This window comes from Osmerus eperlanus, chromosome 3 (genome assembly GCF_963692335.1).
Source record: "Osmerus eperlanus chromosome 3, fOsmEpe2.1, whole genome shotgun sequence".
Taxonomy (NCBI): Eukaryota; Metazoa; Chordata; class Actinopteri; order Osmeriformes; family Osmeridae; genus Osmerus; species Osmerus eperlanus.
In genome coordinates, this window is record NC_085020.1 from 23,769,733 (window position 1) to 23,913,482 (window position 143,750).

At 48.9% G+C, this 143,750-nt stretch overlaps 4 protein-coding genes across 7 annotated transcripts in view; 2 read left to right on the plus strand and 2 right to left on the minus strand.

Annotated features, from left to right (window-relative positions):
- Window positions 1-6,730: 6,730 nt before the first annotated feature.
- On the minus strand, window positions 6,731-30,026 carry kcnj3a (potassium inwardly rectifying channel subfamily J member 3a). 2 transcript variants are annotated; one of them, XM_062458026.1, is made up of 3 exons: window positions 29,713-30,026; window positions 27,699-27,915; window positions 6,731-10,849 (listed from the first exon to the last, which is right to left on the minus strand). In XM_062458026.1, exons 2-3 carry the CDS (start codon window positions 27,754-27,756, stop codon window positions 10,263-10,265), a joined length of 645 nt encoding a protein of 214 aa, XP_062314010.1. In that variant the 5' UTR covers window positions 27,757-27,915; window positions 29,713-30,026; the 3' UTR covers window positions 6,731-10,262. The 2 variants fall into 2 exon arrangements, with proteins under 2 accessions (XP_062314010.1, XP_062314009.1); XM_062458025.1 differs by lacking the exon at window positions 29,713-30,026 and adding an exon at window positions 28,526-29,706.
- Window positions 30,027-42,505: 12,479 nt separating this feature from the next.
- On the minus strand, window positions 42,506-107,576 carry galnt13 (UDP-N-acetyl-alpha-D-galactosamine:polypeptide N-acetylgalactosaminyltransferase 13). 3 transcript variants are annotated; one of them, XM_062458030.1, is made up of 14 exons: window positions 107,133-107,576; window positions 100,530-100,849; window positions 87,985-88,153; window positions 72,031-72,197; window positions 71,516-71,723; window positions 65,998-66,168; window positions 61,322-61,439; window positions 60,869-61,049; window positions 59,027-59,166; window positions 57,075-57,173; window positions 55,018-55,152; window positions 54,495-54,524; window positions 52,715-52,939; window positions 43,943-44,078 (listed from the first exon to the last, which is right to left on the minus strand). In XM_062458030.1, the coding sequence occupies exons 2-13, from the start codon at window positions 100,669-100,671 to the stop codon at window positions 52,754-52,756; spliced, it is 1,746 nt and encodes a 581-aa protein (XP_062314014.1). In that variant the 5' UTR covers window positions 100,672-100,849; window positions 107,133-107,576; the 3' UTR covers window positions 43,943-44,078; window positions 52,715-52,753. The 3 variants fall into 3 exon arrangements, with proteins under 3 accessions (XP_062314016.1, XP_062314014.1, XP_062314015.1); XM_062458031.1 differs by lacking the exon at window positions 54,495-54,524; XM_062458032.1 differs by lacking the exons at window positions 52,715-52,939; window positions 54,495-54,524 and having other exon boundaries at window positions 42,506-44,078; window positions 107,133-107,574.
- Window positions 107,577-108,679: 1,103 nt separating this feature from the next.
- Window positions 108,680-109,851, plus strand: rprma (reprimo, TP53 dependent G2 arrest mediator candidate a). The gene has a single exon (XM_062456178.1). The coding sequence runs from the start codon at window positions 108,913-108,915 to the stop codon at window positions 109,219-109,221; it is 309 nt and encodes a 102-aa protein (XP_062312162.1). The 5' UTR covers window positions 108,680-108,912; the 3' UTR covers window positions 109,222-109,851.
- A 26,516-nt stretch (window positions 109,852-136,367) lies between these two features.
- LOC134016949 (uncharacterized) overlaps window positions 136,368-143,750 on the plus strand; it is a gene marked incomplete at its 5' end in the record, with an annotated part of 15,113 nt that continues 7,730 nt past the window's right edge. The window contains 5 exon segments of the mRNA XM_062456195.1: window positions 136,368-136,434; window positions 136,840-137,000; window positions 137,003-137,104; window positions 137,106-137,265; window positions 137,726-137,802. Coding sequence (XP_062312179.1) covers window positions 136,368-136,434; window positions 136,840-137,000; window positions 137,003-137,104; window positions 137,106-137,265; window positions 137,726-137,802 — 567 coding nt within the window.

Below are 143,750 nucleotides of genomic sequence, written 5' to 3' on the forward strand. Positions count from 1 at the left end.
TCGTTTCCTATGACTTCAGAATTGAGATGGTGTTGCTTCCAGCGTAGCAGAGAGGAGTAAGAACCAGAAGAGCGAGCGAGTCAGTGAGAAAGACTCACCCCCATGTGAACATGCGTATTTTTAGAAAGCATGGATTATCTGAGAGCTCTTGTTTTATTTCAGTCCTAACGGCTCAGCTTGAAGCAACACAATTATTAGACTCTGCTTATGTATGGAGCTTTTCCCTTCAGCTTACATCTAACACTTGGCTACCCAGAATGGTAACACTTTATAATAAGTCAACGCTTTTTGGCATTTACTAAGTGTCAACTAATAGTTAGTTAATTCTTTATAAAACATTTTGAAACATTAACAATACATTATTAAATAGTTAATAATCTTATTATTAAACACTATGTTGATCATTAATAAACACTGTTAAATATTATAGATTTTATTCATAATACAATTCATAAGGTGTTTGATAACTGCATTATCATACTTTATAGACAGCTTGTTAATATAGTTGCAAACCAGTAGTTTAAAAGGTGTTAGTGGTACATGAGCTGCTATAAAAAGCATTAGCAAATGGTGAACAATGTACGCCAAGTAGAATACATTATGTACACCAATAGCAGTGAGATAAGCAGCTAAAGGTAAATCGAAGAATACTGAAGTCCTAAAGCGCAAATACACATTATTTAATCAATTGCATTAATTGTGATTGAACTGTATGCTGCTGTGTGCACATGGGAGTCGCTAGCTGAGAGTGAGGGGAGCGCTGAGGTATAAAGATCTTCCTGTCACATCATCAGAACACAGTGCTTTCTAACAGCTCATGAAGGCCCGTGGGCAGCATTCGGTACCTGATAACATAAGAAAAACAAACATTCTCTACTGTTCTCTTCAGTGTGGCTTCCCTTTGTCTGAAAAAACAGAACTGTCCATCCTTTTCTCTCTCTCTCTCTCTCTCTCTGGCCCTCATGTACGTACATTTGCAAACTTAACATTACCAGCATCTAGCCTGGTCCTAACCAGACCCTCGTACATTTCATTTGTACAGAGGGTCTGGGATCGCTCCATTGACAAGCGTTAACTTCCTTGAAGGCGGATACTCTGTTGAAGTTTAAAACTATTGGATCTGGCAGAGCCACTCTGTTCTGCCATAACCAATCGCTAGCATTCGCCTTAGCCAACTCCTTCAACACTGTAACACTGGTGCTAAAACCCTCTACTTTCTGAACAAAATTAACTCTGCTTCAAACCCCCACAAACTTTTTTCTACCTTCTCCACGCTTCTTAACCCACCTCCCCCACCCCCTCCCTCCACCCTGACAGCAGACGACTTCTCCTCCTTCTTTGAGAAAAAAGTCGCTGACATTAGCAGTCGGTTCCCTAAGCCCACCTGTCCTACCCTCTCACCCTCCATGACTGACCCGACTAAATGTCTAAACTCTTTTTCTCCCCTGTCTGAGGCAGAGATCTCTGACCTCATTCTCTCTCATCGCCCCACCTCCTGTCCCCTTGATCCTATACCCTCCCCTCTCTTTCAAACCATCTCCCCCTCCATCATAACCTTTCTTCTCCATGTCCTAAACTCCTCTCTTACCTCTGGCACCTTCCCCTCTGCCTTCAAACAGGCTAGAGTTACCCCTCTACTCAAAAAACCCTCCCTTAACCCTGCCGTTCTCCAGAACTACAGACCGGTATCACTGTTACCCTTCCTTTCAAAAACAATTGAACGTGCTGTATCTAACCAACTGTCTAACTTTCTCTCTCAGAACAACCTGCTTGACCCCAACCAATCGGGCTTCAAGACTGGCCACTCCACAGAGACTGCCCTCCTTTCAGTCACCACTGCCCTCCAGTCTGCCAGAGCGGCTTCCAGGTCATCCGTCATCATTCTGCTGGACCTTTCTGCAGCGTTTGATACGGTTAACCACCAGATCCTGCTCGCCAGACTTTCTGAGATGGGCATCACTGGCACTGCACTCCAGTGGATCTCATCCTACCTGTCGGGAAGATCCTACCAGGTTTCCTGGGGAGGCAAACTGTCAGGCCCTCGCCAGCTCTCCACTGGTGTCCCACAGGGCTCCGTCCTTGGACCCCTCCTCTTCTCTCTGTACACCACCTCACTTGGACCAATCATCACCTCCCATGGCTTCTCCTACCACTGCTACGCTGACGACACGCAGCTGTACCTGTCGTTCCCCCCGACAGATCCGGGGATCTCAGCTAGGATTGAGGCCTGCCTCACAGACATCTCCGCCTGGATGACCGAGCACCACCTCCAGCTGAACCTCGCCAAAACAGAACTTCTCATCATCCCGGCTAAACCCTCCATCTCCCACGATCTCTCAATCACCCTGGGATCTGCGACGGTGACCCCTTCATCCTCTGCCAGGAACCTTGGGGTTACCATGGACGACGAGCTCTCCCTCACGGCCCACATTGCTGCGGTCTCCCAGTCGTGTAGATTCACCCTCTACAACATCCGGAAGATCAGGAGATACCTGTCTGAGCACTCCACCCAGCTGCTAGTCCAAGCACTTGTCCTCTCCAAGTTGGACTATTGCAACTCGCTGCTCGCTGGTCTCCCAGCATGTGCAACCCGCCCTCTTCAGAGGATTCAGAACGCAGCGGCCCGCCTGGTCTACAATCTACCCAGACGCTCCCATGTTACCCCGCTCCTCATCTCTCTCCACTGGCTACCTATCATGGCCCGTATCAGATTCAAGACCCTGGTATTGACCTTCCGAGCAGTGAACGGGACTGCACCCGTCTACATCAAGTCTCTCCTGCAGCCCTACACCCCCACCCGTCACCTACGGCCTTCTTCAGACAACCGCCTGGTGGTCCCACCGCTCAAGACCGCCCGGTCCCAACACAAGCTCTTCTCCTGTCTGGCCCCCCAGTGGTGGAATCAACTCCCCACTTCCATCAGAGACACTGACTGTCTCTCCACCTTCAAGAAAAGGCTCAAGACGCACTTGTTCCGGGAGTACAACGGTACTTAGGAATGGTTCGCTTGACCCGATGTTAGTTTCCTCAAGGATCACAATGACTCTTGCTTAGAGACTTGTTGCTCTTGTGGTTAGTGGTAACTGACTTAAATTTTTGTACTCGCTGTGATATATTGTTTTATTATTGTTGCTTGCTTTTTTCCACAGGTACACTTGCACTTATAGCAGTTCATGTTGTTTAATTGTAACTTGTTCAACTACATGCTCTTATGGTTCTTCCCTTTGGCACTTATTTTGGTTGTTCACAATGTGTGCTTCATGTTTTGGCTACTCGCAATGTTTTGTGGCTATCTCGTTGTTATGATCAGTGACCTATGCACTTTGTAAAGCTCTCTCTTGGAAGTCGCTTTGGATAAAAGCGTCTGCTAAATGAATAAATGTAAATGTAACGGAGCTAGCTGCCGTAGCTGGAAAATCAAACTTACACAACATCATGGCCACCAACAAAACTCAGCAAGGATTGTTCTTGCTCTGGCTTTAACTTATGGATATTCGGCAGCATTGCCACAACCGCAGAATAGCTTCTCTCGCATCTTTTTCCGCCATTACTGAACTACAACTCAAACTAGTGATGTGTCGTTCGTGAACGGTTCGTTCATTTTGAACGAATCCTTACAAGGACTCGGGAGTAACGAGTCCTCTCAAAGAGTGATTCGTTCATTTTCTCGTGGCTGCGCATCAGGACTGTTGCATAGGCTCTTCCAAGTAAACAGAAATGATTCGTTCATTTCCCGACTCGGTCTTTGGGTACGAGTCTTTGGATCATTTTTCACGTGACCTGCATAGGCTCTGTACTGGTAGCTAGAGGAAACAAACGATTCGTTCATTTCCCGACTCGGTCTTTCTACAAGTCTTTGGATCATTTTTCACGTGACCTGCATAGGCTCTGTACTGGTAGCTAGAGGAAACAAACGATTCGTTCATTTCCCGACTCGGTCTTTCTACAAGTCTTTGGATCATTTTTCACGTGACCCGCATTGTATTTTTTAGTAGAGGAAACAGTTTCCTCATTCCCTTTCGCGTGGCTGCTGTTTTAGTAAGACGTGAATGATATTCTCCCAAGTCATCATACTGACTGGTTTTGTTATTTTTACTTTACATTTACACTTACAGTTTAGTGCAGTGTAATTGTTTGCCGTGATAATTAAATGCTAGTGTGATAATAAATGACCAAATCATACAAAATGTCATGATACATTATTTTAATGCAGGAATTTATTTTAAAATAGTATCTGCTGGTGCACATGTCATGCACTAACCTACATGAGAATATGAGACGTGTAAAACGAAAAAAGATTCGTTCATTTTACTGAACGAGATTCAAAGAACCAAATCAGTAAAATTATCCGAACTTCCCATCACTAACTCAAACTAGTGCATGACATCAACGTCATCGTTCTAAGCCACTCCCTCTGTTCGCTGATTGGACCTACAAAAAAATTGTTTCTGAAAACCGACTAATACACTGAAATCCCAGACCTAGTACAGAAGCAAAATAAAAAATGAGCGGTACGTAGGAGGGCAGAGCCAGGCTAACCAGCACCATGGCCAACCTGCAGATAGCGCACGCTGTGATACTTCAGTTTACGTCGTATTTACCAAACCTGCAGTTTATCGGATAATCAGCGCCTTTTTCTATGGAGTCAATAATATTTCTAATAAGTCTATAGGGTCAATAATATTTTGCAACACTTTTTTTACGGATGCAAAACAATTTCTGTGGATGCAAATCTTTTTCTACGGATACAACTTCTACGGATGCAAAACTTTTTCTACGGATGCAAAATATCATTTACCCTAATTTGACTCCATATTTCTCCGCCCACTATACCGTAAATTGCAAGCATCCTTCTCTTTTTCTATCATGGATCAGCCATGAGATTTAGTGATAGTTGATGTGCTTGTTCATGAGGTAACAGCGAATTTAAATATTATACAAGGCCGGAATTCCACAACGGCACAATAACTGTAATATTGCATGGCTGTTTAATCTGTAACGTGTAATGATTTTGTGCTCACTCAACTGAAAAAGTGTGATCCTTGTGTCAAAAATCCTTTCAGCTCGTCTCCTTGGCCTATGTTTTCGTCTTGCTCGGATTACTGCTGCCATTTCACCAGGAGGCATATGCGAGGAAACCTGCATCCTGGTTTACACCTGCTTTTTAAGAGGCAGAGAATTTTCACCGCAAAATAGAGGCGTGCTTTCACGGGCGGTTTTTGTACATACCGGAATACTTAATTAGGCGCACTTTATGCATCCCCTCCCATCTCTTTGGAAACTCCCTCTTTCCCCTTGACCCTCCTGTGAATGCATATACGCGACATGGAAAAGCACAATTTGCCATTTTCAGTTCCCGTGACAGGCAATCTGCGCTTTTACCTCAGTGCGGCATGTTTGTACATACCTCGCCATGCTTTTATGCGCACGTTGCAAAACAAATACGCCTGAAGTGGGCGCAAAAGCGTTAGTACATGAGGCCCTCTGTCTCTCTGTTTGGCTCTCCCCCTCTCTCTCTCTCTGGGGCTTTTTGTATGTGCGTGTGTATGTGCGTGTGTATTTGTGTGCGTTCAGGCAAAGCATGTTTGTGTGCACATTTGTGTATGTTTGTGTATGTGATGTTTCCTATGAGTGAGCTAAAGAGAAGGGTGCAGTCAAGGAGACGCTGGCTTTGTGTGTGAGGATATAGATTTCTCTCTCTTTGAGTCTGTGATTTGTGTGATTGTCCCTTTAGGGTCCAGGATTGTAGATCAACACATCCCCCTCACCACCAGACAGATAATAAAGGAGATCATTAGTCACAGTTAGGTAAGAAATGAATCACACTAAATGCATAATGGTGTAGACAGTCTCTAAATAAGACAGATGGAGAGGTAGGTATTGTGGCCAATGTAAACAAGAGCTTAAAACACAAATATAATTAATTAATTTGTTCACATTCCCAACAGAGACTGTGAAAACAACAGTCTGTAGAAAGGATGATTTCCCCCTGAGAGGGCAGGAGAGCAGCACCTTGGGTCCTTCTGCACATCTCGTTTGTGACGATCTCAAGAAGTGTGAATGTAGAACAAGCTCAGACAATGGTACATCTATTCTCTGTCTTTCTCTTTCTCGCTATCTCTTCCATTCTCGCCTCTCTCCTTCACACCCGTCTCTCTTTCAGTCCCTCCCTCCATTTATCCCCTTTTATCTGTTGGCTTTGTCTCTCACTCTCTCTGTCTTTCTGTTGCTTTTTAGCTTCCCGCAGCCTACTCACTCTTCTCCTAACTGCTCCCTTCGCTGCTCAGCTTTGATCACTGTCATTCTGCAAACCAGGTGGATTGCAGGGATTGTGACATGTACATTATTCATTCCACACATCCATTTAGAGCCCCTTGCATTCCAGTCTTGTATTGTGCTGTTCTCTCGTCTTGTGAGGCTCTTCAGGGCTGCAGGATGCTAATCTGAATTTTGTAGATTTTAATTTTAGTCTTGAGTTCCATCTGTATGAAGTTTAGTCATCTGTAAGTCGTCAGCCAGCGATGGATCACAAGGCAGCATTTTGATTTTCTTTGTGTAAAAAGAGATTGTGGTGGCCTACAGTAGGAACTTTTAATCAATCATCTATATATTGTCAGCTACATTACAGGTATTGAAAAATATATAATTTACATCAAACAATAACAAATTGTGACGTGATTAACATCCCTGTAAACTAAGTGACAAATACATTGACCCCACCTTGGATTTGTTTTATTGATTCACCATCAATTGGTGAGCCTCAAAATCATCATCAACAGCTGTTCCAGTGCAGTTCTGATGACCTGGGACTCTTCAGCTCAAGCTCACAGAGAGAGTGAGTCATCAATTCTAAATGCAGAGTAGCTTCAGGGAATGAATGGAGGAATCTTCACCAACAACAACAGATTCACTCTGCCGATGACGGAAATTAATTCTAGGCTTCTCTCTGGGGATAGAAGTGAGATCCACAACAGCTACTGTATGTGACAGTTCTCTGGCAATTTATGGCCATGTAAAGATGTACATTTGTAAATGTGTAAATATGTATTGTTGTACAGTTGTACAGTTGTACAGTTGCACAGTTGTAAAGATGTATAGATGTACTCCCTACATTCAGAACTTAATGTATTTAATGCATGAGAGCTTGTCTGGAAGACCATGAAGCGGTGTTGTCGCATCGAGGGCTTACAGCACATTCCAACCTCAGCATGCTGTTCCGGGAGCCTGACTGAAATAGCACAATAATTTATTGAGGACGCAAGCTTGATTTCTGCTTTGCTGTCTCGTCAGAACAGGGACAGAAGTTAACATTTGTGTTGTTCGTCAGAGCATGTCTCCACTGAAGATGTAGGCTCCTTTTAACCACCATGACAACCCTGATGTGTCTCTGAAAACATTGAAACAGTGGCCACCTCCTCTCCACCCCTGAACAGCTATGTAAGGTAACCTAAGTACTTAGTTCATTGTGTCATAATACTCAAGGTGTCATTTTATCCCAAAAAAATGGTGTCAAACCACCTGAGTCTGTGAACCAGGAACATCGGCCCACACCAATACCAGAGCGTTTTCTATTCTTATTGTTTCTCAGAAAAGTATTTTCAGATTTACTTCTCCCTCTATTTAATCAAGGCAGGTACAGACATTATGTTTAGCATGCACAAAGTGTCCTCTAGATCACCCCTTGACAAGAGAGAGTGTGCTAGGTGTGCAAACAGCCAGTCATCATAAGTCAACACTGTTTCTAGCACTGAGTTATCAGCTATGCAGCAGTGCTGTTGTTGTGATATGAAAACAAAGTGGCATTAGGCTAATCTCAGACTGGAGGAACACTTCTGCTATTCACTTAGCAAATGTATGGAGTTTTATTTTAAGAACAATTCAGTTGTCATGGTGTTAAATTATTGCTAAGAGAGTGTGGTGATTTGAGTGCATTACTACCAAGGATGTCATTTAATTATTTGTACTAATAAGCTAATATGCCTTCCGGTTTCCTTTCATCAGCCTGCCACAGTATCCAAAGATTGTATAAAAAAGATACTTGACATATTTTGCACCACCTTGAGGTTTTACCTCTTACAACAAGCACTCATGTCAGTTAACAAACACTTGTCAGGCAATATTAATGATTGGAAACAAGAAATGTGTGTATAACGGTTGCTAAACTTTGTTCTGTAGCATTCCATTATTGTGAACGCAGCTCTATTGCCACTTCCAATGCATCGAGCACACCTGAGGGGCACTGGCCCTCCTAACCGACCCGTCTAACAAAGCCCTCCTGAATCCTCGCAGAGCACCCAACTCAATTAATGTAATGCTGTATCCGTGCAGATGCTTTATTAACATCCCTCATGGATATGGGATCTCCTCAGGGCATTCTTTGTTAGGACAAGATGAGAAAGGGAAAATGGTGTAGGGTAAAAGATCTCCTTGGCTATCAAGAGAACTGGCTGTGGAAAGATGGGTAGTGATTTAGGAGATATTTACAAATGCTTAGTAACGCGTCCTCCCTCCAAACTCTTCTCAGATTACAAGAGATTTGGGAACAAAAGGTTATCGCTAGAAACAGAAGAGCAACCTTGACAAAAAACACAAGCTTAATGCAGTACTCTGACTGCAGTACTCCCTGACTGCAGTACTCCCTGGCTGCAGTACTCTCTGACTGCAGTACTCTCTGACTGCAGTACTCCCTGACTGCAGTACTCCCTGACTGAAGGGTTTAGCTTCAGAAGTCAAAGCAAATGTTAATCAATCGTACACATCTCAGCAAAACGCAAAACGCATGATCAGTATTGTGTTCTCCAATTCATGATGGGAGCCCTGGTGAGCTCTGTGTTATGCTTAGATCACATTAAATCAAATTAGCAAGAGCTTTGAACATTTCTCTTAGACTTTTATTCCTGAAGAGATTGAGTATCATACAATGTTGTCGATAAAACCAGATTGGATGGCATGGAGTCAGTATGATGAGGGTGGGGCTACTAGTGTTGGCCCTGTGGCTATATAAAGATTATAGTCATTATAACATTATTGCTTTTGTTAGAGGAACATATGATCTCTTAAGACAAAGGTGGAAAGTCTTCCCTATGTGTTCTAGGTCCACCTCTAAATCTATATGTACTGTATATGTATGGTAATACTTAAGGTGAAATGTTGGTGCACATGTTTAAATGAAATGTTGAGTAAACAAGTCTCTTCTAACTTCAATCCTACACTGCATCAGCTGAGGTAACACACCTGAGCATGTCTGCATCAGCTGAGGTGACACCTGAGCATGTAGTTTCAGTGGCTCTTCAGATGTAAAGCTTAATTGTATGACGTTGATAAATACATTCATGACAACACACTCATAATGCTTACTGTTGATAATGTGCGGCGTGTACTTTGTGGTAATTTTGTGCTTAGAAGGCCTTCGCATTGACCATTCAACTGAAGTGTTCACCTGGTTAAAATTAAGAGTTTAAATAGTGTGCCCAGTTCCAATATGTCATGTGATGTGGACCATGCACATTCAATTATAGATTGCATCTCCTGTAAAATGTTTGCTTAACTAATAAATTGATAAAATTGTACATGGTAAAATATCCTATACATGAAATACCCCAAAATACAGCCGTGATCTCTAGTGTGAATGGAAACAAGGTAATATAGTTAAGGCTAAACATCTGTGTCTATTACCTTTGTCTAGCTAAGTCAAATAGAGTAGCATGCAATCAACATAACATTGGCACATAATATTACATTAAACAACAAAAGCAAACAACTCAAATCGAAATGTAGTGTATGCACCCTTCCCCACCACAACTTAGAACCACGAAATGTGTGTCCAACTCCAGAAACCCTATGGCTTTGTGTGTCTGTTCGGCATCATTGTCAGTAATATTCACTATTCAAATCGTCGCTGTAAAATTATTTATCAATAAATGTCATGCCGGAAATGAGAGAGATTCGGCTCTACATGCACTTTGTGTTTCCAACATGCCAGATTGTGCTAATCATCTCACATAATCCTGAAATAATCCAGTGCCTCTTGTCATGTTTTCTTACATCCAGAAACACATGTGCTGTATCCCATTACTCTAGATCACATATAGCTATGCTGTGTGCTGTATGTATTATATAACTACATTTTCTTTAATATAAGAATTGCTGTCCTTTAATAAATAGAAACGTTACAAGGAGGGGAGTGAGGGTCCTCTGGGGTTGTAGGATAAATAGTTGGTGGAGTTAAAAACTCATATCTGTTTCATATCTGTTTCTTTTTTTTACGTGAAGCGCTCAGAATTCATCTTCCTCAGTTTAGGGGGCAGGTGTCCGTCCATCCTGCCGCCTCCCGCCATCCTCTGCAGCTTGGGGGGCAAGTCCGCCACCGATGTGCTGATGGGCTCCGTGTTGATCTTGCAGGCCTTGCCTGTCTGCCTGTCGTCAGAGACCCCGGGCACGGAGCTGATCCTCTGCAGCTTCATGGGCAGGTCTCCCAGGCTGTAGGTCATCTCTGAGGTGGTGGAGCTCATCCGCAGCAGCTTGCGGGGCATGTCCTCACGGCCCATCTTCTGCAGCTTGGTGGGCAGCTTGGCGGTGCTCTCTGAGTCCTCCAGGGTCTCTAGGCCGTCCAGGGAGCTGGTCTTCCCCCCGCTGTTGCAGAGGGAGGGGGCCATGAGCGGGGAGCAGAGCAGCAGGGCCTCGTCCTGCTCCTTCACGCTGTATGGAGGCGTGGGAACCTCAAAGGTGGCATGGAACTGGGAGTAGTCCACCTTGAAGAAGCCCTCTTCCAGGGAGATCACCGGGAAGAAGCGGTGCCCCCACAGAACCTCGTCCTCAGTGTACGACGTCCTTGCTTGGCAAGTCATCCCTGACAAACACACACACACAGAGAAAACAAACAAAGAAAAGAGAATCTGAGTGGATTGTCTATGTGTTATTACTTTTGATAATAACTAGAATTCTACGTGTTGGAATGATCTAGCTTTGTCTTGCCACCGCGCAAGGCACCCGAAGCAAATGTTTTGGAGATGAAATATTCCACTGCTACAGCATTATACAAACACTTAAGAGCTCCCCTGACACTCTTCCCTCTGTCTCAACAATGAAGTATTCCTCAAAGATACTTTTAATTTTCACATTACAAAGCAAACAATATCACTACTAACAGACTTACAATTAGCACTTATTACCATGCAAGACATTTTATAAATAAATATGAAGTATATTTTCCAATACAGAAGAAACTGAAAAAGTCACTGACTCAACATGGAGCTACATATTTGTAAGTATTGTTTATAACTACAACGTACTTATTAATGCATTTAGCATAGGTGCAGCCCTTCCTCCTCTAGCAGAGGAGAGGAGCACATCCTAATGATTATACAGCAGCCCCTTTTATGCATACTCAAAACTGGTTATGATTTAGTTGGAATAATAGAAAAAGAAAGAAATATTGTACAAAATCAAGGGCGTAGGGTAAATGTATCCCCCTGTATGCACTAACCCTGCTGTGCCCTGGAAGGGCCACATCCCTACTCCCCTCAAGCACAGGGTCAGGGTTAGCACATGGACAAAGCACAAGGACACCAGAAATATGTGATGATTAAGTCTTCCAAATGCAGCACAGTGGACGCTGTATTGCATTCAGCAAGTATGTATTCTAAATGGGCTACAGTACATCCCTCTGTAATTTACACAGCACTGATCATTCTGAGGAATAAACAAATTCAGTGGCCTGATCAAATATATCTTAACGAGTCGTGTAGTCTTTGCCTGAGTTATTTGCCATGCAGTACGCGTCTTGACCTTGGCAACGAACTACAAAAGACGGAACATAAGACATGGATTAGGATTAGGATAATTAAATTACTGGTGAGGGGAACTGCTGGCTGTGTGAACCCTGCATCTCAGACTTCAACACCATCCTGAGCCTGCTCCTCTACGCTCAAACCTTCAGCCATCCTGAGCCTGCTCCTCTACGCTCAAACCTTCAGCCATCCTGAGCCTGCTCCTCTACGTTCAAACCTTCAGCCATCCTGAGCCTGCTCCTCTACGCTCAAACCTTCAGCCATCCTGAGCCTGCTCCTCTACGTTCAAACCTTCAGCCATCCTGAGCCTGCTCCTCTACGCTCAAACCTTCAGCCATCCTGAGCCTGCTCCTCTACGCTCAAACCTTCAGCCATCCTGAGCCTGCTCCTCTACGCTCAAACCTTCAGCCATCCTGAGCCTGCTCCTCTACGCTCAAACCTTCAGCCATCCTGAGCCTGCTCCTCTACGCTCAAACCTTCAGCCATCCTGAGCCTGCTCCTCTACGCTCAAACCTTCAGCCATCCTGAGCCTGCTCCTCTACGCTCAAACCTTCAGCCATCCTGAGCCTGCTCCTCTACGCTCAAACCTTCAGCCATCCTGAGCCTGCTCCTCTACGTTCAAACCTTCAGCCATCCTGAGCCTGCTCCTCTACGCTCAAACCTTCAGCCATCCTGAGCCTGCTCCTCTACGCTCAAACCTTCAGCCATCCTGAGCCTGCTCCTCTACGCTCAAACCTTCAGCCATCCTGAGCCTGCTCCTCTACGCTCAAACCTTCAAACTGAGGAGTCATGGTCCTGACTGACGAACCTGAAGGTGAGCTTGCAAAAGCAAACTTTGTAACATTTCTTATCACCATGAATGCTCAGTGGTATATTTGATACGTTGACAGTCCTGAATATTGTTGAATTTGTTGTAATTTTAGGAAAACAGTATTTACGTATGTATCAATGATGGGCCCTTAGTGAATACTGTTCCATATAATAAACTCAATGTGAACATGATTGAATGTCACATGTATCTTTTATGATAGAAAATAATTTTGAAGGCATCCTTTTACAGTAACTGTAAACTCTGAATTGAAAGCGTGCGGAAAGCACTCTCAGTCACATTCCCATAGACAAATTAGTACAATTAGTCACATTATGAAGATTGAATTAATGAGCGACAACATTAATTTGTTTTATAAAACATTAATGATTAATTATCAGTTTTAGGGCCTCCCCCTCCCCCCTCAAAAACACTATTTTATAGCTGCAATCAGAGTTATCTGAACACTTCCACTGACTCTATTCAAGCTTCTTACAGTTTAAAATGTCTAAAACTTACTAACAAAACTGTACACTTCCTGAAGACTATCATTCAGATTTCAACAAGAATATTAATTCGACTCGCAACTCAGAAAACAATAACTTCCCTTTCGTTCTAGCTTAGTGTACAGTTACAGATAAGGGGAAGAAACTTGTGTTGATTATTGCTAGGGTTCATCAGTTAGTGAGCGGTTGCAGGATATTCATAGAACACGTTCAAGTGATGGGCTTCATAATGCGCCAATGACATCAGAGCGGCCCTCTACAGACCTTGGAGAGGAGAGCATCATGGGTACTGGAGAGACAGGGCGCATCTGTGTTTCTGCACTCTGAGGTCAGGAAGCCAATGTCTGCTATCAGCTTTTAAACAGAGTCCCAGATGTGCGACAGACTGAACATGGAGAGGAGGGGGTTTCTGGATGTTACTTCTTCCAAGTTGCGTCACAGTTCCGAGTGCTTTCAGCCAGTGGAAATATGCTCCACTACCTGAAGTAGGGGCCTACACATCCATAACATGTTCACTTCTGAACTGTTGTTGGACTCGAGACATCTGCTATTCTTGTAGCACTCCCACCAGCTTGCCTATCATTCAGACATAGCACAGACCTATCATCCAGACATAGCACAGGCCTATCATCCAGACATAGCACAGGCCTATCATCCAGACATAGCACAGGCCTACCATCCAGACATAGCACAGACCTATCATCCAGACATAGCACAGGCCTATCATCCAGACATAGCACAGGCCTATCATCCAGACATAGCACAGGCCTATCATCCAGACATAGCACAGGCCTACCATCCAGACATAGCACAGACCTATCATCCAGACATAGCACAGGCCTACCATCCAGACATAGCACAGACCTATCATCCAGACATAGCACAGGCCTACCATCCAGACATAGCACAGGCCTACCATCCAGACATAGCACAGGTCTACCATCCAGACATAGCACAGACCTATCATCCAGACATAGCAAAGGCCTATCATCCAGACATAGCACAGGCCTACCATCCAGACATAGCACAGGCCTACCATCCAGACATAGCACAGGCCTACCATCCAGACATAGCACAGACCTATCATCCAGACATAGCACAGGCCTACCATCCAGACATAGCACAGGCCTACCATCCAGACATAGCACAGGTCTACCATCCAGACATAGCACAGACCTATCATCCAGACATAGCAAAGGCCTATCATCCAGACATAGCACAGGCCTACCATCCAGACATAGCACAGGCCTACCATCCAGACATAGCACAGGTCTACCATCCAGACATAGCACAGGCCTACCATCCAGACATAGCACAGACCTATCATCCAGACATAGCAAAGGCCTATCATCCAGACATAGCACAGGCCTACCATCCAGACATAGCACAGGCCTATCATCCAGACATAGCACAGGCCTACCATCCAGACATAGCACAGACCTATCATCCAGACATAGCACAGGCCTACCATCCAGACATAGCACAGACCTATCATCCAGACATAGCACAGGCCTACCATCCAGACATAGCACAGGCCTACCATCCAGACATAGCACAGGTCTACCATCCAGACATAGCACAGGCCTATCATCCAGACATAGCAAAGGCCTATCATCCAGACATAGCACAGGCCTACCATCCAGACATAGCACAGGCCTACCATCCAGACATAGCACAGACCTATCATCCAGACATAGCACAGGCCTACCATCCAGACATAGCACAGGCCTACCATCCAGACATAGCACAGGTCTACCATCCAGACATAGCACAGACCTATCATCCAGACATAGCAAAGGCCTATCATCCAGACATAGCACAGGCCTACCATCCAGACATAGCACAGGCCTACCATCCAGACATAGCACAGGTCTACCATCCAGACATAGCACAGGCCTACCATCCAGACATAGCACAGACCTATCATCCAGACATAGCAAAGGCCTATCATCCAGACATAGCACAGGCCTACCATCCAGACATAGCACAGGCCTATCATCCAGACATAGCACAGGCCTACCATCCAGACATAGCACAGGCCTATCATCCAGACATAGCACAGGCCTACCATCCAGACATAGCACAGGCCTATCATCCAGACATAGCACAGACCTATCATCCAGACATAGCACAGGCCTATCATCCAGACATAGCACAGGCTCAACTTTCTGAGTCAAGAGTAGGATGCTTAAACAGTCAGGCAGACCCAGGGTGCCTCATACAAGTCAATATCTAGCTCTCAGACGCAAATGATGAGGAGAGGATATTAAACATTCACTGAAATTAAAAGTTCAGTGAATCTGGGACAGTGTTGTGTGTGTGACAGCAGTGTTATTAGAGATAACCTATAAATAAACCAGTCTGCTGCCAATCACTTTGGGGGTTAATAATCATCATTTGAACATATACAACAAAAACAAGCAAGGGCATTTTAAAGTGTGCTTGAGTCAGACAGAAAACAGACAAACATAGAAGATGGTGTGGGGTGTATTCGTGTCAGTAAAACATTCTGTAACCACAAGAAGTCCTACCTGGCTGAGATGAATGTGTTTCTATGGAAACCAAATCTACCAGTGCGAACATGTAAACATACCTCATGAAGCCTGTTTGGACAGTCATTTGAAAGCAGAGTTGACAACTCGAAACTAATTAATTTTCTCTCATTGTGATCGCCTCAATCGACCACAAACCCAGCAACATGGAGTAGTCTTGATCTCCCAGCACAAGGAGGACCATCCATCAAGCATTTCACTGCAGGTGAAATGGTGTGATTGTCTATGCGCCCCTGACCTTTTACAACACATCAACCCCCCAAAACACACTCACTCCAGCAGTGAGTGTGTTTTGGTGGGGAGGGGCTATTCTCCAGCAGTGAGCGTGTTTTGGTGGGGAGGGGCCATATTGTGTCGACTTATCATCTGTGTTGGCCAGAGCTCATATTACCAATGTCATATTTAATAAACCAAAGGTCCATGTTCCCCCAGTCTCATATCAATTCTCATATCTGTTTCTCCACAGCCTCAACAACGGCCCAAATGTCGGAGTCCAAGTGCTGCACAGCCATGCAAGTCATTTAAATCAAACACATCCCTCCCCAATGTCCCAGACAGATGCAACACCTTTAACTCATGGTGGTGTTGTCAGCTTGTTTCAAGCCTCTCTCTGAGACTTGGGAACATCACACTAAAGCTGCACCTAACCACATCCTAGAAATAGCAGGCATTCACACAGAGCTGCAGCCACTAACATTCAAATGTCACCTCAGTTGGTAATAAAAAGGCATATTGAACTTGAGAGTTGATTTTAAGACCTCATCCCACGCTGGATTAGAGTTGGATTCGAGAATTAGACTTTGGCACAAAAAAAAAAACGATCACCACGTCGTCATTTTCTGAAACAAAACTCCTCACGTGTGACTCCTCAGGTGTGACTCCTCAGGTGTGACTCCTCAGGTGTGACTCCTCAGGTGTGACTCCTCAGGTGTGACTCCTCAGGTGTGACTCCTCAGGTGTGACTCCTCAGGTGTGACTCCTCAGGTGTGTCACCAGAACCCTAACCCTTTCAGCACTGAGCGGCAGACATTCCATCACACGGGAGTGATTTGCCAACTCAGCAGCTTGTTCTGGACGGTTTAGTTTGCAGGTTAATCTGCCAACTCCCCCCCCCCCCACACACACACACACACACACACATACACACACATACACACAAAGCTGGTTGTCAACAACACAAACATGAGTAGGAGCAGGGTGTGCACATGTTCAGTCGACTGTCTGCAGTGAACACACCACAGCTTCGCAGAGTAACCAGTCCTGCTCTCTCAGAGTGGTATCGGTGGTTTGGTGACGATATCTCCAGCTCTGCGTCGCACAGCCTGCTCCCCCCTGAGTCCGGGAACATGGTGTCCTGCTAGATAACACCCGGACAGCCTATTGTGATCCACGGAAACACAGCGAAGGAGAGGCAGCAGCTGCAGTCTCTGACACTGACAGCTCAGATAAAAACTGATTATTTTATGGCAGGGAAGAAACAGTAAACTAGAGAAGGCTGTCTGTGTTTCTTTATGCTGGCTTAGTGAGCCCACAGCAGCCTTGGTGGAGTGGAGAGTGAGCCCACAGCAGCCTTGGTGCTGGCTTAGTGAGCCTTGCTGCAGTGGAGTGGCGAACAGAAGCATATCCAGGATGGTAAGACAGAGAGAGGCAGGGATCATATCAGTTTGCTGCATGGCTAAGTTACTCACAGTCCTCTCCTCAACACCGGTTCTCCAGGGCCACCCCCACCCACCCACCCATCCCCACAAACCCACCCACCTCCCCTTTTTAGGTGCAGTTTTACTAAACAGAAAACCAAATCTGTCTGGGAACGGGTGGATGCAAACGGAGTCTGAGAATCTGAGAGTTGCTTTAGTGCAAACAGTATGTGATTTAGATTAGCTTGATTCGTCACTTGAACTTGTGTTATTTGAACGACTGTGAGAGAGGTGGGCAGCTCCTCCCTGATGTCTCCTCACCCAGACGCTTATCTGCAGATTTTAGACACACGCAGACAAATTCTCTTTCTCTCTCTTCTTCTCTTTATTTCTCTCTCTCTTTCAGTCTCTCTCTCTCCATTTTCCTATTTCACACACACACACAAACATGTCGATTTCTGTATTTCAAACAAACACATACACATTCTCAGTTTTTACACACACTCACAAATATGTCTATTTCTCACACACCCACACAGAGCTGGTCCACGCTGTTCCACTCAGCAGTGCTGTCTGTAACCCTAACCCTGGCAGCCTAGCAGGCCTCCAGAGGCACATCCAGAGTGTGTGAGAAACAGGCAAGCAGGAACAAGGATATGAAGGTGAGCAGTGAATACAGAGAATGTCACAACTCAACAACGCCCCCGATTTCCTATGTATCCCCCTGACAGACCACGGCTGTGCTAAATCACATTTACCACCACTGCACATGTTCCAGAAGGCCATGCTAAATGGTGTACTTGTGTCTGCAAAGCAGAAGAAATCGTCCTTGCATGACTACAGTCCTTACTTTGGGCTCAGTAGAATTAAATATTCAGGAGCCGCGCTGAGCTAGATGGAGACAGAGTGGAAAATTGTGAGGGCAGGAAATACATTTGAGAGCCGTGCCCCCCTTCAGACAGAATAATACTGTGGTGAGCACTCTGGCTCCTTAACTACCGAACAATCACCTGTTATTAATAACAACACAGGAAGGGACAGCACAAATTGTGTCTATTAGTAGATGAAGTTAGGGGGGAAAAAAAACATTTTGATGCCGATACATCTCTTATGGGCACAATTCCTATCTCCCAGACAGATAATGTGTTACTATGGTGACCAACATCAATTGGTAAAAAGCCTAGAAAATTCCAGAAGCTTTTTAACGACCTGTTCTGTTCTTACTGGTTCACCTATTGTTGATGGGGGAGAAAGTGCCCTGTATAATACTGTTTCGGTATTCAATCACTTAGTAAAGGATGCATCCCACGCCTCCGGACCTTAAATGTTTATTCCACGCATTACACAAGAGACAGTGTGGCCATGTGAGCCCCCCAGGCTGCGGAGAGAGAGAGCTGGGGAGGAGCCCAGCATGGGGGAGGGGCACTGCGCTGATGCGGATGCTGAGGCAGTTACATGCATGTGGAGATGGGTAGACAAAGACAGGAAGAAGGGAGGGGAGGGAGGAGGGAGAAGGGAGGGGAGGAAGGAAGGAAGGAGGGAAGGAAGGAGGAGAGGACAGGACAGGACAGGGGATGGGATGGGAGGGAAGGGAAGGAGGAGAGGAGAGGGGGGGAGAGGAGGAGAGGAGGGGAGGGGAGGGGAGAGGAGGAGAGAAGAGGGGAGGGGGTGGGAGGGGAGGGGGGAGGCTGCCAAGCCTGTATAACAGGGTTTGGTGACAGACCAGGTGGTAGAACAGAAGGCTCAACACAGCAGCCTGGCCATCAGCCCAGCCCGGACAACACAGCAGCCAGGAGGAGCCATGCGTGAGCACAGCACTGCTCATGAAAAGAACCTGGTTAACCAAACAAGAATCCATCCATCTTCCCAAAGACAGAAACCTGGTGGTAGTGAAAGACAGCAGTGCTGTGGCCGCTTGAACATCAGAAAGTCCTGCTTGTTTCACACTGTGAAGGTTTTAACAGTGAACACGGAGAGACATGCAACAAGCCACAGCATGTCTTGGAGACGCAAATAGAAACTCACTTCCCAAAGGATCGTGCTACGAGCTACAGCTAAGGACAAAATGTTCACATGTCTGCGCGGTTAGACCCTTTCATCCATTAGTTTTGGACTTCAGGGGAAAGTCAGAGAGTATCAATCAATAGTAGAACCTTAAAAGCAGGGCACCACTTGAGGAGGAAAAGGGCCGTGATGGTGAAGCTATCTTTAAGCAATCACAACGTCTCTTCCACACTGATGGTGCTTTGTACTGTTGCTAGTCAATATCGTATGTGAACGAAACCCTGTGGTAGTGAACCAGGAACTGGTTGGATGTGAATGATAACACGTCTTAAGAGTCATTATTTCCACCTTTAAGCGGATTGACGACTCTCATGTCCTCATGGAGGGCCTTGGTGGAGCGCTGTCATCACCTCACGGGTTCAGCTAAGGTGTCCTCATGTAGTCCATCACTGATTTACTAGCGCCCAGCAGAGACCTGACAAATCCCTAAAGACACAGTTACGCTGTTTCCCCTGGGAGGGCTGCACAGTGGATCTGCAGGAGATAATGAATCGTCTGTGTCACGACCAGTTCCGAGCTCTGCCTGTTACGTTGAGTTCATCCTTGTTGCGATTACTGCACAGGTCTTCCACAGTGTTCATGATGAGTATCTTCAGAGAAGCTTTTTCATAAAATTGTAATATCCTCTAATATCCACTAAGTGGACTTCAATACGTCATGGGACACTGGACATGGAGTCTTTCAGTCTTGTTTAAAAACAGTCAGGTTTGTGTGTCTTTTTCCCACATACATGACCTGACACCTCTACAGCAGTCAGATCACATGTTGTAATCATTAGATTAGACAACATGGTCCATCAAGTAACGGTATCGACTGGCATCGATCACTCATCATAATAACATGTTTTTCTATCAAGCGTTTTAACAACTCAATTAAAAGAGCAAGGCGGGTTGTTTTGGAGAAGAGGGAAAAAACACAACTAATGAAACAAACAAATAAATAAATAACGCTAACAAAGGGGCTGTTAAATATTCAGCTTATCAGAACACCTCAGCTGTGTGTGTGTGGATGGGACAGTGCCTGCTTCTCTCCGATGCTTTGACCCTGGGCACATTAAATTTAATTGGTGACTCCTGCTCTCACCTGCTCCGAAGCCTGACATTCCTGCTACACTCACATGAACCCTCTGAACTGCAGAGCAGACGGGGGAGGAGAGGGGGACAGGCGACGAGGGAGGGAGGGAAGGAGGGAAGGAGGGGCTTAACAGGGGAGAGGACACATTCTGAGTGTAATCATTCAGAATTAATTATGGTCACCTCCTCCAGGGGCTGGTCTCTGCTCTCAGTGTTGACTGTGGCTCCCTTCCTAACCCTTCGTCCTGTTTACCCAGGGCTCTGAGCTGCTTCCACAGGCTGGAGGCTGGGGCTGAGGCTGGACGCTCTGAGCTGCTTCCACAGGCTGGAGGCTGGGGCTGAGGCTGGGGGCTCTGAGCTGCTTCCACAGGCTGGAGGCTGGGGCTGAGGCTGGGGGCTCTGAGCTGCTTCCACAGGCTGGAGGCTGAGGGCTGGAGGCTGGAGGCTCTGAGCTGCTTCCACAGGCTGGAGGCTGAGGGCTGGAGGCTGGGGGCTCTGAGCTGCTTCCACAGGCTGGGGCTGGGGCTGGAGGCTGGGGGCTCTGAGCTGCTTCCACAGGCTGGAGGCTGAGGGCTGGGGGCTCTGAGCTGCTTCCACAGGCTGGAGGCTGGGGCTGAGGCTGGGGGCTCTGAGCTGCTTCCACAGGCTGGAGGCTGAGGGCTGGAGGCTGGGGGCTCTGAGCTGCTTCCACAGGCTGGGGCTGGGGCTGGAGGCTGGGGGCTCTGAGCTGCTTCCACAGGCTGGAGGCTGGGGCTGAGGCTGGGGGCTCTGAGCTGCTTCCACAGGCTGGAGGCTGAGGGCTGGAGGCTGGAGGCCAGGGGCTGGAGGCCGGGGGCTGGAGACTGGGGGCCGGGGGCTGGGGGCTGGCCTGCTGCCCCTCTCTGGTCCTGACCTGGGTTACCTACACTACAGTCCAATTACAGATAATCATAATAGAATCATATAGTAATTTAAATTAAATAAATAAAAACACAATGTGTACTGTGCTATTGGCTGCTGTTGATCTACAGAACTGCATTAGAGGTGTCTAATGTATTACAGTGATATGACCTTGGGTACGCAAATTGAATGACCTTGTATTATACTGTGATTTCTATGTTAGCAGGTGTAGTATGTGTGCAGGTGAAATCCGATGCCCTGTGCCTTGGTACAGAACACAATGTAAACCATGCAGACTGAGAAAGATGATCCAATAATATCTGTTGGTTATCATGACTCGCCACACTTACAATACTGTATCTGTATGCACATAAATAAACAACTTTTAATCAAGTCAAGGATTCAATTGTCTCCAGACGCCCACATGCACATCTTAGTAGGGGCAGAGACGTGCATGTGGGCTGAAACACAATAACAAGGGGATTCTATTTTTTCTCCAACACAAGTGAATCATGAAGGAAGCTCGAGGCAGCTAAGACAGAGAGAGAAGAGGAGGAGGGGAGGGGGGATGGGAGAAAGCTAGGAAAACAATCCACCAAATCAATGCACAGCTAAGTACCTACAAAGCAGCTGACTCTGACTCCTGACTACTGACTCTTGGCTCTGACTCCTGACTACTGACTATTGACTCTGACTCCTGGCTCTGACTCCTGACTACTGACTACTGACTACTGACTATTGACTATTGACTATGACTCTGACTCCTGGCTCTGACTCCTGACTCCTGGCTCTGACTCCTGACTCCTGACTCTGAATCCTGACTCCTGACTACTAACTCTGACTACTAACTCTGACTTCCAACAGGACATAATGACTACAGACCCGTCGCCCTGACCTCTGTGGTAATGAAGTCTTTCGAGCGCCTGGTGCTGGCACACCTTAAATCCATCACTGACCCTCTACTGGACCCCCTGCAGTTTGCCTATAGAGCCAACAGGTCTGTGGACGATGCAGTTAACATGGCCCTCCACTTCACCCTACAGCACCTGGACTCCCCAGCATCCTATGCCAGGATCCTGTTTGTGGACTTCAGCTCTGCTTTCAATACCATCATTCCCGCCCTGCTTCAGGACAAGCTCTCCCAGCTGAACGTGCCTGATTCCACCTGCAGGTGGATCACAGACTTCCTGTCTGACAGGAAGCAGTGCGTTAAGCTGGGAACACAAGTCTCTGACTCCCGGTCCATTAGCACCGGAGCACCTCAGGGCTGCGTCCTTTCTCCTCTGCTCTTCTCCCTGTACACCAACAGTTGCACCTCCAGTCATCCGTCCGTCAAACTCCTGAAGTTTGCGGACGACACCACCCTTATTGGGCTCATCTCTGGTGGAGACGAGTCTGATTATAGGTGGGAAGCGGCCAACCTGGTGACCTGGTGCAGCCAGAACAACTTAGAGCTCAATGCTCTTAAGACAGTGGAGATGGTTGTGGACTTCAGGAAGAATACAGCCCCACTCACCCCCATCACCCTGTGTGACTCCCCAGTCAACACTGTGGAGTCCTTCCGCTTCCTGGGCACTAACCTCTCCCAGGACCTCAAGTGGGAACTGAACATCAGCTCCCTCATCAAGAAAGCACAACAGAGGATGTACTTCCTTCGGCAGCTGAAGAAGTTCAACCTGCCAAAGACAATGATGGTGCACTTCTACTCAGCCATCATTGAGTCCATCCTCACCTCCTCCATCACCGTCTGGTACGCTGCTGCCACTGCCAAGGACAAGAGCAGACTGCAGCGTATCATCCGCACTGCTGAGAAGGTGATTGGCTGCAATCTGCCTACCCTCGAGGACCTGCACACCTCGAGGACCCTGAGGCGAGCGAGGAAGATTGTGGCCGACTCCTCCCACCCTGGACACTCCCTGTTTCAGTCACTCCCCTCCGGCAGAAGGCTGCGGTCCATCAGGACCAATACCTCACGCCACAAAAACAGTTTCTTCCCTTCCGCTGTTGGCCTCTTCAACAAGGCCAAGGGACCACACTGACTCTAATGACTTCTTGCTTAAAACACACTGCTTTTTGCACTGCATTACAAAATGGTATCTTGTACATTTGTATTTTTTGTAATATTTGTATTTTTGTTTTTTTATATTGTAATTTACGGCAACTTATATTTTATTTTATTGTATATTTAATTCTATTCTAATCCCACTTAGTACTGCTAGTTTATGTACCCTTAGTATAGATAGTCCACATATTTAAATTTTATGTATATGTTTATTGTATGCACCTTCCTGCCAAAGCAAATTCCTTGTCTGTGCAAACTTTCATGGCGAATAAATCCCATTCTGATTCTGATTCTGGCTCTGACTCCTGACTACTGACTCCTGGCTCTGACTCCTGGCTCTGACTCTGACTCCTGAATCCTGGCTCTGACTCTTGGCTCTGACTACTGACTCCTGACTACTAACTCTGACTCCTGGCTCTGACTCCTGACTACTGACTCCTGACTCCTGGCTCTGACTTTGACTCTTACTCCTGACTCTGACTCCTGGTCCTGACTACTGACTCTGACTCCTGACACTTGAATCTTGACTCATGACTCATGACTCTTGACTCTGACTCCTGACTCTGACTCTCCTTATGCATCCTTGAGCAAGCTTGATGTTTGTTCCATTTTGTTTTTTCCATTAAACATGAAATAAAGCTTGTCCCATCATTTAATATATAATAACATCACAAAGTATTACATAACAACATCTTAGTGTGTTTATGAAAGTTACAGGGTCACATCTGTAGTGTGCTGTGTGTGACCTGTTGTGGGTTCGAATCCCGCTCAATTTAAACATGTTGAAATGTGGATGGTTCCAGAAGGATCAAAACCACATGATGGAGTGCAGAAACCAAAAACATATCAGCTTCCCATGTTATCATGCCTCCAGGGGGCACACAGACACTGAACACTCACACAGCACCCACAAAGTGCTCTTCACAAAACTCAAATAAAGTACACACACACTGAATTTCTGCTGAAGCGCCTCGGTTAAAGATTTGCCAAAGCCTCCATAGCATCCTGCAGATGTCCCAGCATGCACAGAGGGCATGACGATCATCTACATTTGCATGAGAGGCACACCACCATCCCCAGAATGCCATTTTTCATGCTGATGTATTGCTGCTTTCACAGCATGATTGGCAACTGAACTCCTAACTGAAATAAAATGCATGACAGAATTTCTGTTTTTCGTATTTTTTTGCACCCTTGGAAATCTGCTGTTACTGGAATAGGCATCCTGAAAAGCACAACTTTTGTGGAGTCAACTGTCATTTTACTGACTAAGTTTGTACGCCACTATGTCATCCATTCAAAGTCAGTTCACCATGAAATTAAAATCCTCCAGTCTGTTTATCTTCTAACAGAGCATCGACTTTCAGCTTTTTCTCAAATCTCCAAGGAAGGGTCGGCATGTAGGTCTAAAGCAGCACATGACGTGTTCAGTTGCATAAATGTAAATGTTAAGTGACAGAACATAATTGGTAAGTTATTCAAACCACAGTGTTAATAAAGCAACTGCAATCTGTGCAATTTAGCGTCAGCAACAATGACTTTAAGAAGGCCTCTGTGATTCTGTGATTTTATACAGAATGTCTTACATTTCCTGTTACAAAATGTCATCATTTGATAGATGATTTGCAGACGACCATCCAAATATTGTCACCAAATGTCCACTGAGACAAAACACACAAAACACCCACCATGAACCAGTTTATTCAGATCAATAATATCCAGTCATATCCAACACTGAACGACTGGCTGAATCTTAGATTATTCTGGAGGATGTTTGTGGGACTGGCCTGAATAAACGTAATAAATGTCAGCAAGACAACAAGGGAGTCAGGTGTCTGAGCGGTGAGGGAATCGGGCTAGTAATCCGAAGGTTGCCAGTTCGATTCCCGGTCATGCCAACTGACGTTGTGTCCTTGGGCAAGGCACTTCACCCTACTTGCCTCGGTGAGAATGTCCCTGTACTTACTGTAAGTCGCTCTGGATAAGAGCGTCTGCTAAATGACTAAATGTAAATGTAAGACAACAAGACAACAAGACAGCGTTGTCTTCCAACAACAAAGTGATTTAGAATGATCCATCATTGCTGTACACAATAATACAATCTCCAGTGTGTGTTGCAGTTTGAGTAACCCTAACCCTATCTCTTATTTAATGTGAAGACAGTCTTACAGTAGTCAGCAGTGAAGCCTTAGCATGAATATGTTAGCATCCTTCTGTTCTTGACTGTTGATCACCTGTTCCCAGAACGCCTCCACGATCTCTCTACTCGCCTCCATCTTGTTTCAACAGACGCTACTCTGACTGTGGGCTCGATCCAGGGACCAGATCCAGGGACCAGCCCTTCAGTCTTTCATCTGAAGCCCTGGACACCAGTACTCTATGTCTGCTGGTGTGTGCTCTACAGATTGTTTGTTTTTCCCTATGACTTAAAGAAGAAGCAGAATCTAAGTTTAGGTGCAGTGCCGCAATCCTGAACACTCAAGGAGCTGTTGCCATGGAAACAGAGTTACAAGGGGACCAGGAACGAACGTGTCGGAGGATATATACTTACAGTGTTGTTTAACCCTGGTAGCTCATCCTGTTACCTCAGAGAACACACGCGTGTCACTCCCGCAGCAAGGTTGGGGACGGCTGTCAGACTGATCTAAGCAATCTCATGTCTGCTTCTTATCCTTACAATTACATTATGCTTATTACACTACCTTACATTATGTTCAGACTCAAAGCCTTTTTTGAATTTCCTAATCCTATCACAATGATGATGTATTCAGTCTCTCAATTTCTTTAGTCCCATTTAGTTCCTTTTGTACTGTTCCAAATGATAAGACTGTACTGAAACAGCTTTACCACCAGTGAAACCCTCTGTCAGTTAGCCCTGCCCGTCACCCTCTGAGCACAACTGAACTGAGTGCAGAAGCACGCTCCTTCACGCCTCTCACACCACAACCCTGTAGAAACAGAACCAGCCAACCACACACATCATAACCCATTGACATTTATGCACACTATTTAAGACAGCATCAATTAGTAAACACTCATGCATAATATATTCATATCTGTTTTAATTGGTGTGTGGAGGCTGGGGTCAGGTGTGAGACCCAGGTGCCAGGGCTCCAGGTGACGGGGGTCAGGTGTGAGACCCAGGTGCCAGGGCTCCAGGTGACGGGGGGTGCTGCGGTACTTAACCAGACTACAGTAGCCCATGACCTTTCACCTCCCCTTTCTTTTCTTTTTTTAACATTCACACTAGTTCTGTTCACAGCAGAGTTTATTTGAGACGTCGCTTCACTTTGCAAGGTAGAACCTGTGATTGTGTGAGGCAGTAACACCAATATTAAGAATATTAGTTGATCATTATCATTAAGTATTTTAGGCATGCACTGGTATGTCATATGCTGGATGATGGGTTAGTGTAGTGTAGTGTTGCATGAAAATGCTTTGTTATGTAGTTTACAAATGTTGTATGGCTTTGGCCTTGAAAACTGGTTTAAAATGGGTATTTACGGTACATACGTTTTATACAACTATATATTCCTTCTTTGTGAGTATCACAAACAATAACTTTCAGTATCAACAAGAAGTAACAATTTTTTCTGGTATGTTCAGCAGTGTGTTCCGTAGCGTTGGTAGGGCTATGCCATTACTATGGTAAACACTTCCCTCAGCACTTTGAACTGTTATTAATCTGTTAGCAAATTATCGGTTGTAGATCACATACAATGGAGAATTAGCTTTCCCAATTTTACACATTTTCTCAAAGTACAGTAGCAGTTTGTTTGAAATGTTCACTTCCCCGAGAAAAGCAACTTATTTTGGACTGTACAGTATTACTACAGTATTACTAAAGTATTACTACAGTATTACTACAGGCTGAATGTAGGTACTACTGGCTGGTCCAAAACAGTGTATCAGCAAACAACAGTTTGTTTAAGGGTTTTCTAAACCCTCTTCACTGAAGAGGACACATTCATATTTAGAACACGTTCCACGTACAGTTAGATCAAATCAATGATATATGATTTATAAACCTCCAGTAGCCCTCTGTAGCACAAATGTACATGTTTACAGGAATCAAACATCAATAGAATGCAATCAATTTGTCATCCACTAACATCCAAAGGTCAATGAAAAGGCCATTTGGTGTTGACCACTAACTGTAAACATCGTAAAATAACTACTGAGGGCTCAAAAATGATTTGCAGTTTCCTATGCTCCTTGAGCTTCACCGTTGAACAAATGTTGGCAATTAAAATTGATGAAGGAATCAGGCCTTCCGTTTAAAATTAAAATAGATTGAATACAAAAGGAACATGTTTATATTTACTCACCAGTAGTTTCCACTATTCCTTCCAATATCACCACAATCTCAAACTGTTCCGTTTGCATGGACCTTTGGGAGAGTTCGTAGAATGGGCTTTTGGTGTCAATCACATGGCAGATCGTGAGTGGGGAGACGAGAAAGAGCTGATCTGCCCCAGTGCTGAAGCCCACGTCCAATTCCAACTGATCCAGCGGAAGAAACTCGCCTTCGGGCGTCTGACGAGACTGTAGAAGCAAGTGAAAGTTGGGGGGGAGGGAGAACGTTTTAACAGCAACCCAGCGAGACATTCTGACTGGCATTCAAATTTTGTAAGCAATCAAATAGATCAATCACCAACAAGTAGACAGAGTAAGGACATTGAATGGAGAGGCCAGTTCATAAGCTATAGCCTATAATAAAGCAATATCCTGCTTAAGTTCATTGACCTAAACATCATACCCAGGTTATCAATTAAACAGTTTGATAAAGCATAGATGCTTGACCGGCATTTTGGAACTTTGAAGCTGGGATCGTTATTTAGCTGAGGATTATAAAAAAGACTGGGTAACAGAACTGTCAAAAAGCATTTAATTGTTTTAGTTCATCCTTTTAATTGTGATATCATCTAAATGCGAAAAACCGAACTCAGTGTGATTATAGGATATAATTGAATGGGCCTAAACTCAATTTCCTGTCCCCTACCCAGCTAAATTGTGAGCTAATGTATAATTGTGCACAAACGTTTAATTGTGCCTTTAGAAAAAAGCAAACAGTAAATCGTTATTATACTGTCTGATCTATAAGCGTAATACGCAAATAATGCCTCTGCATGGGGGCAAAGGTAGTGACACTTACTTTCAGCAATTTGCAGCGGATCTGTGCCGAGACCATGTGGCTATTACGCAGGTTGCCGACCCTGAACATGAGTGTTAGTTTTCCATCTCGCATAGAAATGGCTGCATGCTCACTAAACATCAAAGTCTCTGCCCGTTTTTTGGGCTGGGACATTTTAATGAACATACAACCAATCAAAAAGGCGTCCACGATGGATCCCAGGATTGACTGGAAAAGAAATAGAATGATTCCCTCAGGACATTTGTCCGTGATATACCTATAACCATATCCTATTGTAGCTTCGGTTTCAATGAAGAATAAAAACGCCGAGGGAAAGTTGTAGACATTGGCCACGCATGGTGTATATTTATCATCATGTCCAACGCGGTTCAGGTCTCCTCTGATGTATGCAATGACCCACCACATGAAAGCCATGAAGAGCCATGCCACTGTGTAGGTTAGGATGAAAATAAATAAATTCCATCGCCATTTCAAATCTACGAGCGTGGTGAATAAGTCTGAGAGATATCTACTGGTTTCTCCACCCAGGTTACCATGCTGGACGTTACATCGCCCGTTCTTGTCCACAAAACGTTGTCTTTTCTTCTTCTTCTCTGGTGCTGGCTGGTTGAATCCAGACCCACTTGATGAGGTGGTCACTACCTGATAATCGTCCCCAAATTTCTTTCGAAGTGCAGACATACTACGATGACAGCAGCGAAAGAAGTAGTCGGAAGGATTCAATGCGAGTCTTTTTCGGCACCGGACCTCGTTGTACTTGCTGCTTATGCTGTGCGCAATACGTCGGAATAGGAAATAAGGCAAGAAAAGTGCGTTGTCTGTTTCGAACTAATCACGCACCGTCCCGTCTCTCCACATGCTGCTGCAAACAATCCAAAGCCATGAAATATGACAAACAATATAACCTATGTCACGACACCTCCGAAAAAAGTAGTATCCTATGAGGACGCACTGGATGAGCTGTCCAAAGACAGCAGTCGCATTCTAGGTTTTGAACGCGTTTTATTCTTTGGTGCGTCGCTGATTACTCATTACCCCTCCAGGTCCCAGCAATGCAATTACTTCAGCTGTGTTCTTCTCTTGGTTTAAACATTAGGATACAAGTTCAAACTGTTTCAACAAACCATCAAGCTTCAAAATATGTTTGCGTATTCTAATTATCGTTAGTTATTACGGCGCTTACATACAAGAGAAACGGGTCCGCGCGCACATCCGCGTTGGATTTGGACACGATCCGGTTCCCAAAGTCCCGCGCCGTGTTCTTCTGTGCACACATAGGCTCTGCATTCAGTTTAATGGCAATACAATATGGATTCGGTTTAGAGTGTACGATCCAGTCATAGTTTTGAATCACCGATGCTTCGATGGTGTCTCGTCTGGTACTGTTTTTAGTTTTTTTACGGAAAAATCGGGGACGTTCTCATGATAAGGTATTAAGATCAGACGGACGCTCCCTCGCTCGTTCTTTCCCTCGATTTCCACCGTACGGCTCCTGCGCACTTGCATGCAATCATGCGCTCACTATTGCCTAGTGGCAGCTTAGGCAATACTACAAAGGCATACAGTTTGGAGAAAGGGGGGGGGGGTGGTAGGAGATTAGGGTACATTTGATAGAACTAACTAGAGTATGCCAAGAAAACACGGATACTTTACATTATGCGATAGTAAATGTGAATAAATATGAGTTTATTGAAGTAAACAATTAGGTGTAGAACACTGATAATGAAGTTTGTGTTATTTTGTGAGTTTTCGTCTCCACAGGTGAGAATTAACATTACATTTAGTCATTTAGCAGATGCTCTTATCCAGAGCGACTTACAGTAAGTACAGGGACATTCTCCCCGAAGGCAAGTAGGGTGAAGTGCCTTGCCCAAGGACACAACGTCATTTTGCACGGCCAGGAATCAAACCAACAACCTTCTGATTAATAGCCCAACTCCCTAACCGCTCAGCCATCTGACCCCCAGCCATGAGTGCAGTAGGTTTCCTCACAGAGAAAGTTAGTAATGATAGTGTTGTGCTTGCAGCCAGCCTGTTGGGAGACAGAACACGGCCAGGCCAACCAGAGCACAGCTGTGGTCCAGGAAGTCAACCCAGGTGCCATTGATTGACTCTGCTCTTCATTACTCTGGGCCACCTGGAGAACGAGACAACCAGTACTGCCTCCACCACATCTGCTCCACCACATCTGCCCCACCCCTTCCACCACATCTGCTCCACCACATCTGATCCACCCCCTCCACCACATCTGCTCCACCCCCTCCACATCTGCTCCACCACATCTGCTCCACCCCCTCCACCACATCTGCTCCACCCCCTCCACATCTGCTCCACCACATCTGCTCCACCCCCTCCACATCTGCTCCACTTCATCTGCTCCACCACATCTGCTCCACCACATCTGCTCCACCACCTCCACATCTGCTCCACTTCATCTGCTCCACCCCCTCCACATCTGCTCCACCACATCTGCTCCACCACATCTGCTCCACCCCCTCCACCACATCTGCTCCACCCCCTCCACATCTGCTCCACCACATCTGCTCCACCCCCTCCACATCTGCTCCACTTCATCTGCTCCACCACATCTGCTCCACCACATCTGCTCCACCCCCTCCACATCTGCTCCACTTCATCTGCTCCACCCCCTCCACATCTGCTCCACCACATCTGCTCCACCCCCTCCACATCTGCTCCACCACATCTGCTCCACCCCCTCCACCACATCTGCTCCACCCCCTCCACATCTGCTCCACCACATCTGCTCCACCCCCTCCACATCTGCTCCACTTCATCTGCTCCACCACATGTGCTCCACCACATCTGCTCCACCCCCTCCACATCTGCTCCACTTCATCTGCTCCACCCCCTCCACATCTGCTCCACCACATCTGCTCCACCACATCTGCTCCACCCCCTCCACATCTGCTCCACCACATCTGCTCCACCCCCTCCACCACATCTGCTCCACCCCCTCCACATCTGCTCCACCACATCTGCTCCACCCCCTCCACATCTGCTCCACCACATCTGCTCCACCCCCTCCACCACATCTGCTCCACCCCCTCCACATCTGCTCCACTTCATCTGCTCCACCCCCTCCACATCTGCTCCACTTCATCTGCTCCACCCCCTCCACCACATCTGCTCCACCCCCTCCACCACATCTGCTCCACCCCCTCCACCACATCTGCTCCACCCCCTCCACATCTGCTCCACTTCATCTGCTCCACCCCCTCCACCACATCTGCTCCACCCCCTCCACATCTGCTCCACTTCATCTGCTCCACCCCTGCTCCATTTCCTTTCTTCTCCCTCTTCTTTAGCAGCAGTGGGGCCATGTATCCTGATCCTGGCAGAGGAAGGGCTCCTGTTGTTAAATCACATGCTGACGCTCCACACTAAACACAGGGTTGGGGAGTAACGGATTACAAGTAATCGGATTACTGTAATCTGATTACAAAATAATTGTAACTGTAATCCGTTACCTTACTGGCAAAAAAAATAATCGGATTACAGATACTTTTGAAAAATAGTGAGGATTACTTTGCGATACTTTTACATTTGGGAGTAGTCGATTTTCTTTTGAAAATTGTATCCTTTTAATTGCAAAATTGGGCATTTTATACGTGGCGTTTCACATCTGCTTAACAGACACTACTAGCTGGTTAAAACTTTGATCATGGCGGCCTAACAACAACGCAATCGCAAACATGTCGCACCAACACTGCATTTTTCTCCTGGCGTTTCAACGATCAATTTGTGTTCAAAGAAGAAAAAGGCAAAAACAACAATTCAATGCAAGCTATGTTTGCCTAGGGTGAAGCTGCTCTCTGCGTCAAAAGATTCAACTTCAAACTTGAAGCATTTGTAGGTAAGGCTAATGATAATTGGCAGCAGGTAGCTATACATATGTGTACTGGTTACCTAAAATTTGCCGTCCTCCACAATTAGAAACACAAGTTAACCCTTGTGCTGCCTTCGGGTCACATGACCCAAAGGTTCATAACGAACCATCGTTGTATTTAGACAATTTTACCCAATACAAAAACAAATAAAAATAATTTTCTTTTAACCTTCGCAATGTGGGGGGTCTGAGACAGCCCAACGGTTAAAAGAAAATGCTTCACTTTGTTTTTGTATGCGGTAAAGTTGTCGCAATACGACGGTGGGTCACAATGACTGATGGGTCAGAATGACCCGAAGATAACACAAGGGTTAAATAGGGTTAGCTAGGTGGCTAGTCAGCTCCTAGCCCCTTATTAAACCGATTATTTGGATAACTAATTAACTTGAAACATTGTCAAGTACAAAAAATATAAATTGTGGTGAAAGGTATGCTGTATCCTGGCAGAGACTACGTTAGCTGTTCGGCTATCCAATTTAGATTCATTATTTGCTTGCCACGTTTCAGTCCTAGTGTAACGTTACACAACACACTAGCTACAACCACACATTATCTATCTAGTATGATCACTGCTCTTTTGCTTTCATCATAAATTGACCTGCTCTCCTCTCTCTGTCCCCCCCCACACACATCCCTTGTGGTGTGGGGGGTTTGAGTTGTCAGCACCTGCCTGGTCGTCGGTCGGCCAACGCTGGACCTGGTCGCGAGACTCCCGGTCCTGTCCTACATCTATAAAGTTGAACAATGGATTTTGGTGTTTCAAAACCCATCGACACTGTATGACTATGTTTAGCCTGTGTTCTGCTCCTCTCTCTCACCAACCGTCTCTGGAGGAGGGGATCCCTCTTGCTCCTCCCAAGGTTTCTTCCATTTTTTCTCCTGTTGAGTTTTTCTGCGAGTTTTTCCTTGTCTTCCTTGAGGGTTTAGGTTGGTTGAGGGGCAGTTCTATGGGCGTATGTGAAGCCCTCTGTGACATGCTTGCGTGTAAAAAGGGCTATACAAATACATTTTATTTGATTTGATTTGCTAAATGACTAAAAATATCCGACGCCATCACCCAGGTGTGCCAATCACTGGAACGAGGCAAAAAAAACAAAAATCAACTTCTCCCTACAGTGCTTAATCAGCCATTAGATACACATACAAATAGGGCCCAAAAAAATACTGACGCAATCGGAATTTAAATGTCATCTTCAATGCGCCGTATTCACTCGTAGAGGAACCTGGTTTGTTTTGCTTTTCCCTCCGTTTTACCGAACTCGTACCGAACCGTGATGTCTGAATCGCGGTATGAACCGAACCGTGACTTCAGTGTACCGTTCCACCCCTAGTAGTAAGTGGATGGTGATTCATAAACAAGGTAAAGTGGCGTCCGTAAAGGTAAGTATGAAACTTTCTGACCCCAAAAATGATACCTAGTGCTTCACGTTCTAACTTTGCTCCACCGGTCTCTCCTGACCATCAGGAGTCACATGGGAGAGTACAGCTTCTACGCAGTAGGGTGAAGCATCACAAGCCAAACGAACTGGGAGTCTTTGATCATAATGAGGGAGCACAGTCGGAGTCAACAGTTGAGCTTTGGCCTCCTGGAAAGAGTTCTCGCACTCCGGAGACCAGTTCCATTTAACGTCCTTATGCAGCATTGCATTTAATGGATGAAGGATTGTAGCCAGGTTCGGAACAAATCTTGCATAGAAATTTACCAGTCCCAGAAAAGATCGAAGTTGGCTAACATTAACTGGAGCTGGAGCCTCAGTGATAGCACGTTGCTTGTCTGGGGACTTGTGGAGCCCAGCTGCGTCAATCACATGTCCCAGATACTCCAGAGAACTCTTCAAAAACTCACTTTTCTCTGGTTTCACGCGAAGGCCAGCCTTCTCCAGCCAACTCAGTACCGCCTCAAGGTTTGCCAGGTGATGAGCATCATCTTTTCCTGTGACCAGGATATCGTCCAGGAAGCAATGCACGTACGGTAGCCCATGAAGTACTTGCTCCATCACTCTTTGGAATATGGATGGTGCCGATGTTATTCCAAAAGGTAGTCTATTATATGAAAACATTCCCTTATGAGTAGTTATTGTGAGGTATTTGCGGGATTTCACATCTACTGGCACTTGTACGAAAGCGCGTGAGAGATCTAACTTGCTGAATCGCTGCCCTCCAGCCAGTGAAGCAAATAAATCCTCAATCCGTAGTAACGGATAATGTTCCGCACAAAGTGCTGGGTTTACGGTTATCTTGAAGTCCCCGCAAATTCTCATGTTGCCGCCCTTCTTGAATACTGGCACGATGGGGGTTGCCCATTCACTGAACCGAACAGGAGAAACAATCCCTTGCTTCACCAGGCGGTCTAACTCTTCTTCCACCTTAGGTCTGATTGCAAATGGCACAACACGTGCTTGGAAGAATTTTGGCTGATGTCCTGGTTTCAGATTTAATGTCGCTTCATATCCGTTGAATGTTCCTAAGTCATGACTGAAAACTTTTGTATATTTGTTTAGGATACAGTCCAAGGTCTCTTCATTTGTCTGGTATACTGTTGTCACTATTTTGATTTCATGCCAGTTAAGTCGAATTCTTCTGAGCCATTCTCGCCCAAAAAGTGGTTCTGCATCACCTTTTACTACATACAGTGGTAGTCGAGCTCTTTGTTTGTTAAACTTCACGCACACCTTGATGACATCCTCTGGAGAAATGATTTCACCCGTGTGTCTTAAGTACAATACTTGTGTGGCGCAGTCTAATATGGCTCAGGAGGCTGCGTAACAGTCCATGTCGGTGCCCCCATGACACTGAGAAACACTGCTACTGTTTTTTCATCCTTGATGTCATTCGCCTCCACATAAATGCTTAAATTGTTCGACATACAGTACCGGTACAGTACCGGTCATTTGACCGGTACTGTATGTCGACCATTGTTCCCTCGCCTCGTCGAATGCTTCGACATGTCCAATGATAGCCGCCATGCTAGCCTGTACACTTGATCACCAGACGCCAGCTTGTTAATGGCAGTGGGTACTTTGTTCTTGTCGGCAATTTATGTTATGTCTGCATCAATATGCTAGTATAACACTAGTTATATTACTGCATCAATATGCTATTATAATACTGCTGATATCTTTATTCCTTATGGAAGGAACGTATCACACGTGGATTAGAGTAGAACCAAACTAGTTTACTTCTTTTATTGCTATGCTACATAGCAACAAAGGTTTCCTGGTTGAAACACGTTGTCAGTGTGAGGTGAAGTGCTCCACAATCAATAAACACAAAAAATACTGTGTACTGTTAAATATTAAATGGTTTTGAATTGATTGATGACCATAATAGCACTTGTGTAAGTGGTGGACATGTTCCAGTGCTCGGCCTAGGATCCAGTGTTAACCTGAGCAGAGCTGAACCCCCGACAGCCACCTACACTAGCTTGCCCTCATTGCCTTGTTATGACAAGGCAACGAGGGCAAGCTACCCACCTCTCCCCACCTCCCTCATGTCAAGCAATCTGTTAAACTATTCTGAGTAACACCCTGCAGAGACGTTCTGTAAATGTCTCATTCTAGATCTTTTGATCCGACTGATGTGACAAATTTAGGGGTTAGCCTCTTTGTGCTGGAGTCCAGGGGAGGAGAGATGAATGGGGAAGAGGAATGAGGAGGGAGGAGGAGGGATGAGGAAGGAGGGGGGATGAGGGGGGAGGAAAGATGAAAAGTCAGTTAAAACTCTACGCTTAGAATCGGACCCAACTGGTCTCATCACGTAAGGCATCTAGTCTCCAGCTTTTGCCTGCTGGATGATGTCTCAGCTCCATTCCAGCGAGTGAGCCTATTGCAGAAATGAACACCTTCTAAATACAGCGCAGAGGTCGCTGGCTGAACGGAGACGTTTCCGTGTGAATGGTTGCATAACGACTCACACTGTGACAAGCCTTTATGTCAGAGCACTTTTAATGTGCTCCCTGTGCAGGATTCTGAAGCCATACAGTACCTCAGTTCTCTCACAGGGGGGATGCGGTATCAGCTACCAGGCTTTCATGAGTGCCAGGTAAAGGCAACACATAAGCTCCTGCAGTCCTCTGTGGTTTTATAATGAGTTTGGGGTGACACAGGTCATCTCATATGTACTGGGCCTCATTAACAGGGCACCTCACAGAGATGGCTGAGCAGCCATGACGCTGTTGCCATGACGCTGTTGCCATGACGCTGTTGCCATGACGCTGTTGCAATGACGCTGTTGGTTTCATCTGGACAACGATCAGTCTGGACACTGAACTGGATACCTTTTAACTGCTGTATTCTCAAGTAAGTATTCCTGTCTGAACTGAAGCCTATGTGACAGTCCCTATGTCCCTATGCAGAAATCTGTTTATAAAGCTTCATTAGGGACATTGTGTCAACTTCCAAGCTCTTTTAATAGATTTACATTTATGCATTTAGCAGACGCTTTTATCCAAAACGACTTCCAAAAGAGAGTTTTACAAAAGTGCATAGGTCACTGATCATAACAACGAGATAGCCTCAAACATTGCGGGTAGCCAAAACATGAAGCATACATTGTGAAAACTAAATAAGTCCCAAAGGGAACAACCATAAGAGGATGTAGTTGAACAAGTTACAATTAAACAATTTAACAACATGAACCTCAAAAGTGCAAGGGTGTACCTGTGAAAAAAAAAATATATATTACACAGCAAGTACAATAGTTTTAAGTCAGTTACAACTAACCAACAAGAGCAACAAGACTCTCAATAAGAGTCATTGTGATCCTGAAACATCAGGTCCAGCCAATCATTCCTAAGATTTACTTTAACTGTACATCAGAAAAACTGAAACAAAGCTTATCAATTAGACAAAAGTCATGGCATGTGGTGCAGACAGTTTCCTTATTCATGGCATGACCTGTCAGGTCTGTGACAAGGGCCCCCATGGAAAAGCCCATCGGAACAATCCCTTTAATTGCCTCAGAACAATCCCTTTAATTGCCTCAGCCCACAGACCCTTTCACACGATTCATTAGTAATGTTCCTATTTATAGGTCTGTGGATAAAGGAAAAAGGGCGAGAGGTTCAGCTCTCGTCTCTGCACACATTGAGTGGCAGTGGAACATTGTGCACTAAATGAGAAAATATACATATTATCTCCAGATTCTAGGAGAAGTCTCCAGATTTTACTAGAAGAGAGGGCTCAATGATGCCGGTTGCCGTCAGAACACAGAGCCCTCTGGGAGGATCACTTTTTGGATGTTTTGTATTTCCTTCTTGAATAAAGTACTGCTCAAAAGCCTTTTGCATCCATTACCTTTTCCCTATAAATGTTGTTTAAGTTGTTTACTATAGTTATTTTTAGTGGAGTATTTTTATTTAATTATTTCTTAAAGCCTTTTGCTTTCCTTTAAGAAAACGATTGTGCTGAACACTTTTCCTCATTGACCAATACAAAGCAAGGGCATGTCACACTGGAGATTTTGAGATGTTTTGATTTGAGTACCATCTCCTGTCAGAGGCTGCTGAAAGATAATTTGATGTTGTTGTGTAACCCATTTCATAAAAATAGCTCGACCAGGACGTGATAGGGAGACCAGGGATTGATTCATTAACCTAATCAGAGATACAGAGATACGTTTATCTTGCACTCTGTTTGAGTTTGGATGGCACTTGAGGTCATTCCCCAGGAGGAACAGCCAATCACTTCAGGAGATCTTCTCTAATTTCCCATCATGCCCTGTAATCTGTGTGATCAGCACTCCTGCACGGGCATGCAGCAGCTGTGATCAGGGTGGACGGGCTGATGAATCTCCCTGCTGTTTCTGCACACATGGAAAGGGGATACTGCTTTAGAAAACTGTTCATCACCACTTTAACATCTTCTATTGCAAATCAAATAACATTTTTCATTCACCATTTGGAAATTCTACAATATTGATTTCCGAGAGCAGAGAAGATTCATGCGGCAACCCTCTCCTCTGTAAACAGGGAGCTTTAACTTGATCTGGAAAATGGCCAAAGCACACTGAAGCCCGAACCAGCCTTCCTCCATCCTTCTGGCATGTAACTGAGTCAGTGTGGTGGAGAGGGCTGGTTCCACACTGCCTCACATCTGGGTCAGAGGCGAGGGCCCAGCATGCACAGATGAGACCGTCTCTGTCCCGTGGTAATCAGAAGGCCAATAGGACTGCCGTAGAAGTCTGTCTTCTCTGTCGCTGACCTGGTTGACGCGCTACACTCAACAACAGGTCAGCCACCCGGAGCTTTCTAGAATCTCTGGTGACAACGAAAGACCTCTCCGGGAGTGCAGAGTTTCTGACAGAACATGAGGCTCCAGACAGCATGATTCAGCTGTGTAAGAGGATGTTTGGAACCCAGAGTGTTCCTTGGTTCTGTGTGTATGTTATATGAGTCCTTACAGACCTGAAATAGACTGCATGTTCAGCTGCATCATGGCTGTTCATGAAAATACATGTTGACTGCCATTCTGCTAGTGTCAGAATTATAGAAGAAAAAACAACTACGTATGTATATATTAGTATAAATATATATATATACTGTATGTAGCACAGTATCATACAGAACTTAATGTGTTGTTGTCAGAAGTGTGGATGCTGCTGCCTTGATCGCAGGCTTAACAAGTTTTGCTGTTTGACTGCGTGGTGCTGTGTTAGTGGTCTAAAATAGGAGCGTCTTGAGACTGCGAGGAGATTTTTGTCAGCCTGCCCTTAGTGATTGATGATTGATTACCACACAATTACCGCTGAAAGCAGCAGGTTCCCCTAATCACTGCTTTGGTCTCTAAAAGAGGATTAGCAGGTAGAAGATGCCTGCCTCTAAATAAGTCAATAAGGAATTACACAAAGTCTGAAAAATGCACATGTGTGGCTCTACTGTACTAGCAGACACTGCAAGAGAGACATTCTAGTGCTGTGTGTTTGAGAGGAGATGTGTGGCTCTACTGTACTAGCAGACACTGCAAGAGAGAAGATGTGTGGCGTCTGTCCCTTGACTGCAGATGTGATGCCCATTGTGTCCTCCAACCCTGTCCAATTAAAGCTGCTTTTCATCCCGGGCGCTGGATCTCCAGGTCCCCACTACAATTAATGGGCAAGGGTCACCTGGTCGCCTCCTTCTCCCCACCTCTCCCTCCTTTTCTCTCTCTCTCCCTCTATCTTGCACTAAATTCCCTCTGTCTCCCTACCCATCTTTCTCCCCCTCCGCTTTACCTTTCTCTTTCCTCCTGATGTCTGATTTGAGGAATCAAGAGAGGGGGAGTCAGACCCACACAATCACAACATTTACATTTAGTCATTTAGTAGCTCTTATCCAGATCAACATGCCAGAAGAAGAAACCCTGAGAAGAAGCACAGGACATGTGACCATGATCGCGTCCATGATCTCGTCCATGATCTCGTCCATGATCTCGTCCATGATCTCGTCCATGATCGCGTCCATGATCGCGTCCATGATCTCGTCCATGATCGCGTCCATGATCTCGTCCATGATCTCGTCCATGATCTCGTCCATGATCTCGTCCATGATCGCGTCCATGATCTCGTCCATGATCTCGTCCATGATCGCGTCCATGATCTCGTCCATGATCTCGTCCATGATCGCGTCCATGATCTCGTCCATGATCTCGTCCATGATCGCGTCCATGATCTCGTCCATGATCGCGTCCATGATCTCGTCCATGATCGCGTCCATGATCTCGTCCATGATCTCGTCCATGATCTCGTCCATGATCTCGTCCTGCTGTCACAGGATGGTGTCTATCCAGTAAACTCACCATGGGTGATGAGCACAGCATGGGCACAAGATAAACGATGCATTAGAATGACAAATGGCCCACATGTCTCTGTTTAATATGGTTTAATACATTACAACAGCAAATAGCACATAGAAAACAAATTGTTCAGCGAGGCGTGTAGTGAGGGACGTAGCGAGGGACATAGCGAGGGATGTAGCGAGGCCTGTAGCGAGGCCTGTAGCGAGGGATGTAGCGAGGCCTGTAGCGAGGGATGTAGCGAGGCCTGTAGCGAGGGATGTAGCGAGGCCTTTAGCGAGGGATGTAGCGAGGCCTGTAGCGAGGGATGTAGCGAGGGACGTAGCGAGGCCTGTAGCGAGGCCTGTAGCGAGGCCTGTAGCGAGGGATGTAGCGAGGGATGTAGCGAGGGATGTAGCGAGGGATGTAGCGAGGCCTGTAGCGAGGGATGTAGCGAGGGACGTAGCGAGGCCTGTAGCGAGGCCTGTAGCGAGGGATGTAGCGAGGGATGTAGCGAGGGATGTAGCGAGGCCTGTAGTGAGGGATGTAGCGAGGCCTGTAGCGAGGCCTATAGCGAGGCCTGTAGCGAGGGATGTAGCGAGGCCTGTAGCGAGGGATGTAGCGAGGCCTGTAGCGAGGGATGTAGCGAGGCCTGTAGCGAGGGATGTAGCGAGGCCTGTAGCAAGGGATGTAGGGAGGCCTGTAGCGAGGCCTGTAGTGAGGGATGTAGCGAGGCCTGTAGCGAGGGATGTAGCGAGGCCTGTAGCGAGGGATGTAGCGAGGCCTGTAGCGAGGGATGTAGCGAGGCCTGTAGCGAGGCCTGTAGCGAGGGACATTGTGAGGGACGTAGTGAGAGATGTAGTGAGGCGTGCAGAGCAGAAAGGGTTAAATCCCTCCCGTCTCCATGGTGAGGAGTAGCATTCATGTCTGGGAGACACACAGAGACACCTCAGATAAGGCCTCCATTAAGCCCATTATTTTAGAACCATTTCACCACTAATGGACTCCCAGGACTGGTCCCTGTTGGCCTATCTTATCCACATCCAGTGGATCCAGTCCGGACGTTCTGGCAGTGCCTCCCCTCGCTGTGAGCCCCTCCCCCCCCCAACACCGCTGCCATGTGGCACTCCTGAAGGCTGGTGTCGTCAAACTAAGCCCCATGGGGAGACGTTAATTGCCACAGAGTGGTTGCCTTGGAGAGGTTTACAAATATTTATTAAAACTCATCTCCCTCCCTCACCTTGTCTTCCTATTAAGTGTGAAAGAGACTGCAGGTAACGTAAAGGGAGATCATTATAACAGTTTGGATCAAGGCTCTTCTTCCATTTGTCATCATGATGCGCTTATTGCCAGGTTTTCCACAAACTTACTGCCTGGTTTTCCACATGCTTGCAGCATCAGCAGTTTGCTTGTTTGTGTGTTTGGTGTGGAGGGACAGGCAGCAGAGTTAAAAGCCTTTTCAGTTGTAGATGTGGGGAGGACACAGAACACGTGAGATCAGGAGGAAGGATTATCAAACACACAATTTATTATCAGGTTAATCAGCACGTCCCAGTCTGAAATCAGACGCATTTAGATTTCATCTAAATCCTTACCATTGACATTACTTGTCTGCCTTTTGTTTTACAAAAATGTACAAACAGGTAACTTCACTTTACAACCAACACATACGGTAGAAGTACTAACTACATTCCTAGTACCATGCACTTAAAGTGAACCAGTTTTGGAATATAAAACTGTAAATATTTTGTACATGATATGAGACAGATGGTTGTATTTCAGTTGGTTGGTGTAAGTTTGACAATCATAAAGCAGCATTGACAGTGTTCATGTGATCCATCATGTGATCCATCATGTGATCCATCATGTGATCCATCATGTGATCCATCATGTGATCCATCATGTGATCCATCATGTGATCCATCATGTGATCCATCATGTGATCCATCATGTGATCCATCATGTGATCCATCATGTGATCCATCATGTGATCCATCATGTGATCCATCATGTGATCCATCATGTGATCCATCATGTGATCCATCATGTGATCCATCATGTGATCCATCATGTGATCCATCATGTGATCCATCATGTGATCCATCATGTGATCCATCATGTGATCCATCATGTGATCCATCATGTGATCCATCATGTGATCCATCATGTGATCCATCATGTGATCCATCATGTGATCCATCATGTGATCCATCATGTGATCCATCATGTGATCCATCATGTGATCCATCATGTGATCCATCATGTGATCCATCATGTGATCCATCATGTGATCCATCATGTGATCCATCATGTGATCCATCATGTGATCCATCATGTGATCCATCATGTGATCCATGTTCTCACTGTAACAGGTCTCAGGTCAGCACACAGGAGGGTTGGTGTTTTAGATGAAGATCGAGACACTTTGTACTTTCATACAGTATTTCCAATATAACACTACAGTGCACCAACATTCATCACCCTCTAACATCCTCGCTTCAAAGACAGAGTTCAAGTTTTACAGCATCTTAGAAAAATAATTGTTTCTGTATTTACAGGAACAATAATGATTAAACACACACTGCCAGCCTGGTTCCAGTCTTCTTTACTGGACCTAACCCTAACCCTAGCTAACAGTGACTGACAGGAACGGTAATTGTTGTGGATGGAGGAAGACTAGGAATCGCTATTCTTTTTCCTTTGGGGCTAAAATAAGATGATTTTGACTGACAGATGACATTATACTATGTGATGTGGTTTAATGTTCATGTTTTGTTATATTATGTTAGAATACCAAATATGAATTTTACCTTTTTAGTATGTTTTCATTTATCTACAGATGCCACAACGTTTTTTATTTTATTACAATAAAAATAATCTTTAGACCAATCAAGGGAAATAAATCAACATTCACACATAGTGGCACACACAAATAATTAGGCCTATAAATCATTTAACTAGATTGTTACTGTAAAAAACACCTTCATATGGATGGTATAAGCATGAGCTTCATAACATTGTGATATGATGTGCTTGATACACTGTACCTTAGTATCTCTCATAATGATGCCTCGAAGAAGTCTGAGATACTAAATCAAACGAGAGTTTTGGAGCGGAAAGCATGAACAGTAGCATCTTTCTCCTTAACTTATCCAAGGATCCCCAGTAGACGTGATACTCTCAAAGTAAACTGTACCAATCATAGTCTGAGAAGATGCATCTCTCCACCCACTCCTGCAACAGAGAGATGAGGGGTGATTGTCTCTGGTGTCACAGCATCTCCGTGTCACCACGGACATCTGGTGTCCAGGCCATTGTCTTACACTGGCATTAATATGAACGCTTTTGATTTTAACATCATCCGAAGTCCTGGACGCGGTCCTAGACGCGGTCCTAGACGCGGTCCTGGACGCGGCCCTGGACGCGGCCCTGGACGCGGTCCTGGACGCGGTCCTGGACGCAGTCCTGATACTGGAGGTCCTTGTGATGTGCTCTCGTCTGATATGAAGCTGGGACGTGCAGCACAGTGTTTCAGGGAGGGTCATGGAGCATCTCCTGGCAGAGTGGGACAACACCTTATGTACAAAGTACCAGGTAGATTAGAGCTTTGGACAGCATAGTGTGAGGAACTTTCCTACCCCTCCCCACAGAAACTCCCCCACCCAGCCCTGCAGCCGAGCACAAGTCTGGACAGTTGGGGGTGGAGGGGATGGGGGTGGAGGGGGTGAAGGGGGGTTGAGGTGCAGGGGCAGAGCCTTCAGATGTTCAGGGTCATGTTGCGGAGCAGCCACTGCTGGGAGCGAGAGCTGGAGCAGTCCCTCAGGGTGGGAATCTGCTTGTCTTCCTCCGAAGGCATGTCCAGACACTGGTTACTGTTCACGTGCAGCAAGGTCAACCGCTGTGAGACACACACACAGAGAGACCACACACACACACACACAGACCAAACACACATACATTTGTGAGCTTATAGCCATGAGGTAAGCTAGGTCATGGCTTCTGCTCTAGTTGTCAGAGATGGTGGAAGTGTGGTTCAGAAGACATCTCCCACCACCAGCCCCCTCTGGTGATGACTGTCCTGTTACATCTCCCACCACCAGCCCCCTCTGGTGATGACTGTCCTGTTACTCCCAGGATATGTTGCACAGTTCCAGCAGAATCACACCGCCCATCTGAGGGGAAATGTGAAGCTAAAGCTAATTGTGTTTAATCTAGGCTCATTAGTCAAATGGACTTCTAATTCTGACAGGTTTAAGAAACTAAATTATTTTGTCTGTAACGAAGGTTGGCGCTTTGTAACTAAGGACAAATTGAAGTAAGGAATTTTGCTGATGACAGTCATGGCACTAATAACTGACATTTTTATGAAGCAGTTAAGGCTAATGGTTGTGCAACAATAGCTGATGTGTTGATATTCAAGTCCAAAGAGGAGACAGCACACAGGAGAGAACAGTGAGAGTGACAAAGAAGGAGAGAATGGGAGGGAGGAAAAGGAATGGAGAGCAAACAAGAGAGAGAGAGAATGAGAGAACAAGAAAGGGCTTAAAAGGTCTTAACCATTTATGGCCTCTCTCCCTGTGGTAATGCACTTCTGCCATTTTGTTTCTCCGTAACTGTAGCCACTCAGGGAAGAACAGCCAGAGATACATTCCAGCTAGTACCCAATGACAAAGTCCCATTGTCTTATCATGAACATAAAAATAACCTCTTCAGTCACAAGAAATAAAACAATACACAAGAGTCCTAAACTCAGGCCCTGAGTGGGTGTAAGCTGTCCCGTGAGTAGAGTCAGCTGTAGAGCTGGTAGTCATGGAGACGCACAGCTGCTGTGTTGACAGGTGCACATACAGCCCACTGCTACAAGTTTAAGCCGCACAGTACCTGCACACGGTACCTCCACACACCTCTACCCTGGACCTCCACACGCCTCTACCCTGGACCTCCACATGCCTCTACCCTGGACCTCAACACGCCTCTACCCTGGACCTCCACACGCCTCTACCCTGGACCTCCACACGCCTCTAGCCTGGACCTCCACACGCCTCTACCCTAGACTGTTGTGGATTAATATCTTGTTCAATTTGTAGTCAAATTCTAAGTTCAAGTTCACTGTCTCCTGGCTCTTCTGATGAAATAACACAGAGTTCTTAGCAGTTTCAAACACATACAAGCTTTAATTACAGATTAAAGCAGCGGGACATGGCTTCAGTCCTGTGGCCACTCTCTCTCCCAAGTTGTGTCTTTTATTCACTTAGTTATTCCAACCCCCTCCTTTGCAAACCTATCACACATCATTCCACATTCCTGAAATCATCATTGGTCTTATTGTTGGTTGTAAATTATATGCCCTGGGTTTCCCATTGGATCTTATTCTAGAAATGACAAGTACATTCACATTTCTAGAACTCCAGATTTCCATTCTAGAACTCCAATTTTACCTACTACACCTTTGTTTGTCACGGCCTTCTCTCATTGAGTTCACTCAAAGTTTTGTCACCTGCAACTAGTCTCAGAAAACCTACTACTGGGCCTAGTGGTGAAATACCCTAACCCTTGCCATCTAACTAGACAACATTCACAATCAGGGTGAACACTCAAATGATCTAAAACTACAGACCATAGCATTACACACATAGATATATATAAAGGGTAGATGTCTCGTCCGCGTTGCCGGACAACGGAGTCGAACGTCCGCACATGGCGCCCATCTTGCTACAGTCAACTCGCTCACCCATAACATTGTGTTGATGCTACATGTACTTTCTAAATGACCATAACTTGCTCAATTTTCAACCGATTTTGAAATGGTCTGGTTTGTTATCAACGTCAGAGATATGTTGTTATGCCACTGCATACTTATGAATAATTATGTAAAAAAAAAAAAAAAAAAGAATAGAAGTATGCCGTGGCATAACGACATCTTTGACGTTGATAAAAAATCAAACCGTTTCAAAATCAGTTGAAAATTGAGCAAGTTATGGTCATGGTAACTTTAACTCACGACGACCGCTGCAGTTGGTCGCCTCGATACACAACAAACTTTGTCAAACCGATTACATAAAGATGTGTTTTATGGCAAAAAATACCATAATTAATATACCTGTATATTCTTGTGTTTAACTTTACTTGAGCTTGATGAAGTGTTAGCTGCAAATACGTGTATATTTGGACGGCTGGCATTTTTTGCCCTCCCCGGAGACAGAGGTAACGTTTAATGGCACAAATCCACAATCTCCTGCTCTCTGGGTTTTCTTTATCGGACAAAATTCTAAAGAAACACAGCCCAGGCTTGTTTCCTCTTCAATTACTGCATCCGATAGAACGACAAATATCCGGCATTTTGGCAACACAAAAGCAACACACTCAAAGCAAATGTATGACTTTATAATGGTTGCCGGGCAGCGGAAAGCCTTTTTTGCCCTCCAGGGGGGCGTGCCACTTGGAACGTGACGTCACGTGAAAACTATGAATAGAACTCCGAACAATGCTTATCTAACTAAGCTAATGCCCTTAACTTCGTAGCTTTTCAGCTTGCCGCGGGGCATTCTGGGTACCAAGAGCATTGTCGCTACAATACCAAGCAATGGACGATGTGTAACTCACTTGGGTTGTGGATAGTATGTCCAGAAATAAAGCCAAGTCACTCATTTAGTGGCAAATTCCATTGTTATGTATACAAAATTATTTTAGATATAGTATACATTTAGCTAGCTTGCAAATCCTGAGGATTGCCTACCAAAATTGAATTAGCCAATGTCGTTAGCGATGCTAGCTAACGTTAGTTTGCTAGCTGAATATAACATTTTACTGGGTCTTGCAGCTGTTTGATTTACTGAATTTATGTTCAATTAGCCATTTGCCTACTTTAGCAAGTAACTGTATTTCCAACCGCTGATAATGTAACTGAGACGACACAGTAAATAATTCCTCTTAAGTAATAAGCCCCCGTTCAAGTGTTCAGCATCAAATTAGCTGCACAGTATGTAAAGATCTTGGGGCGAAGCCACTTTTTTGTTCTAAAACCGGGCTATAAGCCGCTTCAAAATAAGCCGTACAACCACAAGAAAACTGTAAAATCTGGGTACAAGCCGCGGCCTTATTTCTGAAAAATACGGTAGTCTGGCTCCTTCATGATTTATGTGAGAGAAACACTACTCCATCTGGGGCTCTTGCTTTGTACGCAGCTAAAATTTGGGTGGGCCCACCAGGTTTTATGAGAAGTTGGCATCCCTGACTGAGTAAATTCTTAGTCCATCTTGTGTGGATTTCCTAATATACATCTCTAAGTTTCATAAAATAACAATGTGTAATAATACATGATAATATACGTAATAATAATGATATAGAAAGTTGTTTTAGCAATACTCTATATCACACATTAACTGATGACCCAACATTTCTTCCTCAAGACCTCCACACGCCTCTTTCCTAAACTAACTTAATACATTTACATTTTTACATTTAGTTATTTAGCAGACGCTCTTATCCAAAGCGACTTACAGTAAGTACAGGGACATTCCCCCTGAGGCAAGTAGGGTGAAGTGCCTTGCCCAAGGACACAACGTCAGTTGGCATGACCGGGAATCGAACTGGCAACCTTCAGATTACTAGTCCGCTTCCCTAACCGCTCAGCCACCTGACTCCCAATAACACCAACGAGAATCACTGAAGCAATTAAAGTCCAGAGTGTGTCCCCCAGAGCAGGTGTGTGTGTCTGGCTGGCAGACAGGCGTCTGGATGCACTGTGTACGGTATGAATGTTCTTTGTTTAGGGGTTCTGAGGTAATCCTTAATCAAAACATGATGTGTTTGTTTGTTGACGGAGGATTTTCTGTTTAATGAGCACACACTGAAACAGCGGCCATGTTTGATTTGGATGCTTGTCTCACTACAATTAGAAGCAGAGCCACTTCAGTCTGCCTGGATACAAGCAGGGAACAGGTCACACACGCACAAACAAGGGAACATTCAAATATATATGTGTGTGTGTGTATTCACACACACACACACACACACACACACGAGGTAGATTATCATTCACATACACACACTTGAGGTAGGTCAAACTCTAAACCCACAAAGATGTGTCAGGGCAGTCCGGCAGGGCACACATGTACCACCCTACTTCACTGGTACAAAAACATTATAGCATGAACATACAGAGGAGAGAGAAGAGAGAGATATAGAAGAGAGGAAGAGCACCTACAGAGAGAGGGGAGAGAAAAAAGAGATCGAAAAGAGAGACAGAGGAGAGGAAAGAGAGAAGAGAGAATGTACAACAGAGGAGAAAGGGAGGAGAAAAAGGAGAGAGAGAGAAAAGGGAGATATATATTTATATAAATATTTTATTTCATGAAACATATAGTGAGGTGGGGGCTGTGTCCCTGGATGATAATTATTTCCTGGCTCTTGGAGTGGAACCCTCCTGAGGCTGCACTCAGGGCCAGGGGGCTCTGTGTGTACACAGCTGAGACAGGCTAATTAAATGAGGCTGCTTTCTAAGAAGGGCCGGGGTGAGACGTGGCAGTGGGCAGAGCTCTGGACATGCTGACAGGAGCAGGTCCTCGCCACGCTTGGAGACAAGAGTCGTTGTCTTGGCGGCACAGGATATATAAACACCACAGCAGCGTGCCTCACGCCTCGCTGCCAGAAGCCAGAGAGACAGGCACGGCAGAGGGATTTAGACACAGTTCCTTTTGATGTTCAGTGGAAGTGTTGGGAGGTGTGTGAAGAATGAGACTGGGCGAGCTGAAAATCAGGCCATCTGACAGCAGGCTTCACCAGCAACCCTGCACCCTCCACACACACCAGCAACCCTGCACCCTCCACACACACCAGCAACCCTGCACCCTCCACACACACCAGCAACCCTGCACCCTCCACACACAACAGCAACCCTGCACCCTCCACACACACCAGCAACCCTGCACCCTCCACACACAACAGCAACCCTGCACCCTCCACACACACCAGCAACCCTGCATTAACCAGGAAATAGCCGCTGCCTCTTTACCCAGACAGCTTCAGCAGAAACCTTGAACACACAACACTCCTTCACTTTCTCTACGCAAACAGACTTCAACACAGCCCCAAACAGGAACAATTGTGTTGTTTTTTGAGAGACTGTTTATCTGATATGGACAACATTCATGTGCACTCAGTATAAAACAAACTCTTAGGTTCTTTAAGTCCACGCACCAGGTGAAATGAATATGAGGCTGTGATTCAGTGTTTAGACAATGGATATGGTGCATGCCGCTCACAGCTGCTGCAAGGCCAGAGGAGAAGGGGTTCGAATGAAGTGCCCCTTTCCCTGAGAGGCCAAGGCCATGAAAGCTACTCTCACAATGAAGGATCACTTCAAAAGAACTTGTAAACAAAGGCGAGCCCATTTCAATCTGCCAGGCGCATAGATAATCAGCTAAAAATAAACATCTCCTCCACATCTCTCATTCAAACAGCGCCCACGGTTGAAGGGGGGTGGAGACAGGCAGCAAAATTTCTCCATCAAAATAAAATATTTATGGAGGAAAATAAATGTCAAATGAGATCTAATTTGGTGAGGAGCCTGGCGAACAGTCTGTCAGACTGCAGCCTGTATATAGCAGCATCTTTAGCTGTCACACCCGGACCTGCCTCCCTGTGTGTATGCCTTCATGTCAAAAGGTCAGCGGTAATAGCTCTTAAATGCCTAGTGAACCAGTTGTGACACAGAGCAAGCTCACTAGCAGCACAGGGAGGTCTAACCCTAACCACTCAACACTAGCAGCACAGGGAGGTCTAACCCTAACCACTCAACACTAGCAGCACAGGGAGGTCTAACCCTAACCACTCAACACTAGCAGCACAGGGAGGTCTAACCCTAACCCTAACCACTCAACACTAGCAGCACAGGGAGGTCTAACCCTAACCCTAACCACTCAACACTAGCAGCACAGGGAGGTCTAACCCTAACCACTCAACACTAGCAGCACAGGGAGGTCTAACCCTAACCCTAACCACTCAACACTAGCAGCACAGGGAGGTCTAACCCTAACCACTCAACACTAGCAGCACAGGGAGGTCTAACCCTAACCACTCAACACTAGCAGCACAGGGAGGTCTAACCCTAACCACTCAACACTAGCAGCACAGGGAGGTCTAACCCTAACCACTCAACACTAGCAGCACAGGGAGGTCTAACCCTAACCCTAACCACTCAACACTAGCAGCACAGGGAGGTCTAACCCTAACCCTAACCACTCAACACTAGCAGCACAGGGAGGTCTAACCCTAACCACTCAACACTAGCAGCACATGGAGGTCTAACCCTAACCACTCAACACTAGCAGCACAGGGAGGTCTAACCCTAACCACTCAACACTAGCAGCACATGGAGGTCTAACCCTAACCCTAACCACTCAACACTAGCAGCACAGGGAGGTCTAACCCTAACCACTCAACACTAGCAGCACAGGGAGGTCTAACCCTAACCACTCAACACTAGCAGCACATGGAGGTCTAACCCTAACCACTCAACACTAGCAGCACAGGGAGGTCTAACCCTAACCACTCAACACTAGCAGCACAGGGAGGTCTAACCCTAACCACTCAACACTAGCAGCACAGGGAGGTCTAACCCTAACCACTCAACACTAGCAGCACATGGAGGTCTAACCCTAACCACTCAACACTAGCAGCACAGGGAGGTCTAACCCTAACCACTCAACACTAGCAGCACATGGAGGTCTAACCCTAACCCTAACCACTCAACACTAGCAGCACAGGGAGGTCTAACCCTAACCACTCAACACTAGCAGCACAGGGAGGTCTAACCCTAACCACTCAACACTAGCAGCACATGGAGGTCTAACCCTAACCACTCAACACTAGCAGCACAGGGAGGTCTAACCCTAACCACTCAACACTAGCAGCACAGGGAGGTCTAACCCTAACCACTCAACACTAGCAGCACAGGGAGGTCTAACCCTAACCACTCAACACTAGCAGCACAGGGAGGTCTAACCCTAACCACTCAACACTAGCAGCACAGGGAGGTCTAACCCTAACCACTCAACACTAGCAGCACATGGAGGTCTAACCCTAACCACTCAACACTAGCAGCACAGGGAGGTCTAACCCTAACCACTCAACACTAGCAGCACAGGGAGGTCTAACCCTAACCACTCAACACTAGCAGCACAGGGAGGTCTAACCCTAACCACTCAACACTAGCAGCACAGGGAGGTCTAACCCTAACCACTCAACACTAGCAGCACAGGGAGGTCTAACCCTAACCACTCAACACTAGCAGCACAGGGAGGTCTAACCCTAACCACTCAACACTAGCAGCACAGGGAGGTCTAACCCTAACCCTAACCACTCAACACTAGCAGTACAGGGAGGTCTAACCCCAACCCTAACCACTCAACACTAGCAGCACAGGGAGGTCTAACCCTAACCACTCAACACTAGCAGCACAGGGAGGTCTAACCCTAACCCTAACCACTCAACACTAGCAGCACAGGGAGGTCTAACCCTAACCACTCAACACTAGCAGCACAGGGAGGTCTAACCCTAACCCTAACCACTCAACACTAGCAGTACAGGGAGGTCTAACCCTAACCACTCAACACTAGCAGTACAGGGAGGTCTAACCCTAACCACTCAACACTAGCAGCACAGGGAGGTCTAACCCTAACCACTCAACACTAGCAGCACAGGGAGGTCTAACCCTAACCACTCAACACTAGCAGCACATGGAGGTCTAACCCTAACCACTCAACACTAGCAGCACAGGGAGGTCTAACCCTAACCACTCAACACTAGCAGCACAGGGAGGTCTAACCCTAACCACTCAACACTAGCAGCACAGGGAGGTCTAACCCTAACCCTAACCACTCAACACTAGCAGCACATGGAGGTCTAACCCTAACCACTCAACAGCAGTACAAGCTTGTGTTCTTCTTGGGAATTCTACACAGTATTATTCATTAAACCACCAGACAGTACTCCATCACTACACAGTACTATTCATTACACACTACACGATACTCCATCACTACACAGTATTATTCACTACACAATACTCCGTCACTACACGTTGTTTTCTCTCTTGAACAGAGATCTTATTGGGATTTTTATTTTTGTTTGAATTGTTTATCACTTGTATTATTGTTTTTATTGATTTTATGTAAAGCACCTTGAGCTACAATTCTTGTATGAAATGTGCTATATAAATAAAGTCTTACTTACTTACACGATATTATTCACTACACAATACCCCATCACTACACAGTATTATTCAATACACAATTCTCCATCACTACACAGTATTATTAAATACACAATTCTCCATCACTACACAGTACTCCATCACTACACAGTATTATTCATTAAACCACCAGACAATTATCCATCACTACACAATACTCGATAAATACACAGAATTATTAATTACACCACCAGACAATACTCCATAACTATGCAATACCTCCATCGCTGCACTCCATCATACACCAGTACATTAGGCTACAAAGTCCTTGCTGTACTGACCTGCTCCATTCCAGGCCCAAGGAACCAGGACCAGCACCCCTATAGAAAGTAGTCTGTGGGGCTGTAGTAGAGGCGTCTAAAGACCTCCAGGCGTGTGTAGTTGCGCAGGACCCAGGCTTGCAGGGGGCTTTCGTTACAGGACTCCACCGTGGGGCCGTAGCTGCCATCCTCCAGCCGGCTGATGGTCAGACACGACTGGGTGATGATGTGGAGGAAAGTATGCTTCTGCACGGCAGTGGAGGAGACAGAGAGAGAAAGAGATGTTGGTGTGAGGGAGGGATGGAGATGTTGGTGTGAAGGTGGGAGATGGATGGATGGAGATGTTGGTGTGAGGGTGGGAGATGGATGGATGGAGATGTTGGTGTAAGGGTGGGAGATGGGTGGGTGGAGATGTTGGTGTAAGGGTGGGAGATGGAGGGATGTAGATGTTGGTGTGAGGGTGGGAGATGGATGGATGGAGATGTTGGTGTAAGGGTGGGAGATGGAGGGATGGAGATGTTGGTGTGAGGGTGGGAGATGGATGGATGGAGATGTTGGTGTGAGGGTGGGAGATGGAGGGATGGAGATGTTGTTGTGAGGGTGGGAGAAAGGAAGATGTTGGTGTGAGGGTGAGAGAGATGGAGATAGATAGAGGGATAGATAGAGGGATATTGGGAGAGATGGTACAGTAGCAGATGGAGTACTCTACCTGGAACACTACACATCACTTTGGCCTCTCACAATTAAAAAATCATTCACCACATTGGTTTGATTCACCCGTTCTAAAATGACTCTCTATTCAACCAGAGAATGAATCCTCCTGCTGATTTTAGGGTGGTGCTGCTGATGTTCGGGTGAGCTTTGCAGGAAGGATGACTCCGCAATCCTGCAGTGTTTTGATTGGATGAAAGTAGCGATGGGTTGGAGGAAGGCTGACAGACATGAGTAGCAGAGCAGGAGAAGTGGAGAAGAATAGGACTGAAGCCATCCATACATTAGCAGGACAATCCGTTCGTGAATGGTGCTTCTAAAAGCAGCCTCTTACTGACAGCCCTGAGCCTCCTCATGCTGAGGCTGTCAGGGACACGTCTCCACTCATGAATTATTCAAATCCTCATGACATGAACCCAGAGTAGAAAGTGTGATACCTGGAAATCTCCCAGAGGTTTTTGTGGAGCTACACCTGAGAGAGCCTCAGGGCTTTTCTGAGCTGACAACACACACACACCACACACACAGACCACACACACAGACCACACACACATACACACACACACACAGCAGGATGTCAGAACATGGACTGCCGACCCTGTTCGGTGTACGAGCGCTGATGTTGCTGTAACGGGTTGCTCTGAGTTACACAACACTGTACCTTGCCCTCTGTACAGGAAGGGTGTGGTTTCCCGTCTGTTTTCTGAGCCTTTTGACAGAGTGAAGCTCCAAGACAAGAGATCGCTGACATACAGCCACTTCCCCCAGAACCACTTGCTAAACCAATTCAATTTCAAGACCTTATCTGGTCTGGTAGGAAATCTGACCTAGGGGTTGGTCTGCTATGGACCTGAGAGGGTTAATGTTACATAATACAGGACAATGACTAACTAGTCTACGGAGTATGTTCGAAAGCACATGAAGAAACAAGTTTCACTAACGGCAGTAGACACACAGGAACAGAGGGAGGGGAGAGACTGGGCTCACAGTCACTAAGCCACACATAGTATGACGTAACACTACACACCAAACACAAGACTCATACGTGGTCTAAGACATGTTCAGGATCACCTGCTTCAAGAGTTCTTACCTCAAAATCATATTCCCACTTGCCAACATACTACATGAGAGGAGAGAATATTTACTATGATAAATGATCTGGGATTTTCTGCTGCAGGGTACAGTACAGTCCTTCTTCTGAGCAGTGTGCAATACGTAAACAAGACCTATCTCTGACATACAGCGCCATCTGGTGGGCTAAACCAATCACATCATTTCTGCAGACAGCTCCACCAATGGGTGTGCCACCCTGCACACCCCTCACAGTGGATCATTATCACATCAGCATAACGTTTAGTACTCTCACCTTGATGGGGCTGTGGATAAGCTATACAGGCTCAGTTTACACTTTGAAAGATTCATTTATGTCCAGTAATACATTATTTAACTAAATTTAGCAGGCAATTGTATACAAAGCAATACACAAATAGTGAGTATAGTAAGACATGCCATATGTCAACTTTGCGTTTGTTTGTACTGTAAATTATTGTGATCCAGTATGTGAGCCCAGACCCTGAGTGACAGTGCTGGTTTCTCTTGGGCTGTGGACGTACCTCAGCATCATACTCAAACATCTGGTTGCCCTTCATGTGGTGACACTTCAGCATGACCACTGGTCCGTTTAGGCGGGAAACATCCAGACACAGGTCATCTGTACGGATCTCCTTATCGGCTGTGTAGGAGAACACCTGCAACCCAAACACAGGCTGAACACTGGGCTGGCTGGGGTACCTCAACCACAAAAACAATCCTATTAGTTAGTGGGTGTGCTTGCCACTGACAAACCTATATTCTCTATAATATTCTTATTTATTTTCCCACCCTAACTCATCCCTTTATTTTTGCACTACAGACAATGTCTGTGTCAAAATGTTTGTCTTGGTCACGATTGCGATGCTTGTATTAGATTTTAAGTTCCGTTGCACGGTTTAGGCTTAATTTAAGTTTTTGTGGCAAAAAGTGAAGCTGGCTAACTAGCTAGCCAGTGTCACAAACGTCACAACGTCACAACGTCACAAACCCCTGCGCTCGTTAACTCCTGGGAGATAGGTAGCTACCTAAAACTGCAAGACAACGGCAAAAACGCCACAGGCAAAGGCCAACTATTTGTTCATTTAAAGGCAGGGTAAGCAATGTTGTTGAGAAGCACTTTTAGTCATATTTGCCGAAGTAACTTCACGTCTTGATAGCAACCAATATATCTAAAGGTTTGACGGTAATATGAAATCATTCTGACACCTGTGGGCGTCGCAATACTGTAATAAACACGACCAATCATTGAGGGGTACCCTGACTAGTGATTGGACGGGCTACCTGTCTGTCTACCTACCTGCATGCAGTCTGCGCCTCCACTCAATGTGCGTTACTGTAGTTTTGTGGGAGTGGCTTTGAAGGGAGGGTGTGGGATATTTTGGTTTGAATTGTGTCAAAAAGAAGCTAAAATAGCTAGCGTCCCAAAACTTGCCTACCCTGCCTTTAACATTGTGATAATGTAATGTACAATATTATATACGCTGATATTATTAGTACATCTACTTTCAGAAACAGTCTGCTATTTCAGTGAGGCGTTAGCATCATGACATTAGCCCCTGTTGGACGACACATGCGACAGCGGTTGGTTTTCAATAAACATGCCTCATAAATAAATGTTTGTTTTAGGATTTATTATGACATTACATGTCAACGATTTGTTTGTGAAATCATCATTATATACCTGTACTTTTAAAACAGTGTAGCTCACTGTAACGCTGTACATTTTCAGCACTCTCTTTATCAAAAGTCCCAGATTAGTTTTTCAATGGGTGAAACAATCTGACGACTAACCTGAAAATTCAATGCTACAGCCTAAACTGTATGCCAATCTCTTCACAAAGGTCTCCTCTACAGCTAACATTTTCCAGTTGGGCCTTTTGAGATATGAGCTTACCTTCTCCACATTTCCCTACTTAAAACGCGGATACTCCAGATAGCCGGTCACATGAGCCCTGAGTCTTCAGACAGGTACGTTGTTACTGACAATGATCGCTTCCAGTAAACATGTTATATTAGCCAGTTCTCCCCCCAAATAAAACTTATATCTTATTTATGTTTTTGGGGCATATTTTCAGTTTGCAGATGGTAGTGTTTGAATGGCGATTCCATCTGACATACTGCCAGTGACAACGTTGTTAGATATAGGTTAGGATCATTTTTACACAGGTTTGCCCAATTTCTTCATTTTGATGTAACTGTTTCAACTATGTGAGGCTGCAACATAGCCTATCACCATTCCCTCTTGCAGTACGGGAAATGACAAGAGAACCCTGTTTCATTCTACACTTCAATCTTAGTATTTTGAAGTGGAAATGAGCAGCAACAAATGTATGCTTTTTAATCAATGCCATATTCATAAATGATAAGTATGCATACGTATTTAAAATATACAGAAATATCAGTTGTAAGTTTCAGTAACAAAACGGACACATCAGCAACCGATGCAAGCACACTTCACAATTTCCTCACTCAAATTATTTTCTTCTGTTGAATGCCTGTAGGTAGAGTTCTTACAGTACAGCACTGTGAGGTTTTAGGGATTAGGATTAAGGTTGTTAACCTTAGTCGTGACCCTTACCTGGTTGCCCCCCATCCCGTGGCAGTTGAAGAAACCGACCTTCTCATTCTCCTTCCGCCCCATGTTGTCCACACACTGGTTGGTCTCCACGTTCCTAATCTGGAGGAGAAAGAACAGTTCCAGGTTCCTAATCTGGAGGAGAAAGAACAGTTCCAGGTTCCTAATCTGGAGGAGAAAGAACAGTTCCAGGTTCCTCTGTCTTTCCACCCCTCAAGACACGTCACAAATGAGATTGTTCCTAAACTAAATCGAAGTGCAAACGTCAAACCAGGTGAAGGAAATCACAGCCACCTGCTTGTCGCCCTGTGTCTCCTGCACAGATGTCAGACGTAATGACATCTTTACAATCCAATGAAACAACAAGTCATCTGAACTCATTAGGTTCCATTTCAACAGATCAGCCTGATGATATAACTCTTAATCAGAGGTCTGATTTAAGGATGCAAATTACTGCATAAATGGAAGCTCGTTTGAAGCATACCGGCAAGTAACCCACCCCCAAATTCTTATTTAATTATTTTATAATCCAATGAGCCATTTAATATCGCCCTTGTGTAGTCCTAGACTGGGTCATCTAATATCTGCCTGCTGTAGTCCGAGACTGGGTCATCTCCTGTATGTTGTGAAACAGGATTATTAAGGGAATTATTGGAAGGGAATGGTGCCATTCATAAATGAATGATATAAAGCCTAATGGCTTCAGCAGTTTAAAGTTTGAATCGTGGAGGGAGTCTATCAATTGGTAGGGGGAGAGGGAGGAGAGGGAGGAGGGAAAGGTTGAAAGAGGAGGAGAGGAAGGAAGAAAAGAGTGGAGGGAGAGGAAGAAAAGGTGGAAGACAAGGAAAAGAGGAAAGAGAGAATTAAGAGGAGGGAGAAGGGGAGGGAAAGGAAGGGAGAAAGGAAGAGGTGGAGGAGGGGAGAGAGGAGAGGAGAGGAGAGGAGGGGAGAGAGGCAGAGGTGGAGGAGGGGAGAGAGGCAGAGGTGGAGGAGGGGAGAGAGGCGGAGTGAAGACGAGAGAAAAGAAAATGAGAGAGAGAAGAGGAGAAAGAGAGTAGGGAGACGGGAATAAGAACAAGAGGAAACGAGGGTGCAAGAGTGTGCAGACTGTCCGTGCTGCAGCAAGAGTGTGCAGACTGTCCGTGCTGCAGTAAGAGTGTGCAGACTGTCCGTGCTGCAGCAAGAGTGTGCAGACTGTCCGTGCTGCAGCAAGAGTGTGCAGACTGTCCGTGCTGCGGCAAGAGTGTGCAGACTGTCCGTGCTGCGGCAAGAGTGTGCAGACTGTCCGTGCTGCGGTAAGAGTGTGCAGACTGTCCGTGCTGTGGCAAGAGTGTGCAGACTGTCCGTGCTGCGGCAAGAGTGTGCAGACTGTCCGTGCTGCGGCAAGAGTGTGCAGACTGTCCGTGCTGCGGTAAGAGTGTGCAGACTGTCCGTGCTGCGGTAAGAGTGTGCAGACTGTCCGTGCTGCGGTAAGAGTGTGCAGACTGTCCGTGCTGCAGTAAGAGTGTGCAGACTGTCCGTGCTGCAGCAAGAGTGTGCAGACTGTCCGTGCTGCAGTAAAAGAAACAGCTCTTTGCTGCAGTACATTCAGGCTGTACAAATCCTGGAGCCTCAGCAGAATTGGACTGGGGGATTACACCCTCATCTCAGGCCCAGTTCCCAGGGCCTCTCACACTGCAATAGATGGCTTTTATTCCTCATCCAGAGGACATCATATTATTGTGAAGAGGGCAGTGGCTTCTGTCAGACAAGAACTAACCTCACTTGATATCTGTACATTGACACAATAGTGTTCAACTCAGATTTCAGGCAAAGCTAGTCTCTGTGGGCATTAAATCCCTGTAAAAAATCTCCCTCTCTTTTGCCAGTCAGAAAGCCGTTGAAATTGTGATTTAGTTGTGAATGAAGTATGTTTGTGTGTGTGTGTGTGTATCTAGGAAGAGAGGGTGTCATACTTCACCCAGTGAGTAGTATCTGCGTGGGATCTGGGAGTCAGGGTAGATGTGCTCCAGGTACCAGGAGAAGGGCCGGCACTTTAGTGCCTCCCGGAGGGCCTTCCGAGAAGACACGTCACCGTAGTCCACCCTCACCACACCTGTAGGGGGCGACAAAGATGCCTGTTACTCTGCACTGGATGAACGGCTTCATACATGAGTGTATGAGTTCACAGATGAGGACAGTAACCATGGCAACACTGGTCATAATTCTTTTCCTGGTCTGAGTCCAATTGGACATTAGTTTGAGATGTTCTCTGGTTATTTTCTCTATTCCCCTTCAGTCTTATTGGGGCGTCCTCTAACTCTACCCCAGCGCCCCCTCAATCAAACCCTGGGAGGAAGAGCTCTGCACCACGCAGAATGACCACTAGAGGGACCCTCCACATCAGTATGCAGTAATTAAGTCATACCATAAGCAATGCCCTTCTTCAATGCTAAGGGATTTCAAAATAACTTTTAGATTGAAACTTTGCAGAGGTGCAAAGCTTGAAATATCATTCGAACTCAGCATATCACAATTATTGATTTTCCACTTCATCATATTTCACTTTTATTGAATGATAAGACGCCAGACCCCAACTACGAGGCAGTAACTGTGCATGCTTTTGTCACAAACACTGAACAGATGTTTCAGTAATGTTTCCATTTCATAAACAACATCACTCATCTCCTTAGTGTCTCTGCAGACATGCGTCATAGATGCGCACAAATCAAATAATCAAGGGTGTGGTGATGATGAGTGGATGACCCGATGTCCATGTTTCAAGGCTACAGTAGGAGATAAGTGCCGTCCTTTCCTGTTAGACTCCAGGCTGGTCATGCAAAATTCTGTGCTTGTCAGCCAGATCAAACATGCGCTAGAAACACTGGGGAAGAGGCCTCTGCTGAGACACAACCAACACCTGCAACTGGATTCATTATCACAAGCTGTCAAACATGAGGGACGCTCTGCCCCCCCCCCCTCTCTCTCTCTCTAAAGGTGAAAGCCGCTCAACTGAACAGCCCTTTGCAGGCAGAGCTGCCAGTGGAGGATCAGCTCTGGTTCAGTCCAGGCTAGGTTTCTCCATCCTCCTCTCTCCCCCCGGCCCTGCCCTGCCCTGGGGGGCTGGAGGAGCATCGCTGAGGCTGGATGTGTCCTCCTGTTCTCCTGCTGGATCCTGGGGGAGCAGACTTGGACTGATCCAACACGCTGGAAGCTCTGCTGTCTGTGCTGGGGCCGGGGGCTTTCAGGAGGTGTGTACCGGTCCGGGAAAGCTACCAGTCTGCCTCCATAGTCTAGATTAGGCAGATTATACTGGATCCCTTACAGGGTGTCAGACATGAACACTCACTCGATAGCACAGGGGTACGTTCCTCTGAACGGTAATCCCATTACTTAATTCCTGTGACATTGCTGGCAGATGGACGGTGGATTCTCTGTGTTGTGTGTTTGTTTGTCGGGTTGTAGAGAGCAGATGGGGTGGAGCATGGGGGGGAAGGGAGGGAGGGAGGGGCAGGGTGGGTACAGTGATTGAGAGAATCCCATCTTCTCAGATGATGTCACAGAATCCATCTCACATGAATATGTGAGCTCAAGTTCAGTGAGTGTGAGAGCCGAACATCTTGAATCATGCGTAGAACAAGATGGCCCTTGAATTAAATATTCAGAGAAAGCGAAAGCGAGAGAGAGGGGGGGGGGGGGAGTGGTGGCTTTTTAAAAGCCTTGGGAGGGGAAAGAATGTACATTCAAGTAGTTTGTTTTGGATTGGAGATGCTTTCTAGTGCCCAGTGAAAACAACACTGGAGAGCGTCTCAAGATACCTGGTGAGATGATGTAGAAGAAGTCTTTGAAGTCATCCATCCACACCTCGGCCAGGCGGCGGTTGTTCTTGTTGATCACCTGCCCCGTGCCTCCTGGGAAGCTGTAGGGCGTGGCCTTGCGGAACACATGACCCACGTGGGAGCAGGTGATAATCTCCAGAGAGCCTCCACACTGCCAGATCTGCATTCAAGACCAGCGGCGTCAACACACACACCGACACGCATGCACACACCCACACACACAGCAACCAACACACACATAGGAACATACACACAGGAACAAAAACACTGCCCAAAAAACACACACAGGAACACACACACACAGGAACTCACACACATTCACATAGATCTCTTGGATGCACACATGAAAACACACACACACACAGGAACACGCAAATACACTCCATCACTTCCCCTCAGTACTTTCTCAGGTCTCTGTTCTTGGTCCCTCACCCTGAAAGACATCTCCAAGTTCTCCCCCCCCCAGATGTCCATCCCTGGGTCGTATGTTCCGATCTCTTCAAAGTAGCTGCGATCGATAGAGAACAGGCCCCCTGCCATGGTGGGGGTTCTGGGAGACAAGAACACATTTCCCTGAATTACTGATGTCCTCCAAAACATAAGTAACTAATGTGCTACCATTTGATTGAGCTAAATTGCTCATTCATCAGCAGCTACTGAGGGTGATTCATAAAAACTTCTGTCTTCCAGCCTCTCCATCTAAAACGCATTAGCCCCACTGAGCTGATGCAATCTCTACGCAAATTCAGGTCATTATTCCCTTCTCTCTTTATTGCTTTGATTCCACAACACAACGCCACTAACACAACAACAGCTAGTTTGAGAAAACAGATGGTTGCTCATGAGAACTGGTTGCTCATGAGAACTGGGATTCATGAGGGCTGTGGTCTCTCTGGGGCTGTGGTCTCTCTGGGGCTGTGGTCTCTCTGGGGCTGTGGTCTCTCTGGGGCTGTGGTCTCTCTGGGGCTGTGGTCTCTCTGGGGCTGTGGTCTCTCTGGGGCTGTGGTCTCTATGAGGCTGTTGTCTCTCTGGGGCTGTGGTCTCTATGAGGCTGTTGTCTCTCTGGGGCTGTGGTCTCTATGAGGCTGTGGTCTCTCTGGGGCTGTGGTCTCTCTGAGGCTGTGGTCTCTCTGGGGCTGTGGTCTCTCTGGGGCTGTGGTCTCTCTGAGGCTGTGGTCTCTCTGGGGCTGTGGTCTCTATGAGGCTGTGGTCTCTATGAGGCTGTGGTCTCTCTGAGGCTGTGGTCTCTATGAGGCTGTGGTCTTTCTGAGGCTGTGGTCTCTATGAGGCTGTGGTCTCTCTGAGGCTGTGGTCTCTATGAGGCTGTGGTCTCTATGAGGCTGTGGTCTCTATGAGGCTGTGGTCTCTCTGGGGCTGTGGTCTCTCTGAGGCTGTGGTCTCTCTGGGGCTGTGGTCTCTCTGGGGCTGTGGTCTCTCTGAGGCTGTGGTCTCTCTGGGGCTGTGGTCTCTCTGGGGCTGTGGTCTCTCTGAGGCTGTGGTCTCTCTGAGGCTGTGGTCTCTCTGGGGCTGTGGTCTCTCTGGGGCTGTGGTCTCTATGAGGCTGTGGTCTCTCTGGGGCTGTGGTCTCTATGAGGCTGTGGTCTCTATGAGGCTGTGGTCTCTCTGGGGCTGTGGTCTCTCTGGGGCTGTGGTCTCTCTGGGGCTGTGGTCTCTCTGAGGCTGTGGTCTCTCTGGGGCTGTGGTCTCTATGAGGCTGTGGTCTCTCTGGGGCTGTGGTCTCTCTGGGGCTGTGGTCTCTCTGGGGCTGTGGTCTCTATGAGGCTGTGGTCTCTCTGGGGCTGTGGTCTCTCTGGGGCTGTGGTCTCAGAGCGCATACTAGCACACAATGAGCACAGCCTACGCCTCACTGGGAACTCAACCGTCAAACTGTGGAATTACTGAAGGGATCTAAATGACTAATGACTTGTTTGAGTTTATTACGAATATATACAAGTGATCAAATATAATTTGATTTGTATAGGCCTTTTTACAAGCAATGTCACAGAGGATGTTACAGACGCCCACAGATCAGCACCTGTGACCATCCTAAAGGAAGACAAGGGGAAAACTCAGAGGATCAGAATCGGAGAAAAGAAAAAGAAGAATGCGGGTCGACCTGTCATGGAAGCCTGTCTCTGTTCTACGAGAGTATTTACTGTATAGCTAGCTCCCAGATGAAACTATGAGAGTATGTACTGTATAGCTAGCTTCCAGATGAGATTATGAGAGTATGTACTGTATAGCTAGCTTCCAGATGAGATTATGAGTGTATGTACAGTATAGCTAGCTCCCAGATGAGATTATGAGAGTATGTACTGTATAGCTAGCTCCCAGATGAAACTATGAGAGTATGTACTGTATAGCTAGCTCCCAGATGAGATTATGAGTGTATGTACAGTATAGCTAGCTCCCAGATGAGATTATGAGAGTATGTACTGTATAGCTAGCTCCCAGATGAAACTATGAGTGTATGTACTGTATAGCTAGCTCCCAGATGAGATTATGAGAGTATGTGCTGTATAGCTAGCTCCCAGATGAGATTATGAGAGTATGTACTGTATAGCTAGCTCCCAGATACAACTATGGCTATAACAGCTGTCTTTATTTGCAGAAAAACAAAACTGCCTCACAGAGCTACGCCAGAGCGCTACAGGGAAGACGACATGTCTATTTCTGTCTTCTAATGAAATGTGTCATTTTTATAGCCATCGCCTTAAGTGAAAAGAGATGCATAGAAAAGTACAGACAGCCATGTTTGAAACTTCTCGGTACAACACACAGATATTTTCAGATGGAATGATAAACTTCTTCTCTGTTTGTGTTTGGTCTGATGAGACTGTTATTTGTCCATACCTGACAGGCACCATATCTCTCTGTACCTAACAGGCAGCATATCTCTCTCTCTCTGTACATGACAGACAGCATATCTCTCTCTGTACCTGACAGGCAGCATATCTCTCTCTGTACATGACAGGCAGCATATCTCTCTCTGTACCTGACAGGCAGCATATCTCTCTCTGTATCTGACAGGCAGCATATCTCTCTCTGTATCTGACAGGCAGCATATCTCTCTCTCTGTACCTGACAGGCAGCATATCTCTCTCTCTGTAACTGACAGGTAGCATATCTCTCTCTGTACCTGACAGGCAGCATATCTCTCTCTCTGTACCTGACAGGCAGCATATATCTCTCTCTATACCTGACAGGCAGCATATCTCTCTCTCTGTAACTGACAGGCAGCATATCTCTCTCTCTGTAACTGACAGCCAGCATATCTCTCTCTGTACCTGACAGGCAGCATATCTCTCTGTACCTGACAGGCAGCATATCTCTCTGTACCTGACAGGCAGCATATCTCTCTGTACCTGACAGGCAGCATATCTCTCTGTACCTGACAGGCAGCATATCTCTCTCTGTACCTGACGGGCAGCATACAGTTAGGTCCATAAATATTTGGACATTGACACAATTTATCATTTTGGCTCTGTATACCACCACAATGGATTTGAAATGAAACAATCAAGATGTGCTTTAAGTGCAGACTTTCAGCTTTAATTTCAGGGTATTTACATCCAAATCAGGTGAACGGTGTAGGAATTACAACACATTTTATTTGTGGCCCCCCCCCTTTTTAAGGGACCAAAAATAATTGGACAAACTAACATAATCATAAATCTAATTGTCACTTTTAATACTTGGTTGCAAATCCTTTGCAGTCAATGACAGCCTGAAGTCTGGAACCCATAGACATCACCAGACGCTGGGTTTCGTCCCTGGTGATGCTCTGCCAGGCCTCTACTGCAACTGTCTTCAGTTCCTGCTTGTTCTTGGGGCATTTTCCCTTCAGTTTTGTCTTTAGCAAGTGAAATGCATGCTCAATTGGATTTAGGTCAGGTGATTGACTTGGCCATTGCAGAACATTCCACTTCTTTGCCTTAAAAAACTCTTTGGTTGCTTTCGCAGTATGCTTCGGGTCATTGTCCATCTGCACTGTGAAGCGCCGTCCTATGAGTTCTGAAGCATTTGGCTGAATCTGAGCAGATAATATTGCCAGAAACACTTCAGAATTCATCCTACTGCTTTTGTCAGCAGTCACATCATCGATAAATACAAGGGAACCAGTTCCATTGGCAGCCATACATGCCCACGCCATAACACTACCTCCACCATGCTTCACTGATGAGGTGGTATGCTTTGGATCATGAGCAGTTTCTTCCCTTCTCCATACTCTTCTCTTCCCATCATTCTGGTACAAGTTGATCTTGGTCTCATCTGTCCATAGGATGTTGTTCCAGAACTGTACAGGCTCTTTTAGATGTTTTTTGGCAAACTCTAATCTGGTCTTCCTGTTTTTGAGACTCACCAATGGTTTACATCTTGTGGTGAACCCTCTGTATTTACTCTGGTGAAGTCTTCTCTTAATTTTTGACTTTGACACAGATACGCCTACCTCCTGGAGAGTGTTCTTGATCTGGCCAACTGTTGTGAAGGGGTTTTTCTTCACCAGGGAAAGAATTCTTCTGTCATCCACCACAGTTGTTTTCCGTGGTCTTCCGGGTCTTTTGGTGTTGCTGAGCTCACCAGTGCGTTCTTTCTTTTTAAGAATGTACCAAACAGTTGATTTGGCCACACCTAATGTTTTTGCTATCTCTCTGATAGGTTTGTTTTGATTTTTCAGCCTAACGATGGCTTGCTTCACTGATGGTGACAGCTCTTTGGACTTCATATTGAGAGTTGACAGCAACAGATTCCAAACACAAATACCATACTTGAAATGAACTCTAGACCTTTTATCTGCTCCTTGTCAATGAAATAACGAACTCCCATGAGGGAATAACATACACCTGGCCATAGAACAGCTGAGCAGCCAATTGTCCAATTACTTTTGGTCCCTTAAAAAGGGGGGGGCCACATTTCAAATGTGTTGTAATTCCTACACCGTTCACCTGATTTGGATGTAAATACCCTGAAATTAAAGCTGAAAGTCTGCACTGAAAGCACATCTTGATTGTTTCATTTCAAATCCATTGTGGTGGTATACAGAGCCAAAATGATGAAAATTGTGTCAATGTCCAAATATTTATGGACCTAACTGTATCTCTCTGTACCTGACAGGCAGCGTTCTGTCTCCTTTGCGTCGGTCCATCTCTCTCTGAGGGACGGGGTACCAGCGGAAGTTCAGCTTCCAGTTGAACCCTCCGTAGGTCATGTCTGACCCTGCCATGTACTCAAACGTGTCGTCACTGATCACGTCGATGATGGGACACACCACCGCACTCCTGGACACACAGAGGGAAGTTACACAGAAACACGTTACACTTCAGCTCATAGACATTTTATTGATATTAGTTTATAGATCCTGTCCCATCCCGCCCCACTCCCTAGGTCCTGTCTTTGTCCTTTCTGTTGTGTTGTGTGTGTGTATTCATCTCTCCTCTCGTTTCAGTGTCCCGTGCCCTACTTGTGTGATCGACCTCCTCTCCCTGACAAGTGTGGTAGTACTCGGTGTTGGTCTCTGTCTCGTCTCGGAATCGACCGCATTTTTACTCGGCCTTGTCTTGGTCTTGGAAAAACAGGACTCTGGATTTTATTTCAAGACTGGTCAAGACTAGCCTGGTCCTAACCAGACTCTCGTACATTTCATTTGTACAGAGAGTCTCGGCTCGCTCCATTGACAAGCATTGGCCGGGTTTCCCAGATTCGATCGTTCTTAAGGACTTAAGAAGGCTCTTAAGAAGGGTTCGGCTAAGAAGGAGCGCTAAGATAGGGGTGTTTCCCAGACGCGTTCTTAACTGCCTTCTTAAGATCCCGCCAAAGAAGCTTCTTAAGAAGCTCTTAGAGGGAGCTGCCCACCGCCGTGGTGCTGAAACTAAGTCAATCGATGCCAGGCAAATCGATCACCCACCACTTTATCAGCGCATAAATCACACACAACACCCTGTTTCTCTTCTTTTTTTTAATGAACTTCTTTTCCTTTTCAACCATGTGTTCTGTGGATCATTTTGCGTAATTTCCTAGCTTTCAAGCCCTATAGCCTACATGATAGTTGGTATGGGTTGTGTGATGGTAGTGGGTTTAATGTTGGGAGTAGGGGGGTGGCACCCTATGTTGAAGGCAGCGTAATGTTTCCTCCCAATCCAGCACGGATCCACCAGGGAGGGATTGTGGATTGGGATCAGTGTGCCATCCACGACACCAATCACCCGGGGGATCCCAGCCATGGCATGAAATCCACGGTGGACCTGGCGGACCTCGTCCCGTATGGTGGGCATTCTGATGTGTGTCCGGGCATGGCGCAGGAGGATCGGTGTCACGGCTGCCACACTCCGTGAAACCGATGCCTTGCTGAGGCCGGTGCCGTCCCCAACCACCTCCAGGAAGCTCCCCACTGCGTAAAAACGCAGCGCGGCCAGGAGCTGCACCTCCGGGCTGAGGGCAAAATTGCAGCGGGTTGCCCTCCGGATGTGTGGTGACACTAGCGTGATGAGGCGTTGGGTCTCCACACGGGGAAGCCGGTACTTGGACTGGACAGCCCGGTCCGACAGCACATTCAGTGGGGAGAAGTGCTGACGCACATAGGCATTTATATAAACTGTCTGGCTTCGCGCACGGCGACGCTGTTGATTAGCAGCGAGAATATGCTGTATTGCAGCCATGGTGTCTCACACGCGTGGACTTCAGCAACGCCTTTATATAGACTAGCAGGTGGAGCCTCTCTTGATGAGGTTCCAGCCGAGTTCAATTACACCTGTCAGTTTCCCTGATATCTGTGAAATACCACAGGGTTGTTGACGTTTTTATAGCTAATGTAAACTCATATGCCGAATGTGTGTGAAAACGTAATGAGTGATAGTAATGATGATTCATTTTATTTATGTGCTACAGGAACACATGGGCAATTATTTATTTTTATATCTTTATTTTTCTTCTTATGCTATTATTTTTCTTGTTCTGCAGCTGTGGGCGCACATTTATCATCACGCATGGTTTTAGTATTTAGGGAGTCAGGTGGCTGAGCGGTGAGGGAGTCGGGCTAGTAATCCGAAGGTTGCCAGTTCGATTCCCGGTCATGCCAACTGACGTTGTGTCCTTGGGCAAGGCACTTCACCCTACTTGCCTCGGGGGAATGTCCCTGTACTTACTGTAAGTCGCTCTGGATAAGAGCGTCTGCTAAATGACTAAATGTAAATGTAAAATGTAGTATTCCTTTGAGTGTCAGATATAACTTTCCCTGATGCAGCTGCAGTGAGCGTTTGGTCGCTAAGAAGGCTGTTAAGAGTGGGTCAGGCTGATCTTACATTTCCTTCTTAGTGAAAGATCTTTGTGTTATCTTCGGGTCATTCTGACCCATCAGTCATTGTGGCCCACCGTCGTATTGCGACAACTTTACCGCATACAAAAACAAAGTGAAGCATTTTCTTTTAACCGTTGGGCTGTCTCAGACCCCCCACATTGCGAAGGTTAAAATAAAATAAAAATATTTGTTTTTGTATTGGGTAAAATTGGGTAAACACAACGATGGTTCGTTATGAACCTTTGGGTCATGTGACCCGAAGGCAGCACAAGGGTTAAGCTAAGAACGACTCTGGGAAACACGTCCTTCTTTTACAGCGCTCTTACGCTGCGTTCACACTGCTGCGTTTTTTAACGCTCTGCATCGCTTGCCTTCCCACAGTACACCACGCTCGGGGGCGTGTTAGACAAGTTAATACAGAGTTGTAGTTCTCGAAGGTCACTGTTGTAGTCATGGCCAAGCGTGCAGATTTGGGTTCATGTACTCACAATGGCAGGGTTTCCCAGATTCGTTAAGAAGCTCTTAACGCTAAGAGCTTCTTAGGAACGTTCTAAGAACGCTCTAGAACGCTCTTAGAACGCTCCTAAGAAGCTCATAGCGTTAAGAGCTTCTTAACGAATCTGGGAAACCCGGCCAATATCGATCAAAATACCACTTTTACACAACATTTATGTAAGTGCAAGATTTTACTAGTGCAAGATTACAGTAGAATACATGTTACGCCACCGGTCGCTCAACCAGTCGTTTGTAGGCTGGGCTAGCGAGCTAGCAGTGGCACAGAACAGTCACGTAATGTGATGAGACTAAATTTAAAAGTAGGCTATAAAAACACACTAGGAACAATGACGACATCGGCAACCATGCACCATGCATTATTAGTTTAATGTATTCTTTAAATTCAGGCTCGTCACATTAGTAACTTTGTTCTGAACAGAACTGGGTGTGCAGACACATACGAAAAGTTTCTCCTCCATCTTGAAATTGTCAAACCTAGAAATGTTTACCATGACGAACACGTTACAAGAAACAAGAAACCAATCCGATTGGCCAACGCTAGCGTTTTCACGCTCCTCATTTACATAAAGTTGAGAAAATCCAACTTGCAACGCTCCGCTCCGCTCGCCTTCCCACAATGCCCTACGCGAGCGTCAACGCCTGGTTTCATTGAAAATGAATTGGAAGCCGACGCCCCGCGCCGCCCGCTCCGCTGCAGTGTGAACGCAGCGTTAGCGCTTAAGAGCTTCTTAACGAATCTGGGAAACCCGGCCATTAACTTCCTTGAACGCGGGTACTCTGTTGAAGTTTAAAACTATTGGATCTGCCCAGAGCCACTCTGGATCTGCCATAACCAATCGCCTGTGTGATGGTAGTGGGTTTAGCCTTCGCCTTTGCCAAATCCTTCAATACTAACGGAGCGAGCTAGAAAATGAAACGAACCCCGTGGGGATCAAAGATTGTTCTTGCTCTGTCTTTAACTTCTGGATATTATGCAGCGTTGCCACAAGGACCGAATGGCTTCGCTCGCTCTAGCGCACGACATCAACGTCATCGTTCTCAGCCACTCCCTCTGTTCGCTGATTGTAAGCTAGGCATAAGTGACGCTAGCAAAGCTAGCTACCTAACGTTTGCAATCTGCCTCTGTATCAAAACTCTTCCGAAATCTATTCCCCCTTTAAACAAAGTTGCTTGCCAGAGTACTGTGAATACGAGCCAGGCCACATAAAGCTATCTAGCGAATGAGGAATATAAAGTTATGTTACATCAACGTTAACTCATGTCAGCTGCATACCTCCCCACACTTAATTAATACATTTAAACGCTGCGGTACCGCGCTCCTTCACTTGGATGAGAGAGAGATGTGAAAGCAGAGACAGAGTGGAGACCTAATGCGCCTCACTTCTATGAAGAAACAAAAAACATATTAAATAGGCTGCTTTGCCGGGCCCTAACTGCTCATTTTGAGTTCAAATACACAGTTACAGATCAAATGTAACTTTTTACCTCGTCAAACCCTGCGGCTTGTGTATTTTGAGTGGTCTGGTCTTGACACGGTCTCGCCCTGCCTTGGTCTTGGTCCTGTCTCGGTCTCGATACACTCTGGTCTTGGTCATGAATTGGTCTCGGTTTAGGTGGTCTTGACTACAACACTGCTCCATGATCAACATCAACTGTTGCCAACCAAGCCCCTGTGTATATAGCCCTTGTGTTTCTGTGTCTCGTTGTTAGTTCATCTTTGTACTTTAGAGTCAAACGTCCCAGCCTCGTCTTTATGTATTTTTGTGAACCACATTTAAGACCTTTTCTGTATTTAAACACTACGAGTTGTGCTTTGGAGTCCACCACCCATTGTCATTACATATATTAAATAGCTGCCAGTTAGTATACAGATTGCAGTCGATACATTTTACATAGATATTAGTTCAAATACATTACATATCAATAATATATAACTTTAGATTTTACAGATAGACATTACTCAGACAGTGGTTTCCAGAGGAAAGCCATGGCATTATTTTGAAGGACACTACAGTGTAAAGTGAGGAGGAACCTAGTGATGTAGCCTTCATTCAGCTGAGGACTCTGTGGCCAACAGATCCATTATAACTACAACTGACTGACTGATGTTTATTCAGATATGATGAAAGATGACAGTCGTTTCCAGGGGATGGCACATGAAGAGATTTTAAAACCTTATTATCAATATGGTGCTGGATGGTAAAACATGACATCAAATGAAGATATGTACGATTGGTTCCTTATTTAGTACATGGGTTCCTTGGTTCCCATTTAACAGGAAGGTAACCAGTGCTGGGAACAGTTCATCTCCTGTTCTGAATCCAATAAGAGATGAATGTGAGCTCCTCTTCTCCTGAACAGGGTTAGGGTTGTACACATCAATACCGGAGCAGGATCATAAAGGTGTAATGGCTCTGTGATATCATATTCTCTGTAACACAATACTAATTTCTGCCTGGCACCTGAGGCAAAACGGATGAGTGTCTGACCAACGATAAACGAGAGATGGAGAGAGATGGGGGAGGCATTTATCTAAAATCTACAATAGCACCCTTTCACAAAAAATAGTCCGTTATATACCAAAGCAGTCAGTTGCTTTATTTGTTTCGATTTTTCATTGCTGCTGTTGTGTACATTCTATATTGTGTATAGTACCTCTGATGTTACCTGTAGCACACTTGATTCTCCTTCAGGATCATTTAACAGAATGGAATAGATTTTAATTTAAATGAACTGAAGTGAACGTAAATGAAAGGGATGAAATGGAACTGAATATAATTGAATGTAATTGAAAGTAAGGAGAGCAGTGAGCCTACCTCTCCTCCTTGATCCTGGCCAGCAGAGGCTCCAGCCAGCCGGTGGTGCACTCACAGTGGGCGTCCAGGAAGGTGATGACCTGTCCGCGTGTGGCCGCCGCCCCGCGGAGCCGCGCCCTGATCAGCCCCGAGCGCTGCCCCATCCTCAGGACCCGCGTGGGCACCTCCAGGGAGCCCACGTAGTCCTCCAGCTTCTGCTTCAGGAAGTCTGGGAAGGGAAAAGGTGACATCATTCTAGCTCAGTATGGATGCACAGGCAGGCAGGAAGTTCAGTAGTGATTCAGGCTGGGCTCTGCTTTGCTGATTCCCCAGGGGGGCATTTGAGCACTCAGCTAGACCCAGCATATACACTTATTCCCTCTGTTGGTACTGATTAAACAGTGCCTTCAGTCATCACAAATGCAATAGTGTGTATACTGCATGCATACTGGGTTTATTCAGCCCTTAGATTACAGTAAATCTAACCCCCCCAGCGCCCCAACCCCCCCTGCCCGCCCCGCCCCTCTCCCCCCCACCTCTCTCGCTGGCGTCGTCCACCAGCAGGATCTCCAGCAGCAGGCGGCGTGGCGAGCGGCTGATGGCGCTGTGCACGGTACGCAGGAGGGTGCTCCACGCCTCGTTGTGGAACACTATGACGATGCTGGTTGTGGGGAGGTCATCAGGGTACACCTTCGCCTTGCAGCTGAGTAGAGTACAGCAGGGTAGAGTCAAGGTAGAGCACAGTAGAGCAGAGTAGTCAATGTAGAGAACAGTAGAGCAAAGTAGAGTCAATGTAGAGCAGAGTAGAGTTAATGTAGAGAACAGTAGAGCAGAGTAGAGTCAATGTAGAGCAGAGTACAGTATATTAGAGTAGGGTAGAGCAGAGACAAGTCAAAGTAGATTACAGTAAATACAGAAGAGAACAGTAGAGTGAAATAGAGCAGTAGAAGCAGTGATGGTGCACTACAGCTGTGCCGTGCTGGTGGAGTTATGACAGCATCACACCGACTTGCACATTCCTAGAAATAAACTTCAAGGCTGACAACCCTGTCAGCACTTCCTCTGCACAGTGGGACATCTTTGCTAGTCCCCCCCACCCCCTTCTCCAAGAGCCGGTAACTAAGGAACCCAGGCCTTTAGCCATCAAGTGTAATGCTAAATAAAGGATGAGCTGCACGCCTGGTGTTGGAGCAGGAGAATCGAAGGGAGGAGGTGAGGCAGGCAGGGAAGGTTACTGCAGGGTGGAGTTGGGGCGGGGGGGAAGGTTACTGCAGGGTGGAGTTGGGGCGGGGGGGAAGGTTACTGCAGGGAGGAGTTGGGGCGGCGGGGGAAGGTTACTGCAGGGTGGAGTTGGGGCGGGGGGGGAAGGTTACTGCAGGGTGGAGTTGGGGCGGGGGGGGAAGGTTACTGCAGGGTGGAGTTGGGGCGGGGGGGGAAGGTTACTGCAGGGTGGAGTTGGGGCGGGGGGGGAAGGTTACTGCAGGGTGGAGTTGGGGCGGGGGGGAAGGTTACTGCAGGGTGGAGTTGGGGCGGCGGGGGAAGGTTACTGCAGGGTGGAGTTGGGGCGGGGGGGGAAGGTTACTGCAGGGTGGAGTTGGGGCGGGGGGGGAAGGTTACTGCAGGGTGGAGTTGGGGCGGGGGGGGAAGGTTACTGCAGGGTGGAGTTGGGGCGGGGGGGGAAGGTTACTGCAGGGTGGAGTTGGGGCGGGGGGGGAAGGTTACTGCAGGGTGGAGTTGGGGCGGGGGGGGAAGGTTACTGCAGGGTGGAGTTGGGGCGGGGGGGGAAGGTTACTGCAGGGTGGAGTTGGGGCGGGGGGGGAAGGTTACTGCAGGGTGGAGTTGGGGCGGGGGGGGAAGGTTACTGCAGGGTGGAGTTGGGGCGGGGGGGGAAGGTTACTGCAGGGTGGAGTTGGGGCGGGGGGGGAAGGTTACTGCAGGGTGGAGTTGGGGCGGGGGGGGAAGGTTACTGCAGGGTGGAGTTGGGGCGGGGGGGGAAGGTTACTGCAGGGTGGAGTTGGGGCGGGGGGGGAAGGTTACTGCAGGGTGGAGTTGGGGCGGGGGGGGGGGGAAGGTTACTGCAGGGTGGAGTTGGGGCGGGGGGGGAAGGTTACTGCAGGGTGGAGTTGGGGCGGGGGGGGAAGGTTACTGCAGGGTGGAGTTGGGGCGGGGGGGGAAGGTTACTGCAGGGTGGAGTTGGGGCGGGGGGGGGGGGAAGGTTACTGCAGGGTGGAGTTGGGGCGGGGGGGAAGGTTACTGCAGGGTGGAGTTGGGGCGGGGGGGGAAGGTTACTGCAGGGTGGAGTTGGGGCGGGGGGGGAAGGTTACTGCAGGGTGGAGTTGGGGCGGGGGGGGAAGGTTACTGCAGGGTGGAGTTGGGGCGGGGGGGAAGGTTACTGCAGGGTGGAGTTGGGGCGGGGGGGGAAGGTTACTGCAGGGTGAAGTTGGGGCGGGGGGGAAGGTTACTGCAGGGTGGAGTTGGGGCGGGGGGGGAAGGTTACTGCAGGGTGGAGTTGGGGCGGGGGGGGAAGGTTACTGCAGGGTGAAGTTGGGGCGGGGGGGAAGGTTACTGCAGGGTGGAGTTGGGGCGGGGGGGGAAGGTTACTGCAGGGTGGAGTTGGGGCGGGGGGGAAGGTTACTGCAGGGTGGAGTTGGGGCGGGGGGGGAAGGTTACTGCAGGGTGGAGTTGGGGCGGGGGGGAAGGTTACTGCAGGGTGGAGTTGGGGCGGGGGGGGAAGGTTACTGCAGGGTGGAGTTGGGGCGGGGGGGAAGGTTACTGCAGGGTGGAGTTGGGGCGGGGGGGAAGGTTACTGCAGGGTGGAGTTGGGGCGGGGGGGGAAGGTTACTGCAGGGTGGAGTTGGGGCGGGGGGGGAAGGTTACTGCAGGGTGGAGTTGGGGCGGGGGGGAAGGTTACTGCAGGGTGGAGTTGGGGCAGCGGGGGAAGGTTACTGCAGGGTGGAGTTGGGGCGGGGGGGAGGGTTACTGCAGGGTGGAGTTGGGGCGGGGGGAAGGTTACTGCAGGGTGGAGTTGGGGCGGGGGGGAAGGTTACTGCAGGGTGGAGTTGGGGCGGGGGGGAAGGTTACTGCAGGGTGGAGTTGGGGCGGGGGGGGAAGGTTACTGCAGGGTGGAGTTGGGGCGGGGGGGGAAGGTTACTGCAGGGTGGAGTTGGGGCGGGGGGGAAGGTTACTGCAGGGTGGAGTTGGGGCGGGGGGGGAAGGTTACTGCAGGGTGGAGTTGGGGCGGGGGGGAAGGTTACTGCAGGGTGGAGTTGGGGGGGGGGGGGGAAGGTTACTGCAGGGTGGAGTTGGGGCGGGGGGGAAGGTTACTGCAGGGTGGAGTTGGGGCGGGGGGGGAAGGTTACTGCAGGGTGGAGTTGGGGCGGGGGGGAAGGTTACTGCAGGGTGGAGTTGGGGCAGCGGGGGAAGGTTACTGCAGGGTGGAGTTGGGGCGGGGGGGAAGGTTACTGCAGGGTGGAGTTGGGGCGGGGGGAAGGTTACTGCAGGGTGGAGTTGGGGCGGGGGGGAAGGTTACTGCAGGGTGGAGTTGGGGCGGGGGGGGAAGGTTACTGCAGGGTGGAGTTGGGGCGGGGGGGGAAGGTTACTGCAGGGTGGAGTTGGGGCGGGGGGGAAGGTTACTGCAGGGTGGAGTTGGGGCGGGGGGGAAGGTTACTGCAGGGTGGAGTTGGGGCGGCGGGGGAAGGTTACTGCAGGGTGGAGTTGGGGCGGGGGGGGAAGGTTACTGCAGGGTGGAGTTGGGGCGGGGGGGGAAGGTTACTGCTGGGTGGAGTTGGGGCGGGGGGGGAAGGTTACTGCAGGGTGGAGTTGGGGCGGGGGGGGAAGGTTACTGCAGGGTGGAGTTGGGGCGGGGGGGGAAGGTTACTGCAGGGTGGAGTTGGGGCGGGGGGGGAAGGTTACTGCAGGGTGGAGTTGGGGCGGGGGGGGAAGGTTACTGCAGGGTGGAGTTGGGGCGGGGGGGGAAGGTTACTGCAGGGTGGAGTTGGGGCGGGGGGGGAAGGTTACTGCAGGGTGGAGTTGGGGCGGGGGGGAAGGTTACTGCAGGGTGGAGTTGGGGCGGGGGGGGAAGGTTACTGCAGGGTGGAGTTGGGGCGGGGGGGGAAGGTTACTGCAGGGTGGAGTTGGGGCGGCGGGGGAAGGTTACTGCAGGGTGGAGTTGGGGCGGGGGGGAAGGTTACTGCAGGGTGGAGTTGGGGCGGGGGGGGAAGGTTACTGCAGGGTGGAGTTGGGGCGGGGGGGGAAGGTTACTGCAGGGTGGAGTTGGGGCGGGGGGGAAGGTTACTGCAGGGTGGAGTTGGGGCGGGGGGGAAGGTTACTGCAGGGTGGAGTTGGGGCGGGGGGGAAGGTTACTGCAGGGTGGAGTTGGGGCGGGGGGGAAGGTTACTGCAGGGTGGAGTTGGGGCGGGGGGGAAGGTTACTGCAGGGTGGAGTTGGGGCGGGGGGGAAGGTTACTGCAGGGTGGAGTTGGGGCGGGGGGGGAAGGTTACTGCAGGGTGGAGTTGGGGCGGGGGGGGAAGGTTACTGCAGGGTGGAGTTGGGGCGGGGGGGAAGGTTACTGCAGGGTGGAGTTGGGGCGGGGGGGAAGGTTACTGCAGGGTGGAGTTGGGGCGGGGGGGGAAGGTTACTGCAGGGTGGAGTTGGGGCGGGGGGGGAAGGTTACTGCAGGGTGGAGTTGGGGCGGGGGGGGAAGGTTACTGCAGGGTGGAGTTGGGGCAGCGGGGGGAAGGTTACTGCAGGGTGGAGTTGGGGCGGGGGGAAGGGTTACTGCAGGGTGGAGTTGGGGCGGGGGGGAAGGTTACTGCAGGGTGGAGTTGGGGCGGGGGGGAAGGTTACTGCAGGGTGGAGTTGGGGCGGGGGGGAAGGTTACTGCAGGGTGGAGTTGGGGCGGGGGGGGAAGGTTACTGCAGGGTGGAGTTGGGGCGGGGGGGGAAGGTTACTGCAGGGTGGAGTTGGGGCGGGGGGGAAGGTTACTGCAGGGTGGAGTTGGGGCGGGGGGGGAAGGTTACTGCAGGGTGGAGTTGGGGCGGGGGGGAAGGTTACTGCAGGGTGGAGTTGGGGCGGGGGGGAAGGTTACTGCAGGGTGGAGTTGGGGCGGGGGGGAAGGTTACTGCAGGGTGGAGTTGGGGCGGGGGGGGAAGGTTACTGCAGGGTGGAGTTGGGGCGGGGGGGAAGGTTACTGCAGGGTGGAGTTGGGGCAGCGGGGGGAAGGTTACTGCAGGGTGGAGTTGGGGCGGGGGGGAAGGTTACTGCAGGGTGGAGTTGGGGCGGGGGGAAGGTTACTGCAGGGTGGAGTTGGGGCGGGGGGGAAGGTTACTGCAGGGTGGAGTTGGGGCGGGGGGGGAAGGTTACTGCAGGGTGGAGTTGGGGCGGGGGGGGAAGGTTACTGCAGGGTGGAGTTGGGGCGGGGGGGGAAGGTTACTGCAGGGTGGAGTTGGGGCGGGGGGGGAAGGTTACTGCAGGGTGGAGTTGGGGCGGGGGGGAAGGTTACTGCAGGGTGGAGTTGGGGCGGGGGGGAAGGTTACTGCAGGGTGGAGTTGGGGCGGGGGGGAAGGTTACTGCAGGGTGGAGTTGGGGCGGGGGGGAAGGTTACTGCAGGGTGGAGTTGGGGCGGGGGGGAAGGTTACTGCAGGGTGGAGTTGGGGCGGGGGGGGAAGGTTACTGCAGGGTGGAGTTGGGGCGGGGGGGAAGGTTACTGCAGGGTGGAGTTGGGGCGGGGGGGAAGGTTACTGCAGGGTGGAGTTGGGGCGGGGGGGAAGGTTACTGCAGGGTGGAGTTGGGGCGGGGGGGGAAGGTTACTGCAGGGTGGAGTTGGGGCGGGGGGGAAGGTTACTGCAGGGTGGAGTTGGGGCGGGGGGGGAAGGTTACTGCAGGGTGGAGTTGGGGCGGGGGGGAAGGTTACTGCAGGGTGGAGTTGGGGCGGGGGGGGAAGGTTACTGCAGGGTGGAGTTGGGGCGGGGGGGAAGGTTACTGCAGGGTGGAGTTGGGGCGGGGGGGGAAGGTTACTGCAGGGTGGAGTTGGGGCGGGGGGGAAGGTTACTGCAGGGTGGAGTTGGGGCGGGGGGGGAAGGTTACTGCAGGGTGGAGTTGGGGCGGGGGGGGAAGGTTACTGCAGGGTGGAGTTGGGGCGGGGGGGGAAGGTTACTGCAGGGTGGAGTTGGGGCGGGGGGGAAGGTTACTGCAGGGTGGAGTTGGGGCGGGGGGGGAAGGTTACTGCAGGGTGGAGTTGGGGCGGGGGGGGAAGGTTACTGCAGGGTGGAGTTGGGGCGGGGGGGAAGGTTACTGCAGGGTGGAGTTGGGGCGGGGGGGAAGGTTACTGCAGGGTGGAGTTGGGGCGGGGGGGGAAGGTTACTGCAGGGTGGAGTTGGGGCGGGGGGGAAGGTTACTGCAGGGTGGAGTTGGGGCGGGGGGGAAGGTTACTGCAGGGTGGAGTTGGGGCGGGGGGGGAAGGTTACTGCAGGGTGGAGTTGGGGCAGCGGGGGGGAAGGTTACTGCAGGGTGGAGTTGGGGCGGGGGGGGAAGGTTACTGCAGGGTGGAGTTGGGGCGGGGGGGGAAGGTTACTGCAGGGTGGAGTTGGGGCGGGGGGGAAGGTTACTGCAGGGTGGAGTTGGGGCGGGGGGGGAGGTTACTGCAGGGTGGAGTTGGGGCGGGGGGGAAGGTTACTGCAGGGTGGAGTTGGGGCGGGGGGGGAAGGTTACTGCAGGGTGGAGTTGGGGCGGGGGGGGAAGGTTACTGCAGGGTGGAGTTGGGGCGGGGGGGAAGGTTACTGCAGGGTGGAGTTGGGGCGGGGGGGGAAGGTTACTGCAGGGTGGAGTTGGGGCGGGGGGGGAAGGTTACTGCAGGGTGGAGTTGGGGCGGGGGGGAAGGTTACTGCAGGGTGGAGTTGGGGCGGGGGGGGAAGGTTACTGCAGGGTGGAGTTGGGGCGGGGGGGGAAGGTTACTGCAGGGTGGAGTTGGGGCGGGGGGGAAGGTTACTGCAGGGTGGAGTTGGGGCGGGGGGGGAAGGTTACTGCAGGGTGGAGTTGGGGCGGGGGGGAAGGTTACTGCAGGGTGGAGTTGGGGCGGGGGGGGAAGGTTACTGCAGGGTGGAGTTGGGGCGGGGGGGAAGGTTACTGCAGGGTGGAGTTGGGGCGGGGGGGGAAGGTTACTGCAGGGTGGAGTTGGGGCGGGGGGGAAGGTTACTGCAGGGTGGAGTTGGGGCGGGGGGGGAAGGTTACTGCAGGGTGGAGTTGGGGCGGGGGGGGAAGGTTACTGCAGGGTGGAGTTGGGGCGGGGGGGAAGGTTACTGCAGGGTGGAGTTGGGGCGGGGGGGAAGGTTACTGCAGGGTGGAGTTGGGGCGGGGGGGGAAGGTTACTGCAGGGTGGAGTTGGGGCGGGGGGGAAGGTTACTGCAGGGTGGAGTTGGGGCGGGGGGGAAGGTTACTGCAGGGTGGAGTTGGGGCGGGGGGGGAAGGTTACTGCAGGGTGGAGTTGGGGCGGGGGGGGAAGGTTACTGCAGGGTGGAGTTGGGGCGGGGGGGGAGGTTATTATTATATTTCAATGACAGTAGTTGATGTGTTATAATGTGTGCTTTTTTCATTTACTTAGAACGTTGTTTAATTGAGGTTTGATTATAACTTCCCTTCAGGTATAGTTAAGTCAGCCAATCTTGATATCAAAATGATTGTACCATACTAACAAAACCATTTATGAATGTTGTATTGTTATATTCTGAAGTTTAAGCATTCCATGGACAGTTGAAGTCAAAGCTAAGAGCCACTTCACACCTGGGCAGATCTCAGGACGACGCCCAGGTGGGAAGTAACTGACCAATGAAAGATGTCACCTTCACGGGGACCCCCCCTGCTCTTTGGAGTATAAAACCCTACTTTCATAGCATCCACTACTTAAGATTAGACTGATTATTACGAAAGCTATTATTCAATAAGGTTTCCTCTGTCCCTTTAACAAATAAGAGGTGGTGCCCCCAAGAACTACATACTTTATTATAAATTAAGTATTGCTAATCTTAAACGAGCAAACCCCGGTACACATTGCTCAAAATTGTGGTTTAAGTACATCTCAAGAAGTTCTTTTCAGATCCAAGTTATTTAGCAGTAAATCTCTTTCAAATCATTGTTTGTATTTGTGTTGGGTTTCCTCCAGACAAACACACACAGCCTTGCTTCCATGGAAACCTCTGGCCATCAGAGCTGCTCTCTGGAATCCTCAAACAAGACTACAAACTCAGACTAGCTAGAGGACTACAAACTCAGACACCAGACACACAAGTCTTGTGGGGTGTCTGGTGTGGAGGCACCCAGACCAGAGCGGCCGGCGGCAGACAGCTACACCACATGGGGGTCAGAGGTGGTATGTGGACCTGGTATGTGTGGTGGTGTGTCTGTGTGTGGACCTGGTGTGTCTGGTGGGGTGTCTGTGTGTGGACCTGGTGTGTCTGGTGGGGTGTCTGTGTGTGGACCTGGTATGTGTGGTGGTGTGTCTGTGTGTGGACCTGGTGTGTCTGGTGGTGTGTCTGTGTGTGGACCTGGTATGTGTGGTGGGGTGTCTGTGTGTGGACCTGGTATGTCTGGTGGGGTGTCTGTGTGTGGACCTGGTGTGTCTGGTGGGGTGTCTGTGTGTGGACCTGGTGTGTCTGGTGTCTGTGTGTGGACCTGGTGTGTGTGGTGGTGTGTCTGTGTGTGGACCTGGTGTGTCTGGTGGGGTGTCTGTGTGTGGACCTGGTGTGTCTGGTGGGGTGTCTGTGTGTGGACCTGGTATGTGCGGTGGTGTGTCTGTGTGTGGACCTGGTGTGTCTGGTGGTGTGTCTGTGTGTGGACCTGGTATGTGTGGTGGGGTGTCTGTGTGTGGACCTGGTATGTCTGGTGGGGTGTCTGTGTGTGGACCTGGTGTGTCTGGTGTCTGTGTGTGGACCTGGTGTGTCTGGTGGTGTGTCTGTGTGTGGACCTGGTATGTCTGGTGGGGTGTCTGTGTGTGGACCTGGTATGTGTGGTGGTGTGTCTGTGTGTGGACCTGGTGTGTCTGGTGGGGTGTCTGTGTGTGGACCTGGTGTGTCTGGTGTCTGTGTGTGGACCTGGTGTGTCTGGTGGTGTGTCTGTGTGTGGACCTGGTATGTCTGGTGGGGTGTCTGTGTGTGGACCTGGTATGTGTGGTGGTGTGTCTGTGTGTGGACCTGGTGTGTCTGGTGGGGTGTCTGTGTGTGGACCTGGTATGTGTGGTGGTGTGTCTGTGTGTGGACCTGGTATGTCTGGTGGGGTGTCTGTGTGTGGACCTGGTATGTGTGGTGGTGTGTCTGTGTGTGGACCTGGTGTGTCTGGTGGGGTGTCTGTGTGTGGACCTGGTGTGTCTGGTGTCTGTGTGTGGACCTGGTGTGTCTGGTGGTGTGTCTGTGTGTGGACCTGGTATGTCTGGTGGGGTGTCTGTGTGTGGACCTGGTATGTGTGGTGGTGTGTCTGTGTGTGGACCTGGTGTGTCTGGTGGTGTGTCTGTGTGTGGACCTGGTATGTCTGGTGGGGTGTCTGTGTGTGGACCTGGTATGTGTGGTGGTGTGTCTGTGTGTGGACCTGGTGTGTCTGGTGGGGTGTCTGTGTGTGGACCTGGTGTGTCTGGTGGGGTGTCTGTGTGTGGACCTGGTGTGTCTGGTGGGGTGTCTGTGTGTGGACCTGGTATGTCTGGTGGGGTGTCTGTGTGTGGACCTGGTATGTCTGGTGGGGTGTCTGTGTGTGGACCTGGTATGTCTGGTGGGGTGTCTGTGTGTGGACCTGGTATGTCTGGTGGTGTGTCTGTGTGTGGACCTGGTATGTCTGGTGGGGTGTCTGTGTGTGGACCTGGTATGTCTGGTGGGGTGTCTGTGTGTGGACCTGGTGTGTCTGGTGGGGTGTCTGTGTGTGGACCTGGTGTGTCTGGTGGGGTGTCTGTGTGTGGACCTGGTATGTGTGGTGGGGTGTCTGTGTGTGGACCTGGTGTGTCTGGTGGGGTGTCTGTGTGTGGACCTGGTGTGTCTGGTGGGGTGTCTGTGTGTGGACCTGGTATGTGTGGTGGTGTGTCTGTGTGTGGACCTGGTGTGTCTGGTGGGGTGTCTGTGTGTGGACCTGGTATGTGTGGTGGGGTGTCTGTGTGTGGACCTGGTATGTCTGGTGGGGTGTCTGTGTGTGGACCTGGTGTGTCTGGTGGGGTGTCTGTGTGTGGACCTGGTATGTCTGGTGGGGTGTCTGTGTGTGGACCTGGTGTGTCTGGTGGGGTGTCTGTGTGTGGACCTGGTATGTGTGGTGGTGTGTCTGTGTGTGGACCTGGTATGTGTGGTGGTGTGTCTGTGTGTGGACCTGGTATGTCTGGTGGGGTGTCTGTGTGTGGACCTGGTATGTGTGGTGGTGTGTCTGTGTGTGGACCTGGTATGTGTGGTGGGGTGTCTGTGTGTGGACCTGGTGTGTCTGGTGGTGTGTCTGTGTGTGGACCTGGTGTGTCTGGTGTCTGTGTGTGGACCTGGTATGTCTGGTGGGGTGTCTGTGTGTGGACCTGGTGTGTCTGGTGGGGTGTCTGTGTGTGGACCTGGTATGTGTGGTGGTGTGTCTGTGTGTGGACCTGGTATGTGTGGTGGTGTGTCTGTGTGTGGACCTGGTGTGTCTGGTGGGGTGTCTGTGTGTGGACCTGGTGTGTCTGGTGGGGTGTCTGTGTGTGGACCTGGTGTGTCTGGTGGGGTGTCTGTGTGTGGACCTGGTGTGTCTGGTGGGGTGTCTGTGTGTGGACCTGGTGTGTCTGGTGGGGTGTCTGTGTGTGGACCTGGTATGTGCGGTGGTGTGTCTGTGTGTGGACCTGGTGTGTCTGGTGGTGTGTCTGTGTGTGGACCTGGTATGTGTGGTGGGGTGTCTGTGTGTGGACCTGGTATGTCTGGTGGGGTGTCTGTGTGTGGACCTGGTGTGTCTGGTGTCTGTGTGTGGACCTGGTGTGTCTGGTGGTGTGTCTGTGTGTGGACCTGGTATGTCTGGTGGGGTGTCTGTGTGTGGACCTGGTATGTGTGGTGGTGTGTCTGTGTGTGGACCTGGTGTGTCTGGTGGGGTGTCTGTGTGTGGACCTGGTGTGTCTGGTGTCTGTGTGTGGACCTGGTGTGTCTGGTGGTGTGTCTGTGTGTGGACCTGGTATGTCTGGTGGGGTGTCTGTGTGTGGACCTGGTATGTGTGGTGGTGTGTCTGTGTGTGGACCTGGTGTGTCTGGTGGGGTGTCTGTGTGTGGACCTGGTATGTGTGGTGGTGTGTCTGTGTGTGGACCTGGTATGTCTGGTGGGGTGCCTGTGTGTGGACCTGGTATGTGTGGTGGTGTGTCTGTGTGTGGACCTGGTGTGTCTGGTGGGGTGTCTGTGTGTGGACCTGGTGTGTCTGGTGTCTGTGTGTGGACCTGGTGTGTCTGGTGGTGTGTCTGTGTGTGGACCTGGTATGTCTGGTGGGGTGTCTGTGTGTGGACCTGGTATGTGTGGTGGTGTGTCTGTGTGTGGACCTGGTGTGTCTGGTGGTGTGTCTGTGTGTGGACCTGGTATGTCTGGTGGGGTGTCTGTGTGTGGACCTGGTATGTGTGGTGGTGTGTCTGTGTGTGGACCTGGTGTGTCTGGTGGGGTGTCTGTGTGTGTACCTGGTGTGTCTGGTGGGGTGTCTGTGTGTGGACCTGGTGTGTCTGGTGGGGTGTCTGTGTGTGGACCTGGTATGTCTGGTGGGGTGTCTGTGTGTGGACCTGGTATGTCTGGTGGGGTGTCTGTGTGTGGACCTGGTATGTCTGGTGGGGTGTCTGTGTGTGGACCTGGTATGTCTGGTGGTGTGTCTGTGTGTGGACCTGGTATGTCTGGTGGGGTGTCTGTGTGTGGACCTGGTATGTCTGGTGGGGTGTCTGTGTGTGGACCTGGTGTGTCTGGTGGGGTGTCTGTGTGTGGACCTGGTGTGTCTGGTGGGGTGTCTGTGTGTGGACCTGGTGTGTCTGGTGGGGTGTCTGTGTGTGGACCTGGTATGTGTGGTGGTGTGTCTGTGTGTGGACCTGGTGTGTCTGGTGGGGTGTCTGTGTGTGGACCTGGTATGTGTGGTGGGGTGTCTGTGTGTGGACCTGGTGTGTCTGGTGGGGTGTCTGTGTGTGGACCTGGTGTGTCTGGTGGGGTGTCTGTGTGTGGACCTGGTATGTGTGGTGGTGTGTCTGTGTGTGGACCTGGTGTGTCTGGTGGGGTGTCTGTGTGTGGACCTGGTATGTGTGGTGGGGTGTCTGTGTGTGGACCTGGTATGTCTGGTGGGGTGTCTGTGTGTGGACCTGGTGTGTCTGGTGGGGTGTCTGTGTGTGGACCTGGTATGTCTGGTGGGGTGTCTGTGTGTGGACCTGGTGTGTCTGGTGGGGTGTCTGTGTGTGGACCTGGTATGTCTGGTGGTGTGTCTGTGTGTGGACCTGGTATGTGTGGTGGTGTGTCTGTGTGTGGACCTGGTATGTCTGGTGGGGTGTCTGTGTGTGGACCTGGTATGTGTGGTGGTGTGTCTGTGTGTGGACCTGGTATGTGTGGTGGGGTGTCTGTGTGTGGACCTGGTGTGTCTGGTGGTGTGTCTGTGTGTGGACCTGGTGTGTCTGGTGTCTGTGTGTGGACCTGGTATGTCTGGTGGGGTGTCTGTGTGTGGACCTGGTGTGTCTGGTGGGGTGTCTGTGTGTGGACCTGGTATGTGTGGTGGTGTGTCTGTGTGTGGACCTGGTATGTGTGGTGGTGTGTCTGTGTGTGGACCTGGTGTGTCTGGTGGGGTGTCTGTGTGTGGACCTGGTGTGTCTGGTGGGGTGTCTGTGTGTGGACCTGGTGTGTCTGGTGGGGTGTCTGTGTGTGGACCTGGTGTGTCTGGTGGGGTGTCTGTGTGTGGACCTGGTGTGTCTGGTGGGGTGTCTGTGTGTGGACCTGGTGTGTCTGGTGGGGTGTCTGTGTGTGGACCTGGTGTGTCTGGTGGGGTGTCTGTGTGTGGACCTGGTGTGTCTGGTGGGGTGTCTGTGTGTGGACCTGGTGTGTCTGGTGGGGTGTCTGTGTGTGGACCTGGTGTGTCTGGTGGGGTGTCTGTGTGTGGACCTGGTGTGTCTGGTGGGGTGTCTGTGTGTGGACCTGGTGTGTCTGGTGGGGTGTCTGTGTGTGGACCTGGTGTGTCTGGTGGGGTGTCTGTGTGTGGACCTGGTGTGTCTGGTGGGGTGTCTGTGTGTGGACCTGGTATGTCTGGTGGGGTGTCTGTGTGTGGACCTGGTATGTCTGGTGGGGTGTCTGTGTGTGGACCTGGTGTGTCTGGTGGGGTGTCTGTGTGTGGACCTGGTGTGTCTGGTGGGGTGTCTGTGTGTGGACCTGGTGTGTCTGGTGGGGTGTCTGTGTGTGGACCTGGTATGTGTGGTGGTGTGTCTGTGTGTGGACCTGGTGTGTCTGGTGGGGTGTCTGTGTGTGGACCTGGTATGTGTGGTGGGGTGTCTGTGTGTGGACCTGGTGTGTCTGGTGGGGTGTCTGTGTGTGGACCTGGTGTGTCTGGTGGGGTGTCTGTGTGTGGACCTGGTATGTGTGGTGGTGTGTCTGTGTGTGGACCTGGTGTGTCTGGTGGGGTGTCTGTGTGTGGACCTGGTATGTGTGGTGGGGTGTCTGTGTGTGGACCTGGTATGTCTGGTGGGGTGTCTGTGTGTGGACCTGGTGTGTCTGGTGGGGTGTCTGTGTGTGGACCTGGTATGTCTGGTGGGGTGTCTGTGTGTGGACCTGGTGTGTCTGGTGGGGTGTCTGTGTGTGGACCTGGTATGTCTGGTGGTGTGTCTGTGTGTGGACCTGGTATGTGTGGTGGTGTGTCTGTGTGTGGACCTGGTATGTCTGGTGGGGTGTCTGTGTGTGGACCTGGTATGTGTGGTGGTGTGTCTGTGTGTGGACCTGGTATGTGTGGTGGGGTGTCTGTGTGTGGACCTGGTGTGTCTGGTGGTGTGTCTGTGTGTGGACCTGGTGTGTCTGGTGTCTGTGTGTGGACCTGGTATGTCTGGTGGGGTGTCTGTGTGTGGACCTGGTGTGTCTGGTGGGGTGTCTGTGTGTGGACCTGGTATGTGTGGTGGTGTGTCTGTGTGTGGACCTGGTATGTGTGGTGGTGTGTCTGTGTGTGGACCTGGTGTGTCTGGTGGGGTGTCTGTGTGTGGACCTGGTGTGTCTGGTGGGGTGTCTGTGTGTGGACCTGGTGTGTCTGGTGGGGTGTCTGTGTGTGGACCTGGTGTGTCTGGTGGGGTGTCTGTGTGTGGACCTGGTGTGTCTGGTGGGGTGTCTGTGTGTGGACCTGGTGTGTCTGGTGGGGTGTCTGTGTGTGGACCTGGTGTGTCTGGTGGGGTGTCTGTGTGTGGACCTGGTGTGTCTGGTGGGGTGTCTGTGTGTGGACCTGGTGTGTCTGGTGGGGTGTCTGTGTGTGGACCTGGTGTGTCTGGTGGGGTGTCTGTGTGTGGACCTGGTGTGTCTGGTGGGGTGTCTGTGTGTGGACCTGGTGTGTCTGGTGGGGTGTCTGTGTGTGGACCTGGTGTGTCTGGTGGGGTGTCTGTGTGTGGACCTGGTGTGTCTGGTGGGGTGTCTGTGTGTGGACCTGGTGTGTCTGGTGGGGTGTCTGTGTGTGGACCTGGTGTGTCTGGTGGGGTGTCTGTGTGTGGACCTGGTGTGTCTGGTGGGGTGTCTGTGTGTGGACCTGGTGTGTCTGGTGGGGTGTCTGTGTGTGGACCTGGTGTGTCTGGTGGGGTGTCTGTGTGTGGACCTGGTGTGTCTGGTGGGGTGTCTGTGTGTGGACCTGGTGTGTCTGGTGGGGTGTCTGTGTGTGGACCTGGTGTGTCTGGTGGGGTGTCTGTGTGTGGACCTGGTGTGTCTGGTGGGGTGTCTGTGTGTGGACCTGGTATGTCTGGTGGGGTGTCTGTGTGTGGACCTGGTATGTCTGGTGGGGTGTCTGTGTGTGGACCTGGTGTGTCTGGTGGGGTGTCTGTGTGTGGACCTGGTGTGTCTGGTGGGGTGTCTGTGTGTGGACCTGGTGTGTCTGGTGGGGTGTCTGTGTGTGGACCTGGTATGTGTGGTGGTGTGTCTGTGTGTGGACCTGGTGTGTCTGGTGGGGTGTCTGTGTGTGGACCTGGTATGTGTGGTGGGGTGTCTGTGTGTGGACCTGGTGTGTCTGGTGGGGTGTCTGTGTGTGGACCTGGTGTGTCTGGTGGGGTGTCTGTGTGTGGACCTGGTATGTGTGGTGGTGTGTCTGTGTGTGGACCTGGTGTGTCTGGTGGGGTGTCTGTGTGTGGACCTGGTATGTGTGGTGGGGTGTCTGTGTGTGGACCTGGTATGTCTGGTGGGGTGTCTGTGTGTGGACCTGGTGTGTCTGGTGGGGTGTCTGTGTGTGGACCTGGTATGTCTGGTGGGGTGTCTGTGTGTGGACCTGGTGTGTCTGGTGGGGTGTCTGTGTGTGGACCTGGTATGTCTGGTGGTGTGTCTGTGTGTGGACCTGGTATGTGTGGTGGTGTGTCTGTGTGTGGACCTGGTATGTCTGGTGGGGTGTCTGTGTGTGGACCTGGTATGTGTGGTGGTGTGTCTGTGTGTGGACCTGGTATGTGTGGTGGGGTGTCTGTGTGTGGACCTGGTGTGTCTGGTGGTGTGTCTGTGTGTGGACCTGGTGTGTCTGGTGTCTGTGTGTGGACCTGGTATGTCTGGTGGGGTGTCTGTGTGTGGACCTGGTGTGTCTGGTGGGGTGTCTGTGTGTGGACCTGGTATGTGTGGTGGTGTGTCTGTGTGTGGACCTGGTATGTGTGGTGGTGTGTCTGTGTGTGGACCTGGTGTGTCTGGTGGGGTGTCTGTGTGTGGACCTGGTGTGTCTGGTGGGGTGTCTGTGTGTGGACCTGGTGTGTCTGGTGGGGTGTCTGTGTGTGGACCTGGTGTGTCTGGTGGGGTGTCTGTGTGTGGACCTGGTGTGTCTGGTGGGGTGTCTGTGTGTGGACCTGGTGTGTCTGGTGGGGTGTCTGTGTGTGGACCTGGTGTGTCTGGTGGTGTGTCTGTGTGTGGACCTGGTATGTCTGGTGTCTGTGTGTGGACCTGGTGTGTCTGGTGGTGTGTCTGTGTGTGGACCTGGTATGTCTGGTGTCTGTGTGTGGACCTGGTGTGTCTGGTGTCTGTGTGTGGACCTGGTGTGTCTGGTGTCTGTGTGTGGACCTGGTGTGTCTGGTGTCTGTGTGTGGACCTGGTGTGTCTGGTGTCTGTGTGTGGACCTGGTGTGTCTGGTGTCTGTGTGTGGACCTGGTGTGTCTGGTGTCTGTGTGTGGACCTGGTGTGTCTGGTGTCTGTGTGTGGACCTGGTGTGTCTGGTGTCTGTGTGTGGACCTGGTGTGTCTGGTGTCTGTGTGTGGACCTGGTGTGTCTGGTGTCTGTGTGTGGACCTGGTGTGTCTGGTGTCTGTGTGTGGACCTGGTATGTCTGGTGTCTGTGTGTGGACCTGGGGAGCAGAATATATCCACTCACCCATCCAGACGCACGTCCGGCAAGGTCCTGTTCAGAGCTATCAGGTCACTGGCCATCAGGTTAAACTGGTTGACCTTGAAGAGCTCTTTCATTTTCTCCTGGTCGTCCTTGGAGATGACCACGGCTTTGCCCATCTCCCCGGGGCCTTCATGGCCTCGTGATATGACAGCTGGAACGACACGACACAGAGAAACTTCTCACATACAGCTACAGTACGGCGTGTATTCCTCTGTTGTGTTTCCTGCTACCTGAGCGGTGAAGGTCACACACTCACACACACACAGAAACTTCAGCAGAGTAAAAATAAAATGGTATTGTATCTATTCATCAAGGTCTCACGGAAAGCCAAGAAACTCAACAAAAACTCAAGATGGGTGAATCATGCTCTATTGTGAGTAGAGAACATAGAAGACAAAAAGGGTTTGAAAGAGCAAGATGTTCCAGTACATTCCTGGCACGTCTCCAGGCGCTGGACACAGAGGCAGACCCCAGGGCCTGACAGCAGGATACTGAGGGGGACTGTCCATCACAGGTTCCCACTGTCCATGGACCCTCATGTGTTCATCACCATATTGTGTTGTATAATATGTTACCTTGACAGAAACTAACACATTAACTACACCACAGCCACGGAGACATAGCCAGGACAGGATTTGAAACATCTTTTAGGGGGCTTACACTTCAGAATCAGGAGATCAGAATGAGTTTTTATTGCCATGTTAGTTTTCACAAACACGGAATTTACTGGCAGGTATGGAACGCCGAGTTAGTCACAATTAAATAAATAGATAAATAAATAAATATGGCTATGAAATAAACCCTGAACTTAAAAAAGATGGCAATAAATATATAAATATAGCATCATATAATTATATAGCTGAATCCATTTACCTACATCAAAAATAAATTTATTTATTTCAAAATGACGTTTTTGAAAAAACAAGATTTATTTATTTCATGGGACTTTTATTTCCTAATGCCACATTTATTTATTTTTGGAGACTTTTATTTCCTAACGCCACATATATTTCCGAGCACAACATTTATTTCTGTGCTGTATTTATTTCCAGTCTCACATGCAAACGAGAGGGGTGTGGTTATCTTCAGACCAACGCAGCTGCACAAGATCGAAGGCAGATAGGGACACCTAGATTCGATAGATGATGGAAGACATTAGTTGTGTCAGCGATCGCATGCTGGCCCTTATAGATCAAATTGATCAGCATGGCTTGTCAGGCTATATTATTTTGGCACATTGTAGATTTTGTAGAGGTTGGGCGGATAAGTGCTCTACAGAACATAGACATTGACCACAAAGTCTTAAATGGTTTGAGACTTATCGAGCACCGTGTTTGTGTGCAAGACAGCAAGTGTAGAAAGCCACAACAAGACTCTTCCTTTAGGGTTTAGCGTATTTTGATCGTAACCTATTGTCTTTGTAAGATGTAGTTTCATAAGGGTCTGTGGTATCGTGGGAAATGTGGCTATTGCCTCAAGACAACCACAAATACGCGATTAGCCTACACATTCGGGTATTTTCTGGTGTGCCCACGATAACCAGTTGTTTTCAATGAACCCAGGCCATACAAAATGTTGCCTAAATGCCAATAAATTTGTGACTAAAAGCTCCTTGCATCCATGAACCTGCATAGCTCACATTGAATAGCAATGGACCATCAATCATGTGTTTTTGCTCGAGTGCGAATCCCACTTCATGCCAGCTTGCAACCGTTTTATTTTCTTGGCCTACAGCAGCAAATATGAGATGCGACTTGAAATTCGCCAATAATGTTGAATGTTGTGTGAATTTGTGACAAATCTGGTGATAGAGGCCGGCAGCTGCTGCTGTTAGGTGAACGCACAGCTCGCATGCTTACGGAAACCAGGTAGTCTGGAAACCAGACTGTAGATTCACCCTCTACAACATCCGGAAGATCAGGAGATACCTGTCTGAGCACTCCACCCAGCTGCTAGTCCAAGCACTTGTCCTCTCCAAGTTGGACTACTGCAATTCGCTACTCGCCGGTCTCCCAGCATGCGCAACCCGCCCTCTCCAGAGGATTCAGAATGCAGCGGCCCGTCTGGTCTTCAATCTACCCAGACGCTCCCATGTTACCCCGCTTCTCATCTCCCTCCACTGGCTACCCATCACGGCCCGCATCAGATTCAAGACCCTGGTACTGACCTTCCGAGCAGTGAACGGGACTGCACCCGACTACATCAAGTCTCTCCTGCAGCCTTACACCCCCACCCGCCACCGACGGTCTTCTTCAGACAACCGCCTGGTGGTCCCAACACAAGCTCTTGTGCCCCCCAGTGGTGGAACCAACTCCCCACCTCCATCAGAGACACTGACTGTCTCCCCACGTTCAAGAAAAGGCTCAAGACGCACTTGTTCCGGTAGTACAACGGTACTCAGAAATGGTTTGCTGGACCCCAGGTTAGTTTCCTCAAGGATCACAATGACTGTTGCTTAGAGTCTTGCTGCTCTTGGAGCATGAAAATCCGGATTCCTTGGTTATTGTGCTAGGCGACTTTAACAAAATCTCACTCAAGAACTCTCCAAATACAGACAATTCATCAAATGCCTACCAGAGAAGGAAACACCTTGGATCACTGCTACTCTACAATTAGCAAAGCATACCATGCGGTCCCCCGAGCAGCACTGGGTCACTCTGACCACGCCATGGTCCACCTGATTCCTGCATACAGGCAGAAGCTAAAGCGCTGTAAGCCTGCTGTGAGGACATCAAAACAGTGGACCAGTGAAGCTATGGAGGATCTGCGGGCGTGCTTGGACTGCACTGACTGGGACATTTTCACGACTGCTACCAATAGTCTGGATGAGCTCACAGAGGCTGTGACATCATACATCAGCTTCTGTGAGGACTGCTGTATACCAACACGCACCAGGGTGAGCTACAACAACGACAAACCCTGGTTTACAGGCCAACAGGACATAATGACTAGACCCATCGCCCTGACCTCTGTGGTAATGAAGTATTTCGAGCGCCTGGTGCTGGCACACCTTAAATCCATCACAGACCCTCTACTGGACCCCCTGCAGTTTGCCTACAGAGCCAACAGGTCTGTGGACGATGCAGTTAACATGGCCCTCCACTTCACCCTACAGCACCTGGACTCCCCAGCATCCTATGCCAGGATCCTGTTTGTGGACTTCAGCTCTGCCTTCAATACCATCATCCCCGCCCTGCTTCAGGACAAGCTCTCCCAGCTGAACGTGCCCGATTCCACCTGCAGGTGGATCACAGACTTACTGTCTGACAGGAAGCAGTGCGTTAAGCTGGGAACACAAGTCTCTGACTCCCGGTCCATCAGCACTGGATCACCCCAGGGCTGTGTCCTTTCTCCTCTGCTCTTCTCCCTGTACACCAACAGCTGCACCTCCAGTCATCCGTCCGTCAAACTCCTGAACTTTGCGGACAACACCACCCTCATTGGGCTCATCTCTGGTGGAGACGAGTCTGATTATAGGTGGGAAGCGGCCAACCTGGTGACCTGGTGCAGCCAGAACAACCTAGAGCTCAATGCTCTTAAGACAGTGGAGATGGTTGTGGACTTCAGGAAGAATACAGCCCCACTCACCCCCATCACCCTGTGTGACTCCCCAGTCAACACTGTGGAGTCCTTCCGCTTCCTGGGCACTATCCTCTCCCAGGACCTCAAGTGGGAACTGAACATCAGCTCCCTCACCAAGAAAGCACAACAGAGGATGTACTTTCTACGGCAGATGAAGAAATTCAACCTGCCAAAGACAATGATGGTGCACTTCTACACAGCCATCATTGAGTCCATCCTCACCTCCTCCATCACCGTCTGGTACGCTGCTGCCACTGCCAAGGACGAGGCTGCAGCGTATCATCCACACTGCTGAGAAGGTGATTGGCTGCAATCTGCCTACCCTCGAGGACCTGCACACCTCGAGGACCCTGAAGCGAGTGAGGAAGATTGTGGCCGACTCCTCCCACCCTGGTCACTCCCTGTTTCAGTCACTCCCCTCCGGCAGAAGGCTGCAGACCATCAGGACCAATACCACACGCCACAAAAACAGTTTCTTCCCTTCCGCTGTTGGCCTCTTCAACAAGGCCAAGGGTTCACACTGACTTCATGTCCTTAAAACACACAGCATTTTGCACTGCACTACACAATCTTGTACCATTTGTATTTTGTGTAATATTTGTATTTTGTGTATTTTTATATTGTAAATTACTGCAACTTATATTTTATTTTATATTTTATTGCATAGTTTATTTGAATTCTAATTCCACTTATTCCACTGTTGGTGCGCGCGCATGTGCGTGTGCGCACCTGGAAGAAAGTGTCCCTCATTTGGGGTTGAGAAAGTTGGCAACCCTACCTGTTAGCTACCTGGCACTAATCACCCCCACTACCTGTACATCTTGCACATGAACAGTGCTCGATAAGTCTCAAACTATTTAAGACTTAAATATATATGTTCTGTAGAGCACTTATCCGCCCAAGTACCTCTACAAAATCTACAATGTGTGCCAAAATAATATGCTGATCGATTTTATCTATAAGGCCAGCATGCGATCTCTGACACGACTAATGTCTTACATCATCTACCGAATCTAGGTGTCCCTATCTGCAGTGCCTTCGATTTTGTGCAGCTGCGTTGGTCTGAAGATAACCACGATCCTCTCGTTTGCCTGTGAGACTGGAAATAAATAAAGCACAGAAATAAATGTGGTGCTCGGAAATATGTGGCATTAGGAAATAAAAGTCCCATGAAATAAATAAATGTTTTTTTCAAAAACGTCATTTTGAAATAAATAAAATGTATTTATGTATTGATGTAGGTAAATGGATTCACGTATATAATTGGGTGTGCTCAAGCCTTCGGCGAGAGCACAACCTTTGTTCTCTCACATATATATTATTATTATTATTTTTTTTTTTATTTCTTTTTGCCCCCCTAAAACTCAGTCAATATTTGGCCTACATAGACAACGTAGGTGTCAAAAGTTTCGTCTTGGTAGCGATTGAGTTGCTTGTATTGGGATTTACGTTCCGTTGCACGGTTTAAGTAGAAATTACGTTTTTGTGTCGAAAAGTGAAGCTAACGGTGGCTAACTTGCTAACCACAGTCAATGACGCTACTTACGTCACTAACGTCACGAAAACTCGCGTGACTACCTCTAGCAGAATATTAGTTTAGCAGCTCGTTAACTTCTGGGAGATAGCTAGGCTAACTATAGCTTTACTGCAAGGCAGCTGCAGGAACGCCACAAGCAAAGAGGCCAGGGTGATAACTATTTACTCATTTTACTTTGTGATATGACACACAATTGTGATGTGTAATGTACAATATAAGCTGATATTATTAAGGAAGTACATCTACTTTCGGAAACAGTAGTCTACTATTTCACTGAAGTATTAGCATCATGACATTAGCCTGTGTTGCCCGGGCAACACATACTACAGTGGTCTATGATGTAGCGTTATCTGTTTTCAATCGTTAAAATAAACATTCCTCACATATACATTTTCGTTGTAGGGTTTATTCTGACATTAGTAAACGATCTGTTGGTGAAAAAAACATTACCTGTGGTTTCAAACCAGTGTAGCTCACTGCAACGCTGTAGCTTACGTGAGACACACTACAAAAACATCTAGCTTACACAACTGTAGGAAGTCAAACGGCGACAGAACATGTTCGGCACTCCCCTTACTTAAATCAAAAGTCTATCTAACTACTAACCTGAACTTCATTGCCACAGCCTAAACGTTGTCAATCTGTTCATGAAAATAATTAATTTCAGCTTAAACCGTACAACGGAACGTTAAATCCAATTCAACCAACGCAATCGCTACCAAGACGAACACAGCAGTAGTCTAGTACTGTACCGTAGTAGTACAATTTACCGGGGCAGCTTCTCCACACAGGGCTATATCGCATTTTGCGTTGTTACTGACAATGATCGCTACCAGTGAGCTTTTTATGAATGAGCGATTTTCCACTAAATAAATGTCAAGCTTATTTACGTTTTGGGGGGCATATTTTCAGTTAGCAGATGGTACTGTTTGAATCGCAATTCCATCTTCTACTGCCGGGTAACGTTGTAGAATAATCTTCAAAGGGGGTTCTTTATTAATGAATGAATGCAATGAGTAGGCTAAATGCCTGAAAATATCATGAGAAGGGAAAAACTTAAAATGACGTTTAAGTCATAGAGATTAGGTAAATTTTTACACCGGTCTGCCAAATTTATTCGTTTTGATTCAACGATGAGGCTGCCTCTTGCAGGGGAAATGAGAAGACATCTATTTCATTCTACACTTCACTCGTATTTTCAGTTGTAAATGAGCAGCAAAAAAAAAATGTCATTCAAAAACGGACCCCTGTGCAACCGACGCAAGCAAGCACACCCTACAATTTCCCCAGAAATTGTACCTTCTCTAGTTATATGATGCTATATTTATATATGTGAGACTCCCTTAGTCACCACCTTACCGCAGTGGAGGGGTTTGCGTGTCCTAGTGATCCTGGAAGCTATGTTGTCGGGGGCTTTATGCCCCTGGTAGGGTCACCCAAGGCAAACAGGTTCCAGGTGAAAGACCAGACAAAGCGTGGCTCAAAAAAACTTACCATGAAGAAACACAACAATGGTTCCCAGTTGCCCCTGCCCGGAAGCGGGTCACCGGGGCCCCCCCCTGGAGCCAGGCCCGGGGGGGGGGCGATAGCGAGCACCTGGTGGCCGGGCGTTTTCCCATGGGGCCCGGCCGGGCTCAGCCCGAAGAAGCAACGTGGGACCCCCTTCCAGTGGGCTCACCATCCGCAGGAGGGGTCATGGGGGTCGGGTGCAGTGTGAGACGGCCAGCGGCCGAAGGCGGGGGCCTTGGCGGTCCGATCCTCGGCTGCAGAAGCTAGCTCTAGGGACGTGGAACGTCACCTCGCTGGCGGGAAAGGAGCCGGAGCTGGTGCGCGAGGTAGAGAAGTTCCGGCTAGATATAGTCGGCCTCGCCTCGACGCATAGCATTGGCTCCGGAAGAGGGGCTGGACTCTCTTCCACTCTGGAGTTGCCCTTGGTGAGAGGCGTCGAGCTGGGGTGGGAATACTTGTTTCCCCTTGGTTCGGCGCCTGTACGTTGGGGTTCACCCCGGTGGACGAGAGGGTAGCCTCCCTTCCGCCCTCGGGTGGGGGGACGGGTCCTCACTGTTGTTTGTGCTTATGCACCAAACGGCAGTGCAGAGTACCCACCCTTTTTGGAGTCTCTGGGGGGGGTGCTGGAAAGCGCTCCTCCCGGAGATGCCCTCGTCCTCCTGGGGGACTTCAATGCTCATGTGGGCAACGACAGTGAGACCTGGAGAGGCGTGATTGGGAGGACCGTGACAATGGCATGATACCACACTGGTGGTATCATGTCTCTCGGCTGGCTTGGGAACGCTTCGGGGTCCCCCAGGAAGAGCTGGTGGAAGTGGCCGGGGAGAGGGAAGTCTGGGCCACCCTGCTTAGGTTGCTGCCCCCGCGACCCGACCCCCGGACAAACGGCAGATGACGACGACGATATTTATATATTTATTGCCTTTTTTTAATTTCAGGGTTTATTTCATAGACATATTTATTTATTCATTTATGTATTTATCTATTTATTTACCGATCTATTTATTTATTTAATTGTGACTAACTCGGCGTTCCATAGGCAGGAAGGTGCATACAATAAACATATATGGATCTTAATTTTTAACAGGGGAACTAAAGGACAGATGGCATCGAGTCCAAACAAAGACTTGCTGGAATGTTCCCTTGACGCCAAAACAGGAGTCATATACAGTCCCAGTCATGTGAATGATAGAACAAAGAGTTTTCTTTTTACTTCCCCCCCCACCCCCTAGTGTTGCTGCAAAAAGGAAGAGTTGAAGATTCTGTTTCAACTATCCAGCCTTCCGCTTTGTTTTCTTGGGTAAAACACAGAAAGTGAATGGTTTAAGATGCCACCTACCACCACACTCCCTAAGCCTCTGTAGAAGCAGCCCAGGATGTCAGCCCTGGAACAGCTCAGCCACGCACACTCTCCCTGACCCTCACATGAGCAGCATTTATTATACATGATGACCATCATCTCCCAAGAAAACTCATTCACTGCCAGGGCATCCTGTCCAATTCCCTGGTCCCACTGAACGCTACTGCCTCCCCTGGAGATGACACTTCAGCCACATTCCTCACCTACACACTCCTCACCTACACACACGGTGTCAGGTGGCTGAGCGGTGAGGGAATCGGGCTAGTAATCCGAAGGTTGCCAGTTCGATTCCCGGTCATGCCAACTGACGTTGTGTCCTTGGGCAAGGCACTTCACCCTACTTGCCTCGAGGGAATGTACTTACTGTAAGTCGCTCTGGATAAGAGCGTCTGCTAAATGACTAAATGTACACACACACCCTTACAACCACACCCACACTTACACACTCACACTCATTCACACACTCACTTTCACAATCACACACACTCGCATGTAATGAACTAGAGAAGTATGGCTGCTTCAAATCTGAGTGTCGAGTTCTCTCTTCTCTCCCTCCCCCGTCGTAAGCGGAGTGATAGTGTAGGCTATGTATATGCTAGACCTTGGGGCTTATATGATTATGGATTCATGGGAGAAGGGCTTGATAAATAGAATATTGCGGTTTGATTGTGAGAGACTGAAAGGTAGATAAAACGTTAAATCCATTCATTCATCCATCCATCTTAGCTTCAGAAGGCTATGATGCATGAGACTGAAAGATAGAAAGTTTGATCCATCCATCCTAACTTCAGAATTGTGTGACAGTGAATGTCTGGTTACTATGCAGGCAGATCTCCCCAGTACATTTCTGTCCTTCCAAAGCAGTATTCTTTTTAGCCTCTAACCGGCAGCATCATCCTAGACTGGCAACTCCCGAGGGCCCTCCTCGGCCTGGTCTACACGGTGAGTGTCTTCAGCACCAGGTTGCTGTAGCAGGGAGGAGGACCCACAGATGGGCATGCAGCTCACATTGAGTTAACAGATTATGTTTCCACTGCTCCATCCACCCTCCACTTTGATACTAAATGTAATTTTCCAGAAGGTGTGGAGGAGACGAGTGTGTGAGAGGTTGAAAGAAGCAGTTCTCTCCACACACCCTCCTCTACCTCCCCTCTCTCCACACACCCTCCTCTCCTCCTCTACCTCCCCTCTCTCCACACACCCTCCTCTACCTCCCCTCTCTCCACACACCCTCCTCTACCTCCCCTCTCTCCACACACCCTCCTCTACCTCCCCTCTCTCCACACACCCTCCTCTCCTCCTCTACCTCCCCTCTCTCCACACACCCTCCTCTCCTCCTCTACCTCCCCTCTCTCCACACACCCTCCTCTCCTCCTCTACCTCCCCTCTCTCCACACACCCTCCTCTCCTCCTCTACCTCCCCTCTCTCCACACACCCTCCTCTACCTCCCCTCTCTCCACACACCCTCCTCTCCTCCTCTACCTCCCCTCTCTCCACACACCCTCCTCTCCTCCTCTACCTCCCCTCTCTCCACACACCCTCCTCTACCTCCCCTCTCTCCACACACCCTCCTCTACCTCCCCTCTCTCCACACACCCTCCTCTCCTCCTCTACCTCCCCTCTCTCCACACACCCTCCTCTACCTCCCCTCTCTCCACACACCCTCCTCTCCTCCTCTACCTCCCCTCTCTCCACACACCCTCCTCTACCTCCCCTCTCTCCACACACCCTCCTCTCCTCCTCTACCTCCCCTCTCTCCACACACCCTCCTCTACCTCCCCTCTCTCCACACACCCTCCTCTACCTCCCCTCTCTCCACACACCCTCCTCTCCTCCTCTACCTCCCCTCTCTCCACACACCCTCCTCTACCTCCCCTCTCTCCACACACCCTCCTCTACCTCCCCTCTCTCCACACACCCTCCTCTACCTCCCCTCTCTCCACACACCCTCCTCTCCTCCTCTACCTCCCCTCTCTCCACACACCCTCCTCTACCTCCCCTCTCTCCACACACCCTCCTCTCCTCCTCTACCTCCCCTCTCTCCACACACCCTCCTCTACCTCCCCTCTCTCCACACACCCTCCTCTACCTCCCCTCTCTCCACACACCCTCCTCTACCTCCCCTCTCTCCACACACCCTCCTCTACCTCCCCTCTCTCTACACACCCTCCTCTACCTCCCCTCTCTCCTTATCCTTTGTGCCACACCTCTCCCTTAATTACTCTTCCTCCTATCTTTACCCCATCCTTTTCCTTTCCCCTTCTCTCCTCCCCCCTCCACACTGTCCTCCCCCCTCCTCCTCCTCTCCTCCTCCCCTGAGTTCTGTCAGACACCAAACTTACACATGTAAGTGTAACTGTGAGATTCTCAGCTCCGTGGTCCCCACAGTAACGTCATCTCCTGCGACCGTGTTCTGTCCGATAGCACAACTACACAGGCCATGTGGCACTGATCCCCGGCAACACTGCTCCCCGGCAACACGGACAGCCTTTGATTTGTTGAACTGACTTCATTACTATGGCAACCCGACGGGGCTTAATATCCAAGGACAACTTCAAAAGTAGAGATTGGTCAAGAAGACGTCCACTTAGGAGATGGTATCACACTGTCTCAAAGGAAGCGATCACATGACCTCAACAATACGGGAGCCTCTGCTGCTTGGAGAGGAAGAGATTCCAGTGGTATCTGAGAGGAGGGACACTGAATGTGCTCAGTAGAAGATATGCACAACCAGGACAGGGAACCACAGTTGTGAAGCATGTTAGAGCATGTCAATGATCTGTTGTGACCTAATCATGAACTACATCACCTGCTGGCATGGCTACAGCAACAAGTAGTCTCTCCTGCGGCCCCTTTCTAATCCACTGAGGTCGTCATGGAAATGTAGGAATGTTTACATGAAGACTACACGTCACAGGAGATATCATAAACACAGGGATTTTATGGGGATAGATCATAAAGATGTGGCGTTCTGCTGGATAGCTATTTCAAACAGCATGCATGAATTAATCTGTAACCGCAGGCAAATGTTTTTTAAAAGGTCATTATTGACTTGAGGATGGACAACCTCGAATCGTTCAACCACTTGTCCAAATTAGATTGTGGAATGAGAGGAATACTAATTGATCCCTCCCAGATGGTCTGTTGTGAGGAGACCTGTAGAAGCACTCAGATGTTGGAATGTAAAGGCCAACTGTAATCCACATGCTTTCTACTCTAAAGGCTGCCATACATTAGACAGGTAGCACACATCCTGCAGTACTCAGAAAACAAGTACAGAGCCATAACTGTGGAAAGTTTTGCAACATTGTCTCGTGTCTCTTATGCAATCAAAACATGTTCAAAACAGAGACCAAATTAAGCATGAGGAAAGAATTTGTCAACATGGTAATAAAACATTTTTTTTAATGCCACTATAGAATCCAGTCGTGGTTGATTGATTCCAGCTTTCTGAAAGCAGAACACTGAATGAGTGAACTGGTGACAGACCGTCAGAAGATAAGCCTTGCTTTTCTAAGCAGAATGGCTACTTAGTCCTCATTTGACAATTTAATTCCATGAAAAGCTCATACCATCATGTTTAAGAGTCTAAAAATTACTTCAACCTAGACCTCACGTACTTCGGTAGCTTACACCATTTCAATCCATCAAAAAGCATTAGACATTGTGTGCAATTGTTTGGCATGATGGTAATTACACTGAACCAGAACAGGGTCCTCAGTAATGTTCTGACTTCCAGGTTTCTGCCTCATTCTAACCTTACAAGCAGCTTACAGAGCCTCTTGTAAACCTGATTACTAGAGAGGCCGTCCTGGGGAATAGACAACCAGAGGAGGACAGTCATGTAACTGAGGCTCAAGCAAGGATCCAGCTAACCACGGACACTCATTCACTACTGAACAGCTTGCAGGAGCAGAGGGTCAACACATGGGTCTCAAGGATAAGCTCTCTCTCCCTCTCCCTCTCCCTCTCTCCCTCTCTCCCTCTCTCCCTCTCCGTCTCACTCTCCGTCTCACTCTCCGTCTCACTCTCCGTCTCACTTTCATTTTTTTTGTCCACTCAGCTAGAGATGCAACACGTTGGAACACTAGCTTGCTGATTCCTGCATTTACTTCGGCACATTGTTTGTTGTACGTTTATACAACTTTCTCAGCACTGTAAGGTGGGTAATGTGGGATAATAATGAGATTAAAATGATTTTATTCTTGGAAATACAAAATCACATGGCGGTGGTCAGAGTAGAAGTTTGTGTATCTGTGTCCTATTTCACTACTACTTATCGATATCCATCAATTCATTTATATTCATTCACATCCCCTCCTTCCCCCTGGCCCAGGCCCGTGTGTAGGGGGGTTCACATCCCCTCCTTCCCCCTGGCCCAGGCCCGTGTGTGAGGGGGGTTCACATTCCCTCCTTCCCCCTGGCCCAGGCCCGTGTGTAGGGGGGTTCACATCCCCTCCTTCCCCCTGGCCCAGGCCCGTGTGTAGGGGGGGTTTCTTCCCCCTGGCCCAGGCCCATGTGTGAGGGGGGTTCCTCACCTCTGAGAGCTGGCAGCAGTGAGCGGTCCTTCCTGTCGTCACATTTGTTACACTCGCTGAAGTAGAGGAGCAGGAACACGTCCACCAGCACCCAGACCAGAGAGGTGGTCAGAACCACCTTGCAGTACACAAACCTCCTCATCAGCCCCCGGACAGCCTCGCTCTCTCAGGGCCCAATCAGCACTCTGGCCCCCGGACAGCCTCACTCTCTCAGGGACCAATCAGCACTCTGGCCCCTGGACTGGCGGGCAGGAACTCAGGAGCTGGTGAGCGGTGGTAGGGGGACGATCAAGGGTGGGGCACACGGACAAGTCATCCCACTGCAGAGACAAGAGGGATGAGGGAGGGAAGGACAATGAGAGAAAAATACAACTGTAACATTTCAATACCATGAAAAGGGAGTCAGGTGGCTGAGCGGTTAAAGAATTGGGCTAGTAATCAGAAGGTCGCTGGTTTGATTCCTGGCCGTGCTAAAAAATGACGTTGTGTCCTTGGGCAAGGCCCTTCACCCTACTTGCCTCGGGGGGAATGTCCCTGTACTTACTGTAAGTTGCTCTGGATAAGAGCATCTGCTAAATGACTAAATTCAATTCAATTAAAAATGCATTCATTGTATGTCCTTATTATAGGAGCATATTTATGGATGTATTATTGGAGCCAGAAAGATCCCAACGAGGCATGATGTGATTCAAATCAACATTTCTTCGTCTTATATTCAAGTTACGGGTGTTGTGCAACGGGACATTTTACAAGCATTATTAGATGCATTCCAATTCTTTAAATGGGAATGAGAGAATAGGAGGAAGCTAATTGTCCCTTTGGACAGTCTAGATATCATCTCCTGCGCTGTCGTTTCTCTCTGCCTGCCTCAGCCAGGCAGATAGATTTCCACCAGAGAGAAAATTTGTGGGGAAAATAACTCTCAGTGGAATGAAATGGAATTCCTCACTAAACTGCACATAAAAGACACACTGATTTGCCTTCTCTTATTCTCTCTTATGACTTTCCCAGCACGAAATGAGTCTTACAGAGGCAATTGACACCGCATTGATTTAGTCTGCCTTGAACAGTGTAAAGATATGATCTCAATAGCAGGCAGACATGCAGCTGTCACTCAGCACAGAGACTGAACTGTGACCAGCGTGCTCACTGATGTTCTCCTCACAGCTGAGAGGCTACTAGCTTTGTTATCCGATCCATATACCCGTTATGGGGTTTAGAAACTCAAACACATCCATTGTTCTGTTTGCAGACCTGCAATACTGAATCCTGCTGTGGCTGGTCATGGAACCACCAAGGGCACTATTGAGAACTCATCCCCTCGGGCAGCCAACGAGCTTGTGTTTGAAAGTGTGTGTCTTGTTTCCCCACATCCTTCTATACTCGTCAGGCCAGCCAGGTGTTCCTGTATCCCCCAGCTCTCCCTGGAGGGAAGATCTGACTCTCTCATTTCCTTGTTGTTCCCCTGCAGCGCAAAGCTGGCATTAAACTCTCTCTCTCACACACACACACACACACACACACACACACACACGTCTGAATCTACCCCCCCCCCAGCTCAGTGTGAATGTGCAGCACAGGACCTGCCCCCAGCTACTGAACTCACTGTTGTCTCATTCAGAAGAATGTGAGGCTCAGTCCTGACGAGGTGTGTGATTACAGCCCCATGGCAGACCAAACATGGATCCCTGTTTCCATCCTGCAGTCTGAAGCTCTGCAGGTTCAGTATGCGTCCTCCCCAGCACCCCCCACCTGCTACCTGACCTGTCCCAGCCCCCCAGCACCCCCCACCTGCTACCTGACCTGTCCCAGCCCCCCAGCACCCCCCACCTGCTACCTGACCTGTCCCAGCCCCCCAGCACCCCCCACCTGCTACCTGACCTGTCCCAGCCCCCCAGCACCCCCCACCTGCTACCTGACCTGTCCCAGCCCCCCAGCACCCCCCACCTGCTACCTGACCTGTCCCAGCCCCCCAGCACCCCCCACCTGCTACCTGACCTGTCCCAGCCCCCCAGCACCCCCCACCTGCTACCTGACCTGTCCCAGCCCCCCAGCACCCCCCACCTGCTACCTGACCTGTCCCAGCCCCCCAGCACCCCCCACCTGCTACCTGACCTGTCCCAGCCCCCCAGCACCCCCCACCTGCTACCTGACCTGTCCCAGCCCCCCAGCACCCCCCACCTGCTACCTGACCTGTCCCAGCCCCCCAGCACCCCCCACCTGCTACCTGACCTGTCCCAGCCCCCCAGCACCCCCCACCTGCTACCTGACCTGTCCCAGCCCCCCAGCACCCCCCACCTGCTACCTGACCTGTCCCAGCCCCCCAGCACCCCCCACCTGCTACCTGACCTGTCCCAGCCCCCCAGCACCCCCCACCTGCTACCTGACCTGTCCCAGCCCCCCAGCACCTGCTACCTGACCTGTCCCCTCTCATCCAGCACGACCTGTAGGCTCTCTATCCCCTCTCATCCAGCACACCTCATTCCAATACAACTGGATGACTGGGGCTGGAGTGACAACATTCAGGAGGCTAGGGTTAGGGATCTCCAGGTGCAAGGCTGGACAGGCCTGAATTACACCATCTAGAGGAGATTCACAGCACTCTAAGGAACCCACTCAGACCTAGGCAGAACTCAAAGAGGAGCACTCCTAACCCTAACTCCAGCATGGAACCCTTCACTCCATTTAATCAACCCTCAATTCCAAGCTAATATCTGCTGTGAATGTGTGTGAGTGGTCCAGTAAAGTGTGTGTGTTTCTGTGGGGGGGGGGGGGTTGTTTGTGAGTGTGTATGAGTGTTTGATAGCATTTGTCACTTGCCATCTGCTTGGTGAGCGCAGCCCATGTTTGGGTTAGATGCCACCAACCCTGCTGGAGGCCTCCTAGCCTCCTGGTGCCTCACAGCAGACCAGGTCGTCAGCCATCTGCACGGAGGAATATTTCCTCTCTGCTAAACACTGTGCTGGTACTGTACATGGTCTCTCCCCTTGTGACACCAGACATTAATATTGACCACTACAACATGTTTTCTGGCACCACCAAGACTGTAGCAGCTAATGACTGGTCCATTTTCTGGAAAGGAGCAGGATATTAGGAAACATTCATTTATGGTTTTCTGTGTTTTTTCCCCCATTTGATTATCAATCTGTTTTTATCATATTGTTTCCTATTCGAAGCTACTAGACTTGTCTGAAGCCATGGCCACTATGTTACTATGTGCTCAGTGATGTCTAATCTGATAGGCTGAATTAGATTCACACTGAGGTCATCAACAGGCTGTTTAGAGCGTAAGGCACCAGTCAAGCCTCCAGCTGTTCTGATTTCTACAGAGCTTCATACGAGTCTCACCCTCACAGATACATGTGAAGCCAGGCCTGGACTGGTAATCTGGCATGTGAAGCCAGGCCTGGACTGGTAATCTGGCATGTGAAGCCAGGCCTGAACTGGCAATCTGGCATGTGAAGCCAGGCCTGAACTGGTAATCTGGCATGTGAAGCCAGGCCTGGACTGGTAATCTGGCATGTGAAGCCAGGCCTGGACTGGTAATCTGGCATGTGAAGCCAGGCCTGAACTGGTAATCTGGCATGTGAAGCCAGGCCTGGACTGGTAATCTGGCATGTGAAGCCAGGCCTGGACTGGTAATCTGGCATGTGAAGCCAGGCCTGAACTGGCAATCTGGCATGTGAAGCCAGGCCTGAACTGGTAATCTGGCATGTGAAGCCAGGCCTGGACTGGTAATCTGGCATGTGAAGCCAGGCCTGAACTGGTAATCTGGCATGTGAAGCCAGGCCTGGACTGGTAATCTGGCATGTGAAGCCAGGCCTGGACTGGTAATCTGGCATGTGAAGCCAGGCCTGAACTGGTAATCTGGCATGTGAAGCCAGGCCTGGACTGGCAATCTGGCATGTGAAGCCAGGCCTGAACTGGCAATCTGGCATGTGAAGCCAGGCCTGGACTGGTAATCTGGCATGTGAAGCCAGGCCTGAACTGGCAATCTGGCATGTGAAGCCAGGCCTGGACTGGTAATCTGGCATGTGAAGCCAGGCCTGGACTGGTAATCTGGCATGTGAAGCCAGGCCTGAACTGGCAATCTGGCATGTGAAGCCAGGCCTGAACTGGTAATCTGGCATGTGAAGCCAGGCCTGGACAGGTAATCTGGCATGTGAAGCCAGGCCTGAACTGGCAATCTGGCATGTGAAGCCAGGCCTGAACTGGTAATCTGGCATGTGAAGCCAGGCCTGGACTGGTAATCTGGCATGTGAAGCCAGGCCTGGACTGGTAATCTGGCATGTGAAGCCAGGCCTGAACTGGTAATCTGGCATGTGAAGCCAGGCCTGGACTGGTAATCTGGCATGTGAAGCCAGGCATGGACTGGTAATCTGGCATGTGAAGCCAGGCCTGAACTGGTAATCTGGCATGTGAAGCCAGGCCTGGACTGGTAATCTGGCATGTGAAGCCAGGCCTGAACTGGTAATCTGGCATGTGAAGCCAGGCCTGGACTGGTAATCTGGCATGTGAATGGAACAGTAGGTCTGCATATTTACAGGGACCGCAAGGATGGTTACTGGTGGGTGGTGTCCGACCGATTGTGGTGGGCCGGTCTGAGCCATAATGCCAGGGCATTTTTTTGTCCCAGTCCAGCCCTGTGCGAAGCTACTGTGATAACAATATTATTGATGGGTTTGCTTTGAATAAGAAATGTGCTACATTGTTGTGGAAATGTATTAAGCTTTGCTCTCATCCCTGAGCAAAGGTGAAAATATACCAGATCCATCTCCTGAGGGGTAAAAGGTTGTTAGGATCTGGCCTGACAGTTGGAAATGCATTGAGGAAAACAATGTTTGTGTATCGTGACATGTCAAGTCTACTGAAGGTTGCCCCGACCATGTTTGGAGAAATACTTCGACCTGCACGTTGTGTTCCAACCGTGTGTTTGTGCCAACACACATCCTCCAGTGAGAGTTGGAGTCAGTTGTACCTCAGAGACTTAGTGTAGTGGTTAGAGTCTTCCTGCTTTCAAGCATAATAAACTCATATATTGTGAATGTGACCATCTTTTGTCTCTGGGTTCCACCTTTGTCTGGATTCAACAGGTGGATAACTTCCCATGACACTATTTTCTGATCTAGTGGTGCTTTAATCTTAATTACCAGGCAGGTGGTGGTCTTGAGAGGTGATGTAAAGTGGTAGAGGATGCACAAGTAGATCCTACCTGTTTCAAAGGGCTCAGAGCACATCCACACCATCACACAGCTCTCAGGGGCCTCAAAGGGCTCAGAGCACATCCACACCATCACACAGCTCTCAGGGGCCTCAAGGGGCTCAGAGCACATCCACACCATCACAGCTCTCAGGGGTCTCAAGGGGCTCAGAGCACATCCACACCATCACAGCTCTCAGGGGTCTCAAGGGGCTCAGAGCACATCCACACCATCACACAGCTCTCAGGGGCCTCAAGGGGCTCAGAGCACATCCACACCATCACAGCTCTCAGGGGCCTCAAGGGGCTCAGAGCACATCCACACCATCACAGATCTCAGGGGCCTCAAGGGGCTCGGATCACATCCACACCATCACAGATCTCAGGGGCCTCAAGGGGCTCGGAGCACATCCACACCAACACAGCTCTCAGGGGCCTCAAGGGGCTCAGAGCACATCCACACCATCACAGCTCTCAGGGGCCTCAAGGGGCTCAGAGCACATCCACACCATCACAGATCTCAGGGGCCTCAAGGGGCTCGGATCACATCCACACCATCACAGATCTCAGGGGCCTCAAGGGGCTCGGAGCACATCCACACCAACACAGCTCTCAGGGGCCACATCCACACCATCACAGCTCTCAGGGGCCTCAAAGGCTGGGCCTGACACCAATGACATGACAGTCAGCACTTCTCCAAGGTTTTAAACAAAATAAAGAAATCAGCATAAAAGCTTCTGTGGAAAGAGGGCCTTTGCTGTTGGGAGAGTGATTACCATCACTAACCATCATGCACTCATGGACTGATCCTCTTATGCTAATCACTGCCCTGTGTTCCTCTACAGGCAACACCACCACTACAGGTGTACTTCTATCGTGAGGGTGGTGTTAAGGTTATATCGTAGGGGTGAGATGAATAGCTTTCTTCCCATAGATGGAAAGGCATTTCATCAGTAAGGAGAGAAACGCAGACACACACACTTGAAAAAGACCGAACTTAATGAAAAACTATAGATTATAGAATCGCAAGTAGCTTGATTTCAATGGATGCAACAGAATGGGCTTTTCCTGTGTAACACCAGTAGATGTAGAGGAGGGTGTGGGTCAAAGAGCAGTGAGATACCTTCATCGCATTATCTATATTCACGAGTTTCATCATTAGAATACCTGGTGTGTGATTAATTTGTAGAGATTAGAGAAGCAGGTGCCACCACAGCTCCAAAATACTGGCTAAATGCCAAAACCTATGATAAAAAGAACTGTTTTTCCATGTAAAACATCAAGGTTTCACATTGAAACATGCAGTAACACGTGCAAGCGTCTAAGTCCGTGTCTTATTTTGTGGACTACTGTCAGCATGAAAACAACTGGTGAAATTAAGTCGAATAGGACTCCGTACTTACAGTAACAAGATGATGTGAATAAATGGCCCGCCGAAGTCTTGCTCGTCAGCAACGTGTTGAATAGGAATTTTCTAACAAATAGGAAACCTAATTCACAATTAGAAATGGCAGGAAAATGTATTTCGCTGCACACGTATCCCATCGAAGCAAAGTCAAGCCAGGTACTGGTTCATTCGATGGGGGGGAGCTGTAGCTAAATGAGACGCATAATTCCACGTCCCTGTGATGTTTCCAGTTTGCCTGACACCTATTTACTCTCATTGATGGGCAATCGGTCCCTCTTCGGAATGCAGTCTTCCCAACACCAACCACCGACGCGTATTGTCATCGAGTTGTGCTGTGTCTTCATTTTCTTTCACATTATGTTTGATATGCGGAGCGAAAAGATATGTAGCCTGTCCACCTGTTCTTGGACATAATAATTCTATAACGGTGGGGGACAGGCGAAATATTCCGGTACAACCTACCGTGAAACACTGGGATCTAAGCGTCGCTGGACATCTCCTCTGTGGTTGGTTGTAAGTGGTGTCGATCACAAAATCTGTTAAAAACACCGTGGCTCGGGCGCATGGTAAATGTAGGCTATTTCTCAATACATGTTAAGTACGACTAAAAACCTTCGTTCTTGCAGTCGTCCTAAGTTTGCATTTGAAATAATTTAAATAAAGTAATTTGGTTATTTTTGTCGTTTAATACTGTCTTCCATCACATCCAATTTAAATCGCCTTCTAATTGAATGAGATAGGCTATTAAACTAATTCTGTAATGCACATAATGTCACATTACATGTGTTAGTTTTAACAATAGGCCTAGTTGTATTATGTGGACTAATATATGTTTGGGACACTCGTGAATAGGCAATAAAGATTTGTTCTGCAATCTAGTCCTGTACAGTTCAAGTGAGTGTGTTGGTGGAGTAGGACTACATCATCTATCCAAGTCTACAGTGTCCATCATCACGTTCCACTTTATGAGCGCGTATTGGAATGAAAGATTTGTAGTTCTGCCAGTGGCAGCTTACTTCAATAATTGTGCAACACTGCCATCTGCTGACACGTACAACGTTGTTTAGGTGTCCATTGATGCTATTATGCGGCCTGTAAGCATAGGCTACATCTACTCAGACGAGAGACGTACTTTCCTTTTTATAGTTTAGGCTTACTATTTATTTGAACTATATGAGATTTTCACACAAAAAACATGAATATGTCATTTGAGCATGAGAAAACGTATGAGATTCCTGAACGTTGAACTCCACAAGATGCCAGTGAAATAATTCGCAGATTGCTCACTTCATTACAATAGTGTTGGTTGTAATTCACGGTGTCAAACTTTTAGGCTAACAGAGATCAGGTATATGGTTTTCCAAATAGACTAAATACTACGCGTGTTACCGGTCTCTCCTTTTGGCTGTTCAGAAATAAACCTGGCGGTGGCGCTATTGCTTTATACGCCTGGTGATGGCAATGGGTGACGACCGGCGGGCCAACCATTCTCTCCATGGTGAAATGGTTTCACCCAAAAGGTATAACAACCAAGGGTTGCTATAACACCATACATGCGCGCTGGAGCTGGAAGAGGGCACTTACAAACCTCCAGTAATGCGAAGTCAAAGCAAGTTCATACACCCGAAAACAGCCGCACCTGAGAAAAAGGTAATTCAATCTTCTGTATTTCCACACCCATCTTTTACTTCACTTGTGAGGAATTTCTCTGGGATTTTGTCTAGTTGTTTCTTTATCAGCTCAAATCGGTGACATTTTAAAGTTGAGAAGTGGAGATGAATTCTACCGGATTCAACCAAACGGACAGTGGGCTGTTCAACAAGACAGAGGATATATTTTGCTGTAACTTTTCGTCGGTGGTGACTGATAACGGCTTTGTGGCGACAGCGCCGGATGAAAGAAGTCTATTTATCATGAGAGTGGTCCAAATAGCGGTGATGTGCGTGTTATCTCTCACAGTGGTGTTTGGCATCTTCTTTCTGGGCTGCAACCTTCTCATCAAATCAGAAGGAATGATAAACTTCTTGGTGACGGACAGAAGACCATCTAAAGAAGTGGAAGCAGTTATTGTAGGGGCATATTGATTAAGACTGCTTTTGCAAAGTTGTTATAAAAACTGTCCGCTTGAGCGAACACGCCCGACGAGGAGTTCAGCAAGAGAAGAGAGAAAAGAAAACGGTCAAGTAATCACATTCGAACCTTTATCTGTTTTCTGGTGTAAAGATTGTCATTTGTTGAAAACAGGAAACATTTGGAATTCAGATCAGTCAGGTTTCTGAATTACAGGTTTTTCATGATAATATTTTTCAGATGCTGAAGTTTAAGAAAAAGCTCATTTTCAACGACATTCACATCTTCATGAATTGTGTTATTTAAGCTCTTATTCTTTGTAAACGTTACGCATTCACACATCCCTGTACGCTGTGTAGAGGTCATGTAGCACATATTGTCACGCAGTAGCTTATTGCCACGATAGTGGCAGATGCCCTTTTTACTGCAAAATGCAGCCGTGTTGAATATTGTGGGGCAGATGAATGTTGAAATTGCACGTTGTATGTGTTTTTGCATACAATATGCAATAGTATTTAAACCTGTAAACCAATTGTTTCCTAATGAAAATTGTACATTTCAAGAGTGTGTAATTGCATGGGTGGTAGAGATAAAGTAGATCTTGTTAATTGGAATAAATTAATCCTGTAATTAAAACTCTTTTAAATTCAGTACTGGTTTATTTTAGAGCATTATCATAAATAAAAAAGCCCTCAAAATCAATGTTCCTTTGACAGTACACAGCCTAACACACTACGTCATTTAAACAGATGAAGCTTGTTGCCTGTCGTAAAAAATTTTTTTTACTTGAACTATGTCTATATTTATAGTTCTTCTGCATATTTATTGTTGTAACATTTATATATGAAACATGTAGCATGTGACTTGTGTGAAATATAAATTGTGTGACAGAGAGTAGTGCCTTGCACCATGCAGACTACCAGACCTGGGTAACCTACCTGAGGCAAGGCTCTCCTGTGGAGAAGGCCCTCTCACGGGGTCACAGGTCATATTGATCATCCTGTGACGTAAGTGACGAGTTTGTGGCACGTATGGGACTCAGCGGGACATGCAGTGTTGTCATGGGATTCACACCCTGAGTGTGTATCGATCTGCAGACTGCAGGCTGGGCCCTACCCCCATGCCCCCGGGCATGAATCAGGTCTATTCATGGGAGTGTTTTCAGAATGGGATTGCATTTTGCTGTTTCAGTCTTTGACCCGATTCATAATATTAAAAAGCACAGCAGATGTGTAATTAAAAGCCACTCACATCACATTGGTGTTCAAGGTATGAGGTCAGCCGCCTAACATTTCAGTCATTACGTACGCTGTAGAACATGAGGGGTCATAATGTGTCAATATTCTGCCTTTGCTCATCTTTTTTCATATGTCATGTTTGCATCCAGTTATTTAGATTTTACATTTTCTATTCTCCGGGGAAGTTTTGCCTGTGGGCATTCAACCATTTTGAGTCCTCTTTCCCCTCAGCAAAAGCATCTGTTGTGTTGGGGTCGTGGTTCACCTGGCTGCCCACGCCCAAGGGGAGATCCTTCCTCCAGAAATGCTTCATCCTGTCAGCCAGGACAAGACCCTGCACAATCTGCTGGAGTCTGATTGGCCACCTGTGCTCCGCATGCGGAGGTAAATTGTCTACCGTCGACTCCCTCCAAAACGCTCCTGTTCACTCGCCTGCTCCAGAGGGCAGGCCAAGCTGGTAACCCATCACAGATTAGTGAATTGCATTTGACAAGACCCTCTGCGATGTGTTGTGACGGATGGTCAGTGTTCGTGCCTGCTGTACCTGTGACTGCATGACCAACCATCAAACCTGCTGTACCTGTGACTGCTTGACCGACTATCAAACCTGCTGTACCTGTGACTGCGTGACCGACCATCAGACCTGCTGTTCCTTTGACTGCGTGAACGACCATCAGCCCTGCTGTACCTGTGACTGCGTGACCGACCCAAAAAATAAAGCGTTTTTATTTGAATATATATGTTACATAGGTTGGTACATCTGTTCATTAAGGTGTTGCATTAGCGAACCAACCGAAATCCTCTGAGTCAGACATACTTTGAACAGACCACCACAGCTGTCACAGCTGCACCTGGGTGAAGAGATTCAGCACTTGAAAGTAGTTGAGGTAGATTAGATATGATAACACAGGTTTCTCTAATAGAACTCACTCCTTGTCCACATTGCAGTGGGTGGACCAAATCAAATGCACCCAAAGTATTTGGAAGTAGTAAAATACCCAAGGTATTTGGAAGTAGTAAAATGCCAGGAAAGTCTGCAACATAGTAGCACTGCCAAACACTGTACCTGTCATGTTCTGCTGTCCATGAGGATGCACCAGGAGGAACTCCCTTTTACAGATGCATGATCAGCACCTGTGTAGATTTGATGGTTACATTACCCTTAATAAGTTAGTGGCTGGAGTAAACAGCTGGTAGGAAGCTGACCTTAGAGTGCCAAGCTTGGTGGGCTGAATCTGTTATTAAATAAATACATTCAATTATAAAAATTAAATAAATATTTTTAATTAATATTTGGTCTGTTTGGCCAACAGACTATTTTCACTGTTGAATTACATTTAGTGTTAACAGTTCAGTTAACTACAGTTAGGTCCATAAATATTTGGACATTGACACAATTTTCATCATTTTGGCTCTGTATACCACCACAATGGATTTGAAATGAAAAAATCAAGATGTGCTTTAAGTGCAGACTTTCAGCATTAATTTCAGGGTATTTACATCCAAATCAGGTGAACGGTGTAGGAATTACAATACATTTTATATGTGGCCCCCCCCCTTTTTAAGGGACCAAAAGTAATTGGACAATTGGCTGCTCAGCTGTTCCATGGCCAGGTGTATGTTATTCCCTCATGGGAGTTCGTTATTTCATTGACAAGGAGCAGATAAAAGGTCTAGAGTTCATTTCAAGTATGGTATTTGTGTTTGGAATCTGTTGCTGTCAACTCTCAATATGAAGTCCAAAGAGCTGTCACCATCAGTGAAGCAAGCCATCGTTAGGCTGAAAAATCAAAACAAACCTATCAGAGAGATAGCAAAAACATTAGGTGTGGCTCAATCAACTGTTTGGTACATTCTTAAAAAGAAAGAACGCACTGGTGAGCTCAGCAACACCAAAAGACCCGGAAGACCACGGAAAACAACTGTGGTGGATGACAGAAGAATTCTTTCCCTGGTGAAGAAAAACCCCTTCACAACAGTTGGCCAGATCAAGAACACTCTCCGGGAGGTAGGCGTATCTGTGTCAAAGTCAAAAATTAAGAGAAGACTTCACCAGAGTAAATACAGAGGGTTCACCACAAGATGTAAACCATTGGTGAGTCTCAAAAACAGGAAGACCAGATTAGAGTTTGCCAAAAAACATCTAAAAGAGCCTGTACAGTTCTGGAACAACATCCTATGGACAGATGAGACCAAGATCAACTTGTACAAGAATGATGGGAAGAGAAGAGTATGGAGAAGGGAAGGAACTGCTCATGATCCAAAGCATACCACCTCATCAGTGAAGCATGGTGGAGGTAGTGTTATGGCGTGGGCATGTATGGCTGCCAATGGAACTGGTTCCCTTGTATTTATAGATGATGTGACTGCTGACAAAAGCAGTAGGATGAATTCTGAAGTGTTTCTGGCAATATTATCTGCTCAGATTCAGCCAAATGCTTCAGAACTCATAGGACGGCGCTTCACAGTGCAGATGGACAATGACCCGAAGCATACTGCGAAAGCAACCAAAGAGTTTTTTAAGGCAAAGAAGTGGAATGTTCTGCAATGGCCAAGTCAATCACCTGACCTAAATCCAATTGAGCATGCATTTCACTTGCTAAAGACAAAACTGAAGGGAAAATGCCCCAAGAACAAGCAGGAACTGAAGACAGTTGCAGTAGAGGCCTGGCAGAGCATCACCAGGGACGAAACCCAGCGTCTGGTGATGTCTATGGGTTCCAGACTTCAGGCTGTCATTGACTGCAAAGGATTTGCAACCAAGTATTAAAAGTGACAATTAGATTTATGATTATGTTAGTTTGTCCAATTATTTTTGGTCCCTTAAAAAGGGGGGGGCCACATATAAAATGTGTTGTAATTCCTACACCGTTCACCTGATTTGGATGTAAATACCCTGAAATTAAAGCTGAAAGTCTGCACTTAAAGCACATCTTGATTGTTTCATTTCAAATCCATTGTGGTGGTATACAGAGCCAAAATGATAAATTGTGTCAATGTCCAAATATTTATGGACCTAACTGTATCTATTTAGAGAGAGAGAGTCCCCAAATAACTGGCGCAAATGTTACCACACACAAAACACGTTCAGTAATTATGCTCTACTTTTAAAGCTTTACTTATGTCTATACTAGAGCAGTGAATTATTTAGATTTATTTTAAGTCGAGTCTCTCCAAGGGCAGACAGCAGACTGCAGATCAGACCTATTTCTACCAATCTGTGACAGGGTGTGTACGCATGAACATCACACTGAATAGATAATCAGTGAACAGGCTCATACTGAGATCCCATTTATAGCCCCTTAACAACCCAGACTGGGAAGAAAAGTTGGACGTTTTGTTTTTACTGTCTCCCTTTCAGTTTCCCTTTCAAACACCGATAATAACCATGTTTCCCTGAGGGCATTGCATTGTTGCACTGGTTATTTTCCTGTAATTTTTTTCCTTGTCATCTTTGAATATTTTTTGTTGGTTTTGGTGCAGTTGTGTGGGCATCTGTGAAGCCCTGTGACACTACCTGTGAAAGACTCATAGAAATTAAACTTAACAGAATGTTATACAATGAGCGTTGAAAGCAACTTTGCATTTTTATATTTTCTTCATGATGCTTTCAACAAAGTGGAGCCTCTGGTGGAAGTAATTTCACCACCTCCTGTTTCGGGGAAGACAAAACCACAGCAATTCCACTTTATTGATAGAGGACTTTATTGATAGAGGACTTTATTGATCAAGGACTTGCTCATTTGACAGCCACATCTATTATGCAGTGATGGCGCTGCTGAAAGTAGTTTTAGGTCAAAACAGCAGGCTGCATGATATTCAGTGTTTTCCCCAAGCACAGTGTGATTGTTTCATTAACGAGCGCTGGGAATAACTCCCAGGATCATCTCACTGGCAGTTTAATATCCCGCAGTGAAACACATTCCCCGTGCTCCAGCTTCCAGTCGGCATTGCATGTGGCAGCCTGGAACACAGAAGGCCTTCTACTTCCTAGTTTCTTTAGATATGCCAGATTCACACCTCATGAAGTTTTAGACTTTTGATAAAAACAGATCTGTATCATGACACTGTTGTTCAAACAAGATAAATATTCACACTCATCCTGGACAAGTTTAATGTCAATTCTTTTGTATTTTAAAGAGGAAAAACAACTGCTGGGATGAACAAGTACATCAATATGAGTAAGACCAATTTTCTGTACTGCTCTGTAAACGGTTGATAGACAGACACACCAGATTCCAATCCACAGCAAAGCTCGCAGAGATTAGTGGGATAAGTGCCCCAGACAGTCATTTGTACCTCCGGCACTTCTACTGTGGACACACACACTCGCCAGCCAGGTCTATGACTGCCTGCTCCCTCAATCTACCGGGAATCCTCGGCTGGATTTCAGCTTCTAAACAAAGATGGGACAGAGTAATGCTGTTTACACAACGGCAAACGTCCACGTCTGTGAACTTTATATTTTTCTCTAAATGGAACACAGTGTTTGGAATGCACTAAAGATGGGTATAGGATTTTAAATAAAAGAACATTTATAAAAAAAATTCTGGACAAGTTCATAAACCCGGGCAGCAGTCCTCACCCCAACCAATAAGGTGTCGTTTGTATTGTCTAATGTGGGATTACACTCAAGACAAAGAATCACAAGAATCTTGCATAAAGAACAAAACATCTCAGCCCGGCGAATGACATCCCAGTCGAGGCTGAGCAGCGAGGCTGAGCCCAGCGGCGGGCCAGAGATCTCTAGGCTCAGCTGTGCGATGCAGGCTGCTCCACAGACAGAGTGTCTGCAGGGTGTTGATTATAGGCTAAAAAAGGCCCTGGGACTAGAGGAGCTCTCTCTGTGCTGATTGGCTGAGAGTGGTGCTGGTTGGTGGAAGTATGGTGGATGAGCTGGATTGCCACTGACGGCTCCAAATTGCAGCATGACACAATCATCTCTCCTGGTACTGGGGCTAAGGCTACACCTCCCAGGGGCCAGTCATCTCTCCTGGTACTGGGGCTAAGGCTACACCTCCCAGGGGCCAGTCATCTCTCCTGGTACTGGGGCTAAGGCTACACCTCTCAGGGGCCAGTCATCTCTCCTGGTACTGGGGCTAAGGCTACACCTCTCAGGGGCCAGTCATCTCTCCTGGTACTGGGGCTAAGGCTACACCTCCCAGGGGCCAGTCATCTCTCCTGGTACTGGGGCATAGGCTACACCTCTCAGGGGCCAGTCATCTCTCCTGGTACTGGGGCTAAGGCTACACCTCCCAGGGGCCAGTCATCTCTCCTGGTACTGGGGCTAAGGCTACACCTCCCAGGGGCCAGTCATCTCTCCTGGTACTGGGGCTAAGGCTACACCTCCCAGGGGCCAGTCATCTCTCCTGGTACTGGGGCATAGGCTACACCTCTCAGGGGCCAGTCATCTCTCCTGGTACTGGGGCTAAGGCTACACCTCCCAGGGGCCAGTCATCTCTCCTGGTACTGGGGCTAAGGCTACACCTCCCAGGGGCCAGTCATCTCTCCTGGTACTGGGGCTAAGGCTACACCTCCCAGGGGCCAGTCATCTCTCCTGGTACTGGGGCTAAGGCTACACCTCCCAGGGGCCAGTCATCTCTCCTGGTACTGGGGCTAAGGCTACACCTCTCAGGGGCCAGTCATCTCTCCTGGTACCGGGGCTAAGGCTACACCTCCCAGGGGCCAGTCATCTCTCCTGGTACCGGGGCATAGGCTACACCTCTCAGGGGCCGGATCATGTAGAGGGAGTTGTGTGCATGTGTGTGTGTGTGTGTGTGTGTGGATATGTGTGACTGTGTGTGTGTGGATATGTGTGCCTGTGTGTGTGTGTGTGCTAGTCTGTCTCCAGTCTGCTAGTCTGTCTCCAGTCTGCTAGTCTGTCTCCAGTCTGCTAGTCTCTCTCCAGTCTGTTAGTCTCTCTCCAGTCTGTTAGTCTCTCTCCAGTCTGTTAGTCTCTCTCCAGTCTGCTAGTCTGTCTCTGTCTCCGGCCGTGCCAAATGACGTTGTGTCCTTGGGCACTTCACCCTACTTGCTTCGGGGGTATGTCCCTGTAGTTACTGTAAGTCGCTCTGGATAAAAGCGTCTGCTAAATGACTAAATGTAAATGTCTCCAGTCTGCTAGCCTGTCTCCAGCTGTCACAGCGGCTAGTTTATGTCGTGATTCGAACACTAACCCTGACACCAGTAATTGTTTAATGATGAGTTAATGATAAATCCCTGCAGACTGGTGTTGGAGGATAATTCCATGACCTGTCGTCAGCCTCCGCTGTGCTCTGGGCCCTGGTCTGAGTCACAGCCAGTGCTGCTGTGTTGTTGATTGTCTCTTAAATATCACATCCAACCATCCACCCCTGAGCGCACGTCAACAGACCCATAATCCTTTTTGTGTGTGTTGTCATAACTTTACGGATGTTCCTTATCAGTTGTGGTTTGAGACAATAAGTTACCAACTCCCAAACTGTACTCACTTCCTGAGAACGTTCGTCAGAGGGGACAATAATGATATCAACACAGAGTTTGTGTGAATATTTCTGAAACAGATCCTTGGTTTCCAGCCTCTTTTATGGTTTTTACATACTCTACATGCTAAGTCCTCTCTCTACTCATGATTCTGAGGTCAGCTGTAAGCAGGAGTCAAGTTCAGCCAGGCCTTCAGACCAATTAGAACTCAAGTTGCTCAAAAAAATAATAATCTGTTTTTGTGTGTCAATCCATTTCAATCCTGGTGTCTTAGTGTTCAGAGTTTTACTGACCATCTGGGTCTGCATTGATCCAGCTACATCCTCACAATGACCTCATCACCTACTCTTTACTTAGAGAGGAATGTTTCTGCATATAAACAAAAAGGTCTAACTTCTCAGACTGGATGTAAACCCAGTAGAACCTTTTGATGCTCCTCAGGGGGTCATTTTGAAATCCACTTTACGAGACCAGCTGATGATTGAATGTTCAGTAGTGTTTATCTTGTCCCAGCAGAGGTCTGTTTATAGTTTTCAGGGAACATCAGCCAACTGTTTACTTTCTCTTCCTCAGGTGGTTCAGGACGTTTCTGAGCTTGAAATGGAAATAATGAAAATACTCATGTTCCAAAATGCAGAAAACAACCTCATATTCTCAAATTAAATTTATTTATACCAGCAATTGTCCTCACCTCCCCCAAAGTGCAGAATCCCTTTCATAAGAAACCCAAAACTGATCTCATAGCCTAATATACAAGTCCTAAACTGATGATTGAAAAGTTACCAACTTTGTTGTTTTAGTAAAATTGGAATCCTGAAGTTCTTGGCTCTGCAGCAGAGACAGGTATCAATAATGCATGCTCGGTTTGAAGACCTGCTTATCAGACAGTGTCTTGTTTAATAGAAATCTGCATTATTTATCCTCAGCTTGTCTCAATGTGCAGGTCCTCTGTCTTTCTGCTCTTTCAGCACCCGTTTATGGATGATTAATCACTGGTGTCGTCCAGTTCTCATTAAAATATTATAATTCTGTTGTTGTTCATGGTGTTGTTGTGCGTAGCTAACACTAAAGGCACTGTCATCTTTCAGTACAGACCTTCCATTTGATGTGTCAGACGATTTATTATCTTTTCAAATTGAGACAAGCTGAGGAGACCTGGGCAATAAAAAAAGATAAAACCGTTGTGTTCCATCACACTAGCAATAGGCTGTTCCTTGTTTCTGTCTGACCCCATCAGGCTGAGATGGCTGGCAGGTATTTGGACAGATCTTAAAGCCCTTCTTGGTTCCTCCTCTCGCCACCCTGGGCTGTACTCAGAGCTGTCAGACTGTCAACATGACTCAGCTGTGTTGGAACATGTTCTCCTCATGCAAGCGGTTCTCCTCATGCAAGTGGTTCTCTGAAGCGTGTCCTTGTAGAGGCGGCTGTGCCGGCGGCAGGTTCCTAGTCGTGAGTGGTGACAGTGTCGGTGGGCTCATGGTCGTGAGTGGTGACAGTGTCGGGTGGGCTCATGGTCGTGAGTGGTGACAGCGTGTGTCGGTGGGCTCATGGTCGTGAGTGATGACAGGGTGTGTCGGTGGGCTCATGGTCGTGAGTGGTGACAGCGTGTGTCGGTGGGCTCATGGTCGTGAGTGGTGACAGCGTGTGTCGGTGGGAGCAAGGCTGCATGTTGAGGCTAACCCTAACCCTGCATGTTGAGGCTAACCCTAACCCTGTATGTTGAGGCTAACCCTAACCCTGCATGTTGAGGCTAACCCTAACCCTGCATGTTGAGACTAACCCTAACCCTGCATGTTAAGGGCTAACCCTGCATGTTGAGGCTAACCCTAACCCTGCATGTTGAGGCTAACCCTAACCCTGCATGTTGAGACTAACCTTAACCCTGCATGTTGAGGCTAACCCTAACCCTGCATGTTGAGACTAACCTTAACCCTGCATGTTGAGGCTAACCCTAACCCTGCATGTTGAGGCTAACCCTAACCCTGCATGTTGAGGCTAACCCTAACCCTGCATGTTGAGGCTAACCCTAACCCTGCATGTTGAGGCTAACCCTAACCCTGCATGTTGAGGCTAACCCTAACCCTGCATGTTGAGGCTAACCTTAATCCTGCATGTTGAGGCTAACCCTAACCCTGCATGTTGAGGCTAACCCTAACCCTGCATGTTGAGACTAACCTTAACCCTGCATGTTGAGGCTAACCCTAATCCTGCATGTTGAGACTAACCCTAACTCTGCATGTTGAGACTAACCCTAACCCTGCATGTTAAGGGCTAACCCTGCATGTTGAGGCTAACCCTAACCCTGCATGTTGAGGCTAACCCTAACCCTGCATGTTGAGACTAACCTTAACCCTGCATGTTGAGGCTAACCCTAACCCTGCATGTTGAGACTAACCTTAACCCTGCATGTTGAGGCTAACCCTAACCCTGCATGTTGAGGCTAACCCTAACCCTGCATGTTGAGACTAACCTTAACCCTGCATGTTGAGGCTAACCCTAACCCTGCATGTTGAGGCTAACCCTAACCCTGCATGTTGAGGCTAACCTTAATCCTGCATGTTGAGGCTAACCCTAACCCTGCATGTTGAGGCTAACCCTAACCCTGCATGTTGAGGCTAACCCTAATCCTGCATGTTGAGACTAACCCTAACCCTGCATGTTGAGACTAACCCTAACCCTGCATGTTAAGGGCTAACCCTGCATGTTGAGGCTAACCCTAACCCTGCATGTTGAGGCTAACCCTAACCCTGCATGTTGAGACTAACCTTAACCCTGCATGTTGAGGCTAACCCTAACCCTGCATGTTGAGACTAACCTTAACCCTGCATGTTGAGGCTAACTCTAATCCTGCATGTTGAGACTAACCCTAACCCTGCATGTTGAGACTAACCCTAACCCTGCATGTTAAGGGCTAACCCTGCGTGTTGAGGCTAACCCTAACCCTGCATGTTGAGACTAACCCTAACCCTGCATGTTGAGACTAACCCTAACCCTGCATGTTGAGACTAACCCTAACCCTGCATGTTGAGACTAACCTTAACCCTGCATGTTGAGGCTAACCCTAATCCTGCATGTTGAGACTAACCCTAACCCTGCATGTTGAGGCTAACGCTAACCCTGCATGTTGAGGCTAACCCTAATCCTGCATGTTGAGGCTAATGCTAACCCTGCATGTTGAGACTAACCCTAACCCTGCATGTTGAGGCTAACGCTAACCCTGCATGTTGAGGCTAACGCTAACCCTGCATGTTGAGACTAACCTTAACCCTGCATGTTGAGGCTAACCCTAACCCTGCATGTTGAGACTAACCCTAACCCTGCATGTTGAGACTAACCCTAACCCTGCATGTTGAGGCTAACCCTAACCCTGCATGTTGAGACTAACCTTAACCCTGCATGTTGAGGCTAACCCTAACCCTGCATGTTGAGGCTAACGCTAACCCTGCATGTTGAGGCTAACCCTAACCCTGCATGTTGAGACTAACCCTAACCCTGCATGTTGAGACTAACCCTAACCCTGCATGTTGAGGCTAACCCTAATCCTGCATGTTGAGGCTAACGCTAACCCTGCATGTTGAGACTAACCTTAACCCTGCATGTTGAGGCTAACCCTAACCCTGCATGTTGAGACTAACCTTAACCCTGCATGTTGAGGCTAACCCTAACCCTGCATGTTGAGACTAACCCTAACCCTGCATGTTGAGACTAACCCTAACCCTGCATGTTGAGGCTAACGCTAACCCTGCATGTTGAGGCTAACGCTAACCCTGCATGTTGAGGCTAACGCTAACCCTAACCCTGTTTCATGTGTTGTATTGTTGTGTGGCCTCAGTTCAGAATCAGACACCCATCAACCTAGCGTGATGTAACCATAGCAGACGACACGCAACAATAGGAAGGCTGTTCAACAGCTGTTTTCCTACTCCCCCCGCTCCCCCCGCTCCCCCCCGCTCCCCCCGCTCCCCCCGCTCCCCCCCGCTCCCCCCCGCTCCCCCCCACTCCCCCCCGCTCACCCTGCTCCCCCCGCTCCCCCCTGCTCCCCCCTGCTCCCCCCCGCTCCCCCCCACTCCCCCCCGCTCACCCTGCTCCCCCCACTCCCCCCGCTCCCCCCCTGCTCCCCCCCGCTCCCCCCCGCTCACCCCCGCTCCCCCCGCTCCCCCCGCTCCCCCCCTGCTCCCCCCCACTCCCCCCGCTCCCCCCACTCCCCCCGCTCCCCCCCTGCTCCCCCCCGCTCACCCCCGCTCACCCCCGCTCACCCCCGCTCCCCCCCGCTCCCCCCCGCTCCCCCCCGCTCACCCCCGCTCCCCCTGCTCCCCCCGCTCCCCCTGCCCCCCCTGCCCCCCCCGCTCCCCCCCGCTCACCCTGCTCCCCCCACTCCCCCCCACTCCCCCCCGCTCCCCCTGCCCCCCCCGCTCCCCCCTGCCCCCCCCGCTCCCCCTGCCCCCCCCTACTCCCCCCTGCCCCCCCCTACTCCCCCCTGCCCCCCCCGCTCCCCCTGCCCCCCCCTACTCCCCCCTGCCCCCCCCTACTCCCCCCTGCCCCCCCCTACTCCCCCCTGCCCCCCCCGCTCCCCCTGCCCCCCCCTACTCCCCCTGCTCCCCCTGCCCCCCCCGCTCCCCCCTGCCCCCCCCGCTCCCCCTGCCCCCCCCTACTCCCCCCTGCCCCCCCCGCTCCCCCTGCCCCCCCCTACTCCCCCCTGCCCCCCCCTACTCCCCCCTGCCCCCCCCTACTCCCCCCTGCCCCCCCCTCCTATTCTCTGAAGACATCGAGAACATTGAATGTCTAAATTGTTCCATTGTTTGACCATGACCATTAGAATCTCAATGTGATGAGCAGAAACGTTATCAATGCTAGATCATTTTGTGACATTTTGTGGTGCTACCTTCTTCTGGAAGGAAGTCTGAAAGGGTGAGGCGCGTTAATGCCCGCATGACACACAGTTTCACCAGGTGAGCAAAGTGTCTTGGAGTGAACTATGCTACCTTGGGAATTCCTAGTTAATAGTGTGCTGCCTGCGTGTCACAGCACATACTGTTCATCTGAGTGCCTCATGATAAAACATGAGGGTCATGACTTATTGAGCTTCCTTAAATTGCTTGACTGCAGCGCCGGAAGCTGTCCTGTCCTCAGCCTCCATTACTGTCTGACTCTGCCCAACATCACTCTCTGCCTCCATCTGAACCAGGGAGGGGCTTCTTGTTCAGGACCAGGCCCTCTCCACATGCTCCTGGTCACCAGAGGAGGACCAGGCCCTCTCCACATGCTCCTGGTCACCAGAGGAGGACCAGGCCCTCTCCACATGCTCCTGGTCACCAGAGGAGGACCAGGTCCTCTCCACATGCTCCTGGTCACCAGAGGAGGACCAGGCCCTCTCCACATGCTCCTGGTCACCAGAGGAGGACCAGGCCCTCTCCACATGCTCCTGGTCACCAGAGGAGGACCAGGTCCTCTCCACATGCTCCTGGTCACCAGAGGAGGACCAGGCCCTCTCCACATGCTCCTGGTCACCAGAGGAGGACCAGGCCCTCTCCACATGCTCCTGGTCACCAGAGGAGGACCAGGCCCTCTCCACATGCTCCTGGTCACCAGAGGAGGACCAGGCCCTCTCCACATGCTCCTGGTCACCAGAGGAGGACCAGGCCCTCTCCACATGCTCCTGGTCACCAGAGGAGGACCAGCCCTCTCCACATGCTCCTGGTCACCAGAGGAGGACCAGGCCCTCTCCACATGTTCCTGGTCACCAGAGGAGGACCAGGCCCTCTCCACATGCTCCTGGTCACCAGAGGAGGACCAGGCCCTCTCCACATGCTCCTGGTCACCAGAGGAGGACCAGGCCCTCTCCACATGCTCCTGGTCACCAGAGGAGGAGGCGGAGGAGAAGGAGGATATGATGGGAGGAGATGGATAAGTGTGTGTCAAGTAGTGTTGTTTTTGTCAAGCTGTCATTTGAGTTTTTATTAGTTTTAGTCACATTCAGAATCAGAATCAGAATTCGGTTTATTCGCCATGTATGTTATACAAACACGGAATTTACTGTGGCAGGGAGGTGCAAAACACTAAACATATACAGATCTTAAATTAAGTAAAAGTACAAAAGTTTAACTATTTCTAAGAATACAACAATTTAAATATAAAATTAAATATATATGAAAATAAGAATAGAATGAGCAGCGTGAATGGTCAACATAGTGCAATCGGATACTGAGATAAAGTGGCTTATGCATACTGAATTGCCATTAGATGGACTTATAATAGTTAAGTAAGTGAATGAATGTCAATGGGAGTCCTTGGCCTTGTTGAAGAGGCCAGTAGCAGATGGAAAGAAACTGTTCTTATGGCATGAGGTTTTGGTCCTGATGGACCGCAGCCTTCTGCCAGAGGGGAGTAGCTGGAACAGGGAGTGACCAGGGTGGGAGGGGTCGGCCACAATCTTCCTCGCACGTCTCAGGGTCCTCGAGGTGTGCAGGTCCTCGAGGGTAGGCAGATTGCAGCCGATCACCTTCTCAGCAGTGCGGATGATACGCTGCAGCCTGCTCTTGTCCTTGGCAGTGGCAGCAGCGTACCAGATGGTGATGGAAGAGGTGAGGATGGACTCAATGATGGCTGTGTAGAAGTGCACCATCATTGTCTTTGGCAGGTTTAATTTCTTCAGCTGCCGTAGGAAGTACATCCTCTGTTGTGCTTTTTTGGTGAGGGAGCTGATGTTCAGTTCCCACTTGAGGTCCTGGGAGAGGTTAGTGCCCAGGAAGCAGAAGGACTCCACAGTGTTGACTGGGGAGTCGCACAGGGTGATGGGGGTGAGTGGGGCTGTATTCTTCCTGAAGTCCACAACCATCTCCACTGTCTTAAGAGCATTGAGCTCTAAGTTGTTCTGGCTGCACCAGGTCACCAGGTTGGCCGCTTCCCACCTATAGTCAGACTCGTCCCCGTCAGAGATGAGCCCAATGAGGGTGGTGTCGTCCGCAAACTTCAGAAGTTTGACAGACGGATGACTGGAGGTGCAGCTGTTGGTGTACAGGGAGAAGAGCAGAGGGGAAAGGACGCAGCCCTGAGGAGATCCGGTGCTGATGGACTGGGAGTCAGAGACTTGTGTTTCCAGCTTAACGCACTGCTTCCTGTCAGACAGGAAGTCTGTGATCCATCTGCAGGTGGAGTCAGGCACGTTCAGCTGGGAGAGCTTGTCCTGAAGCAGGGCAGGGATGATGGTGTTGAAGGCAGAGGACTTGAGACAGGCTGGCACATGGCATGTCTCCAGGGAGGTGTTAAAGATGTAGGTGAACACCGGAGACAGCTGGTCAGCGCAGTGCTTGAGGGTGGCAGGAGAGACAGAGTCCGGCCCAGCTGCTTTGCGGGGGTTCTGTCTCTTGAAAAGTCTGTTAACTTCGCCCTCCTGAATGGAGAGAGTTGTCACTGTAGAGGGGGTGAGGGAGGAGGCCTCGTGGGTGGGAAGGGGTAGTTCAGGACAGTCCAATTGTCTTTCAAATCTACAGTAGAACTCATTCAGGACGTTGGCCAGGCGGGAGTCGTTAGTGGAGTGGGGGGCTCTGGGCTTGTAGTTGGTAATCTGCCTGAGCCCTCTCCAGACAGAAGCAGAGTTGTTAGCAGAGAACTGACGCTTCAGTCTCTCTGAGTACAGTCGTTTAGCCTCTCTCACCGCCTTGCTAAACCTGTTCTTCGACTCCTTGAATCTGTCTCTATCCCCACTCCGAAATGCTTCCTCCTTCTCTGACCTCAACCTTCTGAGCTCTGCTGAGAACCAGGGCTTATCGTTGTTGAAGTTCACCCTGGTGCGTGTTGGAATACAGCAGTCCTCACAGAAGCTGATGTATGATGTCACAGCCTCTGTGAGTTCATCCAGATTATTGGTAGCAGTCGTGAACATATCCCAGTCAGTACAGTCCAAGCACGCCCGCAGATCCTCCATAGCCTCACTGGTCCACTGTTTTGATGTCCTCACAACAGGTTTACAGAGCTTTAATTTCTGCCTGTATGCAGGAATCAGATGGACCATGGTATGGTCAGAGTGACCCAGTGCTGCACGAGGGACGGCGTGGTAGGCTCTACTGACTGTAGTGTAGCAGTGATCCAGAGTGTTCTCTTCTCTGGTTGGGCATTTGATGAATTGTCTGTATTTAGGGAGTTCGTGGCTGAGATTACCTTTGTTAAAGTCGCCGAGTACGATAACAAGGGAATTCGGGTTTGCTCGCTCCACACTCAGAATCTGGTCGGCGAGCATGCGTTGGGCCTCTTTAACCTGTGCACCCGGTGCCATGTAAACTCCGACCAAAATGAGTGACGCAAATTCTCGTGGCGAGTAAAAAGGTTTACAGTTTATAAAAAATTATTCCAGATCCGGAGAACAATGTTGTAGAATCACTGTCTCATCTACACACCAGCCACTGTTGATGTAGAAACAAATACCACCGCCTTTGGTTTTGCCGGAGAGTGCAGTGTCCCGGTCAGCTCTCACGAGTTGAAAGCCTGCCAGATGTAATGCAGTGTCCGGTGTTGTGTCCCTACTGGTTTCCGAACTAACTGGTTTCCCAGCGGTGCGTGCACCTATCAGTCTGCCTCTATCACCAGATTCGTCACAAATTCACAAACATATTACTGGCTATTTTCAAGTCGGATCTCATATTTGCTGTGGCGAATATGAAAGTATAAGCTGCGTACGCACTACATTACCATTAACGACAAAATAAATGGAGACAAAATAAAACATTTGCAGGCTCGCATGAAGTGGGATTCGATCGCACTAGAGCAAAACACATAATACACCAAAGGCCATTGCTTTACACCACAAGCTATTCTAGCTCATGGAAATTACTCAAATCAGTTACGTACTTAATAACCACCTTGGCCTTCAGGTAACATCTTGATTTGGCTTCTTCTGGAACAACTGGTTACCATAGACACTACCCGAATGTAGGCTACTAATCACGTATTTGGTGTTTGTTCCGAGGCAATAGCCGTATTTACCCCGACATCAAAGCTCCTTCTGACACCACATATTAAAAATTCATACTAACGTCGCTGCTATCCCAGACAATACGATCAAAATACGCGTAACACAACATGGAAACATTCGTTTCATATGCGATTTCATGTAGCCTATGGCTGAGTGTTTCTTCGCTATATCTTTTGAAATCAATTCATTTCATAATTTTATATTCTGAACAAATGTAATGATTACTACATTACAGCCATTCACGCCATAATAAATGGAAGCTAAGAAAATAAAAGATTCGAGTGGGATTCGATCCCACGAGCAAAAACACATCCATCGTTGCAAGCCTTTGCATTACATCACAAGCTACTGAAGCACATGGGTATGGAAGGAATTCATTTACATTTACATTTTACATTTAGTCATTTAGCAGACGCTCTTATCCAGAGCGACTTACAGTAAGTACAGGGACATTCCCCCCGAGGCAAGTAGGGTGAAGTGCCTTGCCCAAGGACACAACGTCATTTGACACGGCCGGGAATCAAACCAGCGACCTTCTGATTACTAGCCCGATTCTCTAACCGCTCAGCCACCTGAGTCCCCTCAGTCCCGAATTTATTAACTACGTTGGCCTTCAGGTAACATCTTGATTTGGCTTCTTCTGGAACAACTGGTTACCATAGACACTACCCGAATGTAGGCTACTAATCACGTATTTGGTGTTTGTTCCGAGGCAATAGCCGTATTTACCCCGACATCAAAGCTCCTTCTGACACCACATATTAAAAATTCATACTAACGTCGCTGCTATCCCAGACAATACGATCAAAATACGCGTAACACAACATGGAAACATTCGTTTCCTATGCGATTTCGTGTAGCCTATGGCTGAGTGTTTCTTCGCTATATCTTTTGAAATCAATTCATTTCATAATTTTATATTCTGAACAAATGTAATGATTACTACATTACAGCCATTCACGCCATAATAAATGGAAGCTAAGAAAATAAAAGATTCAAGTGGGATTCGATCCCACGAGCAAAAACACATCCATCGTTGCAAGCCTTTGCATTACATCACAAGCTACTGAAGCACATGGGTATGGAAGGAATTCATTTACATTTTACATTTAGTCATTTAGCAGACGCTCTTATCCAGAGCGACTTACAGTAAGTACAGGGACATTCCCCCCGAGGCAAGTAGGGTGAAGTGCCTTGCCCAAGGACACAACGTCATTTGACACGGCCGGGAATCGAACCAGCGACCTTCTGATTACTAGCCCGATTCTCTAACCGCTCAGCCACCTGAGTCCCCTCAGTCCCGAATTTATTAACTACGTTGGCCTTCAGGCAACATGTTGTTTTGGTTCTTCTGAATCAACTAGTTACCGTAGACACTACCCGAATGTAGGCTACTCATCACGTATTTGGGGTTTGTTCCGAGGCAATAGCCGTATTTACCCCGACATCAAAGCTCCTTCTGACACCACATATTAAAAATTCATACTAACGTCGCTGCTATCCCAGACAATACGATCAAAATACGCGTAACACAACATGGAAACATTCGTTTCCTATGCGATTTCGTGTAGCCTATGGCTGAGTGTTTCTTCGCTATATCTTTTGAAATCAATTCATTTCATAATTTTATATTCTGAACAAATGTAATGATTACTACATTACAGCCATTCACGCCATAATAAATGGAAGCTAAGAAAATAAAAGATTCGAGTGGGATTCGATCCCACGAGCAAAAACACATCCATCGTTGCAAGCCTTTGCATTACATCACGAGCTACTGAAGCACATGGGTATGGAAGGAATTCAGTCACAAATTTATTAACTACGTTGGCCTTCAGGCAACATGTTGTTTTGGTTCTTCTGAATCAACTAGTTACCGTAGACACTACCCGAATGTAGGCTACTCATCACGTATTTGGAGTAGCCTGTATATGTAGTAATATTCTACCCGCAACACAGTACTGAAGGTGTCGAATTTATTTGTGACCAGCGTCCAGGAAACTTTGTGAGGTTTCTATGATACATACATTTGTATTTTATGTCAAACAAACACACAACACTCATGTAATGCCATCATATTGTCTTTATTATGTGAAGCACTACACATGTTTGTATGAAGTACTATAAACAATTATTACATCTCCTTTGAATATCCCTTTTTACAAGCAGTGTCACAGAGGGCTTCACATGTGCCCATAGAACTGCCCCTCAACCAACCTCAATTTTCAAGGAAGACAAGCAAAAACTCCCAGAAAACCTTGGGAGGAGCAATTCAGTGAGGGATCCCCTCCTCCAGAGATGGTTGGTGAAAGAGAGGTGCAGAACACAGGTTAAACATAGTTATACATTAAGAAAAGTGCCAAACACAGAAGTCCAAAGGTCAACTTGGGTCAGAGTTGGCAAATGTCAGTTTAAGCAACGGTAGCCACAGGCTGGTGCCATGTGATTGGCACAACATAACAGGGAAGCCAGGTAGATGGATGGACTGGAAGGGACCGATGTCCACCAGCCGTGTGTCACACATCTTTTAAATGTCATGTTGCTGCATGTACTCTGTTCCTTCACAGAGTACATGCAGGACAATAGAAGTCCTGCCCCAATGGTGGCTTCCCAACACAAAGCAAATGAAACCAAAAGGCTGCATGTTGCGAGGTCAGGTGTCAGGTGAGTCAGGTGGCTGAGCGGTGAGGGAATCGGGCTAGTAATCCGAAGGTTGCCAGTTCGATTCCCGGCCGTGCCAACTGACGTTGTGTCCTTGGGCAAGGCACTTCACCCTACTTGCCTTGGGGGGAATGTCCCTGTACTTACTGTAAGTCGCTCTGGATAAGAGCGTCTGCTAAATGACTAAATGTAAATGTTGTACATGGGATCTTTCACTTTTGGTGAAGTTTGGAGGATAGATGTTCTTCAACTTCAGTGAACCAATTTCTTAGACTTTCTGAGGATGGTGGTGTAAAGCAATGGCCTTTGGTGTATTACGTGTTTTGCTGTAGTGCGATCGAATCCCACTTCATGCGAGCCTGCAAATGTTTTATTTTGTCTCCATTTATTTTGTCGTTAATGGTAATGTAGTGCGTACGCAGCTTATACTTTCATATTCGCCGCAGCAAATATGAGATCCGACTTGAAAATAGCCAGTAATATGTTTGTGAATTTGTGACGAATCTGGTGATAGAGGCAGACTGATAGGTGCACGCACCGCTGGGAAACCAGTTAGTTCGGAAACCAGTAGGGACACAACACCGGGATCAAATCGCACAGCCATGTCTCCGTCAAGCACAAAACCGAAGATGAAAGAAAGTCTCTTTTTCACCATCAGTAGCTGAAGTTTGTCCATTTTATTGCACAGTGAACGTACGTTGGAGAGGAAAAAACTTGGAAGCACTGTTCGGATTCTACGTCTGCGAAGCCGAACTAGCGCTCCCGCTCGCTTTCCCCTTCTACGGCCTTTCACTGCATGAGCAAAGCCTAGCGCGGCACTGGCTAGAATTCCCACTAAATCTGCCGCTGGAAGCAGAAAAGTGGGAAACAAATCCACAGGAGTTGTAGTCCTGATGTTTAGAAGTACTTATCTTGTTAGAGAACCCCGGAAATCTTGGCAGAACACTGAATTAACAGACAAAACAAGACCAAACAGAGCGCACCTAGCAACCGAGGCAGCCATCATCGGCGCCATCTTGGATCAACACCATCATATTCTTTTTAGTCTAGTCAAGTTTCAGTTGACTAAGTCTTTCGATTTTAGTCATATTTTAGTCAGACTTATCCATGACTATTTTCGTCTAGTTTTAGTCTATGAAAACTGATGACATTTTAGTCTAGTTTAAGTCAATGAAAATTGTATTTTAGTCTCTTTTTAGTTAAAACAGAAGTAGTCTAAGCAGTAATCTCGGGAGGCATGTTAATGCAAAAAACATTTGTTTAAATGTATGTATTGGTCTAGAATAAAGTATTCAAAGTCATGTTGTTGATACCAAATTCAGTTCAGTGTTATTGCTATGTGAATGACAAAACAAGCTACAGTATTTGGCCAACAAGGGATGCTTAGTACACATGCAGTCAGTCAGGTAGGAACTAAGAACCCACTTTACACTCTCTCATACAAACAAACACACACACACACTGTACACACACAGTAACACACGTTAACCCACTTTACACTCTCACAAACAAACACACACGCTAGTCACACACGTTTGTCTCAGTCGTTTTCTGCTCCAGTGGCTGACGTTGAAAACTAACATCTAAAGCTAATGTTAAAATGAGACACATTAACCACAGCCTCAGGAGTTGGCTAATAATAATAACGCGACTAAACGAGACAAAATAAAGTTGTGACATTTTGTCTAGTTTTTATTTTGCAAACCACATTTAGTCTCATTTTTATTCGTCAACAGTATTGTATTATACATTTAATTATATTCATCGTCACATGACCAGCATTTACGTTGCGTCTCGTCTCGTTTTTGTCACGTGATAAAGGTTCGTTGACAACGATATTTAGTCATCATTTTTGTTGATGAAAGCAACACTAGTGTCAAGTACAACACACTGTTGTTGTTTAGGGTTACCTAACCTTAACCTTAACCCTGCATGTTAAGGCTAACCCAAGTACAACACACTGTTGTTGTTTTCTCATGAGCTCCTCCAGGTTGTTGAGCCGTTGAATGACAGGATGGAGTCTGGATCTATATGGACATTTCTGTGTGTGACAGGATGGAGTCTGGATCTATATGGACATTTCTGTGTGTGACAGGATGGAGTCTGGATCTATATGGACATTTCTGTGTGTGACAGGATGGAGTCTGGATCTATATGGACATTTCTGTGTGTGACAGGATGGAGTCTGGATCTATGTGGACATTTCTGTGTGTGACAGGATGGAGTCTGGATCTATGTGGACATTTCTGTGTGTGACAGGATGGAGTCTGGATCTATGTGGACATTTCTGTGTGTGACAGGATGGAGTCTGGATCTATGTGGACATTTCTGTGTGTGACAGGATGGAGTCTGGATCTATATGGACATTTCTGTGTGTGACAGGATGGAGTCTGGATCTATATGGACATTTCTGTGTGTGACAGGATGGAGTCTGGATCTATATGGACATTTCTGTGTGTGACAGTGATGGATGGCAAATTCGCTGGCGAAGAGGATTCAGGGTGTGTCAAGGATATTGTGTAAGTGCATTAAGACAATGCAGACAGGAACACAGTAGATGCTCTTTTGTCTTTGAGGGAAGCAACATTTTTACTCGTTAGAAAGTGAGATTGTACCAGACAGATTCCTTTGCAGGGAGACTGTGTGGTATGTGATAAGCAGTTATACTGACAGGGGGAATTTATCACAAAACTGTGTTAGAATGAGGAGCGAGCGGGAGAGAGAGAGAGAAAGACTGAGTAAGATAGAGTGAGGCAGAGACAGAGACAATATGAGAGAGAGAGAGAGAGAGAGAGATAACTTGTCCCGTACAAATGGTATAATCTGAGCACACAGACAGAGGGTCAGTCACAATCAGTCTCTTCCAGTCCTCCTAGCCATTATCCACAGACGCCACCTGACGAAAGTCAAACCATGTATTAGTCAATAAAACGTGGTACAAAAAGTGCTTTCCAAAAATGCCATTTCATATCTGGGAATAGTCAGTGTACTAAATGCTCTAAACTACAGGTGGAGAGACGCAGAGACATCACCACCACCACCATCCATGTCAGCTCTGTCTGAGAAGCCCAGCCTGTATCAGGGTGTGTGCATCAGAGTGTGTGAGGCCCAGCCTGTATCAGGGTGTGTGCATCAGAGTGTGTGAGGCCCAGCCTGTATCAGAGTGTGTATCAGAGTGTGTGTATCAGAGTGTGTGTATCAGAGTGTGTGTATCAGGGTGTGTGTCAGAGTGTGTGAGGTCCAGCCTGTATCAGAGTGTGTGTATCAGAGTGTGTGTATCAGGGTGTGTATCAGAGTGTGTGAGGTCCAGCCTGTATCATGGTGTGTGTGTCAGAGTGTGTGAGGTCCAGCCTGTATCAGGGTGTGTGTGAGGTCCAGCCTGTATCAGGGTGTGTGTGTCAGAGTGTGTGAGGTCCAGCCTGTATCAGGGTGTGTGTGTCAGAGTGTGTGAGGTCCAGCCTGTATCAGAGTGTGTGAGGTCCAGCCTGTATCAGGATGTGTGTGTCAGAGTGTGTGAGGCCCAGCCTGTATCAGAGTGTGTGTATCAGTGTCTCTGTATGTCCACTATGAGCCAGACTCCATCCTCCCACTCTCTGCTCTTTCTCTGCGTGGCAGGCTGTGTGACACCTCTGCTCTCCCACAGTATAATACACCCTGTCTGAGGCAGAGGTGCTGCTGTGACCAGGGCAGTTACAGACAGTGTCTCGAAGTGTGTGTTTGAGAGACTGTGTGTTTGTGTGTGAGAGAAAGAGAGAGAGAGAGAGAAAATAGGTTATAAGAATGTGTGTAATCATTTGTATCCATCTGTGTGTACGTGTGTGGGTGGGTGTTGTGTGTGTGTTGGTGCATGTCTGTAAGTGTGTGTGTGTGTGTGTGTGTGTTGGTGCATGTCTGTATGTGTGTGTGTGTGTGTGTGTGTGTTGGTGCATGTCTGTAAGTGTGTGTGTGTTGGTGCATGTCTGTAAGTGTGTGTGTGTGTGTGTTGGTGCATGTCTGTAAGTGTGTGTGTTGGTGCATGTCTGTAAGTGTGTGTGTGTGTGTGTGTTGGTGCATGTCTGTAAGTGTGTGTGTTGGTGCATGTCTGTAAGTGTGTGTGTGTTGGTGCATGTCTGTAAGTGTGTGTGTTGGTGCATGTCTGTAAGTGTGTGTGTGTGTGTGTTGGTGCATGTCTGTAAGTGTGTGTGTGTGTTGGTGCATGTCTGTAAGTGTGTGTGTGTTGGTGCATGTCTGTAAGTGTGTGTGTGTTGGTGCATGTCTGTAAGTGTGTTTGTTGGTGCATGTCTGTAAGTGTGTGTGTGTTGGTGCATGTCTGTAAGTGTGTGTGTGTTGGTGCATGTCTGTAAGTGTGTGTGTGTTGGTGCATGTCTGTAAGTGTGTTTGTTGGTGCATGTCTGTAAGTGTGTGTGTGTGGGTGTGTGTGTTGGTGCATGTCTGTAAGTGTGTGTGTGTGTGTGTTGGTGCATGTCTGTAAGTGTGTGTGTTATAGCAGTGAGTAAGAGGGGATGGGCGCGGTTGGGTGAGTGAACTCAGTGGTGCCACACCTCAGATGTGTAACAGCTTGGGTTAGGGTAACAGCTGTCACAATTGATCAGCGTTGCAGCGTGCAGCGTGGTAGCGTGCAGAAGAGGCCACAGAAGAAGAGATCACCGTTGTTCTGCTGTCTTGTGAGCTCATCCTCACAAATGAAAGGTCAGAAGCTTCATGCATCCAATCAGAAGGCTGCCTGACAGTCACACTTTCACCACACGTGGAAACAGTCCTCAGAGACGAGTGACTAAATTAGTTTTATCAGAACAGGATTGACAAATGAACAAAACTAATTAAAATAAAATCCACCGAAGGTGTCTTGTAGTCCCACCAGGCAACCAGCCAGGCAGACAGGCAACCAGGCAGCCAGCCAGGCAGACAGGCAACCAGGCAGCCAGCCAGGCAGCCAGGCAACCAGGCAGCCAGCCAGGCAGACAGGCAGCCAGCCAGGCAGACAGGCAACCAGGCAGCCAGCCAGGCAGACAGGCAACCAGGCAGCCAGCGAGGCAGACAGGCAGGCAGCCAGGCAGGCAACCAGGCAGGCAGACAGTCAGGCAGCCAGACAGGCAGGCAGCCAGGCAGGCAACCAGCCAGGCAGACAGCCAGGCAGACAGCCAGGCAACCAGATAGGCAGCCAGGTAGCCAGACAGCCAGGCAGACAGACAGGCAGGCAGACAGGGCTAATCAGCCTGGTCTAAATGCAGCGGGTGGTGTAGCACGGTATTGTCTGCAGGACAAGCAGTCGTTTGAACATGTAGATGAAAGCTGCAGCCTCGCAGCTCTGCACCTGGCTGTGGGCTGGGCTCCTTTCATCTCTGTTTGGTTCGTTTCCCACCTCTTTGTAACCATTATCCAGCACACTCTCCCCAGGGAGGGGCCAGGGTGGAACTGATCCATGCTGAGTAGGGAAAGGAAGGAAGGAGTGGAGAAGAGAGTGCTGAGTGGTGCCGTGTGGATGAGGGGAGGTGGTGTTGGGTAGAGGTGGAGGAGGAGAGGGGACAATGTGGGTAAGAGGAGAGGAGGGCAGACTGGCTGTGACAGAGTGGTTAGAGAGGTGTTTAGAGTGATGACAGGCAGGATGACACAGGCAGGATGACAGGACACGGCTGCTGCTGTACTGCTGGGTCACTCCTGCTCTCTGCCTATAATCTGCCCTGCAGTCCCAGGCTCACCCGTCTAGAACCAGGGACGGGCTGTCCTATCTCTGTGGCCCTGCCTCTGACCTCCACCTCCTCCACCTCCTCTACCTCCACCACCTCCTCTTCCACCTCCGCCTCCTCCTCTTCCACCTCTTCCCCCTCTTCTGCCTCCACCTCCTCTTCCCATTCCTCCCTCCTCCTCCACCTCCACCTCCTCCTCCCCCTCTTCTGCCTCCACCTCCTCCTCCTCTTCCACCTCCCCCTCTTCTGCCTCTACCTCCTCTTCCCATTCCTCCCTCCACCTCCTTCTGCCTCCACCTCCTCCTCCCCCTCTTCTGCCTCCACCTCCTCCTCCTCTTCCACCTCTACCTCCTCTTCCCATTCCTCCCTCCACCTCCTTCTGCCTCCCCCTCTTCTGCCTCCACCTCCTCTTCCCATTCCTCCCTCCTCCTCCACCTCCTCCTCCACCTCCTCCACCTCCTCTTCCACCTCCTCCTCCTCTTCTGCCTCCACCTCCTCTTCCCATTCCTCCCTCCTCCTCCTCCACCTCTTCCCCCTCTTCTGCCTCCACCTCCTCTTCCCATTCCTCCCTCCTCCTCCCCCTCCTCCCCCTCTTCTGCCACCACCTCCTCCCCCTCTTCTGCCTCCACCTCCTCTTCCCATTCCTTCCTCCACCTCCTCTTCCACCTCCTCCCCCTCCTCCTCCTCCTCTTCCACCTCCTCCCCCTCTTCTGCCTCCACCTCCTCTTCCCATTTCTCCCTCCTCCTCCACCTCCTCTTCCACCTCCTCCCCCTCTTCTGCCTCCACTTCCTCTTCCCATTCCTCCCTCCTCCTCCTCCACCTCCTCCCCCTCTTCTGCCTCCACCTCCTCTTCCCATTCCTCCCACCTCCTCCTCCACCTCCTCTCCATCTTCTGCCTCCACCTCCTCCTCCACCTCCTCTCCATCTTCTGCCTCCACCTCCTCCCCCTCTTCTGCCTCCACCTCCTCTTCCACCTCCTCCCTCCTCCTCCCCCTCTTCTGCCTCCACCTCCTCCCCCTCTTCTGCCTCCACCTCCTCTTCCACCTCCTCCCTCCTCCTCCCCCTCTTCTGCCTCCACCTCCTCCCCCTCTTCTGCCTCCACCTCCTCTTCCACCTCCTCCTCCCTCCTCCTCCCCCTCTTCTGCCTCCACCTCCTCCCCCTCTTCTGCCTCCACCTCCTCTTCCACCTCCTCCCTCCTCCTCCCCCTCTTCTGCCTCCACCTCCTCCCCCTCCTCCTCCCCCTCTTCTGCCTCCACCTCCTCTTCCCATTTCTCCCTCCTCCTCCACCTCCTCTTCCACCTCCTCCCCCTCTTCTACCTCCACTTCCTCTTCCCATTCCTCCCTCCTCCTCCTCCACCTCCTCCCCCTCTTCTGCCTCCACCTCCTCTTCCCATTCCTCCCACCTCCACCTCCTCTCCATCTTCTGCCTCCACCTCCACCTCCTCTCCATCTTCTGCCTCCACCTCCTCCCCCTCTACTGCCTCCACCTCCTCTTCCACCTCCTCCCCCTCTTCTGCCTCCACCTCCTCCCCCTCTTCTGCCTCCTCCTCCTCTTCCACCACCTCCCCCTCTTCTGCCGCCACCTCCTCTTCCTCCTCCACCTCCTCTTCCACCTCCTCCTCCTCTTCTCCACCTCCTCTTCCACCTCCTCCCCCTCTTCTGCCTCCTCCTCCTCTTCCACCTCCTCCCCCTCTTCTGCCTCCACCTCCTCTTCCCATTCCTCCCTCCTCCTCCCCCTCCTCCCCCTCTTCTGCCACCACCTCCTCCCCCTCTTCTGCCTCCACCTCCTCTTCCCATTCCTTCCTCCACCTCCTCTTCCACCTCCTCCCCCTCCTCCTCCTCCTCTTCCACCTCCTCCCCCTCTTCTGCCTCCACCTCCTCTTCCCATTTCTCCCTCCTCCTCCACCTCCTCTTCCACCTCCTCCCCCTCTTCTGCCTCCACTTCCTCTTCCCATTCCTCCCTCCTCCTCCTCCACCTCCTCCCCCTCTTCTGCCTCCACCTCCTCTTCCCATTCCTCCCACCTCCTCCTCCACCTCCTCTCCATCTTCTGCCTCCACCTCCTCCTCCACCTCCTCTCCATCTTCTGCCTCCACCTCCTCCCCCTCTTCTGCCTCCACCTCCTCTTCCACCTCCTCCCTCCTCCTCCCCCTCTTCTGCCTCCACCTCCTCCCCCTCTTCTGCCTCCACCTCCTCTTCCACCTCCTCCCTCCTCCTCCCCCTCTTCTGCCTCCACCTCCTCCCCCTCTTCTGCCTCCACCTCCTCTTCCACCTCCTCCTCCCTCCTCCTCCCCCTCTTCTGCCTCCACCTCCTCCCCCTCTTCTGCCTCCACCTCCTCTTCCACCTCCTCCCTCCTCCTCCCCCTCTTCTGCCTCCACCTCCTCCCCCTCCTCCTCCCCCTCTTCTGCCTCCACCTCCTCTTCCCATTTCTCCCTCCTCCTCCACCTCCTCTTCCACCTCCTCCCCCTCTTCTACCTCCACTTCCTCTTCCCATTCCTCCCTCCTCCTCCTCCACCTCCTCCCCCTCTTCTGCCTCCACCTCCTCTTCCCATTCCTCCCACCTCCACCTCCTCTCCATCTTCTGCCTCCACCTCCTCTCCATCTTCTGCCTCCACCTCCTCCCCCTCTACTGCCTCCACCTCCTCTTCCACCTCCTCCCCCTCTTCTGCCTCCACCTCCTCCCCCTCTTCTGCCTCCTCCTCCTCTTCCACCACCTCCCCCTCTTCTGCCGCCACCTCCTCTTCCTCCTCCACCTCCTCTTCCACCTCCTCCTCCTCTTCTCCACCTCCTCTTCCACCTCCTCCCCCTCTTCTGCCTCCTCCTCCTCTTCCACCTCCTCCCCCTCTTCTGCCTCCACCTCCTCTTCCCATCCCTCCCTCCTGCTCCACCTCCTCCTCCACCTCCTCTTCCACCTCCTCCCCCTCTTCTGCCTCCACCTCCTCCCCCTCTTCTGCCTCCACCTCCTCCCCCTCTTCTGCCTCCTCCTCCTCTTCCACCTCCTCCCCCTCTTCTGCCTCCACCTCCTCTTCCCATTCCTCCTTCCTCCTCCTCCTCCGCCTCTACCTCCTCTTCCACCTCCTCTTCTGCCTCCACCTCCTCTTCCCATTCCTCCCTCCTCCTCCACCTCTTCCTCCCCCTCTTCTGCCTCCACCTCCTCTTCCACCTCCTCCCCCTCTTCTGCCTCCACCTCCTCTTCCCATTCCTCCCTCTTCCTCCACCTCCTCCTCTTCCTCCTCCTCCTCCACCTCTTCCACCTCCTCCTCCTCTTCTGCCTCCACCTCCTCTTCCCATTCCTCCCTCCACCTCCTCTTCCACCTCCTCCCCCTCTTCTCCCTCCACTTCCTCTTCCCATTCCTCCCTCCTCCTCCACCTCCTCCCCCTCTTCTGCCTCCACCTCCTCTTCCCATTCCTCCCTCCTCCACCTCCTCTCCATCTTCTGCCTCCACCTCCTCTCCATCTTCTGCCTCCACCTCCTCTTCCACCTCCTCTTCCCATTCCTTCCTCCTCCTCCTCCTCCACCTCCTCTTCCACCTCCTCCCACTCTTCTGCCTCCACCTCCTACCCCTCTTCTGCCTCCACCTCCTGCTCTTCCCTGTCCTCTTCCATCCCCTGCACCCCCCTCCTCCCAGTGATGATCCTCTTCCCCACTCTCATCCCTGAGGGAGCACCTGACCAATGAAAGGCTTGTGTCTCACCACACAATCACCAATCACAGCCCTGCCGCTCAAGTAACTGAAACAGCCAGGACAGTTCATGTCAGCTGCTGTTACGTAAGACTCACACAGCCGTTCATCTCATCTGCTCCCCTGATCAAGGATATATGAAGTCCTCTGGTCATGGCTTTCCTCATAAGTAACACTGCACTGGGTGTTTAGCTCAGCTAAACTGTATCATGACTTGTTCAGCCTGATGATTGCTCATTGTGATGTCCGTCTGTTTCTCAGAATCATTTAAAAAGTCATCACATTTCAAAGCAACATGGACCAGTGAGTCCAGATGCCACAGTTCACCCGTTTCATTTCAGAAATGAGCCAGTAAAGAAATCGATGCCCATGACTCCAAACCATTTTCCCCCACAGTGAACAGCGCCAAATCAGTCAGACACGTGTTAGCAGCTTTGTCCAGCATGCCATCCTGACATCTTCAGGACATCAACACATGTTGGAAGACAGGCTTTAGAAAGACAATATCACACACTTTAGTGGAAGATCTTATTGAACCTGTAGGTAATTAACCACAATAATCTCACATGGAGACTTAGGTCTCTTTGACAGGAGAGGCATTAAGGCCGTAGCCATGGAGTCAACATTGGGGGGGACAAATGACATTTGTTATGATAATTTCGGACAGCGTGCGCGGTTGCCTGTCGTAGCGTAGCACATTTATATTTTTATATAGATATATTGGGGGGGACATTTTGACCAGATTTGAAATTTGTCCCCCCCAATATGTATGATGATTACGGCCTTGCATTTATGTCCCACAGAACGAGCAGATGTAATGGGCACTCAGACATGTGAACAAGCCAAGAGAACACACTTTTACAGAGCTGTCTTTGTTTTAGAATGAGGACTGTTGAGAAGGAAGAATTTTGCAAAAACTTGGACAAACTTGCTAGTTAGCTCATGCAGGTTAGACGTGTGGGAGGCAGACAGGAGCAGTCTGAACTGTGGTAGCTGCAGGTCCCTGTGCAAGGACTCCTACAGCGAGGAGAAGAGTTCTACTCAGTCCCGCCCTCTCTGCCTCCCTGCCTCCCTCCCTCCCTGCCTGTCTCCCTGCCTCCGTCACCCCACCACACGCATCTGAGCATCCTGGTCCAGGCAGCTCATCAGGGGTCCATCTCCCCCCTCCTCCCTTCTCTTTACCCCTCCCCTCCTCCCCTCCTCCCCTCCTCCCCTCTCTTTACCCCTGTCCCTACCTCCCCCTCTCTCTCCCTCCACCGCCCTTCCTCCACCCTCTTCCTCCCTCGACCCCCCTTCCTCCCTCCACACATGTCACACTGGGACATTATGCTGTCTGAGCTTCCGAAAGATCATTGGAGAAATAAATTGGTTTCCATGGGTTTCCTATAAATAGCTCGCTCAATACCACAGCTTTCCATGTGGGCTATTTTTACAGCGCAGATGCAATGTGGCACGGGAGACGAGTGGTGGTTAAAACACAGTATAGATCAGGTCTGATATGAGACTGACAGACAATAAGGCTAACCCATTCTCTCAGAGCACATTAGCCCTAGATAACAGAGACACAACATTAGAATTTTTCTTTCAAGGCGGGATGTTGAACATGTCTCTGTAGACTAATATCCTTAGACAGCTAAGTGACAGCTCTGATCCTTACAGCCCGGAGCTAAGGGCACATCGGGGATGGTGATGTAGGGAGTGGAACAAACACACACATTCTTACACACACACAAATACAAACACACTTGAACGTCAAACGTTCAAAATCAAACGTTCTTACACATACCCTTAAATATTCTTTCACACACAAATACAAAAATGTATGCATGCACATTTTCACTTACACACACACAGTGGGAGGAGCTCCTGTAGAGTTCAAGGCCACATCTGTGGGACTCATCCCTCCTCATCCCTCCTCCTCCCTCCTCATCCCTCCTCCTCCCTCCTCATCCCTCCTCCTCCCTCCTCCTCCCTCTCATCCCTCCTCCTCCCTCTCATCCTTCCTCATCCCTCCTCATCCCTCCTCCTCCCTCTCATCCCTCCTCATCCCTCCTCATCCCTCCTCCCTCTCATCCCTCCTCATCCCTCCTCCTCCCTCCTCATCCCTCCTCCTCCCTCTCATCCCTCCTCCTGCCTCCTCATCCCTCAGGAGAGGACTCATCCCTCTCATCCCTCCTCATCTCTCCTCATCCTTCAGGAGAGGACTCATCCCTCCTCATCCCTCCTCCTCCCTCCTCATCCCTCCTCATCCCTCCTCATCCCTCAGGAGAGGACTCATCCCTCCTCATCCCTCCTCCTCCCTCCTCCTCCCTCCTCATCCCTCCTCATCCCTCCTCCTCCCTCCTCCTCCCTCTCATCCCTCCTCCTCCCTCCTCATCCATCCTCATCCCTCAGGAGAGGACTCATCCCTCCTCATCCCTCCTCATCCCTCCTCCTCCCTCTCATCCCTCCTCCTCCCTCCTCATCCCTCCTCATCCCTCAGGAGAGGACTCATCCCTCTCATCCCTCCTCATCTCTTCTCATCCTTCAGGAGAGGACTCATCCCTCCTCATCCCTCAGGAGAGGACTCATCCCTCTCATCCCTCCTCATCCCTCCTCATCCCTCCTCATCTCTCCTCATCCTTCAGGAGAGGACTCATCCCTCCTCATCTCTCCTCATCCCTCAGAAGAGGACTCATCCCTCCTCATCCCTCCTCGTCCCTCAGGAGAGGGACTCATCCCTCCTCATCCCTCCTCCCTCTCATCCCTCCTCATCCCTCCTCCTCCCTCCTCATCCCTCCTCCTCCCTCTCATCCCTCCTCCTGCCTCCTCATCCCTCAGGAGAGGACTCATCCCTCTCATCCCTCCTCATCTCTCCTCATCCTTCAGGAGAGGACTCATCCCTCCTCATCCCTCCTCCTCCCTCCTCATCCCTCCTCCTCCCTCCTCATCCCTCCTCATCCCTCAGGAGAGGACTCATCCCTCCTCATCCCTCCTCCTCCCTCCTCCTCCCTCCTCATCCCTCCTCATCCCTCCTCCTCCCTCCTCCTCCCTCTCATCCCTCCTCCTCCCTCCTCATCCATCCTCATCCCTCAGGAGAGGACTCATCCCTCCTCATCCCTCCTCATCCCTCCTCCTCCCTCTCATCCCTCCTCCTCCCTCCTCATCCCTCCTCATCCCTCAGGAGAGGACTCATCCCTCTCATCCCTCCTCATCTCTTCTCATCCTTCAGGAGAGGACTCATCCCTCCTCATCCCTCAGGAGAGGACTCATCCCTCTCATCCCTCCTCATCCCTCCTCATCCCTCCTCATCTCTCCTCATCCTTCAGGAGAGGACTCATCCCTCCTCATCTCTCCTCATCCCTCAGAAGAGGACTCATCCCTCCTCATCCCTCCTCGTCCCTCAGGAGAGGGACTCATCCCTCCTCGTCCCTCCTCATCGCTCCTAATTCCTCAGGAGAGGACTCATCCCTCCTCATCCCTCCTCATCTCTCCTCGTCCCTCCTCATCGCTCCTAATTCCTCAGGAGAGGACTCATCCCTCCTCATCCCTCTCTTCCCTCAGGAGAGGACTCATCCCTCCTCATCTCTCCTCATCCCTCAGGAGAGGACTCATCCCTCCTCATCCCTCTCTTCCCTCAGGAGAGGACTCATCCCTCCTCATCTCTCCTCATCCCTCAGGAGAGGACTCATCCCTCCTCATCTCTCCTCATCCCTCAGAAGAGGACTCATCCCTCCTCATCCCTCCTCGTCCCTCAGGAGAGGGACTCATCCCTCCTCGTCCCTCCTCATCGCTCCTAATTCCTCAGGAGAGGACTCATCCCTCCTCATCCCTCCTCATCTCTCCTCGTCCCTCCTCATCGCTCCTAATTCCTCAGGAGAGGACTCATCCCTCCTCATCCCTCTCTTCCCTCAGGAGAGGACTCATCCCTCCTCATCTCTCCTCATCCCTCAGGAGAGGACTCATCCCTCCTCATCCCTCTCTTCCCTCAGGAGAGGACTCATCCCTCCTCATCTCTCCTCATCCCTCAGGAGAGGACTCATCCCTCCTCATCTCTCCTCATCCCTCAGGAGAGGACTCATCCCTCCTCATCCCTCTCTTCCCTCAGGAGAGGACTCATCCCTCCTCATCTCTCCTCATCCCTCAGGAGAGGACTCATCCCTCCTCATCCTTCTTATCCCTCCTCATCCCTCTCATCCCTCAGGAGAGGACTCATCCCTCTCATCCCTCCTGATCCCTCCTCCTCCCTACTCAGCCCTCCTCATCCCTCAAGGGAGACCTCATCCCTCTCAACAAGTCTGACAGTGGTGGTCTCTTCCCCAGCCCCACATGGAGGATTCATTCCTGATTAGCCTCCTGCACGTGCTAGCTGATGTCAAGGAACATCACCATGGCTCACAGGAGCAACAGTGAGCACGCAATTACGGATGACATTTGGAAAAGGGCTCAAAGGGGAGCGTCTTTACAGCCACTGCCCCCGTGTCTTGCTTTCATTTTTTCAAAGACTGAAAACCCCTCCATGTCCAAACTTCCCTCTGACTTTCAAGACTTGAAAAGGTTCCTGCCTCTTCTGACAGCTGCAAACAAAAAACATGGACCATGGTTGTTAAGGTGCCAGAAAATTATACAGCACTTCTTACAAGACTGCTGCAGGACAGTGCTCTCCTGCCTGACGAGCAGTGGTGATGTCATTTAAAAGGGATGTATTTCACTCAACAAATATGAATGTGTGTGTGTTTGTATGGGTGCGTGTATCTGTGTGCGTGTGTATGTATGTGTGTGTATGTGTGTGCGCACTATTTCATGGCTCATTTAGTTTAGGTTTGTTTTTCTTTGGTTCCTCAGTAACATCCAGTATTAATGTTGCTCGGAGGCTCATTCAACCATGTCTAGAAGTATGTGTCACCATGGTGACATGTATGTGTTTCACAGGATTCAATTTGGGAGAACGTAGGTTGAACCCATTATCATCAAATAATCATCTATTCCATTAGATGCTAACTTTAACCACTCCGAAACACTGGTTCTCTCTCTCTTTCTCTCCCTCTTTCCCTCTTTCCTCCCCACTCTCTCTCTCTTTCTCTCCCCCACTCTCTTTCCTTCTCTCACCACCCCACTCTTTCTTTCTCTCACCCCCCCACTCTCTCTTTTTGCTGGCTTTCAGGCTGTATTTTAGTGACAGTCCTGTCACAGCACTTCAGCAGGTCTTCACCCTGGCCTCTCTCTACACACACCTCAACCCCCATCCATCCTATTCACCCACCCTCCCACCACCCCACCCTACACCCTCCTCTCCCCCACCACCTACCCACAACATCAAGGCCAGCTCCACTTCCAAGCATTGTATTCACTAATGCTTTCACCTCTGTGCTGTGCTGAAAAGAACATACATTTTACTTTAATAACCCCCATAAATGGGATAATGTGTTTACTCAAGAATGACAAGACTGAAGACATTCTGTGTTCTGAAAACACCAGGGAGAACTCCAGTCATCCACACAGCAATGTGCATAGCAACAGGATCCACTAGAGACTTGGCAAATGAAAGATTTATTATAAATGCTTTATATCTTTCTCTCTATTTCACTCACACTCCCTCTCTCATGTTCTCTTAATTGTCAGATCACATAAAAAGCTAGTCTCACTGGGGAGATCACATGACTGATGTCAACACGTGAAGTGATGCATTTGTTTTCCTAGTATTTTGCCCTATGTGTCATCTCATTCGGCTAGGGAGAAATTGAGAAATTACATATCATTCCAGACGTGGTGATATCTGGACAACTCTGATGCTAGGAGCTAGTCTGGAGTACATAATTAGCATCATAGCCAGACTATTTTGCCCTGGGTGATGCCAGTAAGTG

Excerpts from the sequence above, each read along its gene's own strand:
- galnt13 (XM_062458030.1), bottom strand. The coding sequence starts at position 100,671 with ATGAGGAGGTTTGTGTACTGCAAGGTGGTTCTGACCACCTCTCTGGTC. Across the intron at positions 71,724-72,030 it reads GGACGACGCCAGCGAGAGAG|ACTTCCTGAAGCAGAAGCTG; the intron begins GTGGGGGGGAGA and ends TTCCCTTCCCAG. Across the intron at positions 55,153-57,074 it reads ACGGGATGGGGGGCAACCAG|GTGTTCTCCTACACAGCCGA; the intron begins GTAAGGGTCACG and ends TTTGGGTTGCAG.
- rprma (XM_062456178.1), top strand. The coding sequence starts at position 108,913 with ATGAATTCTACCGGATTCAACCAAACGGACAGTGGGCTGTTCAACAAG.
- kcnj3a (XM_062458025.1), bottom strand. The coding sequence starts at position 29,206 with ATGTCTGCACTTCGAAAGAAATTTGGGGACGATTATCAGGTAGTGACC. Across the intron at positions 27,916-28,525 it reads TCCGCTGCAAATTGCTGAAA|TCTCGTCAGACGCCCGAAGG; the intron begins GTAAGTGTCACT and ends TTGCTTCTACAG. Across the intron at positions 10,850-27,698 it reads AGGAATAGTGGAAACTACTG|GGATGACTTGCCAAGCAAGG; the intron begins GTGAGTAAATAT and ends TGTGTTTGTCAG.